Raw genomic sequence first — 144,179 nt, 5'->3', positions numbered from 1 at the left:
TTACTGAAATTTAAAAGCTCAAAACAAACAATTCCCACAAACATATTGTATTTCATTAATATCTGGTTTTATTTATGCTAAATAAAAGCATTGTGTCTGAAAACTCCCTTATTAAAATCCATTGATTTCACTGATGGGACTGATGGGAAGCTTAAGCATGATGAGATCTGCACTGATTGCCTACTTTCAACAGTGAACTTTAGCCAGAGCTGAAATTCAATCTTTAGGGTTTTTTTTTTAATTAGAAAGATACTTTCAAATCTCTGTGTAGTACAAATTCAATTTTTAGGATTATTTAATTAGAAAGATACTTGCAAATCTCTGTGTAGTACAAACCTCTTCATTCACTGATACTAAAATGCCACAGGTAATAGCAAAACTTGACACCTAAAATGTCTATGGTAAGGTGACCAGACGTCCCGCTTTTGGCGGGACACCCCCGCTTTTTAATGCATTTTCCCGCGTCCCGCACGCTTTTTTAAAAAGCACGCTTTTTTTGGCGCTGGCAGCTCCCGCCCATCAGCTGCTAGCTTGCTGGGCTGGCTCATCGTTCTGTTCTATCTGCTACCTACAAATTTAAGCCAGCCCAGCCTGCCGCTCACTGATTTAATTGGCCAGGACTCCAGCCAATCAGTGAGCTGGCTGGGATGGAAAATTTTCCATCCCAACCAGCTCACTGATTGGCTGGACTCCTTAGCCTGAGGACGCCTGCGCAAGTCTCCATTTTCCTTTCGTCTTTTGGGGTTGCAGCTGCGCTTGTTGGTGAGTAATCTAATCTAATTCTAATCAGAGAATTTTCCGCTCACCGCGGCAGGAGGAGAGGGTGGGGGCAGCGGCAGCCGCCCGCAGAGAACCTCCTCTCACTTCCGGGGCTCCCGCCGTCCGGCAGAAGCCCGTGAAGCGCGTGGAAGTTCTGTGCGGGCGGCTGCCGCTGCCCCCACGCTCTCGTTCGTGCAGAGAATTAGCCTCGGCTGCTGAAGGGATCGGGCCGCCACTTTAACTTTATCCTCCTCCTCCTCCCCTTCCGCCCTCAGCAAGAGAAATGGCAGCCCGCCCGGGAAACGGACACTTTGGCAGGGCTTGCACAGCGCTGTAGAAGCCCTGTCAAAACGCACGTTTCCTGCCTCGGCTGCTGAAGGGATCGGGCCACCACTTTAACTTTCTCCTCCTCCTCCTCCCGCCCTCAGCAAGAGAAACGGCAGCCCGCCCGGGAAATGGACACTTTGGCAGCGCTTGCACAGCGCTGTGCAAGCCCTGTCAAAACGCACGTTTCCCTCCTCGGCTGCTGAAGGGATCGGGCCACCACTTTAACTTTCTCCTCCTCCTCCTCCCGCCCTCAGCAAGTGAAACGGCAGCCCGCCCGGGAAACGGACACTTTGGCAGCGCTTGCACAGCGCTGTGCAAGCCCTGTCAAAACGCACGTTTCCCTCCTCGGCTGCTGAAGGAATCGGGCCACCACTTTAACTTTCTCCTCCTCCTCCTCCCGCCCTCAGCAAGTGAAACGGCAGCCCGCCCGGGAAATGGACACTTTGGCAGCGCTTGCACAGCGCTGTGCAAGCCCTGTCAAAACGCACGTTTCCCTCCTCGGCTGCTGAAGGGATCGGGCCGCCACTTTAACTTTCTCCTCCTCCTCCTCCCGCCCTCAGCAAGAGAAACGGCAGCCCGCCCGGGAAATGGACACTTTGGCAGCGCTTGCACAGCGCTGTGCAAGCCCTGTCAAAACACACGTTTCCCTCCTCGGCTGCTGAAGGAATCGGGCCACCACTTTAACTTTCTCCTCCTCCTCCTCCCGCCCTCAGCAAGTGAAACGGCAGCCCGCCCGGGAAATGGACACTTTGGCAGCGCTTGCACAGCGCTGTGCAAGCCCTGTCAAAACGCACGTTTCCCTCCTCGGCTGCTGAAGGGATTGGGCCGCCACTTTAACTTTCTCCTCCTCCTCCTCCCGCCCTCAGCAAGAGAAACGGCAGCCCGCCCGGGAAATGGACACTTTGGCAGCGCTTGCACAGCGCTGTGCAAGCCCTGTCAAAACGCACGTTTCCCTCCTCGGCTGCTGAAGGGATCGGGCCACCACTTTAACTTTCTCCTCCTCCTCCTCCCGCCCTCAGCAAGAGAAACGGCAGCCCGCCCGGGAAATGGACACTTTGGCAGCGCTTGCACAGCGCTGTGCAAGCCCTGTCAAAACGCACGTTTCCCTCCTCGGCTGCTGAAGGGATCGGGTCGCCACTTTAACTTTCTCCTCCTCCTCCTCCCGCCCTCAGCAAGAGAAACGGCAGCCCGCCCGGGAAATGGACACTTTGGCAGGGCTTGCACAGCACTGTGCAAGCCCTGTCAAAACGCACGTTTCCCTCCTCGGCTGCTGAAGGGATCGGGCTGCCACTTTAACTTTCTCCTCCTCCTCCTCCCCTTCCGCCCTCAGCAAGAGAAACGGCAGCTGGGCTTTTGCCACGCCCCCGCGCCGCCGCTTTTTCTTCTTCCCCGGCCTTCCCAGTTAGCTTGCTTGAAGCTCCGAGGAGGCGGGAGGAGGGTCGCAGGAGTGGAAGTGGGGGGAGGTCTCCCCGGCCGGGAACAGCTGAGAGGCTGCCGGCCCCTTTCGCAGGAAAGTTAACTTTTCTTGGCGAAATCCTGCCCCCCCCCCGCGTGGTTGAGTGGTCGGCTGTCCTCTTCCCGTAAGCCGCCCGGAGTTACCTGTGTGTGAGGTGGGCTGCCCTATGCATTTGCGTGTGTGCGCTGGAGAGAGAGTGAAAAAGAGAGGGAGAAATAATTATATTAATTAGATAGATCAGTCTTTCTTCACCTTCGAGACTTGAAAGTGTGTGGACTTCAACTCCCAGAAAGGGAGTTGGGAGAAAGGGAGAAAGGAGGAGAGAATGAAAGGATGATGGAAAGAAGAAAGAGGTAAGGAGAGGAGGATGGAAAGGAGAGAAAGAGGGGGAGAGAGGGTAGAAAGGGGAAGAGGAAGAGCAGGAGTAGGAGAAAGGTAAGGGAAGAAGGAAGGGAAAGGAGAGCAGGAAGGAAGAAAGTAGAGAAGGGAGGAAGGGAGAAAAGAAAGGGAAAATAAGGTGGTGTTATAACAGGAGGAAGGGATGGTAAACAAAGCAACCCAAACTGTATATTATAACCTATTAAATGAAATAATAAATGTATAAGAATGATAAATGTTAAAACACTTGTAACCAAATGACATGCTATATGTGATGATGGGTTTTTTTCTTTTTGTTTTGTTTTTATTGTTGTGGGTATGTGTCGTCTATGTAACAAAAAAAAATAAAAAAAAGTTGATAGGCAAGAGGAAGGAGGAAGGAAGGAAAAAAGAAAAAGAGGGAGAGAGGAAAGAAGAAAAGATGGAACTAGAAAGCAAAGAAGGGAGGGAGGGAGGAAAGGGGAAGACAGGGAAAGAGTAGAAAGACAGAGAAGGTGAAGGTAGATAGGCAGAAGGAAGGAAGAAGGAAGAAATAGGAAAGGAGGGAAGAAGGAAGGAACAGAAGCGAAGAAATGGAAAGAGCAGAAAGACAGAGAAGGTAGATAGGCAAAAGAAATGAAGCTGGAAGAATGGAAGGAGGAAGGAAGAGAAAAAAAGAGGAAGGGAGTGAGTGAGGAAAGAAGAGAGGATGGAAGGAGAAAGGAAGGAAGAGAGGGAAAGAGCAGAAGATAAGGTGAAGGTAGATAAGCAAGAGGAATGAAGGAAGAAGTGAGGAGTCTCGAGGAGGGGGAAAACATTTAGTGACCAAAGTTACAATGGCATTGAAAAAAGTGACTGATGACCATTTTTCACACTTAGCGACCGTTGCAACATCCTCATGGTCACGTGATCAAAATTTTGTTTGGCAACAGATTCGTATTTATGCTGGTTTCAGTGTCCTGGGGTGACCTTTTGACAAAAAAAATTTTTTTTAATCAAGCCCCCCCCCCCCCCCGGTCAAGGGCGTCCCTCTTTTCCAATCTGAAAATCTGGTCACCTTAGTCTATGGGAAAATACTAACTCCATTTTTCATGTGTTTGTTTTTTTCTTCATGGAAGGACTTTGCACATGTCTTTACTGAATATGGGAACTGCTTTACTTTTAATCATATTAACTTTCCTACAAGAAGAAGAGTTAGCCTTTCTGGAAGAGGCCTCAGTTTGGTTTTTGATGTCAAACAGGTAGAGATATTCTCATGAATGTACTATTTTTTGAAACTCCCCTGATTAGTAAATTGCTATAATTTGTTTGCTATTTCCTTGCCAAAGGTAGAAAGTCATGAGAGAAAAATCAAAGTTGGGATCAGGGGGCACTAATGATATCATGTGCAACATGATGCCATCGTTTAAATGACTTTAATAACATATTGGTTTCTACCAGATGTTTGTGATGAGAGAATCGATTCTTGCAGTTGTCAAGTATTAGAAGCAATAGATTGTATGCTTTAACCTACATTTTTTATAAAGGCATTTTCCATTGTTTAATTTCATGTCAGTTTTTATTGTATTTGGGTAATTCTGAAACATCGCTCACTTCATTTTGCAGTCCAGATTCCAAGATATGTAGCTCAAGTCCGCATGATCATTTGTACAGTAGTCACAAAGACATAAACCTAAGATTACCCTAAAATGTGTATATTTTACATTTGCTTTTGTTTGAACTTTTGGTCAGTGACCAAACGCTTAGTAAAAGCTTTGGCATTTATACTGAGAAAGTAATAAAATCATTTAAATAATTATTTAAAATGTATGAGTGCTCAGACCTAATTGGACCCACTGTCCAGTATGTGTATATAGAATGGCAATCTTAACCAGTATGGTTGAAGGATAATTAATTATAAAAATGCCATATTACATAATATAGCAATATTTCATAGCTATACAGTTTGTGTTGTTTCGTTTTAATTCATCAACACTGTAGATCATTTTGCAGGAGAGCAATTAATAGATCACTGACATGGAATTTATCCCATTTATTTTACTATGTCTTTCTCTAAATACTCTTATTAGGGTCAGTTCACTGATGATCCTAATCTTGGTTTTGTTGATGCTGGCATAACCTTTGCTATCCATTCACCTAAAGAACCTCCCCGATTTGATGGTTTAGGTGTCTTTACACCAGTGGGAATGCATGCCCATGCTGCGATTCAACAGGTAAAAGTAAGTATTAGCATTTGATATTCAAAATTAGGTTCAATATTATTTTATTTTCTACATTTTAAAGCGATCAATAATAAAATACAGTATGTGGGACTTATTAAGTTAATACAAGATGCTTCATCAGGGGGAAAGGAGTGAGATTTCAAGAGAAATGGTGTTGATGTTTCAAACCATTAGGGGTACTAAGGAAAAGAATCACAGAGAGATGAAGTACATAATGCAAAGCATACATGGGAAAATAGAAAATATGCTACAATTGATGATGAATGAAGATAAAAGAGTCCAGGAAAGAGGAAATAGCAGACAAAAATGAAAGAAAAGACAGAACAGACAAGCCAGCAAACAAAACAAAAAGATGGGAAGGAGAAGATGATAAAGATAATAATGATTGATGAAATAAACCAAGGGAAAAGTACATTAAGAAATTTAAAAATGGAATCAGATAACTGGGAAGATACTTTTGAAAGGGCGGTAGGGGCGTGGGTAGATATTCTGGAGACCTGGCAGATTAGGAGGATAGAGATGGGAGAAATATTCAGTCTGAATGGTGAAGATACAGATGTTGATAAAGATAAAGATCCAAGACAGGAATATGGGAGGCAAAAAATGAATAGGAATTGAAATATTAAAACGATGAATAGAAAGAAATTACTATATATTTTTTCTTCTTTTTTCTAATATAATGATGGCCTGATTAGAAATTTATAGAGGAAGAAATAAGAATATACACCTTTATATATTAGGATTAGTAACAGTGACCTGATTTAGGGGTAATATTAACAGATATAATTTTCCGCGTTCTTTTTATATAATAGAATATAAGTAACAATTTGATGGGGAAGACTAAAGGTGAAAGATGGTATTACCATATACATTTATAACATCATTGGCATTAAAATGGAATATAGAAATATTGAATAACTGCCTTAAAAATCATGTATATCAATTTTAGGATTATATAAATCTGATTAATGTAACAATTATATAAACATGTTTTTAAAAGATTACGGAGCTTTAGGGTTTAGTCTACAATAATAATTGTTGATCTTCATTGTTAAATCAAATTCAATCCTGATAATGAACTGCTTTTGGAAAAAAATAGGGACAAATAAGATTAGGGGATTAGAGGGTAAAAGGGATACGAAAAGGGATCCCTTAAAAGTTACATTGAGATAGGACCTTGATTCTGCCATAAAGCAAAATGCTTTTATTTATTTCAACCCAGGAATATAATTCACAGTGTATTCAGTTGTGTTTTGTATTTGAAGATGATTTGTGCTAAAAATGTTCATTTTACAGTGATTACTTTTCTGGGTTTAATTTTTAAAAGTTGTTTCATCAATACTTTGCCATTAAAATTGATGCCATTTGTTCAAAATAAAACTTCCTTTTTTTCACATTAGACAATTATCCAAGAATACCCTTGGGGAGAATGCAACCCAAACATTAAGCTTCAGCATCATCAAATCTACAGTACATATGGATGCCTACAAGAATGCAAGGGCCACCTTATACAAAAGTACTGTGGATGTTTACCTTTTATGCTGCCAGGTACAACTTGACACATTACTTCTTATTTTGCAAAGGGTGTGGGTTAAAAAAAATTTCCAATAATACTGTAGGAATCATGATTGGAGAAAAAGTTACCAAGATGTTCAAAAGCAGAGGTTACAATACATTTAGATTAAAATACAAATGGGTTCAAAATAGAAATATATAAATGTGACAAATCATAATTAATGCAACAGTGATTATACCTATGCTATGGAGAGAGTGGACATTCTATTTTTGCTACATATAGACCTTCTCTGTATACCACTTTCAGGGAAAACCTAAAAGGAGATACAAGTACTAGAAAGAATGGCTGAAATTGCCATTTGATTCATCAATAGACTAGGTTAATCTAAATACTGTTATTTTCTTCTTTCTCCTATATAAAGAGATGTTATAAATGTCCTGTGAGTGGATATAAAGCTGCATTGTTAGATGAATGGAAATATAAGATTGAAAGTGCTATTCATAGTTTTGTTTATATTGCTAATTTTCATTTGCTGCAACTGTTCCATGCACCTGTTGAAAAGGAAACGGCACAGAATGTGACTTGGAGAAATTTTACAGCTGTGTTTCTCCTGCTTTGTGTGAGTATAACCAATAAATATCACAAAACTAAAACTGGTTCAAAAATTGCACTGTAGCTGTACCAAATTATACTTAGATCACTAAGATATGGACATGATAATATGGCCACTGGGTGAATGATGATATATGACCTGGGTTCCCCCACCAATCTTGTGAGATTCACAAACTAGTGCAGTTGAACATCAGTGAATATTTTATTGATGTAAAATAAAATAAAGAGAAAGATATTAGTTTTATCAAAATAAGTTTTAATTAGACCTGGCTGTACTAAATAAGGATGCTAACATTAACTTTGTAAATAAATAGGACCCTTCTGGAATCCAACTCTAGGAAGTGTGGGGAACAGACAGGAATTATAAACAAAAATGGTTAAAGTTCTCCTTAAAATATGTAAAAAAAATCTTTACTTTAATTTGTTAATTATATATTAATTAAGCTAATACAATCCTTGGTTGTATAAACAGAGACAGAATCAAAATCAAGTAAACTATTTAGTACCACTTTATAAAGACTTAGTAAGACCCCACCTAGAATAATGCATCCAGTTTTGGTTACCATATTATAAAAAAGATGTTGAGACTTTGGAAACAGTGCAAAGAAGAGCAACTAAAATGATTAAAGGCCTGGAGACTAAACCATTTGAAGAACAGTTGCAGGATTTAGGTTTGGCTTAGTCTAGAGAAAAGAAGGATTGGGGGAGGGCATGATAGTAGTATTCCAGTATTTGAGGGAATGAGGTCAATTTATTTTCCAAAGCACCAGAGGACCGGATAAGAAACAATGGGTGGAAACTAATCAAGGAGAGATGCAACCTATAATTAAAGAAAACAGTTAAACAGCTTGCCTTCAGAAGTTCACCACTGGAGGTTTTTAATAAGATACTGGCAGTGGTGGGTTTCAAAAATTGTTCGAACCTACTCTGTGGGTGTGGCCTCCTTTGTGGGAGTGGCTTGCCGCCCATGTGACTGGATGGGAGTGGCTTGCCGCCCACGTGACCGGATATGAAGATGCCAATGACACTTGTCAGAACCACCTTAAATTACCTCACACACAGCACTGGCATGCATAAGAATATGATGTAATCTTGTTTTTTAAAAGGCATCTTTGGTTTGCGTTAAAACAACTTCAACACACGCAATGTTCTGATTGCACCACAAACGCAGTAGTCATCCTTACCCTTCACAGAGGCACTGAATTTTATAAATATGAGCATGAAGGTGTAGAATAATCATATGCAAGGACCAGTGGTGGGTTTCAAAAAAATTTGGAACCTCTTCTGTAGGTGTGGCCTGCTTTCTGGGTCCACTGGTGGAACCTCTTCTAACCGGTTCGGTAGATTTGACGAACCGGTTCTACCGAATAGGTGCGAACTGGTAGGAACCCACCGCTGGATACTGGACATGTGAAATGCAACTCTACTCTGATTGATTGAATTAAGTTTACACTTTTAGTTTAAAATCCTGCATTGGATAAGGCATCTATTATCTAAGAAGATAAGCCAAACAAAAAGATAATTTAGTGTCTCTCCCTCTGGGTGTATATAATATTTATTTTTTCCATTTTAGATAAAATAGAATTCATGGGATTATGTACAGTAGGAACACATAATTCCACATGTCCAGTACCATGTGAAGAAACAGATTACCCAATCACCATCTCGTATTCTACGTTTGCAAGTGAACAAGGCCTCAAATTCCTATCTGCAAAGCTGAAGAAAAAACCAGAATATGCCAGGTATTTTTCTTTTTTATCATAGCGTCAAGCCATGGAGAGATTTCAGATTTAGTTTCACTCCTTGTGCAGCACCTGCTTAATCCTATTGGGTCTAGAAACTATGCAAAGCTTGGCTTGGTTAGTACTTTTGTAGGAGACAAAAGAAATAAGAAAGACCTGATAAAACTAATAGCAAATCAAGCATGTTCCAGAAAGTAGCTTGGATATAGTCATGCATTTACCAGGATTACTCAAGAACATTTTTAGGTTTAGGTTTAGGTTTATTCGATTTATATGCCGCCCTTCTCCCAAGGACTCAGGGCAGCGTACAACATTAAAAGAAACACATAATACAAGAGTTAAAAAGAAATTAAATAGGATAACCCAAACTCAATTAAAATTGACAATGACACATTTTTTTTAAAGAATTAAAATTAAAATTAACAGTAATCAATCATTTGATTTGTTTTGTTCAGGCGAGGCTGGCTTGCTGGAAAAGCCAACTTTTTAGGGCGCGTCGGAAGGACCAGAGGTCGGGGATTATACAAAGCTCCGGGGGCAGCTCATTCCAGAGGGAAGGCGCTCCCACAGAGAAGGCTCTCCCCCTGGGGGTCACTAGCCAACACTGTCTGGCCGACGGCATCCTGAGGAGGCCAACTCTGTGGGATCGCACTGGACAATGGGAGGCTACCGGTGGCAGTAGGTGGTCTCGCAGGTACCCTGGGCCTAAGCCATGGAGCGCTTTAAAGGTCATAATTAGTACCTTGAATCGCACCCGGAAGACAACCGGCAACTAGTGCAGGCCACCTAAAAGGCGTGTAACAGGGGAGACCTGGATGCCCCCATGACAACCTGCGCAGCTGCATTCTGGACCAGTTGAAGCTTCCGGGTACTCTTCAAGGGCAGCCCCATGTAGAGAGCGTTACAGTAGTCCAGGCGAGAAAGGACGAGGTCATGGATGACTGTGCACAGAGCATCCCGATCCAGAAAGGGGCGCAACTGACGTACCAGGCGAACATTTTACCTTTCTTTTAATATGAAAAATTGACTTTTTTTCATCTGTAGATAAAGACCCTTAAATCTTATCATGAAGTTGATGCCACCTGGCAGCTCTTTCTCAGTATGATCTGTCCCTGGATCTCTAATGGAAAAAGGAACTGGATGTAAATAAATGTTTTCAGCTGCTCCTTATTCTCTAGATCAGGGGTGTCAAACTCACAGCCTGTGGGCCGGATGTGTCACAGCCCAACCCCAATTTTAGCGAAGGGGGAAAAGTCATGATGTCACGTCATGACAACATGGTGCCGTGGGTTGACACCCCTGCTCTTGATATTATATACATATTGGTAATATTTTGGGCTAGTCTACATTTTTATTAGTCCCTGAAAGGACTACAGGCCAAACTGGTGTTTTTTTTTTTTGCCAAATTGTATTAGAATTATGTGCTTTGAAAGATGATATATTTAACTCTTTTCTCAGTTTAATCCCATTGTTGCATTCTTATTTACTGATATAACCCAAGAACTGTTAATTCTGCTAAAAGCAGAAAATCAAGTGCTGTGCAGATTATTGCATGATTGATTTAGGAGAAGAGAATCAGTGTGAAGATTCAGGGGTGGAAAAGATTGAAAACATCATTCTAGAAAAAGCATCCTGCTCTGTCATTGCTGTGATCGAAAGCTGTATTTGCTTTATATCAAAAACAGGAGTGCCATGGATCTTTTTTGCAGACTGAGTTTCCTATCAACATTTTTATTTAATTTATTCTGATATTTGATTGTCCACAAATGGAGCTCTATCTTGCAATTACTCAGTGAAGCTTGACAAAGGACAGGAAAATATTTCTGTTCCCAAGTACTTAACCAACATGAATCTAGCAAACATATTAATAAGCAAACATTATAAACATTATAAATGGTCATCTAATTGTCATCCATTGATTAAAAAAACAAAAGTAAAAAAGTAATATAGCTGTGAGCTATAGGTATAGAATATTAGCATATCTATTGTGGCAACAATCATAAAAATGGGGTCCATTAGCAAAGACATTAAGTAATTGTAAGACTGTTCTAAAGAGAAAATGTTACTTAAGAATGGAATTGTTGCATTAATGAATCCTGAATTTTCAGAACTAGGCAAAAAATAGGTAATTTCTTTTTTTTTTAATTTTAAAACTTTGTTAAATATCTTTCAAATTAAAAAGCAATATATAGTTCCAATAATTACAGCATTTCCATATCAATGTCATTCACATTAACATAGTTACTAACTGTATAGATTACTATACTATGGTAATTTACTATGGAAATAGGTAATTTCTTTATTATTTAAGAATCTACAGTCAAAGAACAAAACTGTTAAAATATAAAATATCTAGGCTAATTTGCTGGAACCTCCCTGTTGTGATTTGAATTTGAATTGTTTATAGATATTTTTTATCTCAGTTGCTTTCATAGGTTTTAAAATATTGTTTTAATGTACAGTGGTACCTTGGTACTCAAGTGCTCGAATTTAGTACTCAAAGCATTTTGATGTGAAAATTTTGTGCTGGTACTCAACTTTTGTTTGATGCCCAATGCACAAGCTAGAACTTTTTGGTGTCAACTGCCTTGTGACTCACTACATTTCCTTATGGGAAATATTTGTTTGGTCCTCATCTTTTTTGGTACTCATGACACCTCCCAGAACCAATTAACGATGAGTACCAAGGCACTACTGTATTTTTAGATTTAGATTGCTATGGCAGATGAATAGCCATGTAAATTGAACAAATACATATTGACATATATGCATATACTTTCAAGAGTATATAATTGACCATAATTTCAGCATTTGAATGCGCACGAACGCATGCACACACACACACACACACACACCCCTTAGGAAATATTATTAAATCTCTTGGTCACTGATGGCAAAACATCAAAAAGCAATAGAAACTTCATACTACCAATTCTCACTACACATAAAAAAATAAAATAAAATGTAATGGCTCTGAATTCAAAATTTAGAAAAACTATTAGTTTGGAATTAGAAATATATAATTCTTTCATTTTAATAACCAATTTTAACAGAATAATATTCAAAGCCTGCCAGATAGCTTTCATTTTAATTAAAATCCTCAATTGATTGGATTAGGCATCTCCCTCTCTCCCTCCCTGCCTCTCTCTTCCTCTCCCTCCCTCCCTCCCTCCCTCTCTCTCCCCCTCCCTCTGTCTTCCAACTTATATTAACTAAGCCCATCAGCCTCAGGAACATATTATAATTATTTCACTGATGATTTGATTTCTGATGCCAGAGTAGGGAGGAATATGTGAGATTTGCCTTCTCATTCCAAAACCTGCTTTATTTTGATGATATATGCCTTGATTGGGTTAATATGAAGAAGCTGATCCATCTAGGCATCAAAATGTCTTAGGTTGATGATGTAAAACAGCAGCAGCAACAATTTCCTAGTCCAAATTATTTGTCTACTTTTTCTCACAATTCGGAGACTTATTGTGATCTGAAAAACTGGGTATAAGAAGCCACTGAAACGTAAAAGGTTTCATTCAATGAACATGAATTTGGCAAACTCCAATGGACAGTAGAGGATAGGGACATATTCCGTGCCCTCTATAGGGTCACAAAGAGTCAAATACAACTTACTGACCAAACAACAAATACATTACAGCAGTGGTGGGTTTCAAAAATTGTTCGAACCTACTCTGTGGGTGTGGCCTCCTTTGTGGGAGTGGCTTGACGCCCATGTGACCGGATGGAAGTGGCTTGACGCCCATGTGACCAGATATAAAGATGCCGACGACACTTGTCAGAACCACCTTAAATTACCTCACACATAGCACTGACATGCATAAGAATATGATGTAAACTTGTTTTTTAAAAGGCATCTTTGGTTTGCGTTAAAATAACTTCAACACACACAATGTTCTGATTGCACCACAAACGCAGTAGTCATCCTTACCTTTCACAGAGGCACTGAGTTTTATAAATATGAGCATGATAGTGTAGAATAATCATATCCAAGGACCAGTGGTGGGTTTCAAATTTTTTTGGAACCTCTTCTGTAGGTGTGGCCTGCTTTCCAGGTCCACTGGTGGAACCTCTTCTAACCGGTTTGGTAGATTTGACGAACCGGCTCTACTGAATAGATGCGAACTGGTAGGAACCCACCTCTGCATTACAGGTAAAGTGTTTGGTCGGCTATTAATTGACTTTTTTTCTATCTGTAGAAAGAAAGGCATAGCTAAATTGATAACAACACAGTATCTTTATAACCCTTAGGAATAATCTTGTATATATTGACATTAAATACCACAATTTGAATTACAAAATGACCCAGCAACAGAAGGCACTGAGTGTATCAGAACTGTTAGGTAAGTCGTCTATAATTACATTTTAGATCTGGTATTGCTAGTTCAGATAAGGCTGAATAATATGTAATTAGCTTTATGGTTCTTATTTTATTTCAATTTGCTTATAATCAACTCTAATATAAAAATAGATGAAAATATAAGGATGGGCGAAATATATAAAATCTACGGGCCTATGGTGAATATGTTTTTATCACGTTTTGGTCTCATTAACATCAAATATGTTCATAGGACTGAGGGGCCAGTATCATATCTCCATGTTAGATACTATGTCAATATGGAGAAAATGGTCAGCTGACATGCATTTTCATTCTGAACTATAAATTTAACACAGTATATTCTGTGCAATAGCAATAGCAATAGCAGTTAGACTTATATACCGCTTCATAGGGTTTTCAGCCCTCTCTAAGCGGTTTACAGACTCAGCATATTGCCCCCAACAATCCGGGTCCTCATTTTACCCACCTCGGAAGGGTGGAAGGCTGAGTCAACCCTGAGCCGGTGAGATTTGAACAGCCGAACTGCAGAACTGCAGTCAGCTGAAGTAGCCTGCAGTGCTGCATTTAACCACTGTGCCACCTCGGCTCTTACATGCACATGAGATCAAGTTGTTAATATATAGTATTAACATATATAGTAATATATAGTATTAAATTATATTGACTCCAATATGAAGTTATTTCTGACTAAATAAGGATAGAGTTGCAGTTAAAAACACTAGATGAATAAATTTGTTGCTTTTGTTACAGCTGATATTGGTGGTCAGCTGGGCTTATTTTGTGGAGCCAGTATGATTACCATCATTGAAATTATCGAATATCTGTTCACCAATTTCTATTGGATGTGTGTTTTCCTTCTACTAAAAGCACCAAAATTGCCTGATTGGAACGCTTCAAATCAGAATGAACAAACAGACAAGAGAAGAATACAAGAATGCTAATACCTTGCAGAAAACAAATCAAAAGTGACGTCCCTTTCTTTCTGTGTATACAGGGCATTTATTTTTAACATCTATCTTTGTTACTAGTATCATTACTCATTTTTATTAGGCTAGTAGAAAGACCACTTTATGGACCAATCTGGACAGAGTAACTAATAGTTATCTATCTTTTGTTAACTTATTACATGATACTTCGAAAATGATCCAGAAATTTCAGCTGATGTGGAACAACAGCCAGTAAAAATGCTGGTCACTACAATCCCATTAGGGTTTGAGTTGGCAATCTGTTGCCATTATCAAAGTATTGTTTTAATGTTCAAATTGTTCAAGAAGATCTTATTCCAGTGTTTCTCAACCTTGGCAACTTTAAGTCCTGTGGACTTCAACTGCTAGAATCCCCCAGCCAGCAGAGCTGGCTGGGGAATTCTGGGAGTTGAAGTCCATAGGACTTAAAGTCGCTAAGGTCGAGAAACACTGTCTTATTCTATATAGCTGGTAGCAACATTCCCCCCACCCCAAATTTCTCAAACTGTAGTTACAATTTAGTACTCATCCCTCTCAATTACTAAGATGTGGTAGCTGCAATGGAGAGACTTTTTCAGTTATAACCTCATTTCGCTGAAAAATGCCTGCTGCCGAAGGGATTTTTTTTCCAAACTTGCATTATAATCTTTTCAACAGCAAATGAAAGATTTGGACATGGTTTAATGATTTATGATCTGTCTGTGGTCCTAATGTTGCTTTATTGATATGTTTATATACTTTTTAGCTTCAAGTGATCATTTATATTATTGCATAGTTATATAGTTTGTGTTTTCCTTATCTTTCTTTACCTTAAGTATTTAATTCATATTTTTATATCACTGGGGGGGAAAAAGGTCTTTAGGCAGTTTTATTGAATAGTGATTAGATAGGATGTGGTTAGTGTACGGTTAAGCAAGTCATGTGAATATAAGAAAAGGATCAAGTAAACTTTGATTAACCCTGATTAAGTGGATCATGTACATACAACCACTATGTGAGTTTGCATAATAATCTGTGACTGTAAGATTGTTAAGACTTCTATCTAATATATTTTTTTGGGGTTCGGAACATGTAGATTAAATTTGGTTCATTTCCACATATTAATTTCTTTATATTTTTTAAAACAAGAACATGTATACTTGTACTTTGGGTAGAACTTTTCCTTAAATATGCATTTTGTATTCATTTATTTCTCCAAAATGAATTTATTTTAATACATTTGTTTTCTAAAGCAATTAATTACTACAAACATATGTCTTTTGCGCTGACATCCACATGTGTCTTTATGCAGTTGCACATAATAACATCTGACTAAAGAACTTCATTGGTGACAAGGATGTTTATTAAGCATCATTTAACATAAACAGTAGGTACTCTAGATGCACTCATTTTCACAGACTAGAAAAGGAAAATATGCAGTTAAATGAAGTAGATTTAAGTATCTCTAATTACAGTGTATTGCCAGCAGATGTCCTACTCATCTTTCTCTTTTAATTCCTAGTATTTTTTTTAAAGCATGACACAATGTAGAAATGACTTTTATTGATGTATGGAATCAATGAAATATGGAAATTCATTCTGCTAGTTCCACCAGAACAGCTAATAGAGGTAGTTTTTTTTAAAAAAAATTAAATTTTTTATTTCTCATATATACATTCACAATTATATGATCTCATAACTGTTATTAATAATATGTATTTGTAACAATTTTTCTCCCCTACAGTTGACAATATACAACAATCCTACTTCTTCTTCCTTCCTTCCCTCCTTCCTTCCCCCTTCCCTCCCTCCTTTCTTCTCTCCTTCTCTCCTTCCCTCCTTCCTTCCCTCCCTCCTTTCTTCTCTCCTTCTCTCCTTCCTTTCCTCCTTCCTTCCCCCCTTCCTTCTCTCCTTCCTTCCCTCCTTTCTTCTCTCCTTCTCTCCTTCCTTCTCTCCTTCTCTCCTTCCCTCCTTCCTTCTCTCCTTCTCTCCTTCCCTCCTTCCTTCCTTCCCTCCTTGCTTCCCTCCTTCCTTCCCTCCTTCCTTCCCCCCTTTCTTCTCTTTCTTCTCTCCTTCCTTCCTTCCAATAGAGGTAGTTCTTGTTTGACATTGATATAAACTGATGGTGCATTTGTACTGAAATACTTTCTGGCTGCTTCATGTCAAAGTGATATTTTGATCCTTAAGAAAAAGGACCTATTGGAATTCTTAGTTTTAAAAAGAAAAACGACAACTAAGGATACATGTGATAGGGATTATAAAATTATAAATACTTATACATAGTGGGGTAAAAATTGCAATTATTTCTACCAGGACTTGTTGCATAAAACAAAGTCACATCCGAGGCTTATTCATGGGGCACTGAAGATCTCAACAAGGATATTTTGCTTCAGAGGCAGTAGAAGTGCCTCTTCAAAGTGATTTTGTAAAGCAAAACTGTTCCTCCTTTCTTATCAGCAGAAAAGTCAAATGGTTACACTTTGAGACAGACTGGCTCTGCCTTGACTTTTGCTAAGCCATAAATTGAGTGTTAGCAGATTTAGGACAAGAAAATAAATTATATTTTATTGTGGAAAGGTTTTACATGTAATAGTTCGAGTCCCTTGGTCAGTTTGCAAACTGGACTGCTTAGAAACTGGTTTCTGAAGCGGAGGTGGGTTGCTTCCGGATCAGCCAAACCGGTAGTAGCGGCGGCGGGAAGCTCCACTCACCCATCCGGACGCTTCTGCCCATGTGCAGAAGCATCGCATGTGAGCGAACCAGTAGTAAAAAATATGGAAACCCACTACTGTTCTGAAGGTAAGACAATGGCCACTACCTTAGGTGAGTTAAAAGAATTTATACAAATTCAGGAAGGAAGACAGGTTCATAATAACTCAAAGGAAATATAATTGAGACAGTGAGTTTCTAATATGAAGCAAAAGAAAAAAAACAATTGTCTTTTTACAAGTTTCTCAAAAGCAGCTAACTGGTCATTGTGGAAATAAGAAACTGGACCAGATGGACTGCAAATCTCAACTAGCCTGGGTGTTGGTGTGTTTAACACTGCAAACTGTTAATATATCTTAAAATATTATTTGTAATTATGTATATATATATATACAATTATGTATATATATATATATATATATATATATATATATATATATATATATATATATATATATACAATTATGTAAATATATATATATATATATATATATATAATATATAATATATATATATATATATATATATATATATATATTTAAGCTAACTAGTACATACCATAGCTTTTAAATGCTAAATTGTTTTTTTTGCTCAGTTTAGAAAATAATTACTGTATCTTGTTAAATTGTAATGCAACCTATAGAAATGTGTCCACCACTTTATTTAATAAAGTAAAACCGGGGGTGGGGGTGGCAGAAACGTTTTAGAAGCTCACAAATAGTGTGGAAAATAAAGATACTACTTCTATCCACTCTTACTGGATATTTACTGGAAAGGGCTGTACCAGGGGTTCAGGCGGTTTGCGGCAGTCCCCGCGAACCGGTTGGTCGGCGAACCCGGAAGTAAGTAACTTCCGGGAACGCTGGAGGATCCACCCGCCCACCCGCGTTTCTTACCCGGTTTTGATGAGTTCTGCGCTTCCACGCATGCGCAGAACGCATACAGCGCCTGCGCGATCCTCCAGGAGCAGCTGGAGCATCGCACAGGCGCTAGTACGCATGTGTGCACTGCGCGCGTGCACGAGGACGCCACCAGCCCCGTTCCAGCCGAACCGGTTGGAACGGGGCGAGAAACCCACCCCTGGGCTGTACCCTGATGCAGAGAGATATTCGCTCCTCCCACTTGCAGATACTGATGAAGCAACATCAGTATCTGATGCTTGGCATTCGTCCCAACTCTGAGAAGTCCTAAACATCTGGAGAGAAGGCTGATATAAACAATAGCAGAATTGTTATTTGAAATAAGAACTGTAATCTCTATTTTTTTATAGAAGGGTCTGCAAACAATCTAATAAAGTTAGTAATGGTGTGAGAACAAAAGTCTTGGTTTTCTTTTGTTGATAACAACTGATCAATTCAGCATTCTCTGGAATTCAGTTGTGTAAACAGTTTAAACAAAATGCATGAATTATATATTGAAACTCATGAATAATTAGAGACAGCATTTGAAGATTCAGAGAACCTCATGTTCAATGGTGTTTCTTACCGTAGTTACTCAATCTAACTCTGTTTGTCTAGCTTTCTGTGTGTGTGAGAGAGAGGGAGGGAGGGACATTGTCCATTCCTGGACAATGCATTTTTATTGCCAAGATTTCAGGATTTCCCGTTGCTTCTTCCTAGGCCGAGAAAGAATGATTGTCCAAAGGTCACCCAGCTGACTTTGTGTCTAAAGCAAGACTAGAATTTACAGTCTCCTGGTTTCCAGCTTAACACCTTAACCACTATATTCCCACTCATTCAGGCATGGCATACCAAGTGCTTCCCTTCTAAAATTCAAACAGACAACCGAAATAGATGTTCCAAATACCTCAACAGCAGGATCTACGATGGAGTCCTTGGTGCTCCTTGAGCTTAGTTGTTAGCTTGCAGATGTTTCATTACTTAACCAGATAACATTATCAGTGCTAGCGAATGTGTGGTTTGCTCCGTTTATATACAGTAGTTTGCCATGCCAGCATTGATGGAGGTGTGGTTTGTTCCTTGATAGTTCCTTGATTAGTGTTTTTTTGTTTTATTTGTCTGGTGTTAATTTAGGTGCAGCCTGCTGGAAAGCATATGTTCTGGTCTTTTTGTTTCCTTACATTTGTATAGAATAATATTTATTGTACTAATTTTATTGTATCACTGTTTTATCAATATTTATTGTAATGTATATAGTAACATTTTATGGTAATGTATTGTAATAATATTTTTGTTGCATTAGTTTTAGATTAGAATTGATTCATGAAGGAAAAGATAACAGCAGATAAGATGTAAAACAAACGTCTCTGACAAAAGCCTACTTAAATGGTTTTATATAAAAAGAGTGCAAAGTCCAAATTCAGTTCAAGAGTAAGGAGAGATCAAAATTTCATAGCAGAAGCCTCCACCATATGTGGCAGTAGTGAGATTCAGCCAGTTCGCACCTATTCGGGAGAACCGGTTGTTTCTCAACAGTTTGGAGAACCAGTTCTTGGAAGAAATCTCCTTTTGTTTTTTTACACTTTACAGGGCTAATCCTGTAAGCAAGGCAGAAAAGCAACATTCTGGTGTTTTTTCTAGCCTAATCTTTATTGCCCTGCTTACAGAAACTGCCTCTCCGGTTAACCCTTATTACATTGTCACAGTTAAGGCGAAGTGCCCATCGACCTGAGTGACGTTGAGTTGGCCATGCCCACCCAGTCACATGACTACTGAGCCCCGCCTACCCTGCTGGTCATTAGGGCAGAGAATCGGTTGTTAAATTATTTGAATCCCACCACTGATATGCGGATAGAGTTTTCAACAGAATAACAGAGTTAGAAGAGATGAAGTCCAACCCCCTGCTCAAGCAGGAAACCGTATATCATTTCAGACAAATAATTGTCCAATCTCTTCTTAAAAACCTCCACTGTTAGAATACCCACAACTTCTGGAAACAAGTCGTTCCACTGATTAATTGTTCTAACTGCTAAGATACCTAAAACTTTCTTTGAATGTTACCTTTCAATAGGCATTTTGCTAACCATAAAAATCATTCTTGTTTATGGAAGATACTGTAGTAAATTTTAAAATCTTTCAATGAATCAGTTATTCATTACAATGTTATATAATACTTTGTTTTACAGGAAATAGATTTTAATGTTTTGATTTATATGTGCAATTTTGATTGCCAGATACATGCCTTTATTTATCCGAAGCCATAGGGAAAGAAAAATATTGTGTAGGCCAGGAGGAAAGAATGAACAATACTCTGAGCAAAATAAAAACAACTATTTCTGTTTCTCTAAACTTATAAATATGAAACCAGATATTTTTGTGCTGTCACTTCCAATTATTTTGGTTTTGTGTAGTTGCAGAAAAATGGACTTCTCAGGGATGTCAGGAGATTATACAAAATCAATCAGGATTGTTTTCTTGCTGTGCAGTGTTAGGGAATAAAATATATTGTTCACTTCTTTTTAGACATTTACACTGTTTTATAGAGATATTATGAATGCTTCATAAACAGCAAATAAAATAATACAAAATCAAAATAAATATCAAAATCAAAACAAAACTTCTGTGGTTTGTATAACATCTTAAAAGCATCCTAGTGAATGAAATAAAAATCCAAGATTCAATTCATTTTGGACAGGGAACTAAATGAGTGCTTACACAAAAATCTAGAGTGATCGTAATAGTTCAACAATATCTAAACTAGAAGAGAACCATATGCTAAGATGAAGCTTTTTCCCCTTCCTTCCTTCCTTCCTTCCTTCCTTCTTTCTTTCCTTTCTTCCTATCTTGTAGGTTCATTTTCCCTATTTAATATAGTGCTGCACACAAAAATAATTGAAAACATACAGTTGTGCTTGCAAAATCCGCAAATTTTCTAACAGCGATAGCTGTACGATAAAGGAAAAGTCTGCTCAAAGATTGTGAATTCTTCCTTGCTGGAGATATTTAAACAGAGCCTGGGATGTGGTAGTAGTGAACTCTTGCACTGGGAAAGAGTTGGGTGACGATTTCCAAGATCTGTCAACTCTTAACTTCTGTGATTCTTTAGATCAGAGCACATCAGACTGAAAGCTCCTATTAGGTTTTTTATTTGATTTGCTGTTGGAATCTTAATAGGAAACTGATGTGCACAAAAGCAGTTGAAGAAAATATAAATTATGATATGCTGAACATGTATAAGATTTAATATAGATCTATTGCTATAATACAAAACTTTTGTAAATGAATGAGATTATTTAATTATTGCAGTTGTGCTGTATTCCTAATGCTCCTGTCTCCTAATTTGCTTACAACAACCTTATGAGGCAGGACTAAAATTGAGAGAGACTGACCTAAAGTAATCCAGATAGCTTTCCTATTTATTCTAATATACAATATCTGCACGTCTTAAAATTGGTTTTGTTCTCCATCTTGATGTTTGTGTGTGTGTGTGTGTGTGTGTGTGTGTTCCCATCCATCTGTTGATTAAATAAGTTATTATAAAAATGAATATTACTGTAAGAATACATGTATGTTCTCCAATGGATTCAATTATTATTATTTGGTTGTGAGCCGCCCTGAGTCCCTTCGGGGAACAGGGCGGCATAGAAATATAATAAACTCAAACTCAACTCAACTATTATTGAGATTACATTTTGTTTTCTGTTTCTCTATGGAAACCAAGATATTTTGTTTAAAAAACCATTGTGGTCATAATTAATGGTTAATTGTTTTTAGGTGTTTTTTTAAACTACAAAATTAGCAAATTATTCTTGACCTTTTCAAATATTATGATTAAAGCTTGGTTTCTATTTACTCACAGTTCTTTAGTATTTCTAGCCTTAAATATGTATTTGGAAAAGTAAGGATGAAAGTATAATGTTCATCACTTAAACCTACATTTGATAAATCTTTTTTAAAAGCATTAGTACTTCATATTTTTCAATTGTTTTAAAACTAAATTATTGCAAGAAATTGGATTTTTGAAAATTGCAGAAATGTAATATAACCAATTAAACATTTTTTTAAAAAATATACCGCCCCCCCAATGCATTAGCTGTGTATAAAACCTCTGAATCACTTATGTTTTGGATTATTCTAATCAATAGTATTTAAAAGATAGTTAATGAATATTGTTAATGAACATTATTTGCTGGTACTTTAGAATAAAGAGTGATAACTTCTCAGTTATCATTTATAACTGAGTGTGAGATTAATTTAAGATTTATTTTTATATTTACAATATTGGAGATTTCAGCAAATGTAGCTAAATTGGGGACTAGCAGTTTTGTACTATGAAAAAGTAACATCACACTGGATTTAGTCTTAACAAAAGACTAAATTTTTACTTGCTTTCTTTAAAATCTGACAATATAAAACATACATATTTGGGGCTTTTGTTTGTCTTTTTCTTTCCTTTTGCTATGCTTTCCTCCTCTTTAGTGTTTTCCTGTTTTGCTCCTTTTAAATATTAAATTAAAAATAATTAAAAAGATTCAAATACACTGGATGACACCATTACAGCATTACATTAACAGTAAAAAGTAAAACTTTTGGGGAAATGAAGATCAGTAGTTGGGATTTTTCTTTCTTTCACTTTTGCTATTTTAATTGTTCTATTTCTGCCTGATATCTTTACATCATCTACTGTTGAAAATAAACTGAATGTGGTTTTCCTTAGAACTTCTTAAAGCAGAGAGGAAATGGTTTCAAAAACAGAGGCAGATAAGGGAGTGATATTTGCCATTTTAAACATTTCTTTCCAAATTTACACTGTTATACGAGGAGACTAAATGACTTAAGGACAAGTAATAATTCAAGCACATTGTTAATTTATATATTTATAAACAATACTGTATATTAGAATAATCCAATCTGCCCTTCGGTTCTAATTGCAATTGAGGGGTTTTAGATTTTAGCTTGAGACATAGCACCCTTCCACTTTATGTACTGATTCTATTTTTTCACATCTATCCAAATTGAAAGACCTTGTTTGGGAAAACAAATCAACAGTAACTCCTCTTGCACTTTTCACTTTTTATTCTGCATCCAATTTAGGCCTATTGTACTACTGTGCAATGTGAATTTGCCTTCTCGGCCAACAGCTACTGGAGATGGGACAGTAGCAGGGATGGGTCAGTAGCAGGGACACTGGCATTTGCATCCAGTCATTCCTCCTGAGATCTCCCTCAGGGGGCATATATTATTCTGGTCCTCTTCATTTAATGCATCATAAATACGGATTACTAAAGAAAGAAGAAAGCGCAGAGGAAAAGCCAGGCTAAGCCAAGTGCTCTAGCAATACATTTCTACAAATTACTCTTCACTTAGGTTATGCATGCTGTCATAATCGCTGCTGCAGTGCAGTATTTCAAGACTGGAAGATGCAGCCAATTGAGAAAACTGTCGGTGGAGTAGATGGGAGAGGTGAATGTACTACATGGTTTTTCTTGAAACACTTCAGATAGCGTCTGCCCTAACCAATGGTGGTAGATGCTATCTCTGTTTCAGCCAGTGTGATTGGCCTTGGTAGATGAAATGGAGCAAAAGAATCTATTTTGTCCTTTGTTGCAAGCAGAACATGCCTTGATGCTATGACTCAGATATCAAGGAAGAAGCTCCAGTAGAATCTGGAATGTCATCCTCAGGAGACAAAAAGTCAAGAGTCACTTGAGGCTAATCAAACACAGGTGCAGCTGCAACGTCAGATGATTTTGATGATGTTAAATATTTCAGGGTAAGTCAAGGACTACCTGTGTTGGAAAGAAATGGCTATGTGGTAGAGCTTATTGTCAGTGGCTGAATTAACTTAGCATCTTACATAAAATCCAACATTTCCCCCAACTCTCCTGCTTAGTGCTTTATATCAATGCCAAAAGATTTTTGGTTGTTCATTTAGATGCAGTTACCATATTATCCAATGTACCACAGTAGAACTTTGGCCTTTCTAATGGGGGGGGGGGGTGTCTGTAAAACAGCTTGTCCTTAGATATTGGGTCTTCTTCCACCTTAGTGTACTTCTGAAGGACTATAAAAAAAACCTAGCCTTTGAAGAGATGCAGAAAGCAAGGTTTTAGCTTAACCCCACCAAGACTGAGTAGCTGTGGATCAGTGGTGGGTTTCAAATATTTTTAGCTCTTCTGTAGGTGTGGCCTGCTTTGTGGGAGTGGCTTGCCGGTCATGTGACCGGGTGGAAGTGGCTTGCCAGCCATGTGACTGGGTGGGCATGGCCAACTTGTAAAATGTGGTGAAACTCACTTAACAACGCTCTTGCTTAGCAACCAAAATGTTGGCTCAGAAACTCTGGCATTTGAAGTGTGCAAGTCTTAAAGCAGTCACGTTACAAGACTCTTGCACCCCTAACCCTTCATAAAAAAAACCCCAGGGGTGTTCAAACTTGACAGCTTTAAGATTTGTGGACTTCAACTCCCAGAATTCCTCCTCTCGCTCTTCATCTTGATGGTGTCAAGATGGGCGGAGGGAGGCAGCTGGAACAGGTTCTAAACAGCACTGTAGATTTGCAGGAACCCACCCCTGCTGTGGATCCTAGGCCCCATGAATCCTGAAATTGGATAGATATGAATCACGACAGGATTACAGTCAGATTCAATGCACAATCAGGGGGTTTCTTTTGGATTCGCTAATTCTGCTTAAAGTGCAGCGGATAGCTATGGCCACAGGTGTCTTTGCATAACTTCACATTGTGTATCAATTGCACCCTGCATTCCTGGGTTGGGAGGAGTTCTGCTGAAGGTCACAAATGCTCTAGTCACCTCCTGTTTAGATTATTGCAAAATGATATGTATAGGAATGCTGTTCAGAGTTAGATACTACCCATATATTTCAAATACCTGATCCTTAACTTCATACATTTAGAAAATTCAATGATCAGGTCTACCATTAGAAATAGTGCATATTCTGCTTAAATATATTTATTAAGACTTTTTTTAAAAATTGAGCAGGTTGTATATGTAATATTAAGAATAGTGTATTTATTATATCTTTTCAGAAAATTAACATATAATTTTTCACCAACATACAGAAGAAAAAAGAATATTTTGCAAAAAATCTGTGGGGAAAATCCATACTTCAAAACCTTCCTTGTGCACATTAATAAAACATTTATACATATATTCTATGTATATGTGCACATACTGTGTATTTGCATGAATGTGTTTGTGTAGATATATGTACACACACACACAGTATACAAATGCATACATACACATGCTAAATACTAACACATTTTATTCATGACATTTATATATTTATGTGCGTGTATATATGTGTGTGTATATGTGTGTGTGTTTGTGTGTATTAGATACAGTATATAAAGTATACACACATACACAATCACATACATACTGCTATCTGAAATGATTCAAGAAAATGTACAATAGATTAAAAGCATCTTTAAACAAAACAAAACAACACAAGATCAAATACAACAATTGGAGAATACACAATATTTAAATAGAAGTCATTCAAGCAGTTCATCAATTGCCTTGATTCAGGGCCTTCTGGAAAAGTCAAGCTTTTAATGTGTTCCTGAAGGACAGCAGGGTAAGGGCTAAATGGATCTCAGTAGTAATGCTATTCCAGAGGGCAGGAGTGGTGATTCCATAAGGTCCCCAAACAGAAAACTGCAAGAGTGTTCTGAGCACAAAAAAAGCCAGCTCCAGCATGTGACCATCAGTACATCTTGGGTCCTCGATAATCTAGGTTAAGCTCATGGTGGCCATGAACCTTTGAGTCACTTTTGAGCCATTTCAGATTCCATGTGGGGGAGTGCTTGAGTCTAGGAAACTGCACTACTACAAGCTTTGCCACGGGAAGCAATTGCACAGCTCAGGTAGGAGGGCTAGTACAGTAACTACAATCCCAACTGATCCCTAGAATGCAACTTCACAAACAATGATTTATTCATTTATATCTAATACAGATTTAAATATCAAATTAGTTTAAACTGATACATTATTCTCTACAACATATCTAAACTGCACTTATTAGTTTGATATATTTGACATATGGATAAATAATCAGTACTTCATAGAAATATAAATGCTGTTTACATAAGCATTGTTTCCATTATATATGAACACATGATGAATCTGATTCACCCACATATAATTTTATTGCCTTTAAGCAATAAAATGAAGATAATTTGAAAGGTTTCACTACTTATACGTGAATTGTTTTACTTATGGATAAACAGTAGAAAAGATGTTTTGCAGAACTGCATCATCAAGATTCCACCCAGATGCAACTTGAAACAAAATTATATTTTTTTCCTGTTCTTGCCATTATAAGCTTGGAAAGATAAGAGAGTAGTACAATATATATGAAATGCTATGTTCTGAAGGTTTAGAAACCTGTATTATTAAAACACAATAGCTTTCAGTGCTCTGACATAAGTGAAATTATTGAAAAAACTAAACTAAACCAGGACTTCTAGAAAGGTTACATAAGAAAGGACCAGATTTTTTAAAATCTGCATATTTTCAAGTTAAAATTTTTACAGATCAAAGCATACTAGCACTCATATACTGGATTTTCCTTTAACATATGTTATTAAAGTAATGTTTTTAAAGCAATTTGCTGCTTTTTGGTTTGTATAATGGCCCTTTTTTACATATTGGATAGATATGAGACATGCTTCCAAAATAAATCAGAGTAGGGACCAAAACATTTGCCCCAAATCTGATAAAATAGGACATCTGGATTTTTTCTGTGAAAGTCTTTCCATTCCTAATTTAAACATCTGCAATATTTATGCACAAAAAACATCTGATAACTAATTACCATATGCATAATAATATGATCAGTTTAAGAGTAGAAATTGCTTTTTATTTCCATAAACTTTACATTAAACAACCTTCATTTCTCTTCCATATAGAAAATGTATATGTTACCTCAAATAACAGCAAATACATAGTAAAAGACTAACAATGCAGAAACTATCTAATAGAATTACTGCAATACATCATAAAAGCAGATTGAGAGAAACAGATGGATTAGTACATTAATAATTGTCAAACAATGTTTATAAATTCTCTGGGTTTATGATTCTTAGTATCACAATTTCTCTTGCAGAAACAGTTTTGAATACATATGCATAAAGATAATGATGCTAAGTCATTAAATATGGAGATGAAAAGCATATGTGTGAAATATTTTATGATTAGCAAGCATTTGCATGGATTATTTATGTTCATAACACGGGAAGGAAGACAAAAGATATTGAAACATACGTACAGCATAAATACTATAATATCAAATGCAAACTGAACAAAAAGCAGGAAAAGCAGGAAAAGCAGGAAACTTGATGTAAGAATTACTGCTTATTATGGAATTGGACATAAAATTGAAGCAACTGCACTCATATCTGATACTGCCAGACTAGATAAATGGCAGGACAGGGTTCACTCTGTTCTTCTCCAGCATTTCATCTGGCTCAGTTAGTATCATGTGTTACTTCCTTGAAGGCATGCAAAAAAAGTTTAAAAAGTAAGGCACTGCAATCTAATAATAATATCCGGCATGTCAGAAATATACTTTAATTGGTGAACTATAGAAATTAAATAGTTTGAAATATTATCTTCTTCCTCATAGAATTACTGTTATTTTTCTGCAACCTACTGTGATATGAATGTGTGATGTCTCAAAGGATAGAGTAATACGTGAATTAATTCTTTCTCCTCAATAATACATCAAAGCATTAGATTCTATTTATTTTAATGAAGACTAGACTAATCTTGTTTACTTATCTCTTAATTGGATATTTACTATTTACTGCTTCCAAGAATGCTATTTTGCAGCCATTATATAACAGTTTAATATTATACTGTGGCCATGAAAATAGGTTGACTAAGAATCAAATGTAAGCATTCCTCATATCCTTCGCAGAAGTTGGAAGTCATTTGTTGTATAAGGTAAAGGTAAAGCTCGCACATATGTGCTAGTCGTTCCCGACTCTAGGAGGCAGTGCTCATTTCCGTTTCAAAGCCGAAGAGGCAGCCCTATCCAAAGACGTCTCCGTGGTCATGTAGCTGGCATGACAAAACACCTAAGGCGCATGGAACGCTGTTACCTTCCCACCAAAGGTGGTTCTTATTTTTCTACTTGCATTTTTACATGCTTTCGAACTGCTAGGTTGACAGAAGCTGGGACAAGTAACGGGAGCTCACTCTGTTACGCGGCACTAGGGATTCATTGTATAGATCTTTGTTTACTTTCTGTCTCTTTATACCTTTTTGCATTTCCATCCCTGTTTACTTCTTATTCTTTATCTTTTCTCTTGATTGTTAGTTTTTGCTGTTGTTTTTATATTTTTAAACTTCCCTCTGAAAAAGGCTGTCCTTGTTTTTATTTCCAACATTCAGATTATTAGAAAAAGATGCCACTTCAAATTTGCCATTTTGTGTTCTGAACCTCATGTTGTTTACAGTATCCATGACAGGCTTTAAAGAAAATATATATATACTAGCCATGGAAACCTAAAGCACATCAGCAATTAAAATTAAGTAACTTTAAAAATCAAAGCAATTAAAATAGGCACGGAATCCATCCTTTTTGTCATTTGCTGCAGCTATTAAACAATAAAAAGAAGTAAAAAAGAATATATTTAGAAAAAAAATGGTGTTTGTTTCAAGGTGAAAGACATAAATTAACTGTTGCCTGCTTGGCAGTAAAGAGGTCTCAAAGAGAGACAGAGATATATGGAGAGAGAAAGAGAGAGATGTTAGATCGTATTATAAGCACATTTGTGAGATTTTTAAAATATAAATATATTATAAAATATGAAACATGTATAGAGTATATCCTACATACTGCATTAGAAAGAATCCAGCCATCTACAATTTCAGATTTTGATCCATCAAAATACAAAACACTTGAAATTTTCCAATCAAAAGATTTAACAGCAGTTGTTTTAGCTGAGCTGTGTAAGTGAATCTGCTATATCCTTAATTTACTAAATACATATTAAGATAAATACTATTCCTATAGGCAGAACTTTAAATGCTTTTAATAAAAAAAATCCAGACAAGTAACATTTTAGACTATGTATAAATTCGATTAGAGCTTTATTTCACACACATTTTACTCCTTGAAAATAATGTAGATTTAACTGCTTTCTGCTCTGTGGCTGTGCCAAATATTGGGCCTCAATCTATGTGCAAAGTATGATAAAATGTAATCATTTTTGAAAACAAATATAAAGTTTAAGCAGTATAAAAAGAGCTTTGGACTACAATGTGCAAAACAGCAAATTCTGATATCACTAGGACTAGCCATTAAATAAATACAAATTCTAGTGCAGGAGGGGAAAAGATTAAAATTAATGGTTAATCAGTTGGCATTTTCTCAAACATTTCCTGAAATACAAACACATAAAGTCTGGTAATATATAATAGATAGTAATTGGCTGTCAAGAGAGCAAATATATTAACATAGCAATATTTTTAAATGGCTCATTTCTTCAAAGGGACATTCAGTTTTGCAACTAGAAAGCCTGATGTAGTCATACGTAGTCCTTGCATCATTTTTTTAGTTTGTTTTTATTTTGATGAACATGTTTTGATTACTCATACCATATTTAGTCCTCGCATCACTTCTGTTTTGTTTTTATTTTGATAAAATGTTTTGGTTAGTCATACCTCTGTCCCCTTCCTGGACAAAAACCAAACTTGCATTGGTTCTTTTTTACCCTTCATGGAAACAGGACCTCTGTGTTCTAGATGGAACTGTGGATCTGAGTTTTCTGGAGTTCGCAGACATCTGAAATTAAACAGATTATAATTAAATAAGAGCATGAATGAAATATGAAACATAGAATATTGAATTTTGGGACATTTGTTGACACCATTCAGGCTGGCTGTGATTCAATATAAACAAATCTGGAACAGTGCTGGGTGTTTCATCCATGAGAAACAGTGATTAGGTCTCTTGGGCTGCCAAAATTTGCATGACCACCAGAAGGGAGCAGAGAGTTGCAGAAAACTTTTATTGTTGGCTGTCATCTGGATTTATCTGTACAGCTTGGAGCTGGTATCTTCAGCCATCTTTGGAGCAACCATTTATCTGGCGGCTATTGGATTTCTAACTGAAAAGAATGTGAGGGAATGTAAATTTGGCTCTGTTTCTGACCTCCAAAGGCACAGTCAATTATTTCCTCCAGAGCATGACCACTCTTGTTATAAAGTATTAAATCACATTCACATGCTCAGAAGCACAAACAGCAAAAGCATAATTAAAAGTCACACCCATAACCTTGAAAACCTCAACTGGTTTTTTTTAATAACTGCATCAAATGTACCAAATCAACTAGTTCAAAATAATCAACACGTTTTGCAGCAAAATATAGCATGGACTGAATCGAAGGACATAAATGCATGATCAAAATGAATACATACACCTAAACAGAGCAGGCTGACTAGTACAGCATCTTCTTGCATCTTTAGCAGTTTCTGCAAGCAAAAAGGCACAGCAGAATTTCTAGAGTCCAATGATGAATGAATGACATCCAGGTCAAAAATTTCCCAAAAAAATCAATCAAATCAAAACAAGCTATCAGCAAAGAGCTTTTGAAAAAAACAGTAGCCACCAATAACGATGATGGCTTGAGATTTTAAGTACTTTGTTCTTTCCTTTGTTGATTGCGGACCATTCAAAGGCCCTTTAAAGATAATAAACATTGCAACAGGCATTCTGAATGTCCATGACAGGTCCACCATCATGCCCTGTCATTCGGTTGAAAAGGGAAGAGGAGGAGGCTTCCTGGCATTTTATATCTACCTAGTACTTTGGAGTTCCCATAACAGCCTTGTGGCATCACATTGGTTGCCGGTGGATTGGTCAGGAGGAGGTTGGACTTGGCAAAATAAAAGAATTGCTACTTTTCACATTCCACCTAATGTAAACCACTTCAATTTTATGTTGTACTATCTCCTAGGGGGGAAAACTCGTTAGCTGACACTTGTCCTCCATCTTCCTCCTCTTGGGTTTCTGGTCCTCGCTGGTAGCAGCTTTGGCATGTGTCTCGCGTGCCTTCAGGGTTTGTGAGGCAAGGCATTCAGTTCATGATGAGTGCCCTCCAAACCATGAAAGCACACTGAGGCGGATGACAAGGCTGCTACCAGTGAGGCCTGGCAAATCTAAGACGACGGGTTTCAGCACTAGACACCACAGTGGAAGTTTCAGTGCTCCAGCCGCTGCCTCGACTGTCGCAGGTGGGACACCTAGCAGATCTGCCAGGGCTACTGCCCTGGTGGGAACTGGCCAGGTGAGAGCCAAGTGTGGAAAGATCCCACCTGTCAGGCATGCCTCCTTCAATATCCAAGAAAGAAAAACCTCAACTCCATTTGAATAGAGATAAAGTACTTTTACTAGATATGAATTGAAAGCAATGAAATGCACTTGCTTGGAGAACAAATCGGTGATCACCCAGATCACAGTATTTTCCTGGCTTTCGGGTAACTCGACAATAAAATCCATCGATATCTCCTTCCACGGGGCAGCAGGTCGGGTGACATTTTGAAGCAGTCCTTGAGGTTTGTACGCGATTTCAGCAAAAGACAGAAGGTCTGCCCAATTGGACTGCTAATAGTTCACGTAGCAAGTCAGGTAGTGCTCTACCATGGTGTTCAGTCTCTCTGCTCCCTCCATTGGTGTTTGGGTGAAAAGCAGATCTAAGGCCCTGGTATGACCCAACAGACGACAGGAATTCCCTCCAGAACATAGCCATGAACTGGACCCCTCTTTATGAGATAATTCTTTGAGGTACTCCATGCAGGCAGTTGATGTGCTTCAGGAACAGTTTGGCCAGCTTGTGAGCCGAGAGTAGTCCACTGCAGGGTATGAAATGTGCCTGTTTGGAGAACAGGTCTATTACTGTCCACATCACCATGTTTCCCCCCACTTTTTGGCAACTCTACTACTGGTTGCAGCAGTCCAGGGAGATGGGGTTCCCGGTCATCTCTTCATTGTGGCGCAGATGGTGCAACTTTTCACGTAACTGTCCACGTCTTTCTTTGTGCCAGGCCACCAGAACTGCCTCTGGGTTAAGTGTAAAGTTGTTAGGAACCCAAAGTGGCCTGCCGGTTTGGCATTGTAGGCTCCTCTGGAGAATTAGGAGGTGTAGGGATTCTGGGACATAGAGTTTCATCACCTTCCGTGCGAGGTCATCTCTTTTTGTCAAGATGTGTTGATTGTTTCGGAACCAAGGGTCTGCTAGCAGTTCGATTTTGAGTCTTGTGGTTAGATCACTTGCTGGTTGATCTTGCTGGTCACGGCATTGTCATCTGGTGGTCACTTGGGCAGCTATTTAAGTAGGGGGAATGATGATGTCCACCACCTGCTCCTGTTCGCATTTGTACTGGGGCATGCGGGAGAGGGCGTCAGCTAGAAAGTTCCTCCCCTTTGGAATGTGCTTTAGTATGAAGTCTAAATGGTTGAAGTATTGAACCCATCGGACTTGTTTGGGTGATAGTTTCCGCGGGATCCTGAGAGCCTCCAGATTTTTGTGGTGAGTCGAGACTTCGAACAGTTTCTGGCCCCCTTTCAACAAGTCTGCAGCGGTAATGTGGGATCCGACTACCTGAAAGTATGCGTAGAATGCGCTCCACCCTTTTCTACTATGTCAACTTTAGGAGTTGACACCAGCCCCATAGAAAAGAGAGGCAGCGAAACCACAAAACCTGCAGCCGTGCTCTACTCTCTGCTTCAAATGTGGCCAAGAGGGCACTGAGCAGCTGAGTGCAAGACTGGCCGCCAAGCCAAGACTCCCCTCTCCCAGGCCCTCCAGAAAAGCCACCCATGCCTCAAGCGGATGAGGAAAATGGCACTGAAGGGAGTGGGGGTTGTTGAATTCACCCACACTGAAGCAAGATGGAACTCCAACTCCACTACCCGGCGGCCAGGGGCTAACTGACACCGACACTAATGATGATCTTCTAGTAAGTGGTCCAATCACACTAGTGACACTCCACATAGAGCTAAGTTTCCAAGCCTCAGGGATGAAGGCCACCTTACAGATCCTGCCAGACTCAGGCTCCACTAGGTGCCTGGTTAACACAGCTCTAGTTGAAAAATTAGGAATCTCCTTGAGGCAGCTGAAAGTACCCACTGCATTTTGCCTACTAGACAAATCCATAGCAAGGGGCATCCCAGCAACATTTGTCACTGAACCCATAGAAATGCAGAAGGGGTCCACATAGAGACTTTAAGCTTCATAGTGGCCCCAGGGATGGAATGGCTTCTAGTTTGACTAAGCTAAAGAAGTGAAATCCATATATAAACTGGAGAAGGGGACTGCTAAAACTCCAAACGAGTCACCCTCCTTGGGAGCAAGTTGGAGTCCAGGAGGCAGCTTCTCCATGGTGGGAAATCAGGCAGTAATGAAGGGATTATAGAAGGGCCGCCCTGCTATCCACAAAGAATACTGGGACCTAAGAAAGGTGTTCAGCAAAAAGGGCTTGGACAAACTCCCCCTTTATTAGCTGATGAACCGTGCTATAGAAATCCTTCCCTGGGCTAAACTACCTAAACCGGAACTATATTCAAGGACCTCGAGGGAGTTAGATACACTGCAATTGTTTATTGACAAAAATCTTGCCTGTGGTTTTATTCAACTGGCCTAATCCCAGGGACCAGCAGCCCTGGTACTGTTCCACAAAAAAAAAAAAAAAAAAAAAAGACAGGACTTCAACCCTATGCCTGAATTACCCCTGAATGACCTACCCGAGTCACGTTACTGAAAGAGTGGGTCTCCCAACTGAGAAATATGTGGCAAGTGGTGAGGAAGGGACTGGCAGATGCTCATGAGGCTTATAAAAGCAAGCTGACAAGAAGCGTGAAGAATCCAAACTGTTTAAGATTGACAACTGAGTTTACCTTTCCATCCACACCCTGCAATCTCTACAACCATCAAAGAAGCTGGGACTCAAGTTTGTAGGGCCCTTCCCAATCAAACGCATCATTAACCCAGAAACTGAAGAATTACATTTGCCCAAGTCTCTTTGACAGGCTCACCCCGTGTTTCATTGCACCTTTTGAAGTCTAAGGTCACTTCTCTCATTAGACCTAAGCTTCCACCAACCCCGGAACCTTTAATGATAGAAGGGGAACAACACTTTGAAATCTGGGAAACTCTAGATTCCCGTAAGCAAAGGGGAACCCTTCAGTACCTGGTAGCATGGGAAGATTTCCCGACAGTTCAGAATGAATGGGTGGACCACCACATTAGAGCCCCTAAATTTGTAAAACACTTCCATAATCAGTATCCTGACAAGCCCAAATGACATTTCTCTTGTTTTATGTTTATGACTAATGTCACTGTTCATGGGGGAAGCATCTAAGGTCCACCATTGTGTCCTACCATTCTGTGAGAAGAGCGGGAGAGGCTCGCTGGCATTTTTCACATGCTTTTGCTATACTGCTTGGGAATTAGGGAGGTGGATTGTCTTTGGAGATGGAACGGACTCCCTCCCAGCTGGTTCCAGCCTGGTTTCAAGGCTCCGATAGCGAGGAACCCTATGAGTTGGCTCTGGAAGATGTGGAGGACCCTGGACAGGGTTCAGACTCCGAGCAGGGACCAGAGAGGCTGGTTGGCCACCAGGAGGCGCCTGAGGCATGGAGCAGTGGTGAAAGCCAAAGGGAGTTGGTCCCTGACATCAGGCCCTGGAGCAGTGGGGAGGAGCTAAGGGAGTTGGTCCGGATGCCAGGCAAAGATGGGCAGATAAGCGCTGACAGCAACTACGGAGATATAGAAGATAACTGGGGCCAGGTGGTTGTGATTAGGCTCCTCCCAAGACAGAAGAGACTTTGGGAGGAGGCTGTTTGCAGGATTCAACTTTACTAAAGCTGGAGAAGCTCTGGTGTGTATTTCTTATCTGTGGAAGTCTGGGTTGCTGCCAAAGTCTTGTTGGTGTGTTAATTTACTGTGAATAAATTGTCTAGCAGTAATCTTGTATCGGCGTGACTCACCATACGGAGGGGGGTCAGAACAGATAGGTCAAAGAAAATACAATGCACAATGTCAAAAAATAAAAACAAAGCAGGGAGACAACCTCTCACTTTCCTGTGGTGGTATGTGAAAGTAGTGACAAGCAAATAGATAAAAGATACACTAGAATCCAGCATCTTGCATTATGCAGAATGTCTGATCATTCAAAGCCATCATCAGAATAATAGTACATATCATAGTCATCCATGCACATTCCTAGTTAAGATACTGAAATTTAATATCTTGGCTTTCATTTAAATATTAGATTATGTTTGGCAAAAGTTACATTATAAAGACCACACAGAATGTTTGAAAATAATATTATTATCTGGGCAATGCTAAGGTTTTTTTACTCTAAATAGTTTATGTAAGATGACAGGTATAAATTGAAGCAAAGAGACTGCAAATAATCCTTGACTTACAGCCATTCATTTAGTGACTGTCCAATGTTACAATAGCACTGAAAAAAGTGACTTATGGCCAGTCGTTACACTTACAATCACTGCAGCATTCCCACAGTTACCTTATGTGATCAGATTTTGGATGCTTGAAAACCAGTATATTTATGATAACTGTTGCATGTCCCAGGGTCATGTGAACCTCACAGCTGGATTCTGACAAGCAAGGTTAACATGAGAAGGTTGATTCGCTTAATTACTGTGTGATTCACTTAACAATTGTGGCCAAAAAGATTATAAAATTGGGTGCAACTCACTTAACAAGCACCTAACCAAGCAACAGAAATTCTGGTCTCAACTGTGATCATAAGTTGAGCATTATTTGTATGGTAAATTACTTCCATACTGTTATGACAAAAATAAAAAGAGTGTATCCATATTTTACCAAGAATTTATCTCAACTTAAAACTAAAATTTAATTAGTTAAATTGAAAAAAAAATCCTTAAGAATAAATTTCATAAAAGCACAGTTATGGTTTGGAAATAGATACAATGATGCAAGTAAACTTAATTTCTCACCTATAAGTATATTCGGAGACATTGATCCTTCCTTTTTCACCTGTCGTTTCTGTTCTGCTTGTGAGATTTACTGTGTTCCCAAAAAGACAATAACGTGGCATCCTTTGGCCAATGACACCTGTGACCACTTCTCCAGTGTGAATGCCTATTGTTATCTATTATAAAAAATTAATAGGAAATAAAATGATATCGTTGGTTTAATATTTGGTCAACAGTATCGTTAGTCAGTAATGGGAATGCACTATGAATATGAAATTAAATATTAACTTTATGCTTAATTTTAACTGAATTTATGTACCAAATATGTAACACAACACTAAAAACCTAGAACAAATATAGCATAGTCAGTCTATTTTAAGTTTTCACTTATACAACTGAACTAGAAAATCATTCAATGTAATTCTGAAAACATCAACACTTTCTCTAAGAATGGCAAAATAAAACTATGTATTTTGAAATGTAACTAATTGCCTGGTAAGGAATTGCAAAAAAAGTTGGTCTATTGGTCCATCTTTTTCCAGATAGAATATGTTATATGAAATAAATAGGATTTTTTCTTCCTTGTTCGCAATTTTATACTAATGAACCCTCAGTTTTAAGAACTCTTTATCTATAGGTATATACAACAAGGAATTAGTAAGTAAAAAAGTAGCAGACAGATTTCTCATAAAATGGGTCATCATCCTGCCTATTTTTATGGAGTTCAAAAACCTGAAAGTTGATTCTATATTAAGTCAGGACTGAAATTGCACCATAATAAATCCCTAAATACCATAATATGTTGTCAATCACTGACCTGAATAGATTCTCCATCAACTTGAACTTGCCCAGCTATTTCCATCATATCCAATGCTAAGTGGCAGATAGAACGTGCATGATGAATGCATGGTTCTGGCAAGCCACTTACTGTCATATATTTGTCTCCAACTGTCTCAACCTAGAAAAATATAAATCTGAAAGTTATGATATTCCCTTTCTTTCCTTGCCTCAGTAAAATAATAACCTTTGATTATCAATCATCTGGCATTAAAGTAGTATCATTTCATTAGAAAGATTATTTTCACAGTTATCAAACATGGAACATATTAAGAAATGGGAGACTGTGGACTGAAAAAAAAGGATAAAGTTTACCCCTCCGTTATTTTTGTTAGGTATAATTACTGATTGTACAGTTGTAGAGATTAACCTGATTTTGCATTTAATAACCGCAGCTAGACTGTTGGTGTCGCAATACTGGAAGAAGGAAGATTTGCCTACTATTCAAGAATGGACACTGAAAGTAACAAACCTAGCTGAGATGGCTAAAATATCTGCATATCTCAAAGACCACTCAAACGAGAGATGTAAACTAGAGTGGAGAAGATGGATTGACTATACTCAAATTAAATATGGGACTAAGAAATTTCAGATACCTTATGACTAAAGAAATTAGGAATGATATAAGTTGTTTAGAGCAAGCCTAGCAAGGAAGAGTTAAAGTTCAAATGAAAGATGTTATTAACTTCTTTTTAAGTTTATTTTAGAATGTTTTTGTTAAAGATTTATACCCTGTATTAGTTCTGGGAAGTCGGGGGGGGGGGAGGTTGGGGGGGTTGGGGGGGGAGGGGGAGGGAAGAAAATATTTGTAAAAGTTTGTTTTTCAAAATTTTCATTAAAAAAAAGATTCAAAAAAACCCCACGGAACATATTTACTCTATCTTCCATATTTTTCACAAATCCTAAGAATCTAAAATCTTCAGTACATACACTTATATCAATAATTATGGGAGATGTATTTTTAACACATATAAAGGAAATCAAGTTCTGGAAAATTGTATTAACTTCTCGTCTCAATGTAGCACTTTTTTGCCCCAAAATAACATAATTTCCATCTTAATATACTCACTGGCTTTCATAATTCCAGTATCATCAATACAAGAAGTTTTATTTAAAAATAAGTTTGAGATTAGGAACTACATCAAAATATATCTCTCTCAATAAGCCACAAAAAGAAGTGCAAGACCACAGATCACCAACAATCTTTTCCTGGAAAAATAAACCTATTATCTATATTATTTTATAGCAGTAGTTAAAACAATTTTCCTGAACGATATTCAATCCATAGTGACATACAATATTCAAAATTATCACTCTTGCATGGTTAAACTTAATGAAATAGAATGTATTATTATTGTTTATCTGTATACAAGGCTCTAACAATCTGTTGACCAAAACTGGGCTTTCATTTTATTTCATGATAAATGAACCTGGAATTTAACTTCAGATTATAAATACTGTGCCTAGCATCAGATTGTGTAAGCCCATATAGGGAAAGTTGCCAAGAGATAGTTTGAGACTTCTGTAAAATGTTTTGGAATCTACAACCCGTATCTCTAGCTTCTGTTATTTGTAATACATAAAGAAATATGTTCAGCCATACTTTTTATATTATTCGTCATAAACTGGTCATTACAGTGTTATCTTCTTCACAGAACAGAAATGACGTATCATATTTACCTTATAAACAAATGGGTTTTTTCGTGAATCAGTCAAAATATCAAATCTTGTATAAAGATCGTTTAAAAGATTGACAATTTTCATAGCTCCTTCTCCAGAGGCATGTTTACTGCAGAAGGCATTGAAACCAACAATGCCACTAAACAATATAGTCACATTATCATAACGTTTTGCTGGTACAGGACGCTTGTGTCTCAGTTCATTGGCCACAGATGGAGGAAGCACAGAATACAATAATCTATATAAGTTTGTGTAACAGTAGCAAAGGAAAAAATAGAAAAGAAATAAATAAATCCGATAAATTTTTCATATTTGTGTCTAGTATTCCCTGATTTAAAAGCATATTCTACAGCAGGCATAATTTGCATTATAAAGTTTACTTCTAAACAAAAAACACAATAAATATATACAATAAATTATTTTATACATTTATTTATATTCTTTTATTATTATTTATACAGGCATACACCATTCAAGCCCAATGTAAACAAATTATATTCTGATGAATAGATATATGGTTAAAACCCTTTAATATGCTTTGTAACAATAATTATATTATCAATAGCTAACAATTTTTGTAGTACTTCATTTAGATTTGTTATATGTTTCTGATATTTTTTTTACTTATTTGAATTTAATGCAGCAATCTCCAACTTTTCCGGGTCTGCAAACCAGCAGGGGCAGGTGGAACCAGTTGAAGAGCAGTTGGTTCTATACGATCAGCAGGCACATGCGCTCACAAAGCTCCATTTGTGCAAGCTGCGGGCACACACACCTGCCGCCTACACAAATGGAGATTCATGTGCTCGCTTGCATGGCCTGATTTCCAATGGACCATGGACTGGTAGTGAGCTGCAGGCTGGGGTTTAGGGAGCCTAATTTAATGCATAATGACATTTGTAACAGAAAATACTGTTACAAGACAAAAAATGGATGACAAGCTCAGTAGTAGCCCATAATACATTAGGATTTCAAAAACAGATATTCTTGAGATACGCTCTTATAACTAGAAATGAATTTGGCAATGATGACTACATATTAGGAGTGAATTGCAACTCGCTTAGATTGTGAAGGCTGAAAAATGCATTTAATACAAAGCTTCATAACCATGTCTTTAAAATATATATATACTAAAATTAGTAATTTATATGATTAAACTACATATGAACATTCCATTAGAAAGTTCAGACACTGCAGATTGTTTAGTTTAGTGGCATGACATTAAATTACCCTCACTATATTCAAACATTAATATCTTCTTTATCCACCCAGACTGATAAGAGAGATGGTGACCTAAATATAAAGGTCACATGTGTGCAAGAACTGTAAATAGAAAACCTCAGACTTCAGCAAGAGAGATGTTTGTTTCTTTGTTCAACATTTTTATCTTACTTTCTCTACCTAAATGTAGAACCTTACTCTTTTCACCACTGAATTTCATTTTATTAGAGAGTGCCCAATGTTCAAGTTTGTCAAGACCCTTCTGTATCTTAAGTCTATCTTCTGGAGTGTTGGCTATTCCTGTCTACAGCATCACCACTAGATGGATTTGTAACTGACTGACCAACCGCACTCAACGTGTAGTCCTCAATGGAACTGCATCTACATGGAGGGAAGTAGGCAGTGGAGTAACCCAAGGCTCTGTTTTAGGCCCAGTACTCTTCAACATCTTCTTCAATGGTTTGGATGAGGGAATAAATGGGGAACTCATCAAATTTGCAAGCTGGCAGGAATAGCCAACACTCCAGAAGATAGACTTAAGATACAGAAGGATCTTGACAAACTTGAACATTGGGCACTATCTAATAAAATGAAATTCAATGGTGAAAAGAGTAAGGTTTGACATTTAGGCAAGAAAAACAAAATGCACAGGTACAGTATAGGTGGTACCTTGCTCAGTAGTAGTAACTGTGAAAGGGCTCTTGGAGTTCTAGTGGGCAACCATTTAAATATGAGCCAACAGAGTGCAACAGCTGCCAAAAAAGCCAACACAGTTCTAGGCTGCATAACAGAGGGACAGAATCAAGATCATGTGAAGTGTTAATGCCACTTTATAATGCCTTGGTAAGGCCACACTTGGAATACTACATTCAATTTTGGTCGCCACAATGTAGAAAATATGTGAAAACTCTAATAAGAGTGCAGAGAAGAGCAACAAAGATGATTAGGGGACTGGAAACTAAAACAAATGAAGAACGGTTGCAGGAACTGGGTATATCTAGTTTAATGAAAAGAAGGACTAGGGGAGACATGATAGCAGTGTTCCAATATCTCAGGGGTTGCCACAAAGAAGAGGGAGTCAAACTATCCTCCAAGGCACTTGAGTGTAGAACAATAAGCAATGGGTGGAAACTAATCAAGGAGAGAAGCAACTTAGAACTGAGGAGGAATTTCCTGGCAGTTAGAACAATTAATCAGTGGAACATTTGCCTCCAGAAGTTGTGAATGCCCCAACACTGGAAGTCTTTAAGAAGATGTTGGATAGGCATTTGTCTGAAACGGTATAGGGTTTCCTCCCTAGGCAGGGGGTTGGACTAGAAGACCTCCAAGCTCCCTTCCAACTCTGCTATTTTTTGTATCTACAGTAATGTCACTGACTTTAACTAGGCAATTAGGAATCAGAGTTGTTAATGAGCCTCCAAACAGAGGACAGCAGAGTGATAAAAAATGGATGATTTATAACATTTCATAGTCAAAATAAGAGTTTAAATCTTACGTATCTGTCTTCTTCTTTTCATCTTCCAAAGCTCTTAAAGTGTGCTGAAGCCTATCCGTTAATATTTCCAGTTCTTGTGTTAGTTTGTATTCCTCTCGGAATTGCTCTCCCAAAAGGACCAAATCACGAGTAGCATCATGCAGGGGAATATCACTTAAGTACAGTCCTCTTCTAGTTAGGTCATCCAAATTCATCACACTAATGCAATTAAAAGTGAAATGAGAAAATGACAGGGCAAGATTTTCTTGGTACTTATGTAGAAGATACGGATTAATCTGTTTTGCAGGTATTCTTTAATACAAAAAGTAACATATTTCTATTTCATCATTTAATACACTAATAGTATTGCATTTTTCTATTCTTCTATGTACGTTTCTTTCAAAAGGCAGTTCATCAACTTAACAATATTAGTGTTATTCTGCTGCAATAACTGATTCTTTCACAACATTTTTTGAAATCAAAGTCAAAATACAAGCAATTAAACACTTTTTTCAAGGGACTTTAACCATTACCACCCACCCTTCTATTGCCTATTTTTTTCTTAGTGTTATTATACTTTGATACTTTCCCCAGCAGTGATACTATCATCAGCTTCAGGAATGGACCTTACAGCAGGGATCCCTAACGCCCAGTCTGTGGACCAACACCAACTGGTACCCGAAACTGGGCGACACAAACAAGCAAAGCCCCATCTGCAGAATGCAGGCAGCATACAAAACCACGCACCCCCCTCCGATCCATGGAAAAACAGAACCAATCCTTGGTGCCCAAAAGGTTGGGGGCGGCTGTTATAGAGGGATGCAGAACAAGCAGAAATGTTTAATCACCTTCTGATCAAGAATCAAAAGGAAGCTTCTAATTGAGCAATATAACATAAAACAAACACAGAACCTTTTGCATCACAATGTTTTGGTTTCAAAGCCTGCAATTCTAGTTGTTACAACACCACACACGCAAATCTTATGTGCTTACCTTGGAGAACAAAGAAAAAGAATACTATCTGCTTCAGGTAAGTAGATCATTTGCCCTTTCAGGCGTAAACAGCTAATTTCTGTACCAGTCAATTCATCTTCACATTCCAATTTTTCCACATCCAAAAGTCCTTCCTTTTAAACAACAAAAAGAAACTTCAACGAAAAGTACCATTGTTATAAGCCTCTGCTCTGAGGTTCGCCCACTGAAAACTTTAATGCTTTTATTTCTGATTTTCTGATCTTTATCTAAACAAATATTATAAAGAAAAGCAATTCTGTTTTTGTGGTAAAACCCAGTTCTCAACAACTCCGTGTGGTTCAAAAAATCAAAAGAAAGAAATTACAATATTAAAAAAGAAGAATTTTTTTTTTAAAAAAATAGATAACAAGAATGAGAGACTGAATGGAAATAAAGCAAGGGTCTCACTCCCCCTTGTCAAAGGCCTGGTTGAAGAGCCAAATCCCCACCATATTCTGAAAAATAGCAGGATAAGGGCCATATGGATCTCAGGGGAAATCCCATTCAGGAGGGCAGGCACTGCTACCGAATGCATACTTCCAAGATCCAAATAAAAAGCAAAGTTTAATCAAAAGAACTCAGAGCATACCAACTATTCAGGACAGACCAGCTAATCCCTATTCAGAAACCAGGCCCTAAGCCTTGTAAAGCTTTATAGCATGGGTGTTAAACTTGCAGTGTCATGTTGCTCTCACATGATGTTTCACAACATTTCCCCCATTTGCGGAGCTGGGGTGGGCGTGGCCTGCACATCACACATCTGGCCCGTGGGCTGCCAGTTTCACACCCCTGCTTTATAGGTAACGGCTAGCACTTTAATTGCATCCAAAATTGGCAATGTGTACAGCCTGCAAAGCAGAGGTTTACTGGGAAACCAAGGCATACCTATCACTGCTCATGATGCTGCATTCTGGACCAGCTGGGACTTCCAGGTGGCCCAGCAGCCCTATGTACAGCCACAAGAAATAGTCAACATGACCATGGCATGAGTGACTATCTAAAGGTCTTGAAAGTGTGCAAGTCGTACACCAGATGCTGCCTTTTTGACCACAACTGCTACTGGTTCTTTAAACATAAGCTTTAGGTCCATGAAGATTCACAGACTGTGCAAGCCCATCCAAGATGGAATATCCTCATATATGGACAGTCAGAAGATAATAGAATAACAGTATTTGAAGGAACCTTGAATGTCTTCTAGTCCAACCCCCTGCTCAGGCAAGAAGCCCTATACTATTTCAGACAAATGGTTGTCCAATTTCTTCTTAAACATTTCAGGGTTGGAGCATTCACAACTTCTGTAGTCAAGTTGTTCCATTGATTAATTGTTCTAACTGTCAGGAAATTTCTTTTTAGTTCTAGGTTGGTTCTCTCCTTGATTAGTTTACATCCTTTGCTTCTTGTCCTGCCTTCAGGCACTTTGGAGAACAGGCTGACTCCCTCGTCTTTGCAGCAACTCCTTAGATACTACTATCATGTCACCTTAGTCCTTCTAAAATAGACATACCCAACCATTCTTTATATGTTTTAGTCTCCAGTCCCCCAATTATCTTCATTGCTCTTCTCTGCATTCTTTCTAGAGCCTCAACATCTTTTTTACATTGTGGCGACCAAAATTGGATGCAGTATCCAGTACCCTAGCCATATGGTCTTCATAGGACTTGAAAGCGTTTTTACGATTTCAAATTAACATGAGTTTAAAGTATTTTCTTCTTCCTAGTAAAACAGATATCTATTGAAAAATTGCACTCAGTTTTGGATTACCTTACTCCTTAACACAAACACTGTGTTGATATGTGAGAGGATTCCATGGAAACTAATATCAATATGAGGCCGAACCAATGAAAATACTGATAATAGATTACAATATCCTGGCTGGAGCTGAAATATAAAGGAAAAAGGGAAAAAAAAACATTTTAAAACTTTGAATTCTGGTTAGTGACTGCAGTCCATTTCTATATGTTCTGTCTGTGCTGTTAATACAATAATATTTAGTGAACTAGTGCTCCTATTGTATAATTAAATAATGGACCTTTTGCGTAAAAAAATAAATTGAATAAGAGTTGTCCAAGCTCCAGGATGAAAGAATGAATCCTATCTTCAATCGCACTGAGCAAGGAAATATTCTAAAGCAGTATATTCAGTCTTGCATGATGGCTGGGTAATCCTGGGAGTTGAAGTCCATATGTTAAAGTTGCCAAGATTGAGAAACTCTGTTATAAACGATCGCCATACCTAATTTTGTGTTCTATAATCAACAGCAGCAATTCAAGCAACACTTCTAGAAAGTGATGGCCATTTCTACTTAGATCTGTTCCATGTGGCCCTATTCATAAATTTCATGTTTACAGTGATTCAGGCTGCATAGGCTAAAATAAATGCAAATGGACTTTTTAATGAAAACGTTTTAGGATGAAAAACTCTAGGCTTTTCATCAAGGATTGCATTCCATTGTCATACTTTATTAAAGTCAACCTGAAAGGGGTGGGAGGAGGAAAGGTAGAGGCATGAAATAATATAAATAATTTGAAAGGCTGGATAATTTAATATTTGCTAATTAAAAAAGGGGAAAAACTTTTTAGCATGTAACATAGGCATAGCTAATTATGAAATGAAAACTATTTAAAATATATGTGCTAAACTACACCAATTAGGGCTTATGCTTGTTTTTCAGCATTAATGTTTTTAAATGAAATGTTTAAAAGCTTGGTTATTAAAACTTCATGTGTGCAGATTCAGATATAATAGTAAAAAAGGGGGAAATGTGAAATACATTTCATAGTCCAAATAGGGCATACAGAATATTCAGCAATAGAACTAGTATAAAAAAAGGGGGAATAGAAGGATGGTGGAAAGTCTGGAATTCAAAAGCTTTGCAAGAAAAAACAAGAATTCTTACCTGGGGAAGGACTCTATATATAGCATTTCCACACTGAGTGACAACTAGGTCTCTATCAAATATAATATGGAAAGGAAAAGCCTTGCAAAATGTGTATGGACTGATGCGAGACTCTTGAGTACCATTCTCTTCAAATCTGTCAAGGTCTTCATAAAAATCTTCTTCTTTAGATTCTTTTTCTTCGATTAAGAACTGAATATGGTCACACTCTTCATTTCTTTGTTGAATAACCTGAACATCATAAAGAAAATGTGGTTAATACAATAATAGTCTATTTTTATTCTTCAGCAACAAGTGTTGCTCAAACTAAATTCCAATCTAGACACCTAAAGTGCATGATAAAAATCAACAGACTTAAATTAGAATTCCTGGCAGTGTTATAGCTATCTAAACAATGAACTAATAGCATAAATGTAAGGCATGATGACTTAAGAACAAGAAAGTCTACTTTTGAAGTTCAATTTGCTCTTCAGATCAAGTGATTTGCCAAAGAAAGAAGAAGAATCAATTTACAGCATAGAAAACTATAGGTTCCAAAAAGTCCCTTGCATGATTAAGAATAACTTGACAATTTGAATCTATAGTTTCTAGAATACCCAAGTCTCTTCGCAATACTTTGAATATATCCAGTACTTCTCTAGTATATAAAACCAAGAAAGGAAGAATAGTGCCAATGAACAAAGATTTGATTTTGCTTTAAAATATAATGAAATATAATAAATGTTTTAAGTTAGAGCATTCAGTGTAAATGGGACACTTTCACAATATAGTTTTGTGTTCTGTCCCCCCTTCTCCGCTCATTAACAGATGACAGGCAGACAAACTTAAAAAGGAAGAACTTTATCAGTTCTCGGCTCAGACTGGCTGCGAGCCCAAAAATAAACATAAATGAAGTCTCTGACGAGAAGATAACAGGATACAAAACAAAACTCTTACAAAACAATTCACTTCTCCAAGTGTCTCCTTGAATCAGGGTTACAGAAAGCAAATCACTTCTCCAAGTGTCTCTCACAAACAAACTATGACCGATCGATGATGAACAAATGAATGAACGTTGACTCCTGCAACCAGGGTGTGGCACTATCCGTCCTTTTATCCCCAGAAGACGCTACTAACAAGCCCCAGCTGCATTGTTAATCTTGCATCTCGAAAAGACTCACAGGAGACTTCTGCTGAGTCACAACAGTTTTGTAAAACAGATGTCCAGCTGTAATATAAACTCATTTTCATGCATTTACTATTTTTTCACATACTTTAATCTTCTTTTTCTCCTTCTTTTTCCTTCTATATCTATATCTTCTATATATCATATCATACACACACACACACACACACACACACACACATATATATATATATATATAAAACAAAGGCTGTATGTATGTATGTATGTACGTACTATATGTACGTACTATATGTACGTACTGTATGTGTGTTCCAGCATAACTCTGGAGCGCCTGGAGAAATTTCAACCAAACTTGATCACTTATCCTCTGGAAACAAATACTGGGGGGGGGGGGGTTGTATGTGTGACACCCCTGGGGTGGGTGGATGTCTGTCCCATCATAACTCTAGAACACCTGGGCTGCTAAGGAGAGCAAGTGCGGCATCCTAGAGTGGCAATTGTTTGTGATGTTATGGGAGGGGAAGGGAGAGCCTAGGTTGTTAAGGAGAACGAGTGTGGCATCCTAGAGCAGCAATTGTTTGTGATGTCAGTTCCTTCGCAGCTTCCTCTGGAAAGCCAGCCATGACGTTCACCCTCCAGTAAATCAATGGGGAAGCACCTGATGGATTTGGGGCAAAGTGCCAGGATTTTAGACAGGGCGAGAAAGAGGAGCGCATGGAAGGGGGAAGGGAGAGGGCAGGGATGATGGGCATGGGAGTAGGGGAAAGAAAGGCCCCTCTCAATGGCTCCCTGTCAGAAACACTTCTACGTCTATAAATACCCAGGCAACCATACCCAGCTATAATATAAACTCATTTTCATGCATTTACTATTTTCTCACATACTTAATAATATTCATAAATAATATTTCATTATACCCTTATACAAATCCAATAACCCTGAATTAAAGGTTTAATAATAGTAGCAATTTTTAAATTGTATTTTGATTATATAAAGCTTTTGCCCAAGAAGGAGCAAATTATCCCCCATGTACAAGAAAGGTAGTCTGTCGTGTATAAAACCAATCTCTGGACCCAAGCCAGATTTGTTTCCATTGTTTAAGCTATCTGCACTGTTGCAAAGGCAAGAGGATGAAACTCTTAGTAAGAAACAAAGGTTCCTCCAAAATTAAAAGAACTAGTTCTATCTGTGGCTCACTGTTATTTAAACTGAGATACGTTCATAGCCTTCCACTGAATTTATATAAACTGCATTGCAGAAAATAATGTGCTTGGCATGAAACTATTCATTTAATATCATTGATAAACTATCACACAATAAGATAAAAGAGCCTGAAGATACTCTGGGGGAAAATACTATTAAATTAAACATACCTTACTTCTGAGTAGACATGGATTTCACACTAACTTGCCATTTTCAGCTATATTATACATATTAAAATCAGAATGGTATCTAGTTACCAAACCTTCATTCATTTCATTGGTTAAAATAGTAATGCAACTTTGTGACTGAAGAAATAAGACTTAAAAATCTTAGTTTCAACTAGTTATGTGTATGTCACAGCAGATATTATTTTAGAGAAATAAAGAGTGCTGCTGCTGATGATGTTAAAGTTGTTGCCAACCAAATGCTTGAAATGTGAATTTAATAGCCTTCAAATATATTTTAAAATATTCTGACTTATTATACATAGCTTTCACTAATCAAAGATTTTTAATAAAGACATAAATTAAGTCCTGTAGATGTCAGGGTTCCAAGTAACACCCCCAACGAAAGAAGACTCTGAGGCTAGAAGTTTCTCAAAGTTCCATTTTATTAGAGATGTCATATTGGCACATCTGGAAGACCCAAATCTGAAACCTTCCGGGTTTTCCCCACCCAGAAGAAAGTCATAGTCCCTTCCCCTGCACCCACATGTCCATCACATGGCCCAATCAATCCACCGTCCCACCTGGAGATGCCTCCTAGTCACGCCACTCCAGGTGCAGGCTGAACGTCCTTGACTCTCAGAGAAAAGGATGTTGTTATGGCTGTATATCTCTACCACTGCATGCATTTCCCCCTTCCAGTTCCCCACAGCACCAAATGTGGCAGCCCTAAAAATCCAAAGAAAAAGATGGCCTCCAGGACTGACAGTAGACCTATTCAAAAACACATTTTTGAACAGTATAACTGAAATGTTCAAAATACTAGTAAATGATTTAATCATTTTCTATCCAAAGCCCTTTAACCACCAAATTAAAAAGGGTAAACAATACAAAACATTATCTAGAAAACAAACGTCCTTCTGCCACATAATTAGGCTGTTTCGGGAGCTTACACTAATATACACTAGCACTGTAAACTTTCATAATTTGATAAAATTCATCCTTTAGTTTTATGGACCTCTCTTGTGTCAATAGCAGCAAAATTGCAAGGAAACTTATAGCAAATGATTTAGAACATAATGTAAGACAATAATAGGGGTAATATGTGTCTAGGAGAAGAAATGTCAAAAATGGAAAATGTCATTAAAGCATAGCTGAAATTAGCAGAATTGTTTAATTATATTCAGTCCACAATAGGAACATTAAACAAACGAAGCATTGGATAGAATTAAAGAATATATATCACTATGTATTATTGATATAAAGGCTCGCTTCAAGGAATTTTACCCAAACACATAACAACTCTTTTAAACTCTACCTTAGAATTAGATGCAAGCTTTAAAATATTAACTGTTGCAAAAAGTTGTATTTCCATTACTAGCAAATTTGACGTTCCAATTCCATTGCATGAAAATTATACTGAATAATCGTGACCCGACAAAAGGGCGAACGACAAAACCGCGCCCAACTAAACCGCGTCGCTAAAACCGCAACGTCATCAGCGCGGAGACAACAGCACGGAGACAGAAGGGCACTTTACAACAGCGTGTCGGCAGAAAGCCGATTTAACTTAAGGTAAGGGTTAGGTTTAGGGTTAGGGTTAGGGTTACGTTTAGGGTTAGGTTTAGCATTACGTTTAGGGTTAGGTTTAGGATTAGGTTTAGTTTTACAGTGTGCTTCTGTCGCTGCGCTGTTGTCGGCGCGATTCAGCGGTCATTCATTGGAGCGCTTTAGAACACACCGTTTTGTCATCGCAGTTTAGTCGGGCGCGGTTTTGTCATTCGCCCTTTTGTCAGTGAACCCTGAATAATAGTTCCATTCCTTGCTTTAAAGCTTTTCACAGGATTAAGAACAGCTGTATTCCCTTCAACATTACACTGTGAGACTTTTTCAAGCACAAACACCTGATTCTGATAAATGGCAAGGAATTGGAAAATAAAACGAACTTCCTTTCTATGAATTCTCTACATCCCATAGACTTTCATACAGCTTTAGAGATAGATGTGCTAAAGAAGAGGCTAAACAAGAATACCACTACCAGTGACACAACCTGGAATAAAGTTTAAATTATCTTTCTCCCTGAACTAGGTAGCAAACGAGAGCAACCAGCACATCTACAAAGTCTTTCACCATGTCAACAGCAGTCAAAATGAAGACAAATTGCCTATCAGGTTTCAAAGATACAGCAGACAAAACAGAAGTTTCCATTCAGCTAATGAAAAAGGGGACGGGCCTAAAAATGACTTTCTGTTATATATACATATGCACATATACACATATATACCTACATACATTTAAATATTTTTATTTAGCACCAGAAGGAAAGAATAGTTGGTGTTTCCACCTTTTCCTAATATATGCATGAATTATAGATGTGAGGAAAAAATCATAATATATGGAAAGATGTAAAGGTCTAAACAGTAACTTATTAATTAAAATATTTAATGCTAATATAATTATGCAGGAGTTTTGAAGGGTCTGGCTCTTTGGAAAGTATGATTGATGCCCTTTCTTTCTATTCTATTCTTTGTCAATTTTCTTTGCCATTGTGGTTCTATCTTGTGCTGTTTTTGTCTCTATGTGTTTTTCTATTGTATTTTGCTTTTAAATATTTTAATGATTGTAAGCTGCCTAGCAACATTCGGAGTTGGCCAGCATATAAAATTAATAAATTATTGTTGATCGCATAGTAAGCCTGTTGTTTAGACTGGATTTTATCTACTTATCAAGTTCTTCTATCAGGCCTTAAACAGAGAAGCTGCAATCAGATGTAACTACAGTATGAGTAAATGAAAGAAATCATTCTGAAATCTTGCTTTATAAGAATACCAATAAATGATAATGAAAATTAGATGCAATTTATATTATGAGCTAAGATAAACTAAAACAAAAAGCAAAGTTCTCCATTTCCTTCTTGCAAAAAGGTCACAATAGTAGAAAAGTAAAAGAATATAAAGCTGATTCCATGTGTGAATAAATCATTTTTATTAATTCCACATATACACAATATTGAAAGGCAAGATAAATCTACTTAGTATTGGATGCATTAAAATGAATTTATAGAAAAGCTTGACTGTGATGTTTAGACATATTTAAAATTAGCACAAAACTTGTTTGCTTGGTATTCAATTTTATTCATTTCCTACAATGTTCATAAAGTCCTAACAAAAGTTGTAGAATAAAAAAATCAAACAAATGTCCAATTGTCTCACAACTTCAACTGCCTATTCTACCTGAATTAAAAAGTGGAGCAATTATCAACAATCCTCATTCCAAGAGATATTTTTCAAGAGAGTTTCATATTAATATGAAACAGTTCACCGACAAAAGGGTGAACGACAAAACCGCGCCCGACTAAACCGTGGTGATAAAACCGTGAGTTCTAAAGTGCTCTGACGAATGAGCGCTGAATCGCGCCGACAACAGCGCGGCGACAGAAGCGCGCTGTAAACCTAAACCTAACCCTAACCCTAACCGTAACGCTATCCCTAACCCTAAACGTAACGCTAACCCTAAACCTAACCCTAAACCTAACCCTAAACCTAACCCTTACCTTAACTTAAATCGGCTTTCTGTCAACGCAACAACAACCCCTTTTAAAATAGTAATATATCAAGATAATAGACAAACACTTTCTTTGTCAGTGGGGTTAAGAAAAAACATGAAACAACCAAGTCAGGCAGAAAGAACTAGAAGAACAGCATCGTTTGCCTACTGAAGGCACTCTCTCATATATATGCTACTCACATACACACACACAAACACACACACATGCATGCACTACTTTTTCTTTTATTTATCCTCTCCAATCAATGTTCATGCTTCTGCTAAACTCTCATATCACCTGATTTCTGATATCAAGTATATAATGTAGCTGTTCTATTTGATCTCATCCATAATAACACAAAACAATGTATAGGACATTCTCAATTTATGGAACAGGAATACAATTTAAAAAAAACCAGAAGTCAGACAGTCTCTATAGTCTGCAGAGTCTATCATTTGTGTATATTCTTTTTAAAAGAAAATAAGAGGACACAAAAAGAGAAGGAATTGATGTGCTCTCACCCAAACAGATAATGATAGTCATTCCCAACTTGGTACTTCTCAAACAGTATGGTCAATGAGTTGGGAATTATGGTTACTAAAGTTCAAAGTATCTGAAGGACACCAACTGTAGAAGTGAAACTTACAATAAGAAGCTGAGGTATTCCCAAGTAACCCTTCAATGAAGACTAGAACTGGAAACTCTGTAGTAATATTTTTTGTCCATTCTTAAAAATTATCCTCCCCTCCTGCTTCAGATAATAAAATATTGGGGCAAATCCTGATCTTGTATTAAAAGCACATTTAGGATTCTAGAATTGTTGACTCAATTAATATACAAATAGCCATAAATTAAACAAAATTTACACAGGATTCTGTCCCTGATACTGCCATTTGTAATTTTCTATAAATAAAAATTAACTGTTGAAATTTGTAATAGAATAACAAAGTAATGATGAGGTATCCATTGTCACAATGACCCTGTGTGACTAACAATGGAAACATAGTACTGCACCTTGAAAATACTTCTGACAAAGAGATAAAGAAATTGCTACAAAGTAATTTTACGTATTTGTGAAATACCAACCATTGGAGAGACTTTATCTTGACATTTACCTTCATATCTATTTCTGTGCCATGAATTTGTTGAGCAACTGTTTTGATGATTCCAATGACAATATCTTGGAGTCCTTCCCTCTCTGAATAGTAATGCAGAATGAGGCCCTTCCCTTTTTCTGCATCTGTGCATCTAAAGGAAGGAGCACGCATACCTGGATATATTGTTGCAAGATGGTCGTGCAAAGCATCAAGATTCTGGGGGGGGGGAAATAATTACAAGAAAATCTTACAATCTAATTTTCTAACATTCTCATAAAGAAGCTGTGTTCAAGCTAAGGTAAACAGAAATTCAAAGTATGCCTATTATGTATAAAACAAACATCTAAAGGTGTTGGAAGTCACATATTGCAAGAAAGGAAATCAATAAAACAGTACTTGGATGGGGGAATCTGTTACTTTGCAAGTATCCCCCTACTTTCATTAACTTACTTTTACTCACACTAAGATAGTGAAAGAAAAACATTCAGATAGTAACCACAATCAGCATCATTTCCATCAGTTCTAAATTATTGTAGTCTTTATTTCTACTCCTGAATTTTATGCAATTATATTTTGTTAATATAACTTTAAAGCATATCTAGTGAGGAATGAAGATGTTTTATATGTAATGCGATAACAGATATCAGATCCATATTTAACATATGTAAATCTCCAAAACTTTGGAAATAGCCAGGAATGAAATGTGTTTGAATATTAGTAGCTCAGGTTCTAGTTAGGCCGTTGGTTTTAGCTCCGAGCTTGGCAATTTGGTTGCAAACGTTTCATCACCATTCAAGGAGACATTATCAATGCACTTTGAGGTGTGCTTGTCTGTCAGAACACAGGTCTTTAAATACCATTTTATGAGATGCAGATTAGTCTGAATGTTTGTTTGTTCAGATATTTCTGAGTCCTGACCTAATTTTGGAGTGTTTGATTGGCTGGCTGTTGTTGCTGGGCCATAGTTATGTACTGTCTATGTGATGCAGATTAGGATTAGAATTGTTTATCTGGGTGCTTCTGAGTCATGGTCTGGTTTCGGCTTGTTTGATAGTTTGAGTGGCTGGCCGGCTCACAAGAAATTGGATCATGTCTCAGTAACAACAGCCAGGTGAACAACTGCCATGGTGCTGCAACATTCGTAATTTTGGGACTTGCTCGTTAACACCAGGGGGCGCTTATCTTATAACTTCGAACAGGCACTAAATGAACAGTCGTAACACTGGGATTACCTGTACTTAACGTCCGATAAGAACTCACAGGTTAGGCCTCCTCCGGGTGCCGTCTGCTGGACAATGCCGGCTGGCAACCACTCGGGGGAGAGCCTTTTCTGTTGCTGCTCCGGCTCTGTGGAACGAGTTACCAACAGAGATCCGGACCCTCCCCACCCTTGTCGCCTTCCAAAAGCCACCAAAACCTGGCTGTTCCGGCAGGCCTGGGGTTGCTGACTCAAATCAGGTCAACCCCCAATTAAACTTTATGTATGTTGTGTTTTTAAACTGTTTGTATTGTTTTGTTCTCCCCCTGTATGTTGTTTTATTTTATTCGTACTTGTAAGCCGCACTGAGTCCCTCCCGGGATTTTTGGAAGGCGACAAGGGTGGGGAGGGTTCGGACTTTTATACAGTACATTACAGGAAGTGGAAAGAATACAATTCCATTTATTTCAAGTATCAGTAAAAAATATGCACATGTTTTCCTCATTACATTTTGCTTAATGTTTAATAATTATGCAGAAAACTCAATTTAAGTAAGTGGAAGCATAAAAGATTCATTTTTTTATACCTGGCCATCTTTAACCTAGCTTTCAAGGTCAAAGCTGCCTGATATGTTGCCATGTTTTTGAATATTATATCTTCAGAGTGTGCATATTTGTGTCAGTAACAGAATATGAGTAGACTACTAGACTGCTCCCTAAAGTATTTTTTATTAACCACCACTCTATGTCTGATTGATTTTTCTTTTATGCTATTAATACAAAAATACCCCTGGGATGCCTCAAATTATACTAGCCATTCTTCATTTACATGCTGCATTAACATTGCCTTCAGCAATATTTTCTTCTCCAATTATGTACTGGAGATATTTTTAAAGTCATAAAATTAAACTTGTATTTAAGACAATGGTTGCGTTTTGGAATGATACATGGATAAATGAATGCACAGAATCACATTTTTTCAAGGTTTTGACATGTATTTGATGTATAAATCATCTTGTCATTTATTGCCTATAAAGCTATAGATTTTTTTTTACATGATTACAATAACTGTTTCAGATGCTATTGTCAGGGTTCCAAGTAATATACCCACAGCAAACAAAACTCCAAGGCAGGTATATTCCTCAAAGAATAGCTTTATTGGATATGCCATATTGACATGGGCTGATGAAAACCAACTCTAAATGTTCCCATGGTTTTAACTTCATTAAAAGTAGACATTTTTCGCTTTCTCAAAACAATGAGTCACATGGTCCAATCAGGATACAGTCCAGTTGCTAGGTGACCTCAGTCCCCTCCTTCCAAGCACCTGCTAGAATGTCCTTGAATGTCCCAAGAGAAAGTATTTTGTTTTGGCTACAAACCTCAGCTATCTCTACTCGCCTCTTCCCATCTCTTCCCATCCCTTAGCTCCAGTTGTGGCAGCCCTGAAGCCTCAAAATGGCTTCAGTCAGGTCAGTTTCAGGGTTTACAGCTATCATTAATAGGAGTAAAACAATTCGTCCCCATATGAATAAATATAGTATATTATAAAAATACCTCACTTTATTAAAATAGTTCAAATTAGCTGAGCATATTCTTATTGCAATAAAAGTTATTCATCTTAAGATGTCACAGGTTCACTATAGCATTATCTGGATACAACAAAAATGGAATTTAGTAATCAAGGTTGGAGCTTTTACACTGTTTTTGTTTTGGGTGTCTGCTATTTAAATATGTTTTTCTTATAATTTCCACTAATTTCTTAACTACATGAAAAAAACTGAAGCTTGAAGTGTATTATTTTTGTTCTTAAATGTGAATTATCAAGACATTATTTTTGATAAGGCTAGTGCCATAGCAAATAAAAAGTTACTGCCTACAAAGTAGCCAGAGTGAAAGGATTTCCGATTCTGGATCTAGAAATTTGATAAATTACATTGTTGTGTTTAAGTTAATTGTGCATAGTACCATAGCAAACACACTGTTCAAATCCAATTGTCCTGGAACTGAGCCATTGATTATTTTTCTCAGTTAACTTACTTGTAAAAACTCTCTAACATTTGATCCCAACACACGCAAGATGGTATCATAACCAGATTCTTGGCAAAACACAAAAAACATCTTCCCAAACATTTGAAGGATTTCTCCGGCATTAAGGCCTGCAAAATAAACAAACAAATAAAATAATAAAATTCTGTATTTTGAAAGTGTCAAGGGCAATGCTTTTCGCTAAGCAAGAAATAATATTACAGCAGTGATTAAGTAAAAAAATAAAATGAGTAATGTTGACCAATACCATAATTATAGTCTAGAAAGACACACTATATCTATTAGTTATTTTCAAAACCAGTTTTAAAATCTTTATGAGAACTTAAAAGTATTTTAGAAATTTCAATTACATAACCAGCACATTTAGAGGAGCTTCAAGAATTGTCTCAAATTTCAATGGATTGGATTGTGTAAAACAAATTCTTCCAAAAATTCTGATATACGTATGCACATTTATTCTTCTAAGTTGAAGCTCAAAATAAATAATAACAGTGATATGCAAAACACATTTGAGAAGCGCATGTATGGTATTTTCTATCTTGCACAATTCTAATTTCAATAAACTACAATTCATGAGTCTTTTTTAAAACAACAATTTGGGACAAACTGTATACGATGCTAAAAGACATGCTTGTGTTAATGTGTGCACATATGCATATACTTGCACATTTAAATGGCAGAAATCAGCCAGTGAAGGGGATACCAATATTTATTGAGATCATAGTATGTAGGAATATGAAGATAAACTTAGCCACTTCATAGGAAAATTGATTCTCTGAGGCCACTATCTACCTTGTAAAGAAAGTGTTTCTTAGCAGTCTTGAAGCCTGCTCTTAATTTGAAACAATATTCTAAGAATGACTGCATAGTACCATTGTCAAGTCATTGAAAAATAATACTCCAGAATGAACTACAGAAAACATTTTTGTAATGTTTAGTACACACTTATGTGCAATATCATGTATATCATAAAACATAACACTAGTTAAATTGTATCATATCCTTTAGAAACAAAGCTGAAAGAAAGCCAAATTTACTCACTGAGGACTTTACTTGCTGCAGCAACCAAATCATATGTTTTGGAATCATCATAAATAATTCTGACCAAAAACTGCCCTTCCTCATCCAGCTGTGCCTCTCTCCTAGAACAAAAAGTTTGGACATTTATAAAAGAGATCAAAGTTGCTGTGAACACTGAAAATGGCCGTTGGTCCTTACCTGATACGCTCATTCTCTCTGAAGTGGAGACAGCAGACAGACTGGGTTTGCTCTGTCCAGTAACCAATTGGACTGGGTCTACAATCTGTGATGTCATCGTGCCCTAGTGGCTCCTCCCAGTTTAGACGAAGTTGACTGTAGACTCATGTGAGAATTGAGGAAAACATAAAACTGCAAAATTTGCAGTGTCTCTCTCCTCATGCACAAAATTGTTTAGGTCAGACCAAGACTAAGAGAGGGTGGGGCTGGCTGCTGTCTCCACTTCAGAAAGAATGAGCGTATTGGGTAAGGACCAATGCCCATTCTCCTATATCAGTGGAGACAGCACCCAGACTGGGACATACCAAAGAAAGGGTTATCCACTAGGGAGGGGAAATGATTGATTAAAGTCTGTTAAGGCATATGTACTTGTTGCAGTACTCTGTGGCCAAAAAGCTGCATGAGCCGATGCATACTTGTCTAATTTGTAGTGGCATTTTCTTGTTATGTGTATGGCCGCGCAGCCACGCAGCTTAGAGGGAACATTGGTTGCAGCCACTGGATGTTGGGTCGACCCCCTGGTGGAGAGCGAGTTCCGACTGCAGAATGCGCCACAGTGGATAGATGGACAGGGTCAGGAGGTCAGTGAACCAGGGTCGGCGTGGCCAGTAGGGCGCCAGTAGTAAGAGTTCTGCCTCCTGTTCCAACATTTTGCACACCACTCACTGAATGAGTGGCAGGGGCAGGAATGCGCATAGGAGGCCCCTGGGACCCTGGCATATGTGGGTGTCTATCCCTTCTGCGTTTGGTCTGCAAACTTCGAATACTACCTGGGGACTTGATTATTTGCCGATGTTGCAGACCGAACTGGTGGGTGAGCAGATGGAAGAGGTTTGGATGGACATTCCACTCCACCTCGTCCAATATGGATTGGCTGAGCCAGTCCACTTGGACATCGGAGGCACCCGATACAGGTTCCTCCCTGAGGGATGTTAGATGGGATTCCACCCAGTGACATAACAGGTTGCCTTCCTGCTTTTTACATATAGAGGAGAGGACATTACGTTTATCCTTGGATTCCGTGAGGTAAGAATCCAAGGGGGTTCCAAAAAGTTGAGAACCTGCAAAGAGAGATGTTGCCAGGCACCACTTGGTGTGGACATCAGCTTACCATGGCTAGAGCCATAACATCTGTCTGGCCGTAACAGAGGAGGCCATGGCCTTGGATGCAAAGCGAGCTGCATTTAAGGAAGCATCCGCAGAGTATTCGACCGTTGCTCGAATCTTATTCAGATCCCTATGGGAGCGTGTGTCTGAGGTGGAAATTCGCTCCTGGAGCTGCTGAATCCATACAAGGGCCACCTTAGAGAAAAAGAAGGTGGCCATGGAAGCACGCACTGCCCAGGCGCCCGCCTAATAGCCTTTAACTAATGTCTGTTCAGACCTTTTCTCCTCAGGTTTGAGGGCCTCCTCAGGGACTCCAGGCACTACTGTAGGGGATGAGAGATACAGGTGCATCTACCTGAGGAGTGTCAAAGAACTTGGAGAGATCTTGACCAATGTTGTAGAGGCATTTGTCCAAGTTTGTGGGTAAAGGACCTGCCCCAGGGGAGGCCCACTGCCGCTGGACCACGTTGAGAAATAACTTCGGGGACGGGATGACCTTCTTCTCCACTGTTGTTTCTGAGAAGAAGGCGTTAAGTGGATCTGTAGAAGTTGTGTCGGTAGCCTGAGTCTCGGAAGAAGAAAAGTTAGCCGTCTTTTTGGCTTTAAACAGAAGTGACTTGAATTGGTCGGGCTTGAAAAGTTCGGCAAATGCCGGGACTTCAGGTGTGATACCCTCATCTTCCATTAAGTCTGAATCTCTGAGGGTATCCTGATCACCAAATATAGACACTTGACTGGTCGAGGTTGAGGGAGGAGGCTTTCTTGAGCCCTTAGATGACCTGTCCCTGTGCCTACTGAAGACCTAGAGGAGGGCTTCTGCTGAAGGCCGGTAGCAATGCCTTGCTTTATAGCCTTTGGAATGATGGCTGCCATATCAGGAGGGGTGGAGGCTGAGGCCTGAGGTGCAGATATACTTGGGGCTGGCATGGAGAGGCTCGCAGGAGCAGAGGTGGCCTGATCTAATGAACAATTCCTATTCAGGGGAACATCAAAAAAAATCTCTGCCTTCAGTAGGCTGTAGACAAGAAGATGAGGAGAAACGTTCCCCCCCTGAGTCAGGGGACATCTTAGCCAAAGAAGGATATGGCACAATGGGAGGCAGCTCTGGAGGAGCAGGACAGGAGGCCTGAATCATGTTAGCCGAAGGAGAAATGGTTGTAGACTGGTCAGCCTGCTTTTGGGCCTTTAAAAAATCCTTCTCAAGAGCCTTCTGTCCACGCTTTTCTGCCCTGAAAGAGGCCTTGGATACCTTGGAGGCCTTGGCTGGGTCCCCAGCCTGCTTAGCTGGTCTTTTGCGGCTGGCCCTGACCCCAGATGGCCCTGCTTCCTCCAAATCCTTTTCAGGGATAGGGCCCAGGAGAATACTAGAGTTGGATAAAGCATAATAGCAAATTAAAGCTGGGAATGATTTCACTGCACTGTAGAGTACAACCAGCCACCGGTGATTGACACCTGCCACCTTAGCTGTCTCCCTGAAGCCATTGGGGCCTCAAAATGATGCTTGCCTCCATTCGCGCTCCTTTCGGAGCCATTGAAGCCTCAAAATGGCACCCGCCTCATTCATGCCATTTCTGGAGCTGTTTGGGGCTCCAAAATGGCAAACGCGGTTTTCACGCTCTTTAGATTGCCGCTTGAGCACTTTGGGAGCTGCGGAGCCTTTTCAACGATGCGATGGCAAAGGAACGGCAGCGGAAATAGTAAATGCCCAGCCGAAACTCCTCAGAGCCACAGCTCATGAGGTAGAGTATCAGCACAATCTGAGGAAGTGACTTCCAGCACTCCGGAGCGAACTTGTGGGCGTCACAAGTCAGGCTGGAAGCCCAGGCCCCACTGGACTCAAAGCCCAATGGGATCAAATTTGAATCTCCAGCTCGATCCGATGAAAGGGAGAGAAGGAGAAAAACACCAATTGTAAAAAATAATTTGGAAAAAAGCCAATTAAGATACCAAACTCAGTTTTTAAAATTTGTTTTGGAGGAGAGACTAATTCTTGCACCTAGTCCAAGCTGAGTCAAAACTGGGAGGAACCACCAGTGCATGACAACATCACAGATTGTAGACCCAGTCCAATTGGTTACTGCACAGAGCAAACCCAGTCTGGCTGCTGTCTCCACTGATATAGGAGAATGTGTTAGGAGTGAAGATGTAATGTGGCCCAAGGTTATAATCTTAACCGAGATAAAGAAAAAAGTATAAATGTCATGCTTTGACCCCAATACTAGAAAAAAACTCAAATGTAACATAAGAAAAGATAAGATAACATAACATAACAACCCCTGGGCTTTTTGTTTGTGTGTCTTTGAGTCAATGTTGACTCCTGGCAATTGCCTGGACAAGTTTTTGAAACCAGCTTCCTTCAAGGCCATTCAGCTGACTTTGTGTTAAGGCAGGTCTCCTGGTTTCAAACCTGATGCCTTAACCATTTCACTAAACTGGCTCATAATTAGATGTTAGTCTATATTATTTTTAAAAAACCACATTATCCAAAGCAAACAATTGAAATAATGAACAAAAGCATCTTAATTTTGGGACTAATTTTCAAACATTATAAATTTTTAAACAGATTGATGGAAAATTTTCTGTTTTTCTCATTGCAGAAATTTGTAAGAGGTGCTCCTATATACATACATACTACATACATACATACAATATTAATGCATAGCATTATGAAAATAAAACTATTTAAACAATTCATACGTTTCTGTGCATGAGTGTGAAACATGGGGTTTTTTTCTCTCAATTTCTGTGAAATCTCATTTAGAACTAAAATGAGAGAAGAAATAGCACTGATTCCTAGAAAAAAAAAACCTGTCATTTGAGTAGTGATGCTTAATTCTCCAGATTCTGGAATATAAACAAAATGTACTTTGATATTGATCTAAATTAGTCTTTTTGATTGAAATTAGACCTTGTTCTTTCTTGTGATTATTTAAAAATACAGTCAAATAACAATTTAGGGAGTTAATTGTTATGTTAGCTATACTTTTAGGTTTCCAAACCTGTCTCCATGAATTGTTTCCTATGAATCAGAAACAGAATAACAGAGCTGGAAGGGACCTTGGAGGTCTTCTAGTCCAACTCCCTGCATAAGCAGGAGACCCTATACTAGGGGTGGGTTTCAACCGGTTCGCGGCGGTCCCCGCGAACCAGTTGGTCGGCGAACCCAGAAGTAAGTAACTTCCGGGAACGGCGAAGGGCCCACCCGCCTGCCCGCGCTCCTTACCGGTCTTTCAAGGCTTCTGCGCTTCCACGCAGGCGCAGGGCACATACAGCGCCTGCGGGATTCTCATGAGCAGCTGGATGGCACATACAGCGCCTGCGCGAGTCTCCGTGAGCAGCTGGAGCATCGCGCAGGCGCTAAGACGCATGTGTGAACTGCTCGCGTGCATGAGGACGCCGCCGGCCCCGTTCCAACCAAACCAGTTGGAACGGGATTAGCAACCCACCCCTGCCCTATACCTATAATGGTGAACCTTTGGCACGCGTGCCAGAGGTGGCACACAGCCCCCTCTCTGATGGCACGTGAGCCCTCGCACCAGTTCAGCTCTGCCATGCTTGCACATGTGCCTCTTGCCAACTAGCTGGTCTTCGGGTCTGTGCCATGCATGTGCAGGGGACGGAGTGCATGCAGGAGGCCCGCATGCACAGGGGAAATGTGTGTAGGGGAACACACGTGCATGGGATGCATGCATTGTATTTTGGGGATTCAGATGCGCGTGCATGCTTTGGGCACTTGGTCCGGAAAAGGTTCGCCATCACTGTCCTATAACATTCCAGACATGGCTGTCCAGTCTCTTCTTAAAAGCTTCCAACTTTTGAAGGCAAACTGGTTAATTGTTCTCACTGTTAGGAAATTTCTCCTTAGTTCTAGATTGCTTCTCTCCTTGATTAGTTTCCACCCGTTGTCTTGTCTTCTGGTGCTTTGGAAAACAAAAGAATAACAATGGATATCCCCACACACACTCCAGAACCTTTTTTTATTGAAAAGGAAATAGCGGTAAAGCCAGACTGGTGGACTTATGGTCAAGTAATATATTTTAATTTTGATGATCTTATCCTCAAACCCAAAGAATTAGAATCAGAAGGGCATGTCTGCCATTGGTTTACATATTTACAATTGAAAGAAAGATTTAAATTAGATAAAAAGTTATGGTTTTGACTTTGTGCAAAGTGAATTGGAAATCCTACTGTGTGGTTGTAATGAACATATTATTGCTAAGGTTTATAAATTGTTATTGAATTTTAATTTGGAGAATGAATATGTAAAGCACTTTATGACTTAGTAAGCAAGAAAGTTTGGATATAAAGTAATGGTTGGGTGAATATGTGGATGAAAGGTCTAAAATTTACACTAAATTATAATTTAAGAGAAAACTTTTATCAGATGATGTATCATTGGTATTTAACACCAGATAATTTGTCATGAATGTAGAAAGAAATTTCAAATGAATGTTGGAAATGCAAATGTAAAGAAGGGTTTTTTTATCATTTATGGTGGTTATGTGATAAAGCAAAAAAATACTGAAGTAGAATTCACATCTTAATACAGAGATTTTCAAAGTGAATATAAAGATAAAACAAGAAAGTGTTCTTGGGTTTAATGGAAAAAAGTCTTAGGAAAAAAATTGAAACTTTGATGTTATATATGCTGATGGTAGCAAGATTACTTTACGCACAAAAGTGGAAGGGCAATTTGATTCCTACAATGGATGAATAGTTGCAATAATTGTTGGAGTTAGCAGAAACTGCCAAACTGACTGCTTTGATCAAAGAAAAAAATACAATTACTTTTGTTTCTACTTGGAAATCGTTTCTGGACTTTGTGATTCAGGTGAAAAAAGTGCAATGTTGATTTTGGGTTTTACCAATTAATAGCTTCATTGCTATAGAAATGCTAGTTTATATTATGTAAAAGTAAAAAAAGTTGAGGTTTGATGTTATTATCTTATTGACTGCACCAAAGGGAGTCAGACGTCAATGTCTTTTCTTTCTTTTTTCCCCTTTCCCTTCCATTTTTCATTCTTTTGTATTTTTGTACTACATATTATGAACAATAACAAAAAACCACAATAGCACACAACAGATTTGAAAAGGACCTTGAGCGCCTTTTAGTCCGGCCCCCTAGTCAGATAGGAAACTCTTTAGCATTTCAGACAAATTGTTGTCCAAATACTTCTTTAAAACTTCCAGTGTTGGAACATTCACAACTTCTGGAGGCAAGTTGTCAGGAAATTTCTCCTTAGTTCTACATTGCTTCTCTCCTTGATTTGTTTCCATCCATTGCTTCTTGTCCTGACTTCAGGTGTTTTGGAGAATAGACTGACTCCCTCTTCTTTCAGCAACTTCTTAGATATTGGAACATCATGCTATCACGTCACCCCCTAGTCCTTCTTTTCATTAAACTAGGCATACACAATTCCAGCAACTGTTCTTAATATGTTTTAGACTTCAGTCCCCTAGCCATTTTTGTTGTTCTTCTCTGCACTCTTTCTAGAGTTTCAACAACTTTTTTACATTGTGGCAACCAAAATTGGATGAAGTATTCCAAGTGTCATCTTGCCAAGGCATTATAAAGTGGTATTAACACTTTACGTGATCTTGATTATATTCCTCTGTTAATAGAACCTAGAAATGTGAGGCTTTTTGGCAGTGGCAGTACACTACTGGCTCATATTTAAGTGATTATTCACTACGACTCCAAAATCCCTCTCACAAATACTATTGTTGAGCCAGGTACCAGATATACTATAGCTGTGCATTTGGTTTTTCTTGCTCAAATGTAGAGCCTTACTTTTTTCACCATTGAATTTCATTTTATTAGATAGGGCCCAAAGTTCAAGTTTGTCAAGATCCTTCTGTATCTTAAGCCTATCTTTTACAGTGTTGGCTATTCCTGCCAGCTTGATGTTGTCTGCGGATGAGTTTCCCATTTATCCCCTCATCCAAATCAGTGATGGAACTGTTGAAGAGTACTAGGCCTAAAACAGAGCTTTGGGGTACCTCACTGCATACTTCCCTCCATGTAGATGCAGTTCCATTGAGGACTATACGTTGAATGTGGTTGGTCAGCCAGTTACAAATCCATCTGGTGGTGATACTGTATTGTGCTGGTCTGGGCTTTTAGGATAGTACTTTTCAGAGTTTCCCAAGATTCTTGAGTTGTTTTCCCCTTTAGGATTTTCATCCAAGGAATCTTTTCCAAGTTCTCTCTGAGTTTATTAAAATCAGCTCTTTTAAAATCTAAGACTCTGGTGTCGTTATGTTTTATTCCTTGTGTTCATATTATGTTGAATGCTAGTATGACATGGTCATTCACACCCAAGGTTTCTACAGTTTCAACTCCCTCTATCACTTATTCTCTGTTTGTAAGTATTAAGTCCAGTATGGCTGTCCCTATAGTTCCCTCCTCTACCTTTTGGACAATAACGTTGTTTGTTAGGTTGGTTAGGAACCTATTTGATTTCTCACTTGGTGCAGAATTAGTTTTCCAATTGATTTCAGGATAATTAACATCCCCAATTACTATTGTAGTGTCTTTCCTACATATATTTGTTAGTTGGTTGGCAAAAAGGACATCTATTTTATCTGCTTGATTGGGTGGCCTATACTATACACCTATGGCCATGTCATTCTTTTTTCTTTCTTTTATATTGACCTATATGCATTCTAGGAGGTTTTCGTCTTGGGTTTCATGCATTTCTGTAAATGTCCAGACCAGCACAATACCACTGAGAAAGAAAAACAAGAAATCCAAGAAGAAACCAGCATGGCTGCACAAAGATCTCTCTGACAAATTGAAAGACAAAAAAGGACAAGTACAAAAAATGGAAAGAGGGACACACAACTAAGGCAGAATATCAGCAGGTAGTCAGAATCTGGAAAGATGAAGTCAGGGAAGCAAAGTCTCAAAATGAACAAAGACTTGCAACACTTCATATATATACCAATTTTTAATTACTTCCTTATTAAAATTATTTATCAACAAGATATCTTTGTAATATATTCTTAGGGTTATACATTATATCACCAATCCTCTATCAAGTATACATAAATTCATTGTTATCCTTATCCATTTTAAAACAGTATTTAGAACACCTTGTTGAAAAATGAACGAATAACACCTTTCTTTGAATGTATGGTGTACAAGGACAATAATGAACATAAGCATATTCGATAGTTGATTGGTGGAATTATACATAATTGAAAACAGTGATATACAAATATAAATGGTTGGTAAATCTCTTTCATATTGGGATCTGCGATTATATAAAGGTATGCCGTTATTAAATAGACAATCAAGAATGTAAGGGAATTCGGTTTATTGAAAAATAATAATAATATTAATTGTAATTGAATATACATTGTACAATGAAAGTGTACAAGATGAAAAATCTGTGATTGTAAAACTAATTGAGAATATGGATGCAAAAACACTTGTAACCAAACGACATGCTGTATGTAATGGATGAGATCATTTTTCTTAATATTCTTTTATTTATGTTTAAAAATAAAAATAAAAAGATTGCAAAAAAAAAAGTCAAAGATGTTTAGGGAGTCATGATAGCAGTGTTCCAATATCTCAGGGGTTGCCAAAAAGAAGAGGGAGTCAAACTATTCTCCAAGGCACCTGAGGGTAGAACAAGAAGCAATAGGTGGAAACTAATCAAGGAGAGAAGCAACTTAGAACTGAGGAGAAATTTCCCGACAGTTAGGACAATTAATCAGTGGAACAACTTGCCTCCAGAAGTTATGAATGCCCCAACACTGGAAGTCTTTAAGAAGATTTTGGATAGCCATTTGTCTGGAACGGTATAGGGTTTCCTGCCTAGGAAGGGGGTTGGGCTAGAAGACTTCCAAGGTCCCTTCCAACTCTGCTATTATATTGTATTGTATTGTATAACTTTAAAAGTTTCTTCCAACATATAAATAACAAGAAAAAAAAATCAAGGAAACAGTTGGTCCACTAAAGAGGGCAAGGAAGTAATAGGCAACAGAGAGAAAGCAGAGCTGCTTAACTCATTCTTTGCATTGGTCTTTACACAAAAAGAAACTATAGCCCAACCTAACTGTAGGTTATGTATGACATAACAGTTATGTATAACATAACTGTAAAAGACAGACTAGAAATTAAAATTAAAATAAGCAAAAAAATAGTAAGCCAACACCCGTCTGATCTTGTTGAATAAAATCACAGGGACCTGATGGATTACATCCTAGAGTTCTAATGGAGCTGGCAGAGGTCATCAGAACTACTGCACCACATCTTTCAAAAATCCTGGAGCACCAGGGAACTACCAGAGGACTAGAAAAGAGCTGATGTGATTCCTATCTTCAAAAAAAAAGGAGGGGGGAAACAGACCCAGGAAACTGCAGACCAATCAGCCTAACATCAATACCCGGGAAGATGCTGGAAAAGATAATAAAAAACAGATCTGCCAACATTTAGAAACAAGTAAAAGAAACAACTAGCAGTCAGCACGGATTTGTTAAAACCAGATAATGACAAACCAATCTTATTTCATTCTTCAACATAGTGACTAAATTAGTAGACCAGCAAAATATTGTGGACATAATATACTTAGACTTCAGCAAGGCATTCAACAAAGTAGACGGCAACCTACTTTTTTGTAAGCTAGAATAAAATGGGATAGATAGCATCATCACCAGATGGATTCACAACTGGCTGACAAACCGTACTCAACGAGTAGTCCTTAATGGGTCTAGGTCTGGATGGAAGTAAGCACTGGGGTTCTGTCTTAGTCCCAATACTCTTCAATATCTTCATAAATGACTTAGATGAGAGAATAGAAGGGGAACTTACCAAATTTGCAGATGATACTAAGCTGGCAGGAATAGCTAAGACCCTAAAAGATAGGCTCAAGATCTAGATGGATCTTGAAAGACTTGAACACTGGGCCCTATCTAACAAAATGCAATTCGATGTAGAGAAAAATAAAGTCCTACACTTAGGCAAGAAAAATAAAAAATACATGCATAAACTGGGTGAAACCAGGCTTAATAGCAGTAACTGTGAGAGGGATCTTGGAGTTTTAGTGGTTGTTGTTGTTAGTTATGAAGTCATGTCCGACCCATTGTCACCCCATGGACAACATTCCTCCAGGCCTTCCTGTTCTCTACCATCTTCTGGAGTCCATTTAAGCTCACGACTACTACTTCAGTGACTCCATCCAGCCACCTCATTCTCTGTCATCCCCTTCTTCTTTTGCCCTCAATCTTTCCCAGCATTAGGCTCTTTTCCAGTGAGTCCTTCCTTCTCGTTAGGTGACCAAGTTTTAGTAAACAACCAGCTAAATGTGAACTGGCAGCCAAAAAAGCCAATGCAATCCTACATTGAATTTAAAAAGGGATACAATCAAGATAAGTGAGGTATTAATGCCAATCTATAAAGCCTTAGTAAGACCACACCTAGAATACTGCATCCAGTTTTGGTCACCACACTATAAAAAAGATGTTGAGACTCTAGAAAAAGTGCAGAGAAGAGCAATCAGGATGATTAGGGGATTGGAGACTAAAACATATGAAGAATGGTTACAAGAAACTGGGTATGGCTAGTCTAGTGAAGGACCAAGAGAAACATGATAGCAATGTTCTAATATTTGAGGGGCTGCCACAGAGAGGAAGGGATCAAGCTATTTTCCAAGGCACCTGAAGGTCAGAGAAGGAATAATGGATGGAAACTGATCAAGGAGATATTCAACTTAGAAATAAGCAGAAATGTTCTGACAGTGAGAACAATCAACCAATGGAACAGCTTGCCTTTGGAAGATGTGGGAGCTTCATCACTGAAGGCTTCCAAGAAGAGAGTAGACTACCATTTGTCAGAAATGATGTAGGGTCTCAGACTTCCAATTGTACTTCCAGCGCCTTCAGAAGCCTGATCCGCAAGCTCTGAAGTCAGCTCCGACCTCTCCCTGTCGGAGGGTCCAAATTCGTACCTTAGCCACTCTGGAGGAGTGAAGTTAAGGGGGACCACCTGGCAGGTAGAGGAGAGCCGTATCTCTTCTCCCTGACTTGGAAAGCCCCTTATCTGAAAACCAGGAGCAGTGGCAGCTAAAATGGCCACCATGAAGCCGGAGACAGCCTGAATATCCAAGACTGTGCTGGAGTGGAGAAAGTGAATGGAGTGTAATCTGGGTGAGAAAATATTTTTTTATTGGAAGTTGACCCCAGAAATCCAAGGGGAAAGCGTATTTAAAGCAATTTGTTGAAGCAACAACCGGGCACACAAGAAAAATACCGGAGAATTGAAGGGGGAAAAGATCTGTTTTTTTAAATGATAAATAGAAACTTGGTTCTCAAAGTTAAAAGATGTGATATTGAGAGTATTTTAAAACCCTGAAATTAAAGTCCCAAATTTCTTTTTATGAACATTGTCCAGTTATTGGATTTATAATTTAAAAATAATTGAAATTGGAACTGTCAAAAATATTGCAGAAGATGAAGCAAACAGAAGCGAGAGTGTCAACTGCTGATGAAAAGGGAAATATGCAAGCTTGGAAATAACTATTCAAAAAGACTGAAAATTATTAGACTGATTATTAACTAAGGACTTCAGTTAAGAGCCCCTGAACATCATTGAATACTATTGAACATATAAAGTAATTTGAAGAGGCTGTGGATAACCTCCTGTTGAATTTGAATTGTTTGGACTGATTATTGATGAGACATTTAAAATTGTGACTTGGAAGTTTGGATTTTTGAATTAATGAACTCTGGACAGTGGACTAAAAAAGAGATTGACTAAACCCAGATGCAACACAAGATGTAAGTGACGGGAACCTAAATAGAATAGAGCTTTTTCAAAGCATTGAGAAAATATTTTGAACGTATAGACCAAAAATTGGGAAATTTAATACAAAGAATAATGGACAAGGATCAGGGCAAGGTAGAAAGAATGGAGCCACCAGAAGAAACAGAGGGGAAAGTGGAGAGAAATCAACAAGAAGAAGATAACAAGGAGGAGATGTTACCGAAACTAATAGTGATTAAGGAGCTAAAAAAGGAGGGAAATAATGTAAAAGACCTTGAGAGACCGCCTCCTGCCGATTATCTCCCTACGACCTATTAGATCCCACAGACTAGGCCTCCTCCGAATTCCATCTACCAGCCAGTGTCGGCTGGCAACTCCTCGGGGGAGGGCCTTCTCCGTGGCTGCTCCGACCCTCTGGAACGATCTCCCCGTTGAGATCAGGACCCTCACCACCCTTCCGGCTTTCCGCAAAGCCACTAAGACCTGCTTGTTCCGGCAGGCTTGGGGCTGAAGAATCTTCTGGCCCCATTCGAATGTTGCGACTGTTGTTATATTTTAATTTGATTGTCTGTAATTGTTGTTATTTGTACCCCTTCCCCCATGGTTGTTCACCGCCCTGAGTCTCTCGGGAATAGGGCGGCATACAAGTTGAATAAACCTAACCTAAAAGGGGAATAGGAAAAACAGGAAGAGAACTAGGGAAAAGAGATAGGAGGCGGAATGGATAGTTCTGGAATTAGACAGTGGGAAAATGTAAGAGTTTAGAGGAAAAGTTAGATTGCACAGTCAAATAGAGAGAGAAAAATACCTAAGGGACAAATATGGGAGGAAAACTATAAAGAAAATATGATTAAAGATTCGGATGCGGGTAAGAAATGATGCGTAAGGGAAAATAGTGTAAAATAATATTTTTATGAATATATTTCAATAGTGTATTAATATTAGAACTATACAGGTTGAATTATTATTTTAGCAGTGTGATAGATATCAGGATAGTATTTTAACATAAATGGATATGAAGAATTTGAAAAATAGATTTTGAATGACTGTACTACTAAATAGGTATGAAAATATGAACAAGAGTGGAAGGTTAGAACTTAATGGGCGACTAGGTAAATATATATAAATATATATTAATCTAAACATTTTTATTAACAGTAGAATTATCTGGATTGAAGAAGAATAGAAGTACTCTAAATGTATAAATGATTGTGACTGATACTAAAGGATTGTATAAGGAGACATTGAATAATGGAAAAATGAAGGATGGAACTTGTTTTAACTAAGGAAATATGAACAACAAAATAGGTGAAAAACAGGTCTTTGAATATTATAGTGATATGAAAGAAGGGAAAAAAGTTAAAATAGATATAGAAAATTATATATTAATATGTTAAGATATAAAAAAGGACAGAAAGATGGTTCAGAAATGAAAGGTGGTAATAAAAGGCATGTATAAATTATATGAAATAATGGAAATGAAATGTAATATTTAGGAATAATAAGACTATTTTTATGTGTACTGAAATGTTTGTTACCCAGTTACCACACCATTCGCTGATATGTATAAAGATTATAAAAGAAAATAAAAAGGGAATGATATAGGGTCTCCTGCTTGAGTGGGGGCTTGGACTAGATAACCTACAAGGTCCCTTCTAACTCTGTTAATCTATTAAATATTCAAACTACCTGTTCTTTGCTAAATGTCTATAGAGATATTCAGTCATCCATGTCATGGCGTCCCAAAGGTGCTTTTTCAAGAGGCAGCTGGACTTTCTAGTTTTTCTTTGAAGACATTTCGCTTCTCATCCAAAAAGCTTCTTCAGCTCTGGCTAGATTGTGGAGAATGGAAGGATTTATACTCCTTACAGACAGATGGTCATGTGCATTCTTTTTAGAGAGTCATTTAGGGTACCTGGAGGTTTATCTGTGTCATCAGGGCCACCTGCCTGTAGAGTCTTCTTGAAACGGTTGAAAGGACTGTGTTGATAGATAGCTGATCTGTCGTATCTGTCTCCCTCTATTGAGAGAGGGCTGTTCCAAATTGACATAGATGGCCTCTTTCATCCCTTTTTCAAACCAGTGGTCCTCTCTGTCCAAAATGTGGACTTTGTCTCCTAAATGCAGATGGACTGTTGAATCTAGTCCCAATGGGTTTGTTTTCCTATGTTTTGCCATGTGTTTATGAAGTGGTTGTTTTGTTTCCCCAATGTATAGACCTGCACATGGCTCACTGCATTGTAGTGCACATAACGCATTGCTCAGTTTGTTCTTTACTATTTACAGACTGCATTCTATATTATCAAACTAATATTCAATTGAATACATTAATATTTAGGATAATAAGAATGAATTGTTGACAGAGGTAGACTTCAAATAACACAAAGGTATCTGTGGCTCTGACACTAAAAGCAAAAATATGGTGCCATACAAACTGGATCCTCAAAGCACATATAAGCCAAAATGATTTCTTTTCAATTCAAAATTCTGAAAATTATCAACCCAAGAAGCATGTTTGTTGAAGAGAGTAGGCTTACATCATGATACCTGTCAATGAAAACTTAAACAGACTCTATTAGATATAAATACAGATTTTGGGGATGGACGTGTTTTGTTTTAAAACATTGCTGACATCATTTTCAAGTGCGGAGATGCTTTCGATCCTAAAGTAGCATGTATACCACTCAAAATTTTAGTAATAAGCCTAGTAAAATATTACAATACTTTTGCAAATCCTACAATCTAATCATTAAAATATCAACTTTGATAACTAATTATAAATTTTCTTAATACATTGGTTGAAACTCTCCTAGAATGGCTATTTTAGTGGAAACTCCCATTTGCAGTTTGGCTTTCTTCTCAAAATATTCAGAAAGTGTAGTATTAAGTTGAAATGTCTATATGAATGAGATTTCCTTTGAAAATAACTGCCGAGTCAAACAAATAGAGAATAATTGCAATATGTGATTGATGTCATATCTTCCTCCTAATCTAGAAGACACTTCAGGTTTAGCCAAACTGATTTGCAAAAAAAAACCCACAACCCCAAACAAACATGGTGCACATATAGATGGGAAGGAAGTGACAATAATGGAGGATACAAAGGATCTTAATTCCAGATTATTTGTAATAATATAAAACTTGTTTGGTGATTCGATTATTGAAGTACTGTCAGCATTGACTTTATTTAGTAATCAGGAAAGAAACCACTCAACTCCATTTGAATTGAAATCAAGTGTACTTTTACTAATTATAAATGAACAGTTGCAAAGCTAAGCTGAGTCTGGTTAATTAGGCACGAAAGCTAATAATATCATGTATAATTCATTCCCCTCCCCTTGGCACCCCAGTGCATAGTCCAATCATATTGCACCCAAATGTCAGATGTGAGATAACTTCAAAAGGCATCACCAGGATGGAATGCTAGACCGTTGGCCTTGGCGGGAAACTCCCTTCCTCCACGTGCGCAGTAAGGTGGTCAGAGCAGCTTCTAGAAACATCCTCCAGCACATAACGATTCCCCTCCCAAATACCATGCCCCCCTCCCCGTTTCAATGGCAGCTGAAGCAGCAGCAAAGCAGAGCCTGACAAGTACCTTGATAAACTTTGCCATAAATAAAATCATGCACTGAGACTCATGAATATTGCCATCAAATATTAAAGAAGTACATTCAAGTTATTACAAGCAAAAACAATAATTTACAACAATTAATAATTGCTTAGCGCTTCTTGTCATAAGCAAAATTGTTTTCGTAGATCATTAGCAAAATAAGAAGTTAGATTTCAGGCCACAGCATAAATAGACTCTCAGATGCATTTGGATTTAAATCTAGTTAATTTATGTATTAGAAATAAACAATGACAGTGTTTCTTTTCTATAGTTCTAGGGTCTCTTTTCATGTAAAATAAGAAAACGTTGGTGTTACCAGATCTCGGCTGTACATCTATTAGAATCACCATGTCGGGGAGATGGGTGGCATAAAAATTTAGTAGTTAATACTTTAATAATAAATAATAAATAATCAGATGGGACAAAAAAGATTCAGAAAAGTAGATTTTGTATCTCAGATACAGATATGTACTGTAAGCTAAATACATTAATTGCAAAACCTTAAACTGTGATTTATCTTATCAAATCATATTTAAGATTTAGCACATTTTGGGATTTAGAGGGGGATGATAATGCATTTTTAATAAAAAAAAATTGCAACCTACGATCGCCCCATGGTAGATGATGAGTGCATGTGTAAACACTAAAGCAAATAAGTCTAATTCTTTTTTCTTTTTTTGTGATCAATGAATAAAGTCATTTACGTTTGACCTATTTCTATCACAATTTGGTTACTTCAAGGACAAGACAAAAAGAGCACAACAGTGCATTTATTAGCAGTGAAGAGCAACACAGAAAGAAGTGGAAGTTAAAGTCACTACTTATGCTTTGAAATTAAGTTGGATGGACATATGCTGACAGTAAACAGATTATAGAGCATAGTGAGCAGGCTTCTCGGTCACATATGTAATTTACTCCATTGGATAAAGGGCAGTGACTGTCATTCAATTCAATAATCCAAATAAACTGAGCACATTTAAGCTGCATTAAACTCAGTGAGAGAGATTTATATAAACAAATCCTAATGTTTGCATTAAAACAACTTACTTTGGTGTATTATGTGTCCTATTATGTGGTCTAATATTTTGATCTACCATATTATATAAGAGTATTTTCTAAATTGTCCTTTCCAAATTTTTCTTTGGTGAACAAATGATATAAATCAAAACAATTAACTTTATAACAAATATATCAGGTTTTTTTTTTCAAAAAAACATTCTTAATATTTCTGCTATTTGCATCAATCTTTTACCTAAGAGTGGTAACTATAAGCAATAAGGCAAAATGACAGCTAAGCAACCAGGTAGGCAGATGTTGCTAACAGTTCAATTTTTTGCTCCATATTTTACAAGGCAATGCAGCATTGCTCTTCTGCTAACAAAACTGTATGCAACCTGATTACATACATAACCGTTTTTCCTTATCTCTGATTTATGGCCATGTTAGAAAATATGGCATATAACCTTGATGCTCTAGCTAGAGACTGCACTTCCTCTTCACTGTGAAATCCCTTGCAATAAATTTTTAATATAAAAAGGAATAGCTCATCAGGAGAAATGCTCCCAAGAGAACAATGGCAAAATAGAATGGAGATCACCCTAAAGAGAAAAAAGAAAGCACCACATCTCTTTATAAATGTTAATAGAATTCAATTTTAGCTAGGACAAGTCTGATAATAGGCTGTCACAAACAATTAAGTCAGACACAAAATCTTTATTCCATGTGACTTAAATATTTCCTGAGCTGATGTTTACCATTTTAAATACTTCTTCACTAAAGCCCATATTCAAGATTCATTGTATGCACAGAGGGATTCTTTTTTATTGCGTGTCTTCAGTGGTAGGCTGCAAATTTTTTAGCAACCAGTTCTCTGCCCTAATGATTGGCTGTGTGGGCGTGGCTTGGTGGGTGTAGCAAACTCAATGTCACTTTTTATTAATAAAAACTTGATTTCAGAAAAGGTCAAATCAGTGGATAAAATTAAGCCTCTATAAATAGCCTCCATATGCTTCCTTTTGTTAGTATGTTGAAAATATGCACGTGAAAATAGCAACTGCCTGCAATTTCTCATTAAAGATCCTCTTTCCAGGATCATAGAAAATGCAGAAAATAATAGAGCGAATGTGTGACCATTGTTCTTTTAAGGAATTGGAGATGGAATTTATATATTCACATATTCTAAAGCATCTTTTCCTTAAATTTCAAAGGCTGCACAACTCTAATTTTTAACATTATTAATGTAATTAAGCTCACACATCTCTCGCAGCTCAAAAGATATCCCTGGAAAACAGTACCTGTACATCAGGGGTGGGTTTCAACCGGTTCGCGGCGGTCCCTGCGAACCGGTTGGTCGGCGAACCCGGAAGTAAGTAACTTCCGGGAACGGCGAAGGGCCCACCCGCGCGCCCGTGCTCCTTACCCGGTTTTGACGAGTTCTGCGCTTCCACGCATGCGCAGGACGCATACAGTGCCTGCGCGATCCTCCAGGAGCAGCTGGAGCATTGCAGACGCTAGTACGCATGCGTGCGCTGCACGCGTGCACACACGTGCACGTGCGCGCCGCACGTGTGCACGAGGACACCACCGGCCCCGTTCCAACCGAACCGGTTGGAACGGGGTGAGAAACCCACCCCTCCTGTATATGGTAATGAGTCTTTATAAGAGTTTGAAATGGAAGTTAATATTAACAAAAACAGAAAACAATGAAGCTAGGCAGAGCATGATTTCAGGAACAAAAATGTGCTGCTCTGATCACAATGAAGTTTAGCAGCTGCCTTTCTCATAGGGATGTATTGCAGGAATTTTTCAGGAATGGGGGTTGATTTTTTGTTTTTGTTTTTTTTGCAGTTCCCAGCCAGACCAAGATCATTTCCAAATTTAATCTTTCCTTGCTCTTTTTTCTTTCAACACCAAATTTGGTCCCATCGTGTTTCATTTTTGGAAAGTTATCCTGCTGATGGACAAGAGTCTCAAAACCCTCTACATATCTTCTTTCCAACATTCCATTGTGTTGGAAAAAATGAAAATGAAAAATCTGTCATTTCCCCGAGACATTCTTTTTTATCTAACATTTCAAGCTATTTCCCTATAGCATTTACATTTTGGCACAGTGTTTAATATTTTATGACAATCATGAATTACAAATAATTAAAAAATAAATATCTACAGCAAACTGTCTTGTAATCTCAATCCCAAGGAGTACAACAAAGCCATTTAATAGTTCTTTAAACATTATCAGCAAAGAAAAGCAAAAACTTTAAATGGAATACCTCAAACATCTTTTTCAAACACTGATTTTTCATATAAAGGTAACACATGAATGGAAATAAGACAACACACAATTATTTTGTTGTCACCCCATTTTAATTCTACTTGGAATTGAAACATCTAAAAATGTCATGCTTTGAAAATGGATCAGAAATGGTCTATTAATGATAATGGTATCAGCAATTACCAGACTTTTTTAGGTTACTTGAGCCTTGAGCAAGGCTGAGGGCATCCACCATTTGAGGGACACCAGTACCTGTGCAGTGGCTGGCACCTTGGACACCAAGTTGCTGGTGTTGGATCTCTGGTATGGTAGTAGCTGCCATTGAAGAGTCCTGGCAGGCAGCCACGCCCACAGTACCACCTTGATAAAGAAGATGAGCTTCCCTAGTAAGCTGGAGAGAAGGGCTATGGGAACACAACGATCCTTACAAATCTGCTTAACTAATTTTAACAAACTGGATCTGCAATCCGGGGAAAGGAAAACTCTGCCGATACAAAAATCTATATCTGCCCCTCAGTGAAGAATTCTAGTTGCCGGGATAAGGGTACACTTTTCGAAGTTAACAGAGAAACCTAAATTCTGGAGAGTGCATATGACCTGCTGAAGATCTGCCCTCATTTGGTGTGGCGACGCTCCCTGGATGAGGATATCATCCAGGTAACATTGGAGTCTGATGGGAACCTCCCTCAAGTAGGCAGCAACTACTGCCAACACACTGGCGAAGGATCTGGGTGCCAAACGACAGGGCTCTGTATTGATAGTGCACCCCTAGGTAGGAGAACCTAAGGAAACTTTTATGCTTCAGAATAATGAGACTATGCAGGTATGCCTCTGTGAGATCAATGGAGGCCGTATAGTGCCCTTCACGTATTCCCGCCAAGATGGACCTGAGAGAGGCCATCTTAAACCGCCTGTAGATCAAGAACTTTAAGAGCTTAAGAGCTTTAAATGGTTTAAGAGCTTTAAATCCAGAATGGCTCTTCATCCCCACCCCCCGAAGATTTCAGCACGAGAAAAAGTTTTGCGTAGAATCCCTGGCCAACTTCGTCTGGGGGGACCAGCTGTATCATTGCAATGTCAAGCAGGTGCTGGATAGCTTGATGCATCTGCTCGCGCTTTTCTATACGTTTTGCCGGAGGGAACATACAAAAATGATTCGATGGGAGGGAGAGAAATTCCAGCCAGAGACCAGATGTGACTGTACTTAGAACCCAGGTGTCAGAGGAGATCTCCACTGAAAACAGCACCAGGCGACCACTAATGGGTGGAATCAAATATACTTGCTCCGGTGGTAAGGGCGACCATTTCCTCCCCAAAAGGGACGTTTACCCTGGGGTTGGAATCATGATCTATCCCTGTTATAACCCCTCTCAGGTTGCCTATCCAACTTGGCAGGAAGGTACCTGCTCTGATGAGTCTCCTGCTCCTGCGAGCAATATGAGGGCTTGCGGAAATAAGGCGTGGTCTTCTGTTCTGTATTCTTTGCAGAGGTGGGCAGGACCTTTCTTTTTGTTTTTGTCGTCGACCAGGTTCGGGTCAAGGGAAGCTCCAAAAAGAGAACCCCCGGCATATGCAGCCGATGCCAGCTGCCACTTCGACTTGTTGTCCGCCTGCCAGCCCTGGAGCCAGAGGAGACGACAAGATGTGACGGACGATGCTAAAGTCCTGGAAGCAAACTTCATAGCATTTAAGGTCACTTAAACTGAGAAACCGCTACTAACTTGTTCAGATCCTGGTGGAGATGAACATCCTCTGGTGGGATACACTCCTGAATCTGCTCCATCCAAAGGATAGCCGGGCGGTTGAAAAACGATGCTGAGGCTGCCGCTTTGATGGCCCAAACTGCTGACTGGAATGTTTTTCTGAGGGTCATCTCCGCCTTTTTGTCCCCCCCAAAAAAATAATTGGGGGAGCAGGAATCTCCTCCTTAGCAGTCTTTGGCTCAGAAAATACCGAGGCCTCAGATTTTTTTGCTTGAGCCCCCTCCTTGGCCACTTCACCACTGCCTTGCGCAGGAGACCAGAATAAATTTGGAGGAAACAACCCCGTAAAGGCAGGGGGATCTGGAAATGGGACCTCCTCATTTTCAGAAAGGTCTGGGTCCCTCACTGGGTTGGAGGCTGCACCTGGGAGGAACTGGCCCTGGGGATTTTGGTGCCGCCTTGGGATGAAGATTGAGGAACCTGGTACTGCAAGCCTGCAGCAATGCCGTTGGAGATTGCTCTCTCAATAAGATTCTGGAGCTCTACAGGAAGATTGTCCATATCCAATGAATCCCAGACAAGGCTCCCTGAAGCCTGACCAAGGCTGGCTTGAGGGGCCAATGGAGGCCTAGTCATAGTTTTCTCCCCAGGCTGGGTCCCATGTAGGCTGGAATCCCCTTGGTAAGGGCCTTGATCCTCCATGGGGAGAGAAGGGGAAGGGGAAACCTCCCCTAATGAATCTGGGGAACCAGTAGGAGAAACTTCTCTAGAAGCGCTTCCCAAAGGTGATCTGGATCTGGATGGGGAAGCACATAGCCTGTCCTGCTGAGCCCGCAATCTCTCGGCCCAGGAAAAGGTCTTAGTTAAGGCCTTATGCCTCCGTTGTTCATCCCTCTGGGTGGCATGTGAGGAACGAGTGGCAGCCAAAGCCTTTTGCCTCCTGGAAGAGGTGGTAGGCCCCTGCCGAGACAAAGTTCCCTCCCCAGGAGACATCAGAGCCGAGGTGGTGCAGTGGTTAAATGCAGCATTGCAGGCTACTTCAGCTGACTGCAGTTCTGCAGTTCAGCTGTTCAAATCTCACCGGCTCAGGGTTGACTCAGCCTTCCATCCTTCCGAGGTGGGTAAAATGAGGACCCAGATTGTTGTTGGGGGCGATATGCTGACTCTGTAAACCGCTTAGAGAGGGCTGAAAGCCCTATAAAGCGGTATATAAGTCTAACTGCTATTGCTATTGCTATCAGGGGGGAAGGGGACCTCCCAGCTCTGTCTGCCATCTAGCACAGGGTGCAATTGATACTTATGACCCTCCTCGCACCTTCTCTGCCACGATCCGCCCTCACCTCCACTTGCTTCTGCAGCAGCAAAAGAAGCCTTCACCTTCCCTCCTTGCAGCTTGCCCCGATGTAAAAACTGCCACAATTAGTGCATTCTGGGGCTGCTGCGGACGCTTCCTGAGGCATCGGAAACTGCGCACCTCTCTCCACCGCTCCAGCGGCTTGCTGGAGCACCGAAAAACTTTGCGCTCTTCTCTGCATTGTCCCTCGATGGCTCTCAACTGGGGAAGACTGCCAGGGATGACGAGGACTGTCAAGCTGGAAACCCAAGGCCCATTAGCCCCCAAAAGCCGCCACAATCGGGGAATAGCCTCCATGTGGCCGTCGGATCAAAATGGCCACCCGGAATGGCACCCATGTCTATGGAGTCCCCAAATCTTCCACCCAATACCCAGGTGGTCAGAAAAACACAGCCACCGCCAGGGAACTTACTGGGGAATGGAGGTAGGGTCTCTGGATAGCAGGAGAAGCAGGAGTGAGGTGAGGAGGGTCCAGGAATTTTCAAATTTGATCAGGAGTCCAATTTTTTGTGTCTCGTCTCAGGCTAGACTGACTTGAAACTGGAGTCAGAAGGGAGGAGCACAGAGGCTTGGCTTCAGCTTCAACCCAGTCTCGAAGTCAATTGGACTTGTTAATACCATCACTGGACCATCCTGCAATTCACTCCGAAAAACTAAAATGAATTGAAGGATCCACACCTCTATCTATTTTTTAAAAAAATCTTACTATCAGTGCGCAATCATGTGCCTTGGCCACTCTGAAGCAATGAAAGAGACTCCTGTCCCAAAGATGCTTTTTCAAGAGGCAACTTGACTTTCTGGAAACCAAGAAAGTCCAGTTGCCTCTTGAAAAAAGCACCTTTGGGACAACCATGACCTAGATGACTGAAGAATGCCCACAGACAAGAGACTCCTGTGCTCAGTGAACTGACTTAAAGATATCTGCAGGTCTCACTCACCTCACAAGATATCCTAAGGAAATCATCAGATTTAAGGAAAGACCACATGCCCCAGAAAGGCAGTAAAAAAATCAGAGAGTGCCAAGCTTGCATCCTCCCTCTTCGAAGTACATCCCAAAAGGACAGTGCCAGGAACCACTAAAGCAGTATAAAAAGCTTTTTTTTTAAAGTAAAAGTACCAGAAAGAAAGAAAGAAAAAACTCCAGAGAAGCCAATCAGTTTACAGAATGTCTGGGTGTACTGCCAAGAACCATTAACTGCCGTTACAATGTAACAAGACTTAACTCAGAGGCAGTTTCTGAAAACACTTAAAAGATAAGCAGGATTAGGCTACAAACAACACAGAGAGGCACACCAGAAGGTCTCCTTTCTGCCTTCCTGACAGGATTAACCCTGTAAAGTGGGGAGGGAGGAGGCTGTTGGGAGATTTCTTCCAACAGCCAGTACACTGAACTGCCCAGAAAGTTAACAAATGGTTCTCCTGAACCAGTGTGGACCAGCTGAATCCCACCGCCGCATATAATGAATGAGAAGCTCTAACCATTTGCCTTGTGAAGGCTACTTTTACAATGCACATTTTTTTTTCATAATTTGAAGAAATGCTACAAATCGTTTAGGAATACACAAAAGTAAGCAAAAAAAATCCAATATTCCAAATTCCTCCCCTTTCCAATTGCCTCGGGAATACACATATAAAAATATAAAAACTGTGCATTTTTTTATCCAGTGAAATACAATTTCATATATTAAAATTTATTGTTTTGTTTATTGTAAAATTTACTGTCAATGTAATTCATTGTCTTTTATCTATGATTTGGCACTTACTGCTCCAAACTCCAAGGAGTTGGAAGACAAGCTTACTCTGGTTCTGAAGAATATGTCGGAATACTATAACAAGAATGGACTAAAACCTAATCTATCAAAAAATAATGTCTGTGCATTCCATCTCAAAAACAAGCCAGCCAGATGCATACTCGAAAATTGTATCTCAGTGATTTTTCATTTTCAGCAAAATATTAAGTCTCGAGTTACGAATGTAATGGAGCCTGCCCATTCCATTTGTAACCCAGCATTCGTGGAAGTGAATGTCGTACCTTCTTTCGCCCACACATTCGCTAATCAAATGCGAGCCTCATTAAGTGCATATGAGGTATTTCAGGGTGGGGAAGGCCATCCGGGGCCTAGAGATGGAACAGGCCATCTGATTAAGACCACCCAACCTCCCCGACCCACTGAAATACCTCATGGTCCCAACAATTGGTTCCCCCTCATCCAACCTGCCACCCCAGGTCACTTATGTGGAGATCTAGCAAGCTGTCTCTTCTCCAGTCTCTCAGCCAAGCATGCCTCTTCAACAACCTCTGCAGGCCTCGTCCGGCATATTGAAGGCCAAAATGGAATGTCGAAAGGGCGGGCCTGCCTCCACAGGCCTCGGCTGGCATTTTTATGGCGAAAACGGAGTTCCATTTAGGCCTCTACAGGCCTTGCCTGGTACACTGCAGGCAAAAATGGAGGTTAGGAAGGGAGCCACCCCTCCCAACCTCGATGCCTAAATAGAGCTCCATTTTGGCCAGCCAACTGCTGGGTGAAGCCTGTGAAGGCCTAAATGGAGCATTGGAGGGGCAGACTCGCCCCCTCCAAACATCCATTTTGGCTGGCAAAGTGCAGGACGAATGTTGCAGAGTCTCTGAGGTTGTTCATAAGGGCGAACAACTGCCATGGTGCCTCAAGATTCATAGTTTCAGGACTTGTTCGTAAACACTAGGGGCGCTGATCGAATAACTTTGAACATTCGCTAAGGGAACGCTCGTAACCCAAGTATTACCTGTAGTTTACAATGGAAGCCCAAATATACAAGCTGTCAAAATATAATGTGTCATGCCTGTTGTCCGACGTCATGCAATTATGCTTATTTGTTTTTGTTTTTAGAATTGTTTACAATGATTTTGATAAATCCAACTCCTATGTATATTCTTCTATGTCTTTTAATAAATTTACTATCTATTTTTCATGAGAATATTACTCAAATCAAATCGGTTACAAATTTTAATATTGAAATAGATGTTAGGACTTTCCTTTATGTAAATCCATTGTCTCTGTTGCTTGTGAGATGTAAAGGGGGGGATGGAGTGCATATAAATAACTCCAATTAGTTAGGACAAGCTGGGACATTTGGCAGTTGTTGCTGCTGATTACTGTTAAAAGTCCAAAAGCAGGAAACCATATGAATCCAAATCCTCAGGAAGCAGTTGGAATATTTCTGAGAGATAAACCTGATGTTGCACTCTAATAAGATAAATGCTACTTTTAGCCTTCCCTTTTTGAGAGACCAAAAAAGCAAGAACTATTGTTTTATGGTTTAAAATATTTTTAAGACTGGCTTTCACTTTAGCATAGCTGTCAAAAACAGCTGAAAATCAGAAACTTTTTTGTTCTCTTAGCTCCCTTGCTTCTTTCTGCAGATAGACAAGGTAAACAGCAAACATTAGCACATTAATTCATACGTCAATTGGTTTTTATATAAAAGCAAAATAAATACTATATGATAGATATGACAAATCGTATCTAAATTCGTATCTAAAAAGACTACACTACTTTCAGAATTTTTTTGGGGTAGATCAGGGTTATTTGTTTCATAAAATAAACTATTCCAGAATAAAGGATTGCTTAAATAGCAAATGACTTTTTGCTTAGCAAAACACTACACAATACAATATGCAACCGTCATCCCCTTCATAGATTTCACCATGTATGGAAACTATGATCTACAATTCTGAACACATGCCAACCCACAGAACTGTCATGTTATTTAAAGCTACTTTAATATTAATTCTGAACTTCAATAGAAAAAGATTAAAAATATGTGTTTTCAGAAATAGATTCCCCCCCCCGCAAAAAAATATTCTGATCTCAATAGACAGGAAATCATATGCTATTTTGTTTTATTGAGACAATTTTTCTTTTTTATAGAATTGTTTTAGAAAGTCAGTTTAAAGGTATGATTTAGTATTAGCACAGCTAATGGAGCTGTCCTCATAAGTGGCAACCTATGCTTAGTTGCTATGATCTTCTGGTATTCTATCCTGGTTGGTAGGTAAAAGCTATTATATAGGTATTAAAGCTATGGACTAGTGTAAATATTAAATGCATTCTCCATTAGGATGCAAATCACACAGAGCAGTTTTCTTGCTTTTTCAGGAAGAAATGCATTTGAAACATGGATATGGACTACCTAGTCAATTTATCTATTTGCCATTCTAGCCAAGATGATAAGAGTAGATTTTAATTCTAAGCATTCTTGAATTGAGGTACTTTTAAACCTTTTGCCATCTGGATTCTGCATGATTGTTGTGACTCCTCAACACAAAAAAACTGGAACCATAAATACTTGTGAGCTATATGTAGTCCTGTGTCCTGCTCTTTTTCTTTTTTTTATTTATGTTGTCTGATGTAGCACCTTGGTTCTGGGGAAACGTTGTTTTGTTTCACTGTGTACTGTATTGTATATTGTTGCAATGACAATAAAACCTACTTGACTTGACTTGACTTGATTGACAATCTGCGTCATACCAAGAGCTCATTTTTCCATTTTCAGTGCAGTCAGTCATGATATTATATCAAGAAAAAATGGTTAATACAATAGAATGTGGATTCAAAAGCTCCTCTATGTTTTATTGTGCAGTTTTGATATTCTTATTTAGTATGTGTGTTAGAGTTGATGTTCTATATGACAATTTAATTAATATAACAAAATTAAACTCTAATTTTAAAAAAATCTACAGAACCCACTTTAAACAGCTGCAAACTCAGCCACCCACTACACATTAGCAGATGCAAGCAAAGAGAGGAAAGAACTATTATCACTGAAATCATTTCATGAAATCATGAAAATGTCTCTGTTTGTCTTGACCTCTTTCTAGTCTATGATATTATCTGGAGAGGACTTTTTCTCAGACTAATCATGGTTACATCTTATCATAACACCACTGCCTTGATTAACAAGATGTTGAATAATAGGTTATTTCAAGTTTTCACGGAATTCAATAGAAGCAAATATCATAAGTTGAATAATGGACTACCACTAGGATCAATGCTATGCTATCTCTAGAGAGCTGAGTTGGCGCAGTGATTAAATGCAGCACTGCAGGCTACTTCAGCTGACTGCAGTTCTGCAGTTCGGCTGTTCAAATCTCACCGGCTCAGGATTGATTCAGCCTTCCATCCTTCCAAGGTGGGTAAAATGAGAACCCAGATTGTTGTTGGGGGCAATATGCTGACTCTGTAATCCGCTTAGAGAGGGCTGAAAGCCCTATGAAGCGGTATATAAGTCTAACTGCTATTGCTATTGCTATCCCTTGCTCTTTTTAACTTGTACATCCATGACCTGCCTGAAATTGTTTCTCAAAAATTTATCTATGCTGATGATATCAATTCCACACACCAAGAAACCAATTTCAGTGATGCAGCGATCTTAAGATCTCCAGAAACTGGACGGCTATTTCAAAAAACTGTGCCTCCAACCAAGCTTAACAGAAACAGAAGTAGCTACATTCCACTTTAGCAATAGGTACACAAATTACCAGCCTTTAGTGTAGTTCCAGAACTGTATTTTACAATATAGTAACTCTCCAAAGTACTTGGAGATAACACTGGACAGATCACCAACCTTTCAGCAGCACCTGGAAAAAACATCTGCAAAACTGAAAAGTTGCAACCATTTACTTGAATAGACTGACGGGAACAACCTGGATTGCTGATGTTAACACCCTATGAACAGCCTGGCTTTGTTTATTCCACAGCTGAATAGTTTGCCAGTGTATGGCTTAACCACACCCACATCCAAATGGTTAATGTCTAACTTCGCCGGACAATGCATATCATCTCTGCCATCCCACTCCTGTGCACTAATCACCAGTACTTAGCAATATCATACTGCTCCACATTAGAAAACAACAAGTTCTCATTTGGCTGTAGTCAAGGTTGCTGAACAAGGCCATCTCTATTCACCAGGCCATCACAAGATTGAAGTCCCATAATCCAGCTTGGAAAACAGCTATTCACTTAATGTCTATCCATCTTAACCTTGAGAATATCTGGAGAGAGGAATGGTTTATGGTACATTCTTGTGGCCTGACCATTAGTAATCCCTCCACCAAACCGCTTGGTTTTGATCTCCCTCACTTTTTCTGGTCAAAATTGAACAGAATTGGGTGTGGTACTAGAAGAAGCGCCTCTGCCCTGTATCAGTGGGGATGGAAAGATGCCCCTTATTGCAATTGTGGGGCTGATATGCAAATTATTAAACACATTGTGCAAGACTATCCATGATATGTGTTCTCTGGTTCACTATAAGATTTCCATTAAACAATGCCAGAGGGAATTGCCTGGATAGCTGAATTGGACATCCAGTTATGAGGCCATTGCCATATCCTCATATAAGTTTTACTTATAATTACGTGGATTCTGTATGTGTGTACACACACACACAGAGAGAGAGAGAGAGAGAGAGAGAGAGAGAGAGAGAGAGAGAGAGAGAGAGAGAGAGAGAGAGAGAGAGAGAGAGAGAGAAGTGAGTATACCCCTTCACATTTTATAAATATTTAAGTATATCTTTTCATGTGACAACACTGAAGAAATGATACTTGGATACAATGTCCAGTAGTGAATATACAGCTTGTATAACAGTGTAAATGTCCCCTCAAAATAACACAACACACAGCCATTCATGTCTAAACTGCTGGCAACAAAAGTGAGTATACTCGTAAGTGATAATGTGTGTGTGTGTACACACAAACACACACACACACCTGTCATGGTCTCATCATATACAAAATAAATAAATAATAAACTGAAACCATTGATTTAATTTCTAATTCCTTCAACACACCTTCAGGCATGTGCCTGTATTTATTACTTTATATTTATATCTGGAAACATTCCTGGAAGGAAAGAAAAATGAGATCCCATGCCTACTTGGAAAAAGAGTGAATTACAGTGCCATTGTTTCAGAAATGCTGACCTGCAAGATGAATATCTTTATAATTATTATGGTATAGGAAGGCAATGATGTTAGTCTATGGCAGCTAAAACTCAATATGGGTGTGGCAGCATCTTATCAAATTAATACATGTTATGAAAAGGAACAAGTTTCCATGAATTGTGTCACCATTCTATCACCCATCTCAGTAGCTCAGCAATATGTGATTTATTAGGCACATTCTATTTAACTCTACATGTATTTGTGGTAATAAATTGACAATGAGTATAAACTAAGAATATTTGCATACAATTTTATCTGAAGCTGAGGTGATATCTCAAATTAAGATAATTAAAAAACATTTTTGTAAGCAGATATGATAATTTGACAATACCAAAATAATAAAAAAACCCTAGGAGAATATATTTTGATGACTTACAATGTTGTTGTAAAAGCAAATCAGATATTTTCTTTTATTTGAAAGCCACTTTATACAATGATAGGTAATGAAAGAAAATAAATATTGGTGTCAAGAAGGGAAAGAATATAGAAAGTTTTTTATTACATCTTCATGTAAATGACACAAGTTATTTATATGTTATTTATTTATTTATTTATTTCATCAAGCATGTATTAGACAATGTATATATGTCTAAACATGATTTTGGATACATGGATACGAATAAAAAGAAACGTTAGGACAGGGACTGTAGACACGCTGGTGCGCTTATGCACGCCCCTTAAAGACCTCTTAGGAATGGAGTGAGGTCGACAGTAGACTAAGGTTAAAGTTTTGAGTGCTTGGGGAATCTTAAATCTTCATGTAAATGACACAACTTGTTACAGACAACTTGTTGTTATATATACATGCCATTTGCTCAATCACCTCATGATACATTCTTGTCATGTTAAACATGGCTTGTTGTGGACACTACTTTATTCATATGAAATCTCATTTTTCAAGATCCAACATCAGTTTGGGCACATACAAACAGAACATCCACAAGGACAGTCAATTACAGTAGAACCTCTGGTCATGAACGCTTCTGACCATGACCAAATCAGGTTCCGACCAAAAAATTTTAAAAAAAAATTCACGGCCAATTTCTCCTTCTGCACTATTTTTTTTGTAAGTACCAATTTTTTTAAAAAAAATAGGTTCTGGTCACGATCAAATTGGGTTCGACCAAAGTTATGCAATGAATTATGGACGTGACCGTTCTACTGTACATCAAAATTATAAGCATGATCCGGCAATTGAAGTCTTATCTCACATAAGAGGGGCACAACCCTGCCTGTCCAGTCTTGCCTGCCATTTTAACATTACTGCCCTCTATCATAACAGAATATGTTTAATTGGGGAAGTAAGATATAGTAACACTGGAAATTTTGGAAATTTGGGAAGAATTTGGAAATTTGGAAAGCTAATAGAGTAAAAGTACATGGCATCCTTATGAACTCTGAATACAAAATGACTTTAAAAAAACAAACATAAATATTGCTTTGATTGTAAAGTATTATTCGATTTTACTCTATTCAGAGACTGACCTTTTCACCAACATTATTTTATTTTGTAAATATTGTAAATCACCTAGTTTTTTATGAAATTGGTAGTCATAAGAGATTTTGTCTCAAATGAAATTTAAAAATTAAATTAAATTAAACCATTGTGGGCAGCATTTGGATGCAAGTGTCATTCTTATGCAAATTAATTAGATGGGTATAAATGCAGTAGTGAAGTAGATGACAACAAGTAATATGAGGTTCTATTCCAATAAACAGAGAAATTTATGGTAGGATGATGAGAAGTAGTAAGTCTGTCAATGTTATATTTCTCAGAAAGAATACATCTTTGTTTGGGAAATTGCAACAAGCTTCATTGTCATTAAAAGTCCAATTAAGAATGAAGAGGGAAGGAAAAAGAAGAAAAGGAAGGAGGGAATGAAGGAAGGATATAATGAGTGAGGGAGGGTCTGAGGTAAGTCCTGCCTTAGCATTTGGCCACCACAGGTACCCCTGACATGAGTGACATCAAGATGGTCATGCCCCCCTGCCCCCTCTCCTGAGGTCAAACACAACCATGATGCGGCCCTCAATGAAATTGAATTTGACACCCCTGATTTAACATATTAACAATATAGCAATGTCGACGACAGCTTCCTCATCAGGATAGAGACTAATAGGAGATATGATGGGTGGTGAGAAATCAGGATGCACATTGAGTCTACAGAATATGCAGTCGACTCTGAGTATGATCCAAGAGGTGACGTTGAAAACACAGGAATCAATCACGAAAAACCACAAGGAAATCAAGAGCGAGATGGGAGAAGTAAAAGAAGATATACATAAATTGGATGGTAAAATGGGGGAAATACAGGAAGTGATTGTTAAAAATGAACAGAAGATAAAATAATTGAAGGTAGGACAGAATAAACTGAAAAGAAATTGGAAGCAACGGAAGAAAGATTGATGGCCGCGAACAGAGATCTGGAAGAGGCAATAATACATCTTGAATTAGAGAAATCAACTTTTTACTTGAGGTTTCAGAATATAACAGAAAATAGAGGGGAAGACCTGCTAAACCTCATGGCAGAACTGCTGGCTGATATGGTGCAGAAAAGTAAACAAGAAATGCAAAATGACATAGATGAAATTTACAGAATTCACACTAACTATGCACAAAGACACAAACAACAAACAAATAGTATGGAAGAAGAAATTAAGTTAATATCAATTAATATAAATGGATTGAATTCTCTGGCCAAATGGAAACAAATGCTCTCCAAAGTTCAAAAACAGAATATGGACATTATCTGCTTACAAGAGGTTCATATTAAAAAACAATATGGTGGCATCCTTGAATTTCCAAAATAGGGAAATTACATTTGGCTTTGGCACAGAAAAAGAAGAGGGGTATAGCGATATATATAAAAGAATGGTTAAAATCAAGGCAAATTTACGCAGATGAAGAAGGTAGAATTTTATTAATTGAAGTAATAATAAGGCAAAAATGAATACTATTGACAGTAATATATGCACCAAATATTAATGAGAAAGAATACTACCATAATTTGAACAGAAAGATAATAGAATCAGAAGTGGAAAACATCTGTTTAGTAGGAGACCAGTGGTAGTGGACACTAAAAAGTATTACACAATCAGTAAACAAAAATAAGAATAAGAGGGAGATACTGCCACTTTTTTTGAAATAATACAAGAACTAAATTTAAAAGATACATGGAGAGAAGCAAACCCACAGGGAAGTCAATATTTTTTTTAAAAACCCTAATAATTCATGGTCCAGGATAGATATGGTGTGGATGGATTCGGAATTGGGAAAAGATGTGGAGGAGATAGAGATAATGCCAAATACATGGGCAGACACATAGTAAAATTAATAGGAAGGGAAGAACAAAAAGGAGAGGGGGATGGACGAGGTGGCGCAGTGGTTAAATGCAGCACTGCAGGCTACTTCAGCTGACTGCAGTTCTGCAGTTCGGCTGTTCAAATCTCAGGGTTGACTCAGCCTTCCATCCTTCCGAGGTGGGTAAAATGAGGACCCGGATTGCTGTTGGGGGAAATATACTGACTCTGTAAACCACTTAGAGAGCGCTGAAAGCCCTATGAAGCGGTATATAAGTCTAACTGCTATTGCTATTGCTATGGACCATGAATCAGAAGGTTTTGAAAGAAAAAAAAATATCCAATGGACAGAAAAAGAGCTAGATTTCTTTTTGAAGGAGAATATGAAAGAAAGTACAATATTACAAAATTTATGGGACACAACTAATTCTTACATTAGAGGTTTAACTATAGCCTATGTGACCAGATGGAACAAAGAAAAGAAGTAACAACAAAGGGAACTGCAGGGGAAGCTGGAAGAATTGGAATTCAGGATGCAAAAAGAACCTCAAAATGAGATAATTAAAGGAGAAAGAGATATGGTTAAACATAAAATAAACCTAATTTTACAAGAAGAAATGGCCCAAAAGCCTAGAATGTTGAGACAGATTTATTTTGAACACGCAAATAAACCAGGGAGATGTCTGGCCTATAAATTGAAGAAGAAGAAAGAAAGAAAATGAATACAACAGTTACAGGATTTAGATAGGACTATCTACTACCAAATGGAAGAGGAAAAGAGTATTGCTCAAAAATTCTATACAACTTTGTATAGCCAGAAGAATATAATAAAAGGAGACATTAAACGATACTTAAATGAGAGAGATCTCCCTATACTACCAGACATAACAAAGGAGATGTTAAATGATAAAATGACGATGATAGAGATGAAAACAGCAACCCAAAAACAAAAAAAGCAATAAAACTCCGAGACCAGATGGAATTCCTGCAGAGCTATATAAAGAAATACAAGAGCCATTGGAGATATTACTGTTGGATTTATATAACGAAACACTAGAACAAGCAAAAATACCCAACTCATGGACAGAGGCACTGATAATGCTCATACCCAAGGACAATACAGATAAACAGCAAATTAAAAACTACAGGCCAATCTCGCTACTAAATGCCGACTACAAAATAATTGTTAAAATAATGGCAGAAAGAGTCAAAAAAATACTAAACTACATTATTCATCCAGACCAAAATGGGTTTTTACCTAATAGGCATTTAAAAAATAATACATGGATTATAATGAACATATTAGAATGTTATGAGGCTCATGCGGAGAAACAAGCAGAACTGATATTCGTGGATGCACAAAAGGCATTTGACAACCTAAATTGGAACCTTCTCATTAATCAACTAAATATTATGATTGGGGGGGGGGGATTTATTGGAATGATTAGGGCAATTTACTCCAACCAATCAGCAAAAATAATATTAAATGGGGAATCAACAGATAAATTTAGGATAGCCAAAGGGGTAAGACAGGGATGTCCTCTATCCCCACATTTATTTATTCTATCACTAGAAACATTATTGATAAAAATTAGACAAAAGAGGGAAATAAGAGGATTGAGAATTAAAGAGTACAAGATACAAGCCTTTGCAGTTGATTTGGCTTTCATAATAGAAGACCCTTTAGAGACAGGTATTACATCATTACAGGAAATAGAGGAATTTGGCAAAGTAGCAGGGCTTAAGATAAATAAAGAAAAGACTAAAATACTAACTAAGAACTTTACTAATAGGCAAAAAGAGGAATTGGAGGAGAAATTGGGGATTTAGATGGCCAAGAAGATGAAATATTTGGGGATTTGGTTAACGGCTAAATGTTCCTCGATAAAAGAGAACAATTATAATAAATTAATACAACAAATATAAAGATATTTGGATAATTGGGCAAAATTACATATATCATTAACTAAGACATTTAAAGAGACATTTAGTAAAAGATTCACTGTTATATATCTGGGGAAAAATTAGAAAAAAACCACTACATGAAAATTCCAATGTGGCTATCAACAATGGATGCAATGATTTATCCAAACGAATTAGACCTAAACAAGACTGTGACTTACAAAGAATTATTAGATGAGCAAGGAGAATTAAAATCTGAACAGGAGTTAAAAAGCCAAGGAATAGAGATAGGGGGGTAGCCCTATCTCTAAATTAAGACACAATATAAAAAAAATGTAGAATAACATGGCATCTATGGAAAACAATTGGAACTGGACAAGATATTGCAAGGGACGGGGGGAAAATGATCACCAAAGCATACAATTACTTTCTAAAATATAAAATGGAAGAAGAAACAGAGAAGGAGACGATGATAAGTTGGGCTACAAATTTTGGCTATAGTACTGAATTGGACCACTGGGATAAATTATGGGAGAAAAATTATAAATTGACAATGTCAGCAGCCTATAAGGAAAACCTGTATAAAATGTTTTACTGTTGGCATTTACTTCCAGTGAGATTGGCCAAAATGTTTCCAAATCGCTCACCCAAATGCTGGAGATGCAGCTAGAAACAAGGAACCTTCTACCATATGTGGTGGACCTGTACCAAAGCTAGAAAATGTTGGCTTAAAATAAAGGAATGGCTGAAACAAATTACAGAACAAAAGATCAAAATGAAACCAGAACTATTTTTATTGGGCATATTAGGAGAAAAATGTGTAAAAAAATTCAATATATAATATTACAAATACCGACTGTAATGAGAATAGCATTTGCTCAAAATTGGAAGCAGAATAATATCCCTTCAGGATGCAAGGATAACAAGAAAGGTACTTGAGTGTGCAGAAATGGATAGGTTGACCTTGAAGCTGAAAGATAGAGAAGAATCTGAGTATTATAGACTGTGGAGTAGATGGTATACATCTACTGGATGATTGACGCAAAACTTTGTATAAGGATTAAGTATTATATACTATAACTACTACAACACTGTATATATCTGTAAATATTATTATACTTTAAGCAAGTAAATAATATAGATTACATTAGAGGATATAGAAATGGAGCTTATGTAAATATGAATGATATTAACTAATGATACCGATACGGAAATGCTGTAATGAGTGGAAATTTTAATTTACAATCTTTTATCACTGTATTTTAACATTTTTTAAAATTATAAACTGCTTTAAGATATGACTACTTTGAACAAAATTATTTTAAAAATCAGTGGGTATATGTAAATATATTTTGCTTTCCTGAAAGATTATTTCTCAACAAATAATCTGCTTTGTTATTTTTAAAAGTAAATAAATCATTAAAATGCACTAAAAATACACTATATAAGGTATATGAATTTCCTGTCTGATCTTTGGGTGTATGTTTGGGAGATGGAAGTGGCTTAAATTCAGAGATTATGATTCAGATTGATTCTAATTCAGGTAAAGATGTTATAAATTTTGTGTAAGTTTATTCACTTATTTACTTATTCAATTTATATGCCACCCTGATTAAAAAATCTTAGAATCTCAAAGCAATAAATAGTAACATTAAATTGACTAAAAATTGAGAAAGCTAGGGGGAAGGGAGCAAGATGTATATGGAAGGTTGTGTGTCTAATCTTAGCCCTTTAGCCATGTCTAGAATGGTATGCCGTCCTTGGGGGCCCAGGCCAGTTGGCAGAGTCAGTTCTTCAGTCCCTTTAGGAAAGCTGAAAAGCTAATTGCATGATCTTCCAAAGGGCAGGAGTCACAGCAGAAAAGGCTTTTCTTCTGGACCCCGCCAACCAGAATTCATTGACCAACTGAGTTCACAGTATGTCCTTTCAACTGGCTTGGGTGGGACAAGCCAATCCCATTGGGGTAAAACAGTTCCTCAGATAGCCCATTGTTTAATCCAGTGGTAGTCAACCTGGTCCCTACCGCCCACTAGTGGGCATTCCAGCTTTCATGGTGGGCGGTAGGGGTTTTGTCCGATACTGAAGCACTTTCCTTTTTTTTAATTTAATTGACTTTTTAAAAAAATGTCATAGCATTATTTAAAAACATTTTCATTAGGTTTTCATAAAAGCATCATTACTGTGGAACCGGTGGGCGGTTGGAAAATTTTACTACTAACAGAAATAGAAAAATGTGCGCTAGGTATAAAAAAGTTGACTACCCCTGGTTTAAGCTTTTAAATTGCTTGAAGGGTGCAACATCTGTTTAATTTGTAGGATAGATACATTAAAAACTTCCTTTTTATGACCGTGTAATTCCTTAATTTGGGTAGAGTCAGGGCTACTGGATGAAGCCGAGCGTTTACTGGCCAGATGCCCTTCCTGATGTCACACAGAGTTTGCAGCAAATATTTTTTTCTTTGCACCCTAGGAGAGAAACGTCTACCATTACCTAGGATTGAACTCTCAACCTTCTGAGTAGAAGGCAAGTGTTTTCATCACACTGCTCCTATGATAGATGAAAAAATCATTTTTTTAAAAAAGCTTCGGTTTTATGCACTTATGTATGATACATATATAAGTACACAAAAATATGATTTTTTGCCTTTTATAGTCCGTAAAAAAAATTGAATCCTTTAAGATCTAGTTTGAAAATAAACCAAAAGGTCAGGTTTGACTCACTTGGAAAGTTCAGACAAAAGGTGGTAGGTAATATAAAACAGGATACAAAAGAGTGATTAGTCCTGCTATACAGGTTTGCTAAGCATTTGTGTGTGTATTTTTAGGTGTATTGTTTTGTTTCTGTCCTAGAAATAATGAATCTCCTGTTTCAGTTTAAACAGTATTGTTCTGGTTCACTTTGTGTAAATGAAAGAGTTGCAAAACTCTGAAATTTCATGTGGTTATACTCATATATTTACCTCTTAAGAGCTAAGTCCCATAAACTCAATTACTTTTAGCAGATAATATACATTGCATTGTCAAATATTGCATTTATGACAGATCTAACTCATTTGGCAAATATCCCATGGGAGGACTAGAGGAACTACATGTTGAAATAGCTAAATGGACCTCTCTTTTTGCATCTCTAGTTAATTAAATTACTGTAGTGTAATTCAGTTTAATATTATGCCTGTCATAACACAGATTTAATTAAGAAAATGGAAATATAGATTTGTCATAGGCAGAGGTTAAAGTTGGGCATGCTACTTCATCACTATTACATTAATCATAAGGAAAACAACAGTGTAAAAGACAAGGACCCTATAGGAGACATATATTTACTTTCTTAAAGAATAATATGTGATATAAACAGAATTCTACTACTAGCAGCACAAATCATTTGCTATCTCTTTGTAAAAATTTACCTGAAACACAAAATTATGGCTTCAGGGGTGAAATAGTACCGGGAGAACCCGTAGCGGACATTTGGCCTAGATCGCCAAACCGGTAGGGACCACTGGCTGGCCATGCCTCTGAACCAGTCCCCCGGTCACCGCTCACTCACCCCACCCCACCCAGTCTCTGCTTTCCACCATCCCAGCCTACCTCCCTTACTCCCTTCCCTGCTGCCCGCAGCCCTGCCATGCTGTGTGGAAGGTAGGCAAGCATGTCAGGGGCGGCTGGCTGTGGGGAATGGAGTTAACCTACTCCCTTCCCTGCATCCCTGCCATGCTTGCCTGCCTTCCATGCGGCCTTCCTGGTGTCCCCGTGGACAGCTTGTGAAGGCAGGTAAGTGGAAGGCTGCGTGGCTGGCAGGCAAGCATGTCAGGGTTCACCAGCCGCAGGGAAGGAAGCTAGCAGCCTACTCCCTTACCTGCAGTCCTGCACTGCCAGTGGTGGCGATGGGGGTAGAGCTTGCCTGGACTCTCCACCATCCCAGAACTGTGTCGCGCTGGGGAGTTATCCTACAGCCATGCCCAGCGCCAGCAGAGGGGAGAGAGAGAGGGAGGGAGGGAAGGAGGGAGGGAGGGAGATCGAGAGGGAGGGAAGAAGAAAAAAGAGAAGAAAGAAAAAGAGAAAGGAAAGAAAGAGGAAGAGAGAAAGAAAGGGAAAGAGAAAGAAAGAGAAAGAAAGAAAAAGAAAAGCAAACTGACACACGCCATGAACACATGGCCAGACCGCAAACTTGGAACCAAACCAAAACCCGTGATGTTACATCACAGCCATCTGCTCAGGATATTACATCACAGGACTCAGGAGGTTACAACGCAACGGCTCAGGATGTTACAACGCAGCCAACCCCGCAGAAGGTTGCAGCACAGGATATCACTACAATAGAGCTCAGGATGTCATCACACAGCCCATTACCCAGGTCGTTACAACACAAAAGAACAATAGGCACACAGTACCTCAGCCACACAGGATTTTACGAAACAGCTGACTAATCTGCAAACATCAACTCCATCAACTAATCAAGATGTTACAACACAGCCAACCAATCCTCTTACAGCAACAAAGGCAGCACTCCACACACACACACCAATATTTATAGAAAGACAACAGCTCCGATCACGCTTTGCTCACACAAGCACGAAGCCGAAGGCACCAGCCTGAAGATGGCGAGTGGAACCTCGTCAAAATGTCGCTAAGATACTCTCAATCTTACACGGAAAAAGACTCGAATACGCCAAGACCTGCATACCTGTACTCGTGAAAATCTACGAAAACAAATATATATGTGTGTGTGTGTGTGTGTGTATGTGTGTATATATATATATATATGCTTATATCCATAAGACAGATTCCTGTCGGTTAGCAAGTGGCATTCAATTATGGTAAAGGGAAAAAAAAGATGTGAAAAGGGTCTAAAAAAGACCCTTAAGCTTGTTACTTAAAACCTATAGCCAGTTGCCACATTTGCAAGCAACATGTTAAAATAACATGTTAAAATCTTTTTTTATTCCTTTTCCATATATTTTGGGGTTGTGTTGACTTTGTGATATTGGGTAGTTTACATACATTGATTTTAATATAGCAATCGGGCTATGCTAATAATTTTTGAACATTAATATTTAACAAAAGCACAGCTATAAGTTTGCATATATAACACGCAGCATGTAATTCTAGCACAATACTTCTATAAATCCGTGGAAAATTATACCTAATCACTTGCCCCACATAAGGTCCATTTTAGATTATCCAACACCAATTTTATTAAAGCTCATTTAAGATTTCCCAGCAACAAAAAATTTGTGATGAACATGTATTGATTTTTGCAGGCCCAGAGCAACCAATTGCTCAAAAAAATACTAAGTTATCAGGAACAACATTAGGAATAATTGAAATTAGGAATAATAATTCCCCTGCTCAAGTTACATACTAATTTTATGCATAATGGAATAATGCTTATATTAGACTTAATAATAAATATAACCTTAAAATAGTGTACAGTGTGAACGCTTTTGCATTCTACAGAATTCTTCTTAGGATGATAGGATGGATGGCTCTCTTTTGCTGGCCTGTTTGTATCCACGTATACTGTAAGTACACAAGTTGTTTTGTATTTAGCATCTATAAAGGCATATGGCAAACCTGCAAGCTTGAATTTTAAGTTGATCCGAATAAAATTATGGAGATAACTACTGCAGTCTGTTGATGTGATTAAAGCACCAGTCCAGAAGCTGGAGAGCATGATTTCTAGTTCAATCATAGGCACAAAGCCAGTTGTGTGATCTTGGGCCAGTCTCTTTCTCTCAGCTCTGGAAGGAGGCAATGACACAACCCACTTTTGAAATCTTGCCAAGAAAAGTGCAGGGGCTTGTCCAGACAGTGGCCAGGAGTCAAGACTAACTCAAAAGCACCATGTTCTGTGTCTTTCTGACGCAGGTTTTAGGTTTATATATTGTTTTTGCAAACCTAATGCATATTTATTTAAGAGCTTACATTAAGGAAGCAAAATAAGACACAATGCCAGGTAAGGGAGAACCAGAAAAAGGTGCATGAAAAAGGTGTTTCTTCTTGCTTGAAAAATTCATGAAGCAAGAAGTCCTCTTTCCTGAAAAATAGTTGCTATAACAAGAATGTTAAAAAGATGTTATTCATCCTCTCCCCCATGGAGATTCTCAACCCTAGAAGTTTTGGCTGCCTATTTTGTTTTTCCCATCAACTTTGAGGTCAGAGTCAGCCAGGAAAAAGGGTAACCTCTTCCCATAAGCGATTGAGTGCCAAGCTGCTCTCACCTCCTCTTTCCCCCCTTAGGGAACTAAGAGTCTTCCGCCAGAACTTCACTCTCTCCTGCACCCTTCAGAGCGTGAGAACCAGGCAAAGCGATGGCCTAGAGAGAGCCCCACCAGCGGAAGCAGCCTCATTCTTCAGTTCCAACTAGGCATGAGACAAGGAGGAGGAAGAGCCTACCAAAAACTTTCACCCTGCTTTCTGATAAAAAAAACAAGGAAGCAGAGCCAGTTCCAGTGGGGGACCGGACAGTGTTTTTCTATGCGCACAACATTTGGCTCTGGGGGGTTTTCAGGTGAAGCTGAATCCCAGATGGCTTCTACTTACTTGATGTCTTCCCAGACTTCGGGGCCGTAATTTCGAATCACCAGCAGCTCCAGGGCGTGATTGACAAAACCATACTGTAAAGATAAAAGACGGGGAAAAGTCTTTTGTGGCTACAAGGCTTTGGAGCACTCAAGAGTAGCAAAGGGCAAGAAGGAGAAGATGGGTGGAAACATGAAACAAACTCAGGTTGGGTTCCCAAAAATAATAGGTGGCAAATCTGGCAATTGCCCCTTCACCTACTCCAGGTATTTAATGCTTATTCAAGACCATTTTGAATGCCCCACTGAAGGCGGAGCTATTAAAATTGGCACAGAAGGGCAGGGAGGGGGAGGGCAATGCGAGGGGCAATCCGGACTGGGGTGGATAGGAAGGAACAGGGTGGGCCGCTGCATCCCTCCGCCTGCACCCCTTTTCTCCTTCGGAGCTCTTCTCTTCCTATCTTCTCCCCCGTTCATCTCCCCCTTCAGCACCGCGCATCTTTGTCTTCCCCACCTTTAGTGCTAAAGACGACCCAGCACCCCCCCCCCCCCCCGGGCCCTGGGAAGCGTCGCCTTGACACTCACCATCTCGCCTGCGGTCTACCCCTCCCCGGCTTCGCGGGGATAACGTTCCAGCAGCGGCTCAGCGAGGCAAAGGCTGGAGAAGAGCAAGTAAAAGCAGCAGCTCGGCGCGCCAGCCACCCCCGCGGCCACTCTCTGATTGTCACCGAGCCGTAGCCAATCGCAAGATCAGCCAGGAGGACGACTTCCAATCAGAAGCAGAGGAGGAATTTGGGTGCTCTCCTGGGTCCGGGCGGGGGACGAGAGAGGCCGGGGGAGGAAAATTGATTAGAAGGCAGGAGAATGCGGGCCGACTTATACAAAACTCCCTCGACTGTGGAAGAGAAGGAGAAGATACGAAATCCCGCATTTAAGTATTCACATGCGATGCCCCCTATGCTGTGAGGACAGGATCTTCCCTGTTGCGCACACTCATGCCGCTTTCCCCAGTAATATTAGATGCTCCCCGGTCGCCTTAGTTACCTGTTTGCCTTTTTCTGCTTGATGCAGAGATGTACCTTTCTAGAAATTGAAATTTTTCGGTCTTGCGGGGAAGCTATCTCTGCTATATTTCATTTCCTTGGCTGCACTTGGAGTCGATTTTAAGCCATGATTTCCCCTCCAGGAAGTACATTCTTGTAATGGAAATCGGTTACATTTTTTATTTATTTATTAAATTTGTTTGCCGCCCATCTTGCCACAAGGACACTCTGGGTGGCTCACAACATTAAAATGAAAATGTAAATATACGAATAAATATATCAAATCACATTAAAGTTAAAAACACCAGTTATAACTAAAGATGGGGAGGAAAGGAGGAGACTATGGGGGAGAGGAGGGAACTGCTATTAGTTGAGCAAACACCAGTGTGGAATTTCCCCATTGGAGCCACAAGCCAACTGGCAAAGCCAGATCTTAAGGCTTTTGGGGAAGTCTAATTCTCTGATGCAACAAGCTCATGGTTGGTGTCTGTGTTGATCCTTAGATATTCTGCCCCATCAAGAACTAGACATTACATATTGTCCCTTTACAGTCTCTTACAGTTCATTTCAGTTGCCAATTGGCAGCAAAGACGTGGATTCTATTGTAGCTTTTATCTAGTCAATAATCGTATAGGAAAGAGCCAATCTGACAGCACTCAGCTGAAATTATAATTATACTGAATGACCAGGATCAACACCAGCATGGACTGTTTCCAAGGAAAAAGGGGAAAATGCTGTGATTATTACAAATTGTTCCATCATTAAAGTGAACATTAAAAACTGGACTAAAAACCATAACATTTTCCAAAAATATATCTCTGCATAGATGGGAATAAAACAAGGATAAGGAATATGAGCCACTTCGTTACTCAATTACAACTTTCCCAAACATCATCGTGTGGGAAGCGCCCCCCCCCCTTGCCCATCGCCTAGAGAATAAGTATTTTGGAGGATATTAAAAGAGGCAGAATATTATATTTCTCCGAGAAATTGAGAAAAAATATTAACGAAGGCAGAAAGTAGCCCCATAGCCTCAAGTAGAAGCCTCAAGTCTTCAGAGATGGATAGCTTGGTTTCCATTAAGAAATCCAGGCCAGCCTATTCATAAACAAAAACGCCTTCACCCAGAGATGATGGGATTAAGAATTTACATTTCTCCAAAGAAAGGGCATGACATTTAGGACATGAAAGGATTTACCCACCACCATTAGAATAGCAAAAGACACAAAGCTTGCTACGTTGTACAATCCCCTGGAGCATCTTAAACATAAAACCCCAGAAACCTATAAAGACTCATGTACTCATTCAGCCATTTTGTCAGCCACCCCAGAAAAATTGCTGTTGTCAATGAAGTTTCTGGAAACCAAGTAAACCACCCTTCCTTGCAGCCAGTTGGCCTCCATTTTATTTCCACTGCCTTTTTCCCGTCTCGGAACCAAACCGGATTTTTCTCCCTACAATGGATTATAGTGAGGAATATTGGTAACTATAATAGAACAATATTTTGAGATCCATGGTTTACCCACCCACTGGAGTGCCAAATGTTTCAAAAACATTTCTTAAGGTCTTATTTAAAGTGTTTCCTTCTGCCACTCCAGGTCTTCTGAGATCCATTTTAAAATTGCAGCAATGTACTGAACGGTACTGTCTTGCAAAAGGAATCAGAAATGTTTGATGATATATTGAAAAATTGTATGAAATAAGGCTGAATGTCTCTTGGGATAAATAAATCAGTTGAGAAATGATATTGGTGTCCTCTGCTTTTTTTTGATAAAGATATGGAGTACAATCTTTGATCCAAAGCAATAATGTGAATTCAGAGATATGTTAATATTGGACATTTAATTATACTGTGGTTATTAACTTCTATGAAATATAAAGGAAAAATTGTCAACTTTTAGATATGTTTTGATGCTGCTGCAAAATTAGCCCTTATCAGAATTATCCTAGTTTGTCATTATCTAAATTTATTACATTTTATTGCAAATTATGGTTTAATTCAAGTCACTCCCAATATGCAATTTATTGGTAAATAAAATGAAATACGAATCCAAATTTTCACTGCACCTAGGTTGCAATTGACTGAAAACAAGTTATTTGATTAAAAATCTGCAAAACAGAGCCAAACTACACAGTCACTATGAAAAAGTGACATAATCTGTCAGTGACATCTAATCAAAGAAAATGTTATTTACGATCAGTTTGTTCTTGGAATATAATATAATCAGATGATTTTGCCAGGCTGATTCACAATTTTTCATGGATTTTGATTTTGAGGTTTTTCTCACAGGCCTATATAATTCTTTAAATGTTCATACAAGATATCTGCACTATGAAGCCAACACACTGTGTCTGTGTGTGTGAGAGAGAGAGGGGGGGGAGAGACTATCTCCATCCATCCATATAAATTGATTCCTACAGGAAATGAATTATAAAGAATATGGTGGGAGTTCTTTTGACAACAGTATTCCCATCCCTCAAAATGGCACTACTCCATTTTCTCTACACATCTTCAACTGACTAGATTAAATCAACCTGAAACAATCAGACAGTCTGGATTTTAATGCAATATATTGTAATTCTACACTGAGCCGTGGTGGCACAATGGTTAGAATATAGTACAGTACTGCCGGCTAACTTACTGCTCACTCTGGGAATTCGATTCTGAAAGGCTCAAGGTTGACTCAGCCTTCCATCCTTCCGAGGTTGGTAAAATGAGGACCTAGATTGTTGGGGGTAATATGTTGATTCTGTAAATTGTATAGAGAGGCTTGTAAAGTACTGGGAAGCGGTATATGAGCTTAGCGTTTTTACTATTGCTATTGCTACTTAGACATCCTCAAATACTGCACTTCTCCAGGTCAATACTTTTAAATCAGTCATGTCTATAACTATTCAATCTGTTATCTAGAGAGAATTGTAGCTTTCCAAAATATATTACCTGGTTGGTCATCCAGTGTTTTCAAATGGTAAATTTGAACTTGATTTATTCTACACAGAAATCATTATCTGTAGAGGTAATCCTCAAGTTACAACGACAATTGAGCCCAGAATTTATGTTGCTAAGTGAGAAATTTGTTAAGTGAGTTTTGCCTCATTTTCTTGCCACAATTGTTAAGTGAATCACAGCAGTTGTTAAATTAGTAAAATGGTTGTTAAGTGAATCTGGGTTCTCCATTGATTTTCCTTGTCAGAAGATCTCAAAAGGTGATCACATGACCCCGGGACATTGCAACCGTCATAAATATGAACCAGTTGTCAAGCATCTGAATGTAAATCACATGATCATGGGGATGCTACAAAGGTCATAAGTGTGAAAAATACTTATGTCACTTTTTTTAGTGGCATTGTAAATGTAAATGGTCTCTAAATGAACTGTACTGTCAAGATTAGATATCTATTTGGACTTTCCTTGTATTCCCTCCATTACCTACTATGTTTGTAGTGCAAATAAAATTGAACACTTGCTGTCATCTTTTGCCAGCTTTTAAATTAAAAGTCAATATTGAAAATATTTTAGCTGATTATTTTACTTTATTCCTTTTTTATTTCAAATATGCTGTCTAATCAAGCTACATACTTCTCCAAGGGGAATTATCTTTTCTGTCCTTTTATGGGTTAATTCCTGATATTAACACAACATATTAAAATTGGGTAGTATCATAGGTAAAGCTGGTGTCCGCTAATACGTTCTTTCTGAGCTAGTTGATGAAATGTCTTTTTTCTTTCCTACCCTTCAACCAGAGATGAAACCTTATTTATTTCACAATTTCCAGAGAAGTTTTCTAACTATGTGCAAGTTATTCCCAGAGCCAGATATTCCGAATTCAGAGCAAGTTGTTTAAAAATTATTTCAGCAAACACACTACTATGTTTCCCTGAAAATAAGACCCATCCTGAAAACAAGCCTGAGCCTGATATTTTGGGGTGGGCCTAATAGAAGCCCTACACCAGTGATGGGTTCCGGATCCCGTTGCAACCGGTACGGTGCAACGGGGTGGAGCGTCCACCACATCCATGTGTACTTGCTGCCCACGATGCTCCGTTATGGCTCCGCGACGCTCCAGCTGCTTGGCGGAGCATTGCACAGGGGCCATACACTCAAAACCCCCAATCGGCTCAAATACAGGTAAGGAGCATGGGCGGGCCCTCCGGAGCACTGGACCGGAACAGTACCTGGTGCTCCTGGCAGGCACCGGTACACCCGTACCAGGGCATACCGGTTGTATCCCACCACTGTCCTACCCCCAAAATACGCCCGGGCAATGGATTTGGCCAGAACGAGAGCCAGTTCCAGATGTGCTGTGCGGCTATTTCACAGGAGGCTTATGGGAGGCTTGCATAGTGGCACCAGCAGCAGGTGGAGGCAGAGGCATGGGCGATGGGGGAAGGCAGGCGATCCCAACACCCACACATGCGTTTGTTTGGCATGGCCGCAGGCAAACCAAGAAATGGTGGGACAGAGTGGGTCATGTATTAGGATCGCCTCTGCCTTCACCTGGCTCTGCTGTGCACTTTTCGCCCAGAGGGAGACAAAGCTTTAGCTGCTTGCAAAGTGGACACCTTGAAACAGAGCTTATCATTCAGTTTCAAACTATCCTCTTTGCAAACTACATACAGCTTTTGAATCTCTATCATTTCTCCATCCAGACAAAAAGTCTTTGGTCGTCCGGATGGAGAAATGAAGGAGCTTGCAAATGGGATGGTTTGAAACAGAATGATTAGTTCTGTTTCAAAGTGTCCCATTTGTAAACAGACAAAGCTTTGTCTCCCTCTGAGTGAAGCGTTTGGGCAACTACCACTGGCCCCACCTCTCTGTCCCACTGTCTGCTTGCCTACGGCCTCATTTGGGGCCACCCTCTCAGCACATCCTAGCCTCTACCTGCCCTGCCAGGAGAGCAGAGTCCCTGGGAGGTGCCGCAGCTGAGAAGTGTCCCCGCAGGAGCTGGGCCAGCAGGCAGGGCGAGTGGAAGCTGGGGCAGGCTGAGAGTTTGGCCCGTTGCAAACAGTGGGATGAAGAGGGTCGGGCCAGCAGTAGCTGCACTCCCACTCCTGTTGGCACTCGGACTCCATGCCTCCTGTACTTAAAAAAAAAAGACCTCCCTGAAAATAAGTGCTTATTTTCAAACCCAAAAGAAAATAAGACTGGGTCTTATTTTCAGGAAAACAGGGTATCAAAACTATATAAAATATATGAAAGGGTTAATTGGGTTGTGTTCATGTATATAAGGATATGAGGTCTGAGTAGATATAAAGGAAAAGGAAAGTTTGTCTTCACTTTCTGGCATAAGCAGAAAAGCTACTCTGCTGTCAGCTCTGAAACCTCCGAAGCCCAGGGGACATATAGTTAGAGGAGTGTTTACTTTATTCCAAATTCCTGAACAGTTTATTATTTCTTTGACTGTATGTCTAGCCTCATGTTCCAACATAACTGCATACTTAACATTCAGATCTACCCTTTGTAGTTAGGAGAGAAACATCTTGAATTGTTGTATTTGGGTACTATGGAGCATTCATAGCAATGGGTTATATGTTTGTATATGCCTCAACAAGCATATAAATGGAATTTAATGGCACTGAAAGAGTCATACAGTGCAAAGAAAATGTTGAATGTGACTGGAACAGACTGCATATAGGAAAGCAGTTTCCCCCCCTTTTTCCAGTTCTGAATAGTAATAGCGCAGATCATAATTTCTGATGAAAACTGCAAAGATTTATTATTAGATCTAACTTATAATAGTGAATAGCTAAGATTTATCAAACAAGATAGATACTGTCATCTTCTATGCTACCTAATAGCCATAGAATCATTTCTTCTGTGATCATTGTTAGTAAAACATCCAAATCAAATGTCTACTGCTTAAAGAAATCCACCACTTCCTATTGAAGTGATTTTTACTTTAACTTTCCACCAGAATATGCCTTCTGGTATCTTAAAACCATTATTTTTTGTCCTGCAAGCTGGGTAAAATCCTCCCCTCCATTCCTCCAGCTTCAGCCTGTGTTTACATCTGTTTTAAAAAAGCTTACTACATATTAACATTGGTATGATTATACTGTAACTTCGCAGAGAATTCTAAATCATTCCGCATGCGAAACTGGCTTGTATCGAAAATGTGCCTTTCCAGCAAGTGAATAGTAAGTCTAGAAGTCATTCTGAGATTTTCCAAAGCGTTAGTTAATCAAGGGACCCTAAAATTCAAACATTTTTACAAATGGACTATTGGCGTTGTTTTGTAATGTCATTGATTTGCTCCATTTATACACTAGACCTGAAACCATCTTTTAAAGCACCCCAACTATTTTTATATCATATCAGAAGAAAAAATAAGGCTAAAGATATGTTGTTTTTAAAACTCAAATACTGGAGCTACTGTTTATAGTCAGGAGCCGAGGTGGTGCAGTGGTTAAATGCAGCACTGAAGTAGCACTGCAGGCTACTTCAGCTGACTGCAGTTCTGCAGTTCGGCTGTTCAAATCTCACCGGCTCAGGGTTGACTCAGCCTTCCATCCTTCCGAGGTGGGTAAAATGAGGACCCAGATTGTTGGGGGCAATATGCTGACTCTGTAAACCGCTTAGAGAGGGCTGAAAGCCCTATGAAGCGGTATATAAGTCTAACTGCTATTGCTATCTATTGCTATAAAGTAGTGATGCAAGATGTTTCAGTAATCTACATGGGATGCCTAACAGAGAATCACTGGGAAAGGGACCTCAAAGTTTTCTACTGAAACTCCCTGCTTAAGACAGGAGTCTTACACCATCCAAATCAGATCATTATTTAGTCTATTTTTGAAAACCTCCAGTGATGGAGCATCCACAGCTCTGGGAGGCAAGCTATTGAACCGATTAACTGTTCTCACTGTCAGAAAATTTCTCCTTGCTTCTAGGTTGGATCTCTTTAACAAGGTTCCCCATTACTTCTTGTCTTGCCCTCTGGTGCTTTGGAGAATATATCAATCCCCTCTTCACTGTTACAGTCCCCCAGATACCGGAATACAGCTATCATGTCATCCCTAATCCTTCTCATTGTTAGGTTAGACATACTGTACCTATCTCTCTCAACTGTTCATCAAATGATTTAGCTTCCAGACCTCTTCTCTGCAGAATTTCCAGGTTTTATATATTTCATAAATATCTATATAATGTGTACTGTACTAATCGCTAATTTCTTTCAATTTCTCCTTACTTTTGCAGAATTAGGCAATTTTCTGACTTTGATCCTTAGATACAAATACAGGGAAGAGAAGAAACAATACAAATATAATGGAATACAAATACAAATATGCATGTCCCATTAGTCACAAATTTGTGAAATGCATTACATGATCAAAATGCATTATATGATCAAAATGTATTATATATGATCTAAAATATCGAATTCTCTGCATCATTAAATATACTATTCTTTTATTACCATGTGCCATCATTTTTTCCTTATTTCAATGCCTCTGACAATCAGCTATACATGGACTAGAACCGTGATGGCGAACCTATGCCACGCGTGCCACAGGTGGTATGCGGAGCCATTTGTCAGGGCTTACGAGGTGTTGCCCTGTCAGCTGGCCAGCGCATATGCGCACTGGCCAGCTGATTTCGGCCCTTTGAGGCCATTTTTCGCCCCTACGGGCAAACCAGAAGTTTGGGAATATATTTCCATTGCTCGTAGGGCCGATTTTAGTCCTCCAGGCCTTCAGGGAAGCCTCCTGAAGGCTCCGGAGGGCTAAACAGGCCCTACGAGCAAATCAGAAGTCCGTTCTCGAACTTCCAGTTTGCCCATAAGGTCAGTTTTTCACGCTCCTGAAGCCTCTGGAAGGCCTCCGGGAGGGCAAGGCATGCATGCTGGCCAGCTGATTTCAGCTCTTTGAGGCCATTTTTCGCAAGTGCAAAAAACCGCCCCCACGGGCAAACCAGAAGTTTGGGAATGGACTCCCTGAAGGCCCCACAGGGCTAAAACTGGCCCTACGAGCAAACCAGAAGTCCGTTCCTGAACTTCCAGTTTGGTCCTAGAGCCGTTTTTTCACATTCCAGAGAAGCTCCTGAAGCATCTGGAGGGCCTCCGGGAGGGCAAGGGAGGTTGTTTTTACCCTTCCCAGGATCCTATAAAGCCTCTGGAGGGCGAAAAAAGCATGCCAAAAATGGGGGGAGCACTGGTTATACACCCAGGCATGCTGGGGTCATGTGCAAAGCATTATGGGTATGGCATGCCCACGCACACACCCCTGCGCTCCCCCCCACTTTTGACACGTGAGCCAAAAAAGGTTCGCCATCACTCAACTAGAACATCGCAATGAAAAAGTTACTTGTGTAGTTTGTCCTCCCATAATAGGTATGTTGCACAGCATGAAGTCTTTGGTATCATCAAAAGCCCTATGTGTACCCTCGATACCCAGAAACATTGTTTCCAAACTTGATAGTACTACATTTCATTTTAATATAAATTGTAAATGAAGTGAAATCAGTCTTCTATTTCTCTACCGGTTTTTTTTTTTTCAGATTATGGTGGTAGCATAACTCTCAAAAGGCCAAATATGGTTCTTAGTCTGATTATGTGTCTCTGAGTTATGACATGGAACAATGAGCCCTAATTCATAAACATACTGGCACTAGTTAATTGGAGTAAGTGTAGTTATTCAGAAATATTAGGAACTATGTGTAATGTGTGTTTGTTAAAAAGAGAACTGTACAGGATCTACTCAGGACTGTGTTAAGCTCAACTGGAAAATAAAGTATACCAAGGCAAAATAATTTTTGTGGTATCCAAGTTCTGTACATTCTTTCTGTATAATTCTTTTTATTGAGTTCAAATGTTACCATAATGCATTCTAAGTTTCTATATACATATATTTGATTCGTAAGTCCTCATATATTGCAATATCTGTGCTATGTTAATATTGTTAAGCAAAGATTATACACATTTTAAACTAAACAGTTAAAATTACTTGAGAAAACATTTATTGCTATTACACAGAATAGGGTATATACAGTATGTGCTTCCTATAAAATGTGTGCCTCCAAACTTAAAATGCTGTTTGAATACAGATTTTAGATTTGATTATTCAATATATTACATATATTAATTTATAGACAGTGAGAGCAGTGAGTGGCATCTTGTGTACATTAGTTCTAAAAATTGCCAACACCAATCAAATAGGGAAATAACAATCCTACGTATGTTTACTCATATGTCTTGATGAATTCATTGGCATTTATCTAGATAGGTTCAAATAACATTGTCATCTAAATGACATTGTTTACCTCTTAGTATCTCCATAATCTTTGGTATTATCACCTGACCAAAGCATTATTGGTGATATTAAGGAACAAATATTGCAATAGTGACTAATTTCAATGGGTTCACATAAACTGGATAACACATATATTCTTTTCATGGAAATATATATATATATATATTGTAGATAATATTAACAGTTGCACATTAAAAAAACTAGGCATAGAATCAACCAGAGACAATTCTGAATTTAAGTTCATGTAGTCCACAGGTGTAAATATTGTTTAACTGACTAGAAACAGGGAGCACAGTTCATCAGTTAGTTTATACATAACTAGAAAATTGCCAAGGATAACCATAAAAAGGATGCTAGAAAAAGAAAAAAAATTGAATTTCATCAGGAAGGTATGAAATCCAGAAATTCTGGATTACAATTCCATAAATTACGGCTTTTGGAGCAGTGTTTATAAATGTTTTAGTCTACAACAGCTTGTTGACATCATAGACCATAATCTATGGCTGCACTTTCCAATTCCTTATGAAATCATTTAGAAAAATTCACTAAAACAGCTGTGACATTCATCTAGCTGGGTGAATATATATCATCTGTGTACTTAATAGTTTTTTAATTTTTATCTCACCTATTACTTTATAAGTAACTCAAGGTAATGAACATACATAATACTCCTTCCTTCTATTTTTCCCACAACCATCCCATGAGGCGAGTTAGGTTGAGACAGTGACTGGCCCAAGGTCATCCAGTTGGCTTTCATGTCTAAGGTGCTCAGCCTCCTATCTTCTAGGCCAGCACCTTAACCACTACACCAAACTGCTCTCTTTAAAAAAAAAAGAAAAAAAACTATGGCACATGCTCTGATGCTCATACAGCCCCAGATGGAGGTGCAGATGCTGAGAAACTGTTGTGAAAGCTGATTCTAAAACTGGGAATTTGGTAAGGTGCAAAGCACACATTATCAAAAAACTGACTTCAAAGTTCATTTCTAGAGGGACAGAATTCTTCACAGGCAGACTGGCTCTGTCTTGTTACAGCTTCAACTATTATTTTTTAGACACTGAATATATTATCTCAATAAAAATTCTACATAATATTCAATACCCCTTTAATCTAAAATTTAATACTGGCTTTCAAGTGATTAATAAGCTAAAGTGCTATTATATTTCTTCAACAAAAGGAAATCAAAACTCAGAACTTATAAACACACACACACACATACACACTATTTTGTCTCCAAAATACAATTTAATCCACTCCTGTTGATGTCCCGAGGAAATTTGTCTTGTCTTCTTCAGCATCTTTCCCCTGAAGCCAGCCTTTTGTACTTTTCCCTTGAAGATAAGCGTCAAGAAAGTAACAGATTCCAGGTATATCACCTGGAAAGTTGGAAGGAAGTTCTTGTCTTGAGCGAGGAGTAAACATGAAGCCAGGGTGATCCTTTATCAACCTCCAATGAGAATGAAAAGTATTATTACATATTTCAGACATTACCCATAGATCTCACCAGCATAGTTTGGACAATGGGAGGGCTATCATCAGTACATACAAGGTAATAGGGTAAGAATTCAAAAGAATCCCAGGAGAGAGAAGGAAGGATTATTGTTACGGTGGTAAGAAATAAGCAGCAAAAGCAAGTACTTGACATGGCAAGCTACTATACCTGTAGGTAGTGGGGCTAACATTTATTTTCCTAGGAAGACTGCAAGACTCAAACTTGTTGGCAAGTGTTACGTTGTTTCCAAATAGGCAGTAACGTGGCATTTTCACACCAACAACACCAGCAAAAACAGAGCCAGAATGTAGTCCTATACGCATCTTTTGCAAGAGAGAAAGAAGAGATGTTAAAAATCACATTTAGCAAAAATGAAAATATTATTGAATTCTACCTATTTCTATATGTCAGAATAAATTGTGAGCTCAGCTTGGAAGCTGTATTCAGTGGATTCTAATGAATATGAGATACTGAGATAATTCAAATCTATAGTATATATACAAAGATTCAACCATAGCCTATAATGAAACATCAAAATCCCTAGACTCAAACATGTATGTTATCACAATTGCATGTGATAATATAATAATATACTAAGCATTACATACAAAATAGTCTAAGCATCAGATCTCAAAATCAATTTTGAAAAAAAAAGTTTTCCTGTTTTCATGGCCATCTTCTATTCAAAAGTGCCCAATTTTACAAATTTGGGAAATTTAAAAGCAGGGAAACCAATTATCTGATGCCATTCATCTGTCTTGCTACTGAACTGTGAAAACCTCAAGTTAATATAAAATACAATTCACAACAAATAGATTGATGCATTATTAATATGAACCATTGCTGATATATTACATTTAATTAATATTACATGAGACAGTAATAACAAAAGAGAGTTCCTTAAAGTAGATGATCCATTGCAATAACATCAGCCATCTCTCCCATTGACAAGTGTGGCTAAATGTCATAACATTAACACACATGAGCGGGAAAAGAAGATGTAAGGTTTGAAGTTTGGATTTGTCATACATAAACTAGGGTGCTAATTTTATTTGTATTAATGGCATTATTTTAATATCAAACTAAAAGCTTGTTAAGAAGTATGTTCAGGAAACCCAACTATGAGTCTTCAACTGCAAGTACCATGTTTCCCCGAGAATAAGACAGGGTCTTATTTTCTTTTGACCCTCGAAATAAGAGCTTGGCCTTATTTTCAGGGAGGTCTTATTATTTTTCAGATGCAGGAGGCAGCAAGCCCACCGGGCCCACCCTCTTCGTCCCATCACCTGCTTGCCTGCGGCCGCAATGACCCAAGTTTTCCTTGTCTTCACCAGCCCTGCTTGCTGGCTGCCGAACAGCTGACTGTGCTGCTCTGGCCTTGGGGGGGTGGGGCTCTTCCTGGCAGAACATGCGCCCGCACACACACACACACACACACACAGGTCTCTCACACACACCCTCCCTCTCCAAGGCAGCCACATCCCTTCACTAACTTGCTTTCCAGCTCTATTTTCCACTGCCATGTGCAGGACAAGAAAAGTAGTCTGCGTGATTATGGAAAAAAAATATATCAGAAAATACCTTCCAACTTCTCACACACAAAAAAATCTCTCTCAAAAGTTGGAAGTAGTCCCACAAACTACTTTTCTTGCCCTGCACGTGGCAGTGGAAAATACAGCAGGAAAGCAGGTTAGTAGAGGGATGTGGCTGCCTTGGGGGGGGGGTGTTAGGGATCTCTCTCAAACACACATAGATAAACACACACACACACCATCCTTTCCTTGGGAGCTCTGCACAGACACAGAGGCGGCTTCGGATAGAGCATTTGGGTGATGTGCGTCTGCAGGAAGAACAATTGCCAGGAAAGGGGGGGGGGATTTTGCCTCTTATCCAGTTCTGAGTCTGTGCTGAGCTACAAGAACAGGGTAAGAGGAAGGAAAATCCCCCCCCCCCATTTTCAAGCCGTTTGCAAAAATGCCCCATTCCGAGCCTTCAATGCTGCAATCCTGGAATATGCTGAAGGCTTAGAATGGGGCGTTTTTACAATTCCCTGCACATCAGCAGCAGCGTCTCCTCACAGGGCTTCTTCCGTGTCCCAGGTGAATTGATTTCCATGCTTTCCTTTCCTATTCCATGGACAGAATTGCCTGCTGTGACTGTCACCGTCAGGTAAGGAAGGCATGAGGCATGTGGGTTGTGTTGCTTGGCCTCCAGCTTCTTTTTGCAGCCGCAATTGGCTGCAAAAGCAACCGGCGTTTGCTGGCGGCAGAGGCCTGAGTGACACCCGCAAATCAGCTGTTTTGTGAATGGAGCAACCCAGCTGATCCGATTAAGGAGCCAAGAAGCCCTGAGATGACCGGGGAAGGGAAGGGCTGCCTCCTGTTCAGGCTAAACCCATCCCTTCACTAGGGCTTATTTTGGGGGGAGAGCTTATATTTTTGCATGGCCTTATTTTCAAGGACATGTCTTATTTTCGAGGAAACATGGTATCATGTTTGGGAGAAGATGGATACTATACAGGAAATAGTTGAAGTCATGTTCAAATAGCTCGCTAACCTTGATGGATTCTCCATGTGGTGACATCACTTCACTGGACAGTTCCATCATTTTAAGTGCCATTAGTGCAATCTGAATCGCATGGGTCTCACTTTCTTTATGTAAGCCTCCAGCTACACAATATGCATCTCCAATGGTTTCTACCTAAACATTAAAACGAACGATTTGTAAGATGAGAACATTTACAAAGGAAATCCAAAACATGGTTTGAAATGCTTTTGTCAATCATGAGAGCGCCGAGGTGGCGCAGTGGTTAGAGTGCAGGACTGCAGGTCACTTCAGCTGACTGTTATCTGCAGTGCAGCGGTTCTAATCTCACCGGCTCAGGGTTGACTCAGCCTTCCATCCTTCCAAGGTGGGTGAAATGAGGACCCAGACTGTGGGGGCGATATGCTGACTCTGTAAACCGCTTAGAGAGGGCTGAAAGCCCTATGAAGCGGTATATAAGTCTAACTGCTATTGCTATTGCTATTTTTTCCCCCAAACCACCTACTATTACATTCTTTTAGTCAAAATACATAGTTCTCTTATGCAATCTATCCACTGGTGAATATTTTTGCATAGCAAAGTCTGATTCATTATTGGTAATTCTTCATTATAATAAAAATGTTATGTCAAAATATTTACCTTGAATTCTACTTCTTTGAGGCACTATTAGCAGTCCCAAAGCACTTACTCATAGTGTCATTGAGGTCAATATATTAATTTCAAGGTAAATGTAGTAAAGATTGCAGTCTAAAGCATATAATTTCCCATTTTACAGCTAAAGCACCAACCTCCAAGTTACATTATGCTTCCTACTTAATTACACCTTCAGTTTAGCTGCCAATAAACATTATATATGTTTTAAACCTATTATAATTTTGAATCACAATAGTTCTTCATATCCCATTAACTTCTTTTGCAATTATTTCTCTCGGGGAAAACAATTCTTTACCTTGTAGATATCCAGTTCTCCACACTGATAATCAAAGCGAGTGTACAGCTCATTAAGCATGGTGATAACCTGCATGGGTGAACACTGAGAACAGATTGCAGTGAATCCTACAATGTCAGAAAAAAGCATTGTGACATTATTAAATTTCTTGGCCTGTACAACTTGTCCTTGCCATAGCTGCTGAGCAACTTCCTCGGGGAAAATAGAGCACAAAAGATCAACTGTCTTTTTTTTCTCTTCTTCAAGAGCTTGGTGAGCTTGTTCAAGAGTTGCTTTAAGCTTCCCTAATCTTTTCTTCAATCCATCTTGAGCTCTGGCTTGTTCTCCTATTAAAACAACATCCCTAAGTGCATTATGAATTGGAATATCTGAAAGATATAAGCCACGTCCTGTGAAATCTTCCAGTCTATCCACACAAGGAGATCCCAAGAACAAAATGGCATTAGATTCAATAATGTAAATCATTTGTCCTTTAAGATCCATAACCTAAGTCAAGACAGAAAAATGAAGCAATGAGAGAATTCTGAAGCTACTTAACATATACAACGATAACAAAAAAATCAACTTATTTACTCTGTGGTATCTGTGGATACATGTGGATGTGGATACATTCCAGGAAAATTGGTCTGGATTACCTTTCCTCCATAAACAGTTCTGTATTTAATAGATTTTGACTTTATGATGCCTATATTCTACCTTCTTTATCTTCTGATAGCTAGTTTATCTAGTTTATCTTCTGATTAAGTTAGTTACAAATGTGCAAGTTTTTCAAAGTGTCTCTAGACTTGCAATTTTCATCAAGATGAACATCATCTATTAATCTGAAGAACCAACCAATGCTTTTCACAAATCCATGCAAGAACATCTCTTACTTTTGGAAAATCTATTGTACTGACTAAAAATGAGCATGCATAGAGGAAAGATGCAGGTTCAAATATTTAACATGTTTCTCTTCTTCATAAATTCACAGTGAAGAGAATTAAGTGAGAACCTAAAAAGGTGGGGTGGATCATTTACACAAATTAACTGATAGGCTGGGTTCATTCATAATGATAAGTTATAATCTGACTTGTTTTATGGACCATGCCACTAAAGGCTATGAATCATGGCTGGTGGTTTGTTTATTTATAAGATAAGCAAACTGTAGCTCACCACAATACATACAAGTTCAATCATGGTCTCATACCTCAAAAATGAATTTAATGAAGAAATGAAGAAAAAAGATACATCCAATTCTTACCCCAGTTGACTTTTTAAGAACCTTGCCTCCTCGTCTCACTCTTATAGTAAACTGCATGTTCAGCATTGTCATGATCCCGCTAAATGTGCAATTTATTTTAGGAGCCAAAATTTCGAACCACTCTTCAAACTGTGGCTTTGCTTGGAATTCTCTTTTGTTTAATAATCTCCTGATGCCATTGCCAACTTGCAAAATATCCATGGCCTTGTCAAACATGCAATGGAAAGGGAAGGTCTTACAGAACATAGAAGTAGGAATGACAAGAGAAGACTGGGGCTTGCAAGGTGATAGAGATGGCTTTGTGCTTTTGACGTGCACAGAATACAACAAATAAGGTTGATCAATAAACTCGGAACTGTCTTTGCAGAAGCTGGGTGGCATTACCATTATTTCCACCTCCATGTCATACAAAATGAGAGCTGCTGCTTTAATAATACCAGACAGGATGAGGGTAGTTGGTTTTTTGGGGGAAAAATAGTATACATTTAAAAAGTTGGGATCTTTTTCCAAGCACAAAATTGAGACTTCTTCAACTCTGCCCATTTTTTCAGCTTCGTGGCAATGGGAGCTCTGCTTCAGAAGAGTACTGAAACTGTTCAAAAAGTCTTTCAGACTTCCCCCAACAACTCCAAGGATGTGTTCATCTTCTTCATAACATATTTTGAACAGCTCTTCGCCAAGTGATTCTCTTAGAACAGTGACTGGAATTCCTGCCAGCATAAAACATTTTGATTACTGATATTGTTCTAAATACAGTCTTTAAATTCCTCCAGTCAGTATGCTTTTGATTTTCAATGTACATTCTCCTTTCATTTCCTTTATCTAACCCTGTTTTCTATTACTGAATGCTTCAGATAAGTAACTATTTTACATCACTCTCTGAAATCAGTTTTTCTCTCCTGAGACCTTATATGGTTGAAGCAAAGTATTATTTTTCTTCTTCTGCTAACTTTTTTTTGGGATAAAAATCTGGTGACCATTTATTATTGGCTTTTGCAGAAGAAATGTAACCACCAACTAGCACATGCACAATGGATGTAATTGCTCTACTAAAAATTACTATTGGTACAAGTGGCAAATGTAAAACGGGTCATAGGTTCTTTAACCCTTTTTAAAATGTAATCTGCTCGTAGCCATTTGGCCTTCTCAAATGAAAAGGACAGAGATGCAAATGACGAATGAAGTGAAAAATCTAAGGATAAGAAAAAAAAATAAACACTCTGATTGCTGCTTTTCTCCTACTAATTCTACAGATTTGGAGTTCTGTCTTTGCAGCTTAACATTTAATTTGAATTTGAGATTATCTGAGATAACATTTAATTTGATGTTTTCTACAGAGAGACACCATCAGAGGAGATCTGCATTCTAATCTTTTATTAAGAGAGCTGTTTGTATGCACATACAGTATATGTGAATAACAAAAAAAAAAGATCATAAGAAGTGGAGTGTAAATGTCTTACATACATACATGCATGCATGCATACATACATACATACATACATAGCTAGCATTGTCGACAATTTCATGCCATGGTATCAGAGTATAAGAGACATAAACCTAGCTGTCAATATTGTTGATTATCTGTCTGTTCATGCCTTCCTTTTGAGAGTAAGACATTTTAAAGGCTCTATGTCATTAGTAGTGTTGGTAGAACTCAGATTATTGGGGATACTAAATAAACTTGTAGTGTTAGCACTTGCTATTCATAAATGTATATAATTACCAGCCAAATCTGCATTATCAGTGAGTAGCTTCTCAAAATCCTTTTCCTCACACTGTCTGTAAAGGAAGAAAAATACAATTTCAAAACTACAATTGTCTACTAAGACAAAATAAAATGTAAATATACATAATTAATAAAATAATAATTAATGTCACAGAGTTTAAAGTATAATCCTCATTCTTATTTTGTTGTTCCATTTATCACAAATTAAATGACCACTGTAGTCATGTATCCATATTCACCCATGAAATTCTGATCAAATCTAAATTTGAAAACTGATAGGACACGCAGCCAAATCAGTTTGCTTGCAACTGCAGCACCACAAATAGATCATAACACTTGTTCTGATTATATCAAATTGGCTAGATTGAGAAGCAGCCAAAATGTTAAGAAATGGTACAATCCAATTGAAGTCTGGCTCTTTGACATTTTCACTAAATATAAGTAAACATTTAAGGCAGGGGTGTCAAACTCAATTTCATTGAGGGTCACATCAGGGTTGTGTTTGACCTCCGGGGGCTGGGGTGAGGGTGGCCAGCTCCACATCACTCGTGTTGGGGGCACCTGTGGTGGCCTCAGCGCTCTGCTAGCGAAAACGGGCTCCCAAGCTCCGTTTTTGGCTAGGATGGCCTCCTGCAATCCTCTGCCAGCAAAAATGGAGCTTGGGAGGACCAACCGTGACCCTTCTGAGCTCCATTTTGGCTGGCAGAGGCACCACAGGCTGGTCCTTCGTTCTTTCCAGGGCGGCCCCGTGGACCAGATCTAAGCACCCTGCAGGCCGGATCCAGCACCCAGGCCTTGAGTTTGACACCCCTGTTTTTAAGCTGTCAGTTTTCATGACTCAGGACAGCACAGTTTGAAAGGAAAGGCAAAGGGCACAAGCTATTTTCAAAGTGAAATATTTCAATACTCTAAAAAGAAGGTACAAGTCAAGATTCAGTCTCTTAACCCTGGGTCTTGATGAAAAGTCAAAATTTTGCGATTAAATTATAGTTCAAATTCTTTGCTATTTAGTACAGAAGAGACTGTTTTATAGATCAGCAGAGATTGAGTCACAGGGCCTGAGTTGCAAAAATCTAGAAGATCACAAGATGGCAACAAAGATCACATTTTATATACATTTTTATTGCCATCTTGTGGTCTTCTCTATATCTGTTGTACTTATTGGATAAATGGGATAGAAACCTTTGCTAACATACAGAAAAATCACTCAGAAATCTGTTAGTTCGTTTTCTATTTTCTCCCCATTTTTGTAAAAGAATATAAAGTGTTGCATGTAATAATGTTAAAGCCTTTGTTTAATAATATACATCACTCTACCAACAGCCTATTAAGCGTTACAGGCCAAAATACAGAGAAAGAAAAATATACTATGAAGCTGCAATTAACTTTTACTTTGTAAGTATTAAAACTTAGTCATTATATAATAGGAAATTGAGATTAATGAGGCAGCAATAAATATTAGATAACTATATCACTCTTTTTGAATTTAAATGATGCAGCTACAGATAACTTACCCCGTTTCTTTTATGTTATTATTGGCTAGGCTTCTTTGAAATGCAAGATACAACTTTTCATACTGAAATGAGAAAAGGTCATATTAAATCAGATTTCAATATGTAATACTGGTGTCAGAGAGAACCTGGTCATTTCAGCAGAAGGAGAGAAGAGGCACAAATGTCATTTAGCTCAGGTGTAAATCCATTCTATATAATTAATAGAAACATATGCTTAAACAGGAAGGTCTCTTTCGAAGGATCTGCACATAATGCATGACCTTTTGTCAACCAGGGTTTAGGTAGACCAAGAGTGGTTTCTTTACTTTCTTCAAAGTCAGGCACAGTGATATTTACATAAGCCAGCAACAGGAGCATCTCTCAGCTGTGAGTTCTTGTTTAAGATAGAATTCTATTTCATGCAAAACAAAACAAAAATATATGGATTTTTGGATTGCCATTGAATTCTCACTAACATATCTGTCTTGTTTGCATACTACACAATTGTTTCCAAGATTCTTCATCAAAATGATCATATTTGCATACAGATTATAAATTTACAATTTTATTTTAAGTTACATGTAACATTCCCGTGGTTCGTCCATGAGGCCAATGTGGAGAAAAGACAGGGCACGACCTTTCTCGGGATGGAGCGACCCAGATTGGGGTCTGAGAGCCCCTTTTATTGAGATAGGACAAAGGCAGGAGGAGCAATAGCATGTGAGTAAAAACAGCCTGGAAAAGTACAATTTCTAATCTACTGCTCAGTCTATATATGGTCAAATCCTGGACGTCAATGGTAGGGCACATCTCAGAATGTTATGTTATGCACTATCAGGATGTTATGGCGTTTTAGGAGTTTGTTTTCTCCTGTGTGGTTCAGCGTGGCTCTGCATGCCCGGGATGAACTGGACAATGGGTGACACACACTTACACAAGGAACTATATTACAACAGTTACATTGAAATAATATGCTCACTAGGAATAGCTGTTATTGCACTAACATTTTTTAAAAGAAAGAGTGCCTTGTATTTCAGAATTATTCTCTATTACCCCATAGCAATTCAACTCAAAGATTATGGCTTTAAGAGATTTCTCCTTAGCAAATTTCCAAGAGGAATGAAGGGGACTTGTAGGGTATCTAAGCAATTAAACCAGGCCTATGCATAATGCAAGATATCCAAAGATCGTTATCCAGACTCTAGGTATCCTCAATAGACAGTTGTCCACACTCTTATTATTTTCGGTCCATCGGAATGGCACACTTGAGAAGCTACTATATTTAACATCCATTCCCATTTTCATTATTTATTGCACCAAAATTTTAGATATTTAATGGAAGGAAAATAGGTATGAAAGAAGATTATGTTGCCTGAAGAAAAATGTTAGTGTTGATTTTAGTATTTTACATTTGAAATGAATACAATATAAATAATATTTCTCCTTATTAAAACAAAATCTAATTAATAATTAGATTAACAATTATTAAGAAGCAATATATCAAGTATTTTTTATTTCCTCATTTGATTCCACAATTTCTATTTTTTAAAACTCAAATAAAGTAATAAATACAGACATTTATTGGTATTTTCAACTTGATTTAATTCTATTTCAGCTATACTGTATTCTCTACATGATCCTTAGAACAATCTCTGATTGATGTCAATGGACACATATAATCAGATCTGGGGCGTGATAGTTGAAAAAATATTTCCAAGTAGAAAATGGGTAACATAAACTGATTTTCAGCTAGTAGAAAGAAAGGCTAACTTTTAAATATATCTGGATCTATCTAAGAAAACACACACAACTACGTTCAATTTAGTCCTCTATATCATATAATCAATTCACTAGCATACTGGAATATTTGTCACTCAATTTATATATAAAGTTCTGCAGGTATAACAGAAAACATCTTCATGTCAGAGTCAATATCCCAACATCCATATACATACTAGGTTCCTACTCTACTTCAATAAAGAATGTAGTACGAAAATATTGAAAAGGAGTTTAGAAATGGCAGACTATGCATTTTACATGCTTAAGGTCACATATCTTATGTTCCACTAGATCAGTGGTAGTCAACCTGGTCCTTACTGCCCACTAGTGGGCGTTCCAGCTTTCATGGTGGGCGGTAGGGGTTTTGTCCGATACTGAAGCACTTTCCTTTTTTTTAATTTAATTGACTAAAAAAAACATCATAGCATTATTTAAAAACATTTTCATTAGGTTTTCATAAAATCACCATTACTGTGTAACTGGTGGGCGGTTAGAAAATTTTACTACTAACAGAGATACAAAAGTGGGCGGTAGGTATAAAAAGGTTGACTACCCCTGCACTAGATGATCCCAGACAATGCGATTCAAAAACATCTGCTTTAAAGATCTGTAATAATTGCTGACAGGGACAGGAAATTAGAGTTGATCCAGATGTTTTAGATAATAATTCCTATATCTTCTGCCACTGACTTTCCTGACTGAAATTTATGGCACTAAAATACAAAATGATCATGGGGCAACAGGTAACTTGATTAATCTAGACCAAAGCAAAAGCACTATCAGATTGATGGATGAATAAGAAAAAAACTGCTTTTCTCTCTAAAAAGTACCCTGAAACATTTTTTCTTATCAATGTATATAATATTTATGTAATATGGATATTATTTACTAAGCAAGATTTTTTCAAAATATTGTTAAAAATAGATTCGAGAGGCAAATTTAGCGGGGAAAAAGAAATAAAATGCATTTTGCTAAAGCAAAACCCCACCGCATTAGCAATAGCAATAGCAGTTAGACTTATATACCGCTTCATAGGGCTTTCAGCCCTCTCTAAGCGATTTACAGAGTCAGCATATTGCCCTCAACAATCCGGGTCCTCATTTTACCCACCTCAGAAGGATGGAAGGCTGAGTCAACCTTGAGCCGGTGAGATTTGAACAGCCGAACTGCAGAACTGCAGTCAGCTGAAGTAGCCTGCAGTGTTGCATTTAACCACTGCGCCACCTCAACTCTAGCTCAGCATATATTGATGCCTCCATGAAGACAAAGTCAAAACTCTAGGAACCCATTTCTATTGCTATAAAAAGAGTGGGCCCTGAAATATATATATATATAATAGGTCCATTTAAATTTTGCTGTAATGACAGAACTAATTCTGTACCCTGAGTTTTGCTAGGTTGCTAGCCAGTGTCAACTTTGTTAAGTAACTGATAAATCAAAGTATTATATTTGGGGTATCTGTATCAACATGTTTCCAATAGCCTAGAAAGCTTTAAAAAAAACAACAACAGGATTTTCCAATTGATATTCCAAACAACTTACTTCTGGAGAGATGAGCTTGTAAATGCTCTCAGCCAAAGTATGCAGAAATACTCTGTTCCTGCTGATTTTCCTTTGTGGAAGGTTTCCATGAAGGACTTTCTCTCTGCAGATGGGCAAAGGAGCCTTAGAACTGTTGGGCACTTCAGCACATTCTTCCTCATTTTCATCTGGAATGCAACTTTGGTTGAGCAAGGAGAAAGGGCATTCACCAGTGATTTTCAGCTCTTTCAGTTTTGTGCAGAACATACTGTATCACTGTTATAAAATTTTGTGTATATCTTTATTTTGTGCTTAACGTGCCACCTCCATTAACCAACAACAGAAGAAAAAGCTAACAGTAGGAATTCCTTTGGCAAATTACTTATGACTGTAAAATCAACTTCCAAAATAACTTTCTTTATTAGCCTGCAACAAAAGAAGGGAAAAAGTGAAAGGAGACAAATAGTATTATATTATACTTTGCATTATATTAAAGAACCAGCATAATTTCTCTGTTCTCAGTTTTTTTGATATCTATTTTTTGGACATCTTATCAAATTACACAGTAATTGATGACATAATAACCTGCAGGCACATGAATTCTTACATTGGTGCAAAAGAAAAAGATATGAAAACCTAATTTTTTCACTGGGTTGCCAAGAAACAGAGAGATATTTCTGGAACAATGAAGCAGAATCAAACAAGTTGAATCAATTTGGGCAACAATATGGGAAAAAGAGTTCTGAAGAAAGTCAATTGTATAACACTTTAATTGTTTTAAATATCATATATATCAAATGGATAGACTCTGCTTTTATTGCTTCCTAAGGCAATTTTTTTAAACTGATTATGGACTGGATGCAGGCTGGGAACAAATTTTACATGATAAAACATGATGTGGGAAGCTATCTGCCTTGCTTACAACAATCTTCATATTGATTGCTGTAATATTATTTATATTTTCTTGCTGCTTTCCATTTAAATTAGAAAGATAAAGTTCTTTAGCTGGTATCATCATATCCTGATTGTAAAAGGCAGCATTTGCCTCCACATAATTAACCTGGGTTAGATAAATGCGGCGAAGTCAAAATGAACAATTTACAAATCTGTATCATATCATAAAATATACATCTAGTCTACAAACAGTTCACCTGGCACAAATTTGGGTCAATTACAATATATAATAGAAGCCATTTCTGAATTCAGGATGAAGGAAAGATACGCTGTTGACTGAATTAGATTGGAATTCTATAGTGACTTCCCAAGATCCATATATGAACTTTTATTTTTCTTGTCCTCAAAAACAATCTGATTATTTGTCTCCAGCTCTCTCTCAGAGGAAAAGCTACAATAAAGAAATAGAACTAAAATTATTGCTATGAGCTAGTGTGAAGTGTGTTGCTATGGAAAGGAAAAAACCACCCAGTCATACATACATACATACCAGTGGTGGGTTTCAAAAATTGTTCGAACCCACTCTGTGGGTGTGGCCTCCATTGTGGGAGTGGCTTGCCACCCATGTGACTGGATGGGAGCGGCTTGCCGCCCATGTGACCGGATATGAAATTATGAATTAGTACTTAGGTCGGTCCAAGTAGCTATTCAGAAACTCTGGCATTGAAGCATGCAAGTCTTAAAGCTGTCAAGTTACAAGATTCTTGCACCCTTAACCCTTTAGAAAAAAAAAACTAGGGGTCTTCAAACCTGACAGCTTTAAGACTTGTGCACTTCAACTCCCAGAATTCCTCCTCCAGTCACGTTGGCTCAGGAACTCTGGCACTGAAGCATGCAAGTCTTAAAGCTGTCAAGTTACAAGATCCTTGCACCCCTAACCCTTTAGCAGTGGTGGGTTTCAAAATTTTTTGGAACCTCTTCTGTAGGTGTGGCCTGCTTTCCGGGTCTACTGGTGGAACCTCTTCTAACTGGTCCGGTAGATTTGACGAACCAGTTCTACCGAATAGGTACGAACTGGTAGGAACCCACTTCTGATACATACGTACATATGTACATAGATCTCCAACTTTTATCAATCGGGAATTAACCTCTGTCACAGCAATGAAATAAACTTGTACTTTGAGGGGGAAGAATAGATGGCTCAGAAAATTGATGATAATTGCCAAAGGCATGTGGAAGTTTCCTTACAGACAACTGAAGCATACTAGACAGAAAATTATTTTTGCCCAGCTCTGCCTCCAAAGGTCATTACTGTGGTTCCATCAGCATTTAAAAATGATTAGTTTATATGCATCTCTGCAGTTTAGTAAGAGATTTCGTAGTACCACAGGGCAGTTGACTAGGGCACCACCCATACAACTGCATGATGCGGCAATCTGTGGTGTTGAAAAGTAATGAACCAGACTTCAAAATAATGTGCAATAACAGAAAACATATGAAATTAATTGTAACTTTGTTGACATATATCTGAACAACTAAGTATTCTTTTTACATAGATAGAAATGTCAACTTAATTAAATGTATATATAAACAGATTGCAGTTTGGAATATTAGACATTAAAGCCTAGAGATGCTGAAACTCAAGCCTTAGCAACTCAATGAGCAAGCAGTTACTAAGAAATTGAGGAATATTTACTGTCTAAAAGAGGGATGTCCCTCAATTTTAGTTTAAAGACCTGTTTAGAAGTCAGGGCTTCATAAAAGTTAGTATTATCACAGAAGGTTTTGGCATTTAGTGTCTTTCCAATTGGATCTTCCTGTAAACATAGTGATTTATTTGATCCTTTAATACTTTGACATTTCAAGTCCAATTTATTGGAATTAAATCCAAAGTCATTAGGAATGTATCAAACTGACTACAAAGGAATATTCTAAAGCAGCGTAATATTTTAATTAAAACACACAATGCAATACAATATTTGATATTTAAAAGAGATGCTAATATGCTCTCATTCAATACCTGCATTTTATGATATAATACACTTAAAAGTATACCTAGTACTATTATTTTATTAACAATGGGAAACATCTTTATTTTAATACTAACATTTTAAAGCATGAGTTTTTATAGAAAGCAGGGTTCTTGCTTTCTGAATAATTTTTTTTTTTAAAAGCAGAGGGCAACTATAAATGGAGCTTTGATTACATGTTTCAAAACCCTCAGTTTTAGTTCAAACCTTAAGAACAGTGACACAGGGAAAGGAAATCATAATAAAACCTCTGGGTTACTAGAAGACAGATCATATGACAACATGGATAAATAATTAGCATTTCTCTTCTAGGAGCCATAGCTCAAATCTATTTATTAGCCATAACTATTTTTAATTAAAAATTGAAATGGGTCCTATCATAAATGAACAATATTAGGTATACTTTGGCACATAGCTAGTTTAGGAGCCGTTTGTTACCATTAAATGTTACACTTAGTCACAAAATCAATAACCAAAGCTGAAATTTGTAACAGGAAAACAAACAAAACTTGGGTGCAATTCCAAACCAAAGCAGTCATTTTAATGCCTTTAAGTGCCCTAGTTTCACACAAGACTGTTTACTGATATCAGCTACAGCAAGTAGAAACAAAACCTTGCAGGATGCCAAATTAGTTTCTTAATTTTGTTCTAAGTTTTTATGTTATATTAAAAACCTTATAGACAATATAAATATTTAGCCTCATTTATTTACATTCTTGCAGCATATTTGTCAGTTCCACCATTGTATTCCGGTGTTCTGCCATTGTGCTGGGGGGGAAGGGAGTTTGGTATGCGTGGGATTTTTCCTCTTCTGCTACACACTTGGGAATTAGGGAGGGGGGGGAACTATCTTTGGAGATGGGACAGACTCCTTCCAAGTCAATTTTTGCCAGGGTCCTAGGCCATCGTACCCCTAGTGTGAACTATTATCTGCCTAGCACTTCATCAAAGCTACTAGGCTCCTTAAACATTTTCATAGCCAATATCCGAATAAAGCTAACTAAGTTATTTTTACCTCTTTTCTCTCTTCGTTTATTATTTTTTGTTCTGTAGGACTAACCTCGCTGTTCAGGGGGACAGAATATTAGGTCCACCATTGTATTCTGCTGTTCTGCCATTGTGCTGGGTTTCTACATGTTTAAAGTTCATCTGTGAATTGATAGATTTTAAATATGGACGGGTTAAATTGAGAGGCTAATAATTCAGTATATATGAACAGTCAATGCTACTTTTCTAATTTTCAATTTATGTCATTTTTGCAAATATAATTATTTATTTTTCATAGTTTCCATTCTCATATATTTCTCTTTATTATTTTTATACATATAATAGCAATAGCAGTTAGACTTATATACCACTTCATAGGGCTTTCAGCCCTCTCTAAGCGGTTTACAGAGTCAGCATATTGCCCCCAATAACAATCCGGGTCCTCATTTTACCCACCTCGGAAGGATGGAAGGCTGAGTCAACCCTGAGCCAGTGAGATTTGAACAGCCGAACTGCAGAACTGCAGTCAGCTGAAGTAGCCTGCAGTGCTGCATTTAACCACTGCGCCAAGAATTGTGTTGAGTTATATGGGCTTCTTGTTGACTTTAAAACAAAATTGTTCCAAACTATCTTTACTTAGCTGGAAGGGCCTTCTTTTGTGACAGCTGGGCCTATTTTCATTCAGAATCTGGTCAGGCCACAAGAGACTTTCCAGTGGTACCAGCATAAAAGAAAGTAATACAAAAATGAAAGGCCCTGGCTGGTAGTAATAGTGCAGAATGTGGTGGTCAGGTAGATAGTGGGTAGGCAACCAAAAGGCAATCATAAAGATTGGCCCATGTGAGACCAAATTTGTTTCACATAATTGCAGAGGTGCAACAGCTAGAACTTTGAGGACTAGTCATAAGTCACTTAATTCAGTGCCTTTGTAATTTCAAACAGTGACTGAATGGAATGGATGTTTAAAAGGACTACCTGTATTAAGTTATGCTAAGATTATTTTTAAGGGATGCAATCTAAAATTCAAGAATGATTAATGTGCAGTTAGGATAAAATGTTTCACATGAGGTTATTTGCGGATACAAAACATGTCTTTCTCTCATTACTTATATATATTTTCCATGAAAAATGTGAAACAAGGCTTATTTACATACATTCATGCATACCTGAATTCTGTGTACAGATAGTCCTCAACTTACAACCACAATGAAGCCTAAAATGTCCATTGCTAAGCAAGATAGTTAAATTTGCTTCGTTTTACAATGTTTCTTGCCATAGTTGGTAAATGAATTACTGCAGTTAAAATAGTAGTGGTTGTTAAGTGTTGTTTATTTGTTTGTTTATTTAATTTGTATGCCGCCCCACTCCCGAGGGACTCGGGGCGGCTAACAACCAAAGGTGGGAAGGGGGTACAAATAAGACAAAAGAAAAAAACAGATTAAAAAACAACAACAGTCACAACATTTCAAGTGCGGCTGGAAATCCATCAGCCCCAGGCCTGCCGGAACAACCAGGTTTTCGTGGCTTTGCAGAAAGCCTGGAGGGTGGTGAGGGTCCGGATCTCCATGGGGAGATCGTTCCAGAGTGAATCTGGTTCCCCACTTTTGCTTGTCAGAAGGTAACAAAAGGTGATCACATGGTCTGGGACACTGCAACTGTCATTAATACATGCGAGTTGCAAAGGTCCGAACTTTTATTACATGACTGTGGGGATACTGCAACAGTTATAAGTGTGAAAAACAGTTGTACGTCACTTTTTTCAGTGATATTATAACTTTGAACTGTCACTAAACAAAGAGTAGTACAAAAAAGAACAGTTGTAAGTTGAAGACTACCTGTATATAATTGTATTTATTTTTAACATGCTGATTTTTTACATTAATATGTCATAGAAGAGGACTTAGATATTTGTTATTAGTCATCTACAGTATTTGCAGTGCATGAGAATGATTGCAAGGCCACATCTCATCCAACTTCCCATTATTTTCAAAGTGTATTAATGACGGGAATTAGCCTTACGAAAAATTAATTTCACTAAGACTGACTTCCAAGCGAACTACCTCGGAATGTTGTGAGTTTTGACAGTTCTGTGATTTAAGGTAATGCCCTCCAAGGAATTCTGAATAATAAAAGTTAACTGCTTTGTTACTGTTTAAGGAGGAAGAATTTGTGATTATATAAAATGGTATTACAGTGCATGAAAGGGCGAAAGATAAATGGAAAAAAGAAAATGCTCCTCCTGGCTTTAAATACCAATGAAAGAAATCATGGTACAGCAGAAACAAGGCATACTTTGTGCATATATTTTCCACTGCAGTGGAATTCAGACAATTCAAAGAAAAGTCTCCTTTGTCTGATTTTACTGATTTCAGATAATGATCCCATTGGATGATCAGCTATCTCATCTTTCTGTCCCGCATCCAATTCTGTAGTCTCCTGTCTGACCCGATTGACAAAATGTAATGAGACACAATCTTAGCACCATAATCAAATACAGCACAGAGATGACCACAAATTAATGCAGAATTAAATGTCCACAAATTCAGAAACACTGATAAAACTCTGGAGTTAGTTACTTTATTCATCCAGTGAAAAATACTGCTGCATCTCTAAATAAGAATATCAAATTTGGACATTGTAAAATAAAATTTCAGCAATCTTTTAGCTCAGTGATATATTTAGTAACAATATTATCCATTCTTGTTCTCCAGTGTCTATTTAATTGAACTTGGTTTTGTTACTCCTTTAAAATTTTATGAAAGGCTCCTTGTTATAACCTTATAATTTGGCATATTGTTCTGGTGTAACAAAGCAAGTCTATTTCATCAAGATGAAAGGTATTATTTTCTCCACTAGCCTTGCAATGCCTGTCAAAAGGTAGTTATGAATAACATGCATATAATAAATGACAAGGTAGCAAATCATAAGGAAATATAATAAAGTTGCAAAGGTTCTTATAATGTATTAAAATGTTGGAAGCATTGTAGCACATGCTTTTGTATTATCAATTTTAAATGCATTTAGTAGAGTAAACTTGTAGTTATGTCACAATAAAATTTCTAATTCTTCAGTTGCATCTAAATTCCAACCAATAATGAAATTTTAAACAAGTAAAAAAATGATTAAAAATCAGAAAGAAATACATAATGCTTAGCTTTCATTTTCCCTTCCCCCAATAAATTGAATTAAAAATTCAAACAGCAAACATAGCACTGAAACCCTTGCTACACAAAAACATCTAGGCAAAATATTGCAATCTGATGTCAAACCAAATGTTTCAATGTTTGGTTGACATCAACCAAAATGTCAACCAAAATGTTTCTAACTAATACATGGCTTACAAAGGCCTTTCAGAGGACAACATCCTATTGTAATAAATTCATAATGAACCTAATAGGCATAGCAAATTGTAATCAATTATTTTCTAAGCTTATGGAAAACAATATAATTATGACTATAAAATCATTTGTAAACAAATGAAATCAAGGTATAATAGAAAACAAATCGTTTTTTCTAAAATCCAACTATTTTTGTAGTTATTCATTCCACCTATCAAAGCTTGAAATAAGCTTTTTAAATAACTGACAAATCAAAGATTAATTTTGCACATCAACAAAAATTATCTAATATTCTACTAAAAATAGTTCTCAGTGGCTAATAAAATGATAGACAAATTTTTAAAACATAAGTAAAAAGTATATTAAAATATGAGAAAGCATAAAACAATCTTTAAAATATTTTAAAGTACCTAACCTGTTCTGTTTATTTAGATACATCTTGTGCTGCAATATATTTGGAGCCAAAATATTTAGAAATAGGTGTCTCTATGGCTGCAAGCTATTGTTTCCACTATTCATTAAAATCATCAATGATCCATCAACTAAAAATAGTGCAGCCTCAGCTGGTCTTTTCTTGTAATAGTTGTTTGATGAACAAAATTCCAAAAAGGAACCTTTTCACAAAAGAAAAGATACTGATAGCCTTCAAAACTTTGGAATTTCCTTTTGCTTGAAGACAGGTGCCTGATAGAATACCACTATTTTCCCTGAGAGAAAGATTTTTCTGGGAAATTGATTTCTTTTTCATTTCACAATACTATGTGATTGATTTTAATTTTTTATCTTGTTAAAATGTCTCATTAAATGGCATTCATATATTGCAGATGTTAATTGTTAATATGTATTTATTTACCTATGCTACATCTAAAAAGGCAGTTTAGGGAAAATGGACCCAATTCTTACCCAGCCATTCAGCTCAGCAGATGACCTGGCTGGTCAATACCCTGCAGCCTAATCCACCAGTTTATTACAAGAATAAAAGGGACAGGGCAAATCTTGTAAATCCTCCTAAATTCAGAGGCAGGCTAGGATAAAAAATGGGATCAGTCAATAAGTGAACTAAAACATTTAGTACTACGTGGGAATCAGCCTTATGAGTTGGGCAACAAAGTCTTCATGGAGCCACTTTGAGAGGCACAGATACAGTTCGGGGCTCCCTGAAAAACCCTCAAACTTCAAGGAAAGCCAGAGAGGGTTGCTGGCTGCAGCCTCGGTGGTAACCTTCCCACCAAGTTAGAAGGGGCTCTGACTCGCCTGTTCCCACGAACTTGCCTGCCCCGCTGCCGGTTCCTGGAAGCCCCTGACCTCGAGGCCTCGTTCCCGGCCCGTTTCCCTTCGGCTGCGCAATCCGTGGGAAAAACCAGAGGCGCGCTCGAAGGGGAGGCGGGGCACTGGGGGGGGATTTTGCGGCGGTTGGGGATCGAGAGCGGCTGGCGGAATGGGCGACCGGATGCGGCGCAGGGAAATCGCGACAACTCCTTCCAAGAAACGGGGTGGCGGCGGCGGAGGAGGGTGGGGTGGGGGGGCTCTAGCTACGCTGCCACCTGTAACTGCAACTCGAAGAAGCCATTGCTGCTACTTCGGGGAACACTCTCGGCTGGGATGGAAGGGCATCCCCCCACCCCAAAAAAAAGACGTGGAAGAAAACGTTTATAGAGGCAAAATGAAGAACATCCCCACAACCTCCTTCCATCCCTTCCTCCGTTTCGCACACCGGGTGGATGATAGCGGGGGAAGGCATTCCAGCGAAGCCAACCATTCAACTGGAAACGAGGAAGGAGGTGGGAGGCGAGGCCAGCAGTGGAAACGAAAAGGCGCCACTGACTTATCCAAGCGAGGCTGCAAAGAGCGAACGAAGATAGGACGGCAATAGCAATAGCAGTTAGACTTATATACCGCTTCATAGGGCTTTTCAGCCCTCTCTAAGCGGTTTACAGAGTCAGCATATCGCCCCCAACAACAATCCGGGTCCTCATTTCACCCACCTCGGAAGGATGGGAGGCTGAGTCAACCTTGAGCCGGTGAGATTAGAACCGCTGAACTGCAGATAGCAGTCAGCTGAAGTGGTCTGCAGTACTGCACCCTAACCACTGCGCCACCTCGGCTCTCGCAGCTTCCGCGCGAGCAATTTTATCCCCTTCCCCCCGCACGGCACCTCGCGCGCGGTCCAGCAAACCCTTCCCGGGCTACGCTTGCGCTTTTCTCCGCTAGAAACTAGGCTGGCGAGCGCAGTCACCTGTAAAGATCGCCCTGGGAGCAGAGAGAGAGAGACATTCCAGGCGAAGGGGCAGTTTAGCGGTCGGTCTGAGCGCTCCACGCTTCGTCCACTCTCTGCCGCCGCCGCCGCCGCCGCCGCCCAGCCGTGATCTTCGAAGGGCGGCGAGGGGAAGAAGTCGCAGTCGCGCTCCCCCAGCCTTTTCCCAACCTAATTCATGTTCAAAACGTGCGTTTTGGGGGCAGCTGGCTTCAGCAGCCGCTCCTTCTGGCTCCTCCCCAGCGGCTGTCTGCGAGCGAGGAGGCGACGTGTGTGTGTGTGTGTGTGTTTGTGTCCAATCAGCAAGCGCCTAAACTAGCACTCAAGCGGCGGAAGAGAGAGCGGGTGCGGGAAAAGCCGCACCAAAAAGAGAGAAGGAGGGAGGAGAAAGTCTTGGATTCGCCAGCATAAGCGGCTCTCCGCAGGATCCCCGTTAGACCCTTCGAGCGGTAGCCAGACGGAGTAAAAGCCTTGATGATGAAAGGCATCAGCACCATTTGAACTATTGCCCTCTCAGGCAAAACGTAGATGTGTTCTGTTTCTTCCACAGCGCTCCCTGTGTATCACAATATCACAATCACGGAAAAGGAAATCCTAATGTCTTTGGCCTTAGTCTTCTTTCCTAGAGCCTCTTTTCTCCACGCCAGGCTTAGTTTAGTCACGATTGCTGGGGAGCCAGCAAGGGAGAGCAGAAAAAGAATAAAACAAAAGAGAAAAATACCACGGAAGGCAAAGAACAGGGTACAACTGAATAAATGGAATTGATATGATTAATAGAAATTGAGGCTGTTCAATATTTCATTAATAGTAAATCCCCGAGTATGTCTTTTTTTAAAAGGATGCTTAGTATTTAGTCCTAAATAGAATGTCAGAAACACTAGTACGATGGTATAAAATTTAAGAAACACCATAAAACTTAAATATTAAAATTTTACAAAAAGGTTTTTTTGTGTGTGTTACCATTTTGAATATGGTACAAAGCTACATATAAAATTGTAGTATAGAAATAATTTTCAAGTTGACTTGTTGGAAGAAATGTCCTTCTGGGTTCAGTTCCAAGTGGGGAAAACGACACTGGAAACATGGAGGCTGCTTGGAAAGATGGTTTATTTATGTAGTTTATGTTTATGTAGTTTATTTATATGCCGCCCTTTTCCCTGGGGGGACTCAGGGCGGCTTACAATTTGGAAGGAAGGGAGAACAAACATTAACATATAAGACAGTACATCATTAAAAGCACAACATTCATACAATTCGGGTGGGTTACGGTCTTTAACCCCAGGCCTGACGGGACAGCCAGGTTTTAAGGGCTGTGCAGAAGGTCTGGAGGGTTTAATGGTGGACAGGACCACATGGCTTGAACTCCTGAACAAAAAAGGAGGGATTGTAGGAAGTTAAAACCTATTCCTCCCCTAGAAGAATGAAATATCCAAGGAAATATTGAAAAGGCAGAATATTGTATTTGGATGTGAAAAGAGAGAAACATGTTTTAAAGACAGAGTAGCTCCCTACAGCTTCCTGCCCATCCCCCTTTGTCAATGGGCCATTAAGATGCCCAAGCCAGTCCCTTTACATAATAAAGAGTCCTCCCCTTCAGCTCCAGAGGGATGGGATTAAGGCTTGATAGTATTAGCCCTTTACCCCACTCACCACATGGCACCTGGAAACTCAAACTTGGCCCCATGGGAGTCTGACAACCAATCAGAATACATTTCTTCCACAGGAACAGGAAACAAAGAGGTGGGGCCAAATAGATTTATAAAAAATCAGCAAGCCCCTTCTTCGCTCTCTCTCTTCTTCACCCAACATTGAAGCATGTGGTCCCCTTTTGATTTTTTTTTGTGTTTTTGGTTTTGATTTTATTAACATTTGTAGGCCGCCCTTTTCCCTGAGGGGACTCAGGGCGGCTCACATAAAATCAGGGAGGGGAAGTACAAACAATGACATAGACACATATAATAAAAGTAATAAGCAACATACATTCATCATTCGGGAGGGGTAACTATCCTTGTTCCCAGGCCTGACGGGCTAGCCAGTTCTTGAGGGCTGTGCGGAAGGCCAGGACGGTGGTGAGGGTACGAATCTCCACGGGGAGTTCGTTCCAAAGGGTCGGGGCTACTACTGAGAAGGCCCTGTTCAGGTCTCAAGTTTCTGTTCAGGTCTCAAGCTAGGTGGTCCTGTCCACCATTAAACCATCTTTTCAAGCAGCCTCCATGTCTCCAGTGTCTTTTTCCCCACTTGGAGCTGAACCCAGATGGACATTTCTTCCAACAGGGGATCACATGCTTCCAGATGTTGGGTGAAGAAGAAAAGAGAGTGAGATGCTGAAGGTTCCTGGCTGTATGCCCTCTCTGTCCTTTTATCTTGATCTTGTATTCTGATTGGTTGTGAGACCCCCCCATGGGGCCATGCAGGGGCAACTCTAGGTATTTTGAGTCCATGTTTGGTTGAGATTTGCTTCTTCCCAGGTGCCCTGTGAGATGGGTAAAGAGCTAATACCTTAATGCCATCACCCTGGAGCTGAAGGGAGAAATCTTTGTTATGTAGAATAGACTGGCCCATTGACAAAGATGGGGGGGCTATTAAGAGTGAGTCTGCTTCCTGCTTAAAAACATGTTTTTCCATTTCTTATCCAGGGAAATATAATATTCTGCCTTCTTAATATTTCCCAGGATATTTCATTTTTGTAGCAGACAAGTGGGTTTTAGCTTCCTACAGATGTAATGGTAGTCAATGTTCTTTTGATAAATTTATAAGATACAAAATTATATTGGACATTGGAGCATGTCTCACAGTTCAGCTAATCTTTGTAAAAAGATCAAAAGTTCTTTCCAAAAAATACTGGGTATCATTGCAGCGGTTAGAATGATCAAGTTCGGAATATATAAATATATATATATATATATATATATATATATATATATATATATATATATATATATATATATATATATATATATATATATATATATATTTATTTACAACCCCTGGTAAGCCCCAATTATGGGAGGAAGCTAACTGCTTCCATCATCTGTCAATCGGCTCGTCACAAGAGTCCATCACGACAGAAACCCAATATTTTTTACTGTTGCCTTTGTTATATTTGTGGTTTTTTTTTATTTGTGCTGATAAATAAATATAAATCTCCCTTTATTTATTTATCAGCACAAATAAAACACACACACACACACACACACACACACACACACACACACACACACACACACACACACACACACACACATATATATATATATATATATATATATATATATATATATATATATATATATTGGGGAACTATATGCTTTAGTAATTCTGAATACAAGTACACTGGGGATTGAAATAAAATTCACAATTATTGTATTAAGGAAACCAAACTGAAACACACTAAACTGAGCAGATTTCTCATTTCCCTATAACCCAAACCAAGGAGGGAAGGGGAGACTTTTGGGTGGATTTTTCTTTCAGCAAACCTTAAGCAGTTATTGTTCAAAGCTTACTTTAAAAAGCTTTCAGCCTTACATGTCTTCCTAAGCATCAGATATTTCTTGCTGAAATAGTTTGTTTATATATTTTTATACTGGGTTTTAAAAAATTGTACTTTTTGTCTTTTATGTGTTGATTATGGTATTAAGAATAATATCACATTATATTTATTCTACGGTATCATTCCACTGTTTATAACAATATTAAAAATGAGACTTGCACTGGCAAAAATAGGTGCTGAGAAGTGATCATTTTGTTGGTTACATTTGGACTTCAAGGATTGTAGAATTTCCACATTCCAATTTTCCATTCCTTAATCCACATGGCTTGCTTTTATTCTGTGATGAAATGCTGGCTACGCCTATGAAATAAAGGTGGATAAATACAAAACTTCCATTCTAACAATATGTGGGCCTGCATCTCTATATGGATGTGTACGAGATTTAAGCTTCAACTTTTTTGATTTTGGGAACTGAAATTAAAAATCATTTAAAAAAAGAAGTCTTCTTTTTATTTTTGTTTTCTGGTAGACATTAGTTCAGCAGGAAATACTCCTAATAAAAGAATCATGAACCAGGCAGAGTATGTTTTTTACATATTTGACTTTTTCTCAGCTTTAACCAAATTGATTTTAGTTGAGCTAAGAAACACATTTTCACAGTTTCTAGTTCAATATAAATGTAAGCTGACAGCAGGTCTTTGCAGCACAAAGACCTTTGGTGTTCAGAGTACTGTAAAGTAATTTTAAATAAAATATTGTTTTATCATTTTGTGGTAGTAGCAATAGAATGTACACAGATACATGCAGAATAAATATAACACTGTATGCCATTCAATAGGCCATTTTAAAAAATAAAAACATTCTGAGTCACATTGTAACCAGCTACTTAAACCATTTCATTTGTATTTCTTTCCTCCTTAGCTAAATTGTGGGGCCAAGCTCTTTATTTCTAAACAGAACACCCCCACCCCAAATGTCTTCCATTCTTCTCTGGACACCATTTGAGATAATGCTGGAAGAAGTCCAAATGGTGATAGGTAGGTAGGTAGGATAGGTAGGTAGGTAGGGACAATCAACAAATACAATATTTAGATATAGCTTAAAATAGGGAAGTGAATTAGGCCTCCTCCGAGTTCCATCTGCCGGTCAATGCCGACTGGCAACTACGCAGAGGAGAGCCTTCTCGGTGGCAGCTCCGACCCTATGGAACGATCTCCCCGTGGAGATTCGTACCCTCACCACCCTCCAGACCTTCCGCACAGCCCTCAAAATCTGGCTATCCCGTCAGGCCTGGGGCTAAAGACTGTAACCCGCCCGAATGGTATGAATGCTGTGTTTTAATGATGTATTGTCTTATGTATTGTCTTACGTGTTAAAAGTTTGTCTTCCCCCCCCCTCTCGAGTTGTAAGCCGCCCTGAGTCCCCCCAGGGAAAAGGCGGCATATAAATAAACTTCTACAATCTACAATAAATGAACTTTTGCATGATATTCTAATTTTTTGAGTTTCACTTGCATATAGTGGCTGAGTCTTTAAAAGCAGCCCTGTTTTAACGTGCTTTTTGGCTTTCAATATTAAAATATGGAAATACTTCTTGTTATGCTGATGCTTGATACATTGTATTTTCTGTTATGTTCTTTTTTACTTTTACAACATCCAGCTTCTTGGCTCAGATGAAAATGTAAACCAAAAGGACAATTACTCATGAAATGTCTCCTTTTTACAAGCATCTGGATCCATTCTTCACTTTATGAGAAAACTGTCTCTGTACAATTTATTTTCAAAAACCATTCAGTGTAAAAAGATATACAAGTAATTCAGAATGCTGAATCATTCGTTGACTAACATTTGATGGTTGATATTTTGTAGTTATTCTCCTCTAAGATGAAAGCGATAACTTCTTAAGTGACTGCAGGTCAAAACTATTTTCATATAATTATTTTAAAAAACAGTGATATATCCAATTAATTCATCAAGGTAAACAGCAACAAATTTTCTATAAATTCTAAGGAATGGGACACCTATCATTAAATCATTGTTTTAATAGTTGCATGTTTCATTTCCAGAAATATACCCTAACGCTAAAACTATCCTCCAAGTAATTACTAATTTAACAGGTATGGTTTGATTATCAATCTTTGTTGACTCTGTTCAGCAAAACTAATGCTGGCAATTTTAATGCTGTTTAAAAAGTCCTAACATGAAATATGCAATTGTCTAGTTAGTTTAAAACTAAATTATTTCATTTAATTGTATATATTGTAGGCTGCTACAGGCTGTTGTAATAGGCTGCATTGCATGTTTAGAGCCAAGGTGGCGCAGTGGTTAAATGCAGCACTGCAGGCTACTGCTAGATCAGCAGGTCAGCGGTTCAAATCTCACCGGCTCAGGGTTGACTCAGCCTTCCATCCTTCCGAGGTGGGTAAAATGAGGACCCAGATTGTTGGGGGCAATATGCTGACTCTCTGTAAACCGCTTAGAGAGGCCTGAAAGGCCTATGAAGCGGTATATAAGTCTACTGCTATTGCTATATGTTGAATGCAATAGTTTGTACAACTATTGCAGCAAGTAGTAATAGTCTGTTACGGACTATTAATATCGCATTATGTCACTATAGTATACAAACTAACTAAAACAGAAATCATTTACAATAGCAGCCCCCAACCTTTTGGGCATCAGGGATCGGTTCTGTGGAGAGAGATTTTTCTCATGGCACGACATAACCGTGAACGTCAAAAGCGCGCCGACAACAGCGCGCCGACAACAGCACGCCGACAGAAGCGTGATTTCATTTAAGGTAAGGTTTAGGGTTAGGGTTAGGGTTAGGTTTAGGGTAGGTTTAGCGTTAGGTTTAGGGTTAGGTTTAGGGTTATTTTTAGGGTTATGTTACAGCGCGCTTCTGTCGGCGCGCTGTTGTCGGCGCGCTGTTGTCGCGTGGTTTTGACGGTGCGTTTTTGTCACCGCGCTTTAGTCACACGCGCTTTAGTCTACCGCGGTTTTGTGGTGGAACCGATTTTTCTGCAGACTAGAGGGAGCAAAGTTTCATTTGCTGCTTGCATCCTGTGGATGCAAGTTTGTGCGGACTGCTTGCTGGCATGCCGTGGACTGCTGCAGGTCCATGGATCAGGAGTTGGGGACCCCTGATCTTCAACACAAAGTGTAAACACTATAAACAGCCATCATGCCGGGCCTGCTTCCGTTCAAAACTTAAGAAAGAAAACTGTCAACTCCATTGATTTAGAGAAGAGGTACGTTTGCGAAGTTTGAAGTAATAGCAGCGAAAGCAAGGCAAGATCTGATTCAAAATGCGCGAAAGTTACAGATTCAAAGTCACCCCAAATCCCTCCCCTCAGGGTCCAGCACTGAGAGTCCAATCAAGGTCCAGTATGATGTTGTGGAAAAGCCCACCTTCAGGTATTTCTCCCATCTGGAATCTCAGGACGGTTTGCCTTGACAGAGTGTAAACACTTCCCTTCAGCAGTGCCATAATTTATGAGTGCAAACCTCCCTTTCAGTTCTCATGGGACTACACCTGTTCACTTTCCCATCCCAAATACTTGAACTCCCCCTCCCCATTACTATGGCAGCCGATGGCAAGCATGCTGAAGAAACCCATGCTGGAGATCCGGCTGACACACCATATTGGAAAGAGAGGGAGGCAGGCAGAAGACTAGCAGAAAAATAAATAAATACATATATTAATAAGTGAAAGATGTAGAGAGCATAACAAAAGTAATAATGCCTCAATAGTATCTATGCAATCTTCTTTGAGAAGCCTTTTACTATTATTTATCATTTATTTATTCAAAACAGTGCATTTTACCTGTAACAAGCTGCAGCAGACTTTATTGAGGCAGGCCTGCAAAATACAAGAAACAAATTTTTATTTTAAAACTACTTGGGTCTGCATATACAGTAGCTACATTTTGATGCTTTGACTCTGTATCTATCAAATAAACTTTGTATTGTAAACACACATACCCAAGTATATATGTCCAGTGATGGGGGGAAAACACACTTGGCAATTGCTTTCTTGGCCAAGAAAATTGGGGGGGGGGGCAGAGCATAGCAGCAAGAAAATGCAACGGAAAGCACTGGATTGGGAGAGGGGGTGAAAGATGCAGTACCCAGTAGTTTATAATGAACACTTGGCAACTTGCTTTCAACATGTGCCGATACAAAGAATGTGTTTTCAATCCAGCTTTGAGACAGCATCGGTGAGGAACGAGAAAGCTTGAGGGTGCAGTGAAACTATGCACTTAGGCAGGGAATTCAGCTAAATTGATTAGATAGCAAGTTGAAACAAAGAAAGACATAGCACTTCATGAGAGGTATACTAGGCATTAGTGTAATTTATATTTTTAAGTGAATAACATTTGAAATAGATTTCAGTGCGGATTTGTTTCCCTATTTGTGAGTTTCTAAAACACTTCTGAATTGCTGGTGTGCATTCTAACTCATGAATACAATGCATTAAGAAAGTATTCAGACTCCCTTCTCTTTTGTCAATTTTGTTATGCTGCAGCCTGATTCTACAGTTGTTGAAATTCATTTTCCCCATGAATCTACACTCAGTACCCTATAATGACAAAGTGAAAACAAAAGTTTAGAAAAGTCCATACATTTATTAAAAAGAAAAAAACTGAAATATCACATAAATATTCAGACCCTTCACTCAGTACTTTGTTGAAGCACCTTTGACAGCAATTACAGGAGAGTCTTTTGGGTATGATGCAACAACTTTGCACCCTTGGATTGGGGATTTTCTGCCATTCTTCCTTGGAAATCCTCTTAAGCTCAGTCAGGTTGGATGGCGACCATCGGTGGACCGTGGCACGACATAACCGCGAACGTCAAAAGCGCACCGATAAAACCGCGGCGCTAAAACCGGGATGTCAAAAGCGCGCCGACAACAGCGCGCCGACAACAGCGCACTGACAAAAGCGCGATTTAAGTTAAGGTAAAGTTTAGGGTTAGGTTTAGGGTTAGGTTTAGGGTTAGGTTTAGGGTTAGGTTTAGGTTACAGCGCGCTTCTGTCAGCGCGCTGTTGTCGGCACGCTTCAGCGCTCATTCATCTCCGCGGTTTTGACGGCGCGGTTTTGTCACCGCGCTTTAGTCACACGCGCTTTTGTCGTACACGCATTTGTGGTGGAACCTCGGTGGACAGTCATTTTCAGGTCTCTTAAGCAATGTTCAATAGGGTTCAAGTCAGGGTGCTGGCTGAGCTATTCTAGGACAGTGTCCCTAAGCCAGTGTCCTGTATTGTCTTGGCTGTGTGCTTAGGATCATGGTCATGGAGATACCCTGTACTTTGCTCCATTCAGCTTCCCCTCAACTCTGACCAGTCCCTGCTGTTAAAAAACACCCCCACAGCATGATGCTGCCTCCACCATGCTTCATTTTTGAGATGATATTGGGCAGATGATGAACAGTGTGTGGTTTCTTCCAGATATAACATTTAGAATTGACAACAGTTCAATTTTGGCTTCATCAGACCAGACTCTGTTCCTCACAGAGAGTCTTTCAGGAGCTTTTTTTTGCAAACTTCAAGTGGGCTTTCATGTGTTTTGCACTGAGGATAGGTTCCCACTTAGCCACCCTGCCATAAAGCTCAGATCGGTGGAGGGTTGCAGTGACGGTTCTTCTGGAACTCTGTCCCATCTTCACACAAGATCTCTGGAGCTCAGTCAGAGTAACTAACAGGTTCTTGGTCCCCTCTCTTACTAAGGCTCGTCTCCCCTGATTGCTCAGTTTGACCAGGAGACCAGCTCTTGGAAGAGTCCTAGTTTTGCCAAACTTCTTCCATTTGAGAATTATGGAGGCCACTGTGCTCTTAGGAACCTTCAGTGCAGCAGAAATTTTATTGTAGCCTTCCCCAGATTGGTGCCTTGCAATAATTCTGTCTCTCAGTTCTACAGGCAGTTCCTTTGACCTCATGGCTTTTGCTCCATTGTCAGCTGTGAGGCCTTCTATAGAGAGGTGTGTGCTTTTCCAAATCATGTCCAATAAATTTAATTTACCACAGGTGGACTCCAATCAAGAGGTAAAAACATGTCAGCAACAATCAAGAAACATGTCAGCAATGGGTACTTGAGTACCTGGGTACTTGAGAGACCGCCTGCTGCCAATTACCTCCCATAGACCCGTTAGATCGCACAGGGTCGGCCTCCTCCGGGTTCCGTCTACCAGCCAATGCCATCTGGCTACTACCCGGGGGAGGGCCTTCTCTGTAGCAGCTCCAGCCCTTTGGAATGAACTCCCCGCGGAGATTCGGACCCTCACCTCTCTCCAGGCCTTCCGGAAAGCCGTCAAAACCTGGCTGTGCCGGCAGGCCTGGGGTTGATGAGTTCCCCTCCCCTCTCGACTTGTACGGCTGTATGACTCTTGTGTATTTTAATTACATGTATTGTGTTTGTATCCCCTTTCCCCTTTCGAGTTGTTCGCTGCCCTGAGTCCCTCCCAGAGAAGGGCGGCATACAAATAAACTAAATCTTAATCTTAATCTTAATGATCAAGACAAATGAGAGGCACCTGACCTAAATTTCAAGTGTTGTTGCAAAGAGTCTGAATATATCTTCTTTACAGCAATAAACTGTATATATGTATAACTTATATTAGTTACAATTGTAACTTCACTTCTTACTCTATGGTTACAACATGACTCTTCCTTCTAAAATCTGTACTGTCGAATCATCAAAACCATCAAAACTTTATTTTTTTCTGTAGGGGACTTCCAGTCAGAAATAAACATAGTTAATTTTCTCTGATCAAGGAAGTTAATTTAGCTATCTTAACAAGTTCCATCAACTTCAACAAAACTCCCCCCCCCAATAAAAACTGGCAATAGTCATCGTAATAGAAAACAAAGTACATTTTCCAGTATATAGCAAGTTCTCCTGGTATTTAAGTAAAAACATACCGTATATACTCGAGTATAGGCCGACCCGAATATAAGCCGAGGCACCTAATTTTACCACAAAAAAACTGGAAAAGTTATTGACTCGAGTATAAGCCTAGGGTGGGAAATGCAGCAGCTACCGGTAAATTTCAAAAATAAAAATAGATACCAATAATGTTTTTGAATATTTATTTCAAAGAAAAACAGTAAACTAGCGGTGTATTCAATGAAATACTTCACTCACCTCATGATGCTGATGTCCCGCTGTGATGATGATGTCCCGTGCAGCCGCGGGAGCGATGTCCCGCCTCCTATGACACACGGCACAGTGATTCCTATCATTGGATCACTGTACCAGAGGAGGTGGGACATCGCTATGTGGCTGCTTGCCATAACAAGGAGGAGGTGGGACATCGTTGCAGAGCGGCAGGAGGGGGAGGAAGGGGAATCGTAAGACAGCCCTGCATTACATTAGAACGTGAGGAGGGGGGATGGTGCGGTGCGCACTGCGCGGCAAACTGACACAGAGGGAGGGGAAACTCACAGGGGCACTGGGCCATTCACGAGTGTCACCCAGTGGCATGGCCCCGCCCCTTTTTCTCCTCCATTTCGGGCAAATTTTTCACTGACTCGAGTATAAGCCGAGGTGGCTTTTTTCAGCCCAAAAAGTGGGCTGAAAAACTAGGCTTATACTCGAGTATATACAGTAGTATTGACATTCTGGACAATTTAGTCAGAGAACAGACGGAAGCCCTCTTAACTTCTCTTCAAATTCAGAGTTCTGAAAAAAATTGCAAACTGATGTCTCACCATGGCAACACAGCAGCAAGCGAGAGGAAGCAAGATAAAGTTGGAGGAAGAAAGATAAGTTGAAGAGAGAGTTTCCTAAACATAAAAACATTTAGGGACTGGAACAAATTACACAGGAAGTTGTAAAGTCCTCATCACTAGAAGTGAACATCTTTAAAAATAGATTATTAGGTAAACATATATCTGACTGTTTTAATGCTGTTTTGTACAGTGCAATAACTAGGAATATCTGTTATGGTATTTTACCATTATTAGTGATGTTGTACCACAATTACTTTGCCTTTCTGTTCCATAAAATAGAATAAAATAACATTTAACATTGAATTATAAGCAGATTCTGTTAGGAATTGCTGCTAAACCTGTGAATTTATGTGAGTGAATAAATTTACTTCCTATAAAGGTCTTGATAGCTCAGTGGGGGAATGAATCCATTCAGTAGTGGGATTCAACCAGTTCGTACTACTTCAGCTGAACTGGTTGTTAAATTGCTGGCTGGCCCCATCCTGGTTCCCACTGTACCACTACTTATTGGCCTCTCACACCTTGGCTTGTGCCTTAGAGTAGGGATCCTCAAATTCCTAAGGAGCCGAGGTGGCGCAGTGGTTAGGGTACAGTACTGCAGGCCACTTCAGCTGACTGTTATCTGCAGTTCAGCCGTTCTAATCTCACCGGCTCAAGGTTGACTCAGCCTTCCATCCTTCCGAGGTGGGTGAAATGAGGACCCAGACTGTGAGGGCGATATGCTGACTCTGTAAACCGCTTAGAGAGGGCTGAAAGCCCTATGAAGTGGTATATAAGTCTAACTGCTATTGCTATTGCTAAATTACAGCCCACTGAAGCAATTAATGCTGCCCTTGTGCCACCACAAGGCTGTGGTACCCACACTGCCCCACGCAACTGCTGCCCCCACCCTTCAGCCCGAACGCAGGCTTTACTTTCATGGGCAGCCACGGTGAGCAGAGCAGTGCGAACCAGTGGGCTGCAACTGGTTGGAAAGGCCAATGGTGGGGGAGGGAAATCTGTTCTGGGGCCGCCATGCTAGGCTGAAGGGCCATCAATGGAGGGGGTGGTCATGGCGAGGCTCAGTCCCTTTCACTGCTCCGGGCTGGGTAGCAGTTTGCCTTTCCCGGCTGGCTGCGACCCCTGATCCTTGCCTACTCTTCCCTTTCTCCTATGGCTTGGGGCAGAGAGGAAGGTGAACCACTGCCACTTGCACCCCACTCCTAGCCCACATCTTGCCCCCTGCCTGGACTCTGCAGCTGCTAGACCTCAGTTGCTGTGGCTGTCAGCAGCCAGGACACACACAGCTTTGCCGTAGGCTCCTCCACGAGCTGGCTTCCCCCACCAGCCTATGATCTCTGGCTGAGCGCAGGCCTTACTTTCGTGGGCATATGTGGTGAGAGGAAAAGTGCAAGCCCCACAGCTGGAACTGGAAGATAAGTGTGCGAGGGAAATCCACCCCGGACCTGCCATGCTAGGCTGAAGGGCTGCCTCAGGGGGGATGGGGCTGTGGATGACAAGCCTCAGCCGCCTTTCAAGCCTGCCTCTCAGCTTCTGTGGGGCCTCTGGGTGCCTGCTACACACTCACCCTCCCCTCCACCTCGGCCCCCGCATCCAGCCCGCAACCAGGGGATGTGCTGTTCTTGCCCTCCTCCTGTCCCCCTGACAATTGGAGTGCTGCAGAAAATTAGAGACTCAGACCTCGGAATCAAAAGAAGTTGTATTTATTTGCACAAAGGTTCAGAGCAATGTAGCAAAAGCAACATCTGAACACCTTATTATGGAGAAGGGAGTGCTTATATATTCTTCCAAAGTTGTCAAACGTGGAAATGTAACATATTAGCATTGATTAGTTCAGAGCTCCTGTTACTATGCTGGATTTTCATCCTGTTTCTGTTGAATGTGATAGTCCTTCCCTAAGTTCTTAACTGTTGGGACCCCCTCTTTGACTCCTAACAAAACTAAGGTCCAATAGTTTTTCAGCTAAATGGACTGAGGTTCCCAATTTGGTTCCTCCAGTAAACATGTCCAGTTCGGTTGTATGATCCTTCTGCAAAGTCTTATCCATGGTTCCCTTCATATCTCTCCCATTTAGGGAACACCTCAAGGGTTTCTGCTAGTGCACTCTTGCCCATGTGAGTTGTTGAATGAGTGTCTTTTACTATTGGCCATGCTAAATTTTCTTACTTTTGCTCGAAGTTACACTTTTCTATATCTATCTCTATATCTATCTTAGATCTCCCAGCAGGCGCTGGCATATTTTTAAAGATCAAGATGTATAGAGACATTTGTTCACACCTTGTTTGCATTCAGCCAGGTTTCTAGCTTGGATCTCTCAGCAGGTGCTGGCTGATTTTTTAAAGATCCAAACTCTTATCTTCTTTTTTTTCCATTTTTTAAATTCTCTTACATACCATTTTAAGTATACATTCACATAATGGTTATTCTTCTTTATATTTCTCATTCTTATACATTCATTATTTCATTTAATAGGTTATAATATACAGTTTGGGTTGTTTTGTTTACCATCCCTTCTTCTTGTTGTAACACCACCTTATTTTCCATTTCTTTTCTCCCTCCCTCCCTTCTCTACTTTCTTCCTTCCTTCTCTCCTTCCCTACTTCCCTTCCCGTCAAACTCTTATCTTCTTCATAGGGTTCAGTCTTTCAGACAGGTCTACCTTCAGTGTGACTCTTCAATGTGACACTTGGGATTTCCTTTCATTCGCGCTACGCAGACTCGCATGAGTTTGACTCTGCATTTGCGAAGACATTCAGGATTTTGTTTTACTACTATTTGCCACTGGTCAATATATTGGTATGGATCTGCGTGACCACAATTTGGGTGAGTCACAATTTGGTGAACTATTGAGATGATGTCTAGATTAAAAGTACCTTCAGTACTGTTACATTACCCTCCATTAAACTTTGGCCACTCATTTTCACAGAATTTCTTTAAGTCTCATGGATTGGCCTTAGGGTCTCCATAATCTCCACTAAAACCTTTCTTAAAATTTCTCAACATATACTGAAGAGGTGTCCGAGGGACACTTCCTCCACCACCCATTTTCTAAGACACTACCACTGACCTGTGATGCCGGACGTTCCAATGGTCACCAACAGGAACTGCAATGGCTTAACCACCCACACAATTCTTGGGCCTCCTTAGGATGCGCCAATCCCAGACCCAGGGGGAAGATAAGGCCCCCTCTTCCACTCTCAAAATGAGTGGGGCTACAATTTCACAACATTTGCCTGCAGGCGTCTTCTTTTCAGCCAG

General features: G+C 38.8%; 3 protein-coding genes across 7 annotated transcripts in view; 1 reads left to right on the top strand and 2 right to left on the bottom strand.

The window, feature by feature from the left end:
• The window catches only part of ASIC5 (acid sensing ion channel subunit family member 5), a 31,329-nt gene extending 16,649 nt beyond the window's left edge, over positions 1–14,680 (top strand). For all 3 annotated transcript variants that reach the window (XM_032224694.1, XM_032224692.1, XM_032224691.1), the window contains exons 4-10: positions 4,018–4,140; positions 4,969–5,118; positions 6,522–6,669; positions 7,200–7,256; positions 8,823–8,991; positions 13,255–13,346; positions 14,093–14,680. In XM_032224694.1, coding sequence (XP_032080585.1) covers positions 4,018–4,140; positions 4,969–5,118; positions 6,522–6,669; positions 7,200–7,256; positions 8,823–8,991; positions 13,255–13,346; positions 14,093–14,283 — 930 coding nt within the window. In that variant the 3' untranslated portion in view covers positions 14,284–14,680. The remainder of the gene's footprint in view (positions 1–4,017; positions 4,141–4,968; positions 5,119–6,521; positions 6,670–7,199; positions 7,257–8,822; positions 8,992–13,254; positions 13,347–14,092) is intronic.
• A 13,389-nt stretch (positions 14,681–28,069) lies between these two features.
• On the bottom strand, positions 28,070–97,850 carry GUCY1B1 (guanylate cyclase 1 soluble subunit beta 1). The gene is made up of 13 exons (XM_032224573.1): positions 97,753–97,850; positions 97,190–97,263; positions 56,435–56,535; positions 55,385–55,503; positions 52,166–52,363; positions 45,011–45,241; positions 43,876–43,992; positions 42,094–42,227; positions 41,122–41,319; positions 38,406–38,643; positions 36,706–36,846; positions 35,910–36,064; positions 28,070–29,708 (listed from the first exon to the last, which is right to left on the bottom strand). The coding sequence occupies exons 1-13, from the start codon at positions 97,753–97,755 to the stop codon at positions 29,582–29,584; spliced, it is 1,836 nt and encodes a 611-aa protein (XP_032080464.1). The 5' UTR covers positions 97,756–97,850; the 3' UTR covers positions 28,070–29,581.
• Positions 97,851–106,975: 9,125 nt separating this feature from the next.
• Positions 106,976–129,977, bottom strand: GUCY1A1 (guanylate cyclase 1 soluble subunit alpha 1). 3 transcript variants are annotated; one of them, XM_032224411.1, is made up of 9 exons: positions 129,686–129,977; positions 120,222–120,388; positions 116,922–116,983; positions 115,405–115,460; positions 113,682–114,391; positions 112,442–112,927; positions 111,505–111,648; positions 109,117–109,271; positions 106,976–108,903 (listed from the first exon to the last, which is right to left on the bottom strand). In XM_032224411.1, the coding sequence occupies exons 5-9, from the start codon at positions 114,222–114,224 to the stop codon at positions 108,702–108,704; spliced, it is 1,530 nt and encodes a 509-aa protein (XP_032080302.1). In that variant the 5' UTR covers positions 114,225–114,391; positions 115,405–115,460; positions 116,922–116,983; positions 120,222–120,388; positions 129,686–129,977; the 3' UTR covers positions 106,976–108,701. The 3 variants fall into 3 exon arrangements, with proteins under 3 accessions (XP_032080302.1, XP_032080301.1, XP_032080300.1); XM_032224410.1 differs by having other exon boundaries at positions 120,222–120,399; positions 129,686–129,823; XM_032224409.1 differs by having other exon boundaries at positions 120,222–120,626; positions 129,686–129,775.
• Positions 129,978–144,179: the final 14,202 nt, after the last annotated feature.

Source organism: Thamnophis elegans, chromosome 9 (genome assembly GCF_009769535.1).
Source record: "Thamnophis elegans isolate rThaEle1 chromosome 9, rThaEle1.pri, whole genome shotgun sequence".
Taxonomy (NCBI): domain Eukaryota; kingdom Metazoa; phylum Chordata; class Lepidosauria; order Squamata; family Colubridae; genus Thamnophis; species Thamnophis elegans.
The sequence above is the reverse complement of the archived record's forward strand: the minus strand, read 5'-3'. Positions and strand labels throughout refer to the sequence as shown.

Coding starts and splice junctions, on each gene's coding strand:
- GUCY1A1 (XM_032224409.1), bottom strand. CDS start 120,467: ATGTTCTGCACAAAACTGAAAGAGCTGAAAATCACTGGTGAATGCCCT. Junction 115,461..116,921: donor AATAACATAAAAGAAACGGG/GTAAGTTATCTG, acceptor CTTCCTTTACAG/ACAGTGTGAGGAAAAGGATT. Junction 111,649..112,441: donor GAGAACTGGATATCTACAAG/GTAAAGAATTGT, acceptor TTTAATGTTTAG/GTAGAAACCATTGGAGATGC.
- GUCY1B1 (XM_032224573.1), bottom strand. Junction 43,993..45,010: donor TATATAGAGTCCTTCCCCAG/GTAAGAATTCTT, acceptor TTTATATTTCAG/CTCCAGCCAGGATATTGTAA. Junction 41,320..42,093: donor CTTTTTCTTTGTTCTCCAAG/GTAAGCACATAA, acceptor TAATTGCATTAG/TGTGATGAATTTGGATGACC.